The sequence below is a fragment of the Nannobrachium achirus genome (assembly GCF_963921795.1).
Source record: "Nannobrachium achirus genome assembly, chromosome: 22".
NCBI lineage: Eukaryota > Metazoa > Chordata > Actinopteri > Myctophiformes > Myctophidae > Nannobrachium > Nannobrachium achirus.
The window spans coordinates 6,990,033-7,134,211 of record NC_137829.1 but is presented as its reverse complement, the minus strand read 5'-3'; the positions used below and the strand labels follow the sequence as shown (position 1 = coordinate 7,134,211).

The window sequence follows — 144,179 nt, the reverse complement described above, 5'->3', positions numbered from 1 at the left end:
AACTATTTAGCAAAGAAATTAAATCTGTGTGAAAGGTGTGGATAGTGCATGTTTTTAAGGGAAACTTGTATTAATATGGATATAAATAAGTAAACAGTGATTATCTGCCAAATACATGGTCATTGTATATTGACAAACCTGCACCTTGATGTGAACCCAGAGATTACACACATTTATCGATAGACCAGTGTAGCTATATGGAAAGGAAAAGTAATTAAAACCCTCCTTTTCATTTTTTCTTCTTAAAAATGCTAAATACAATGGCCAAGTAGGTAGTATCGATACAATCGATTCTTTGCACTGCCGATTCGATACGATACAAAATAAAACGATACGATTCGATTTTAGCTGTTTTCATTTCGATATACTTCGATTTTTTAAGTTAAAAACGATATTTCGATACAGTTACTATATCGTTACACCCCTAGTACACACACAGAGACACATACTGTACTGCACACACACACACACGCACACACACACACACACACACACACACACACACACACACACACACTGCACAGACATTTTGCAAAGCGATATGAGCGGGTGTCATCATCAGACATGGCTCTGAACAGCCTCGAAACACGCTTCCTGTCTTAAGGAGAACCATCGCTAAGTTCGCTAACTGACTTTCTTCCTTACATAAGAGCTAGACATGCAGTGTAAAGTAACTTAGTACGTTTACTTAAAAGGGGTACTGTCACCTAAAGGAGTTGAGAGGCAGATTACACTGTGACATGAGCTTCTCTGAAAACGGTCTGAAACAGTCTGAAGCTCATGTCACAGTGTAATCTGCCCCTCGCCCCCAACAACAGCTGACCAGTACAGTAAGTAGTCATACAGTCAGGCTATACAGACAATTCATTTGATTGGCTTATAATAGCGCATCCCCACAATGACATCATAAAAATATTAACTTGTTTTTTAAGATGATTCTTAAAGTGACAGTAACCTTTAGGTGACAGGCCCCCTTTAAGTAATATACCACTTAAGTAGTGGAGAAGGTATAAGGCTTGGTGAGCTAAAGGTTGCGTCGGACTGCTTTTTGCGGATGACTTGGTCCTGATGGCACCATCGGTCCAAGACCTTCAGCTCTCACTGGATCGGTTCGCAGCCGAGTGAACAGCGGCCGGAATGAGGATCAGCATCTATAAGTCTGAGGCCATGGTTCTCAGCAGGGAACCGATGGATTGTGCAGTCCAAGTAGGGAATGAGACTTTATCTAAGGTGAAGGAGTTTAAGTATCTCGGGGTCTTGTTCACAAGTGAGAGAAAGTGGAAGACGGAGAAGGAGATCAGCCGGAGAATCGGAGCAGCAGGAGCGGTTTTGCAGGCGCTAAATCGCACTGTTGTGAAGAAAAAGGAGTTGAGCCGTAAGGCAAAGCTCTCTGTCTTGTTTCGAGCAATCTTCGTTCCCACTCTCACCTATGGTCATGAAGTGTGGGTCATGACCGAAAGTATAAGGTCTCGGGTACAAGCGGACGAAATGAGTTTTCTCAGAAGGGTGGCTGGTATCTCCCTTAGAGATAGGGTGAGAAGTTCAATCACCCGAGAGAGACTTGGAGTAGAACCGCTGCTCCTTCACTTGGAAAGGAGTCAGCTTAGGTGGTTCGGGCATCTAGTACGGATGCCACCTGAGCACCTTTTCTAGGAAGGTCCTCGATGCACGTCCCACTGGGAGGAGACCCCGTGGCAGACCTAAGACCAGATGGAAGGATTATATCTCCAAACTGGCCTGGGAACGCCTCGGTATACTCCCAGAGGGAGTGGAGGAAGTTGCGCAGGATAAGGAAATCTGGAAGTCTCAGTTGGAACTGTTACCCCCGCGACCCGATTCCGGATAAGCGGTTGAAGATGGATGGATGGATGGACCACTTAAGTAAAGGTTTGAGGTACCGGTATTTGTACTTTACTTGAGTATTTCCAGTAGTTTTACTTCTACTCCACTACATCTCAGATCCAAATATTGTACTTTACTCCGTTACATTTATTTGAAAACTTTAGTTACTTTGCAGATCTAAATTATAATTTTATAAAACATACATTAACCACATATAGCCCTATTTTATACTTTGGCTATTTGAAAATAGCCAATCTACAAGCTCACAACGCGTCACGTAGATCTGCTATTTTCAAACACTTTGTACTTTTACGTTTGGTGCTTTAAGTACATTACTGATGCCAATACTTTAGTACTTTTACTAGGACATTTTGAAATGCAGACTTCTACTCAGGGTACTTGTACTACTGTATGTTGCAGTATTGATACTTTTACTGAAGTAAAACATGTGAGTACTTATTCCACCACTGCATTCTTATGCAGTGGTGGAAAAAGTACTCCCAGCCAGCTGTCCCATGCTCTTCTCTCCTGCACCCACGGCACACAGGGGCGTCGCACCAAATTCTGGGCCCTGGGTACAAGGATTCACTGCGGGCCCCCCATGAATGTTCTTCATAGTGGGAGGGGGTTTAACCCATTTAGACTGGGAATGCATTATTACGCATTATTTTGTGCTTTAACTATTGAAAAATAGCAGATATACAAGCTCACAGCGTGGCACCAAGTGACGCACTGCGAACTTGTAGATCTGCTATTTTTGAAAAATCTTGAATTATGTGCAAGTCTTTGAATATTTAAAATCCTTCTAAGGTTTTTTTTTTTTTTTTTTTAAACCTGTGTTTCTATGTCAGTGGTGCTCAAACCTTTTCATGTGAAGGACCTCCAAAATGATATGTATTTGGCCACGGACCCCCATGTCAAAATATTTAGTTCCAGGGGGTAGTTCCAGGGACCCCCCCAAAGCAAAATTTTAGTTACAAATGTTCGCCTAAAAAGTACATATTCAAAGATTTGCACCACATTTTCATGACTTTGCAAAAGTAACAGATCTACAAGCTCGCAGCGCAGCACTCGGTGCCGCACTGTGAGCTTGTATATCGGCTATTTTTCAATAGCTAAAGCATAAAATAATAATTAAGGTCCCTCCACCTTGGGCCCTAGTAACTCAGTCCCCCCCCCCCCTTGTGACGCACCTGCAGGCAGGGAGAAGATGCTTCCTGCCTGCTCCGTGTTCAGAGAAGGGGGGGCGGGTTAAAAACCCATAATAAATTTAACAGACAGAGAGTGCATGCAACAACTGCTGTACCGTATCTGTCCTCCTGTATCCTACTGTAGCGAGGCCAGGAGGAGAAGAGCCCATCCTAGCCTCCCCTCCCCCACCTTCCACCTTCCTTCCGTCCGCCACGCCGAGACAAACCTTCCTGTAAGCCTTGCCGTGAGTGCAGTTACTGTATTAGAAAACCTTCTTCATATTTGATGTCCGTTTTGCACGCTGTGACATTTTATTTTAAGTAAGTAAGTGCATGCTGTGGACAGAGGTTCTTTGCGGAAAGGAGAGATACAAACTGTACACAGCACAAGCCTCGACCAACGTCAAGCTGCATTGAGTTGCACTGACTGCGCATGTTGAGGCTAATGAGTGTAGAGATGTGATTAATATAATAATAGGGAGATTGGAACAACATCAACCGTTGCCTGAGTGTCACAATAACGCACACTATCAGGCGCACGCACACACGCACACGCACACACACACACACACACAGTTATTGAACCATACTCAACAACACCCTTTTATTATGTTCCATGTACAAACAAGTCTAGACATGACTGTCAGGTGGGAAAAGATGCTATTCCAATTAGAGGTGCTGTGTGTGTGTGTGTGTGTGTGTGTGTGTGTGTGTGTGTGTGTGTGTGTGTGTGTGTGTGTGTGTGTGTGTGTGTGTGTGTGTGTGTACAGTAGGTCACCCGGGGTTAAGCTTATTTTATCCTCCATCACACGTCGACGGTGTATAAATTGTTATTGTGCCTGATTTTACACTTGGCTGCGCATCATGTCGCGCACCTAAAATAGCAAGCTCAACGTGTTGTGCACTTGAAGATCTGCTATTTGTGGCAAATAAGTATAAACCAGGCTTTTGTCTGTAGACCGCGCTTAACAAAAGGATGAATGTGTTAAATGGCTCCCATACAGTGAACACAGGTGGTTCACTTGCCGCACAGGAAGGACTCCTCAGACACCGGACCACACACACACACACACACACACACACACACACACACACACACACACACACACACACACACACACACACACACACACACACACACACACACACACACACACACACACACACACACACACACACACACACACGGTCACATACCGCACACACAATGCTGTGCTATACTCTTTTTGTCCCTCGCACACACCCACTGTACCACCCAGGCTGCGCAGGTTTCAGAGGAACATCCGTCACAGTCGGATATTCCTGCGAGTCAGCACTTTTGTGGTACACAGGCCAAACACACACACACACACACTCACGCACGCACGCACGCGCACACACACACACACACACACACACACACACACATACACTCTACTGGACCTGTAGCCAGCCTTTTGCTGCGACAGCAGTAGTGAATTCATTCATTGAGATATACCTACTGTATACGGGTGTTTCAATGTAGTAGGAGACAGATAGGTAGAGATGGAGCTACAGAGGGAAAGTTCCCTGAGAAAAAGAGCGAGAGAGTGTGCGTGCGTGTGTGTGCGTGTGCGTGTGTGTGTGTGCGCGTGTGAGTGAGTGAGAGAGAGAGAGCTTCTGAAGTAAAGCACAGATATGGAAAAAAATGTAATACTAAGCAGTATCTCAGTGTGTGGCAGTGTGGTTGAGAGAACAGGTGTGAGACTCTCCATGCCTGAGTTCTCCTTGGCACAAGACCAGCATCCCTAGACATGAGCTCCCTCCAGGCATTTAAAGGGATATTTCACTTTCAAAAAGACTTTTGGTCATTTATCGTCTAATCAGGCTTTTATGAACACCCTGAACAGTTTTTAATTTGCTTCATTCAATATTTAGATATTTGATGTAAATGTTATCAGTCCTCCTCCTCCAGGAGGAGGGCCCCATACACACACATTGTATCTTCAAACTCCATTTTAATCATGATAGATTCATTAAAAACACCCGTTATTTTTTCTGGTGACTCATATTACCCTCCTAATACGTGAGCAGGCTGTGTTTTTTTGATAACCTTTTTCATTTATTTTTAATAATTATTTGGGAAAATGAAAAATATTTAATACAAAAATGGATTATTAAAAATAAATGAAAAAAGTTATCGAAAAAACACGGCCTGTTCACGTATTAGGAGGGTAGTATGAGTCACCAGAAAAAATAATGGTTGTTTTTAATGAATTTATCATGGTTAAAATGAAGTTTGAAGTTACAATGGGTGTGTGTGGGGAGAGGTCCTGGGCCTGGAGGGCCTGATAACATTTACATCAAATATCTACATATTGAATGAAGCAAATTAAAATCTGTTCAGGATATTCATAAAAGCCTGATTAGACGATAAAATTACCAAAAGTTTTTTCAAAGTGTAATATCCCTTTAAGCTTTAAAATCCTGATTGTTCATTTAACCACAGGAACCCTGCTCTCATCCCTATTCTAGCATGACTATTATATTTGCCATGAACAGCTGATCTGTAAGCTCTCTTAGCATGTCGCAACACAACACATTGCAAGTTTGTAATTTGTCCATTTTCAGCAAGAGGTTTAGTGTCGAGGGAGAAAAGAGCATGGCCTAGACCTCTGAGGGACTTCGGTCATAGTCAGGGACCCACAAGCCCAAAAGCTCAAGGAATAAGGTTTAACCTGTGATGTCATGCCGTACTTTTTATTTCTGTTTTATCTATTAGTTTGGTCATTAAGGTCCACAGAATGAGAGGCCTGCTCTGCCGGAAACATCGCGAAAAAAAGTTATGGCCATTTGTATATTCACTGTCCCATCGACTTCACTATACAGGAAAAGAATACAAAAATAAATGTGCTTTAAGTAGCATGTGAGGGGTCAAACTAGGGGTTCTTCATGATTCTGAATCCATTGCACACATTTGTTTTGCATGAAAAACATTCCTTGGGCTAAATTTCGGCCGCCCATAAATGTGAAAAGTGATGAGTCATCAAAAAATCACAGTTTTGGGGGCTGATCATTTTGCCCTAGGAATGTTTTTCATGCAAAACAAATGCTTGCAATGGATTCAGAATCATGAAGAACTCATAGTTTGACCCCTCACATGCTACTTAAAGCACATTTATTTTCTTTTTTTTTTAAACTTTGTTTTCCTGTATAGTGAAGTCGATGGGACAGTGAATATAAAAATGGCCATAACTTCTTTTCGCGATGTTTCCGGCAGAGCAGGCCTCTCATTCTGTGGACCTTAATGACCAAACTAATAGATAAAACAGAAATAAAAAGTACGGCACGACATCACAGGTCATCTCCCATTCTGGGCTTGTGGGTCCCTGGCTATCAACAAAGTATAGTGGTTTTAACGCAGATGTGAAGGTCCACTTTTACACAGTGTCAAAATGGCATGGGTCCACAGGAGATCATGCAGTATCACCATCTGTCATACAGCCCGGTTTATGAGGCTCATCCGTAGCAACAATGTCTGTGCGTCACTACACAATAAACTTGGTGTTAATTTAAAGTGTGTAAAATATAACCAAATGGATCAGGGGTGTCGCACCAAATTCTGGGCCCCGGGTACAAGGGTTCACTGCGGGCCCCCCATGAATGTTCTTCATAGGAGGAGGGGGTTTAACCCATTTAGACTGGGAACGCATTTAATCACGCATTATTTTGTGCTTTAACTATTGAAAAATAGCAGATATACAAGCTCAAAATCTTTCTAAGGTTTTTTGAAAAACCCATGTTTCTATGTCAGTGGTGCTCAAACCTTTTCATGTGAAGTGATATGTATTTGGCGCATCCTCAAATCTAAAAAATATTTAGTTCCAGGGACCCCCCCAAAAGCAAAATTCGAGTTACAAATGTTCGCTTAAAAAATACATATATTCAAAGATTTGTACACATTTTCACGACTTTTCAAAAATAGCAGATCTACAAGCTCGCAGCACGGCACTCGGTGCTGCGCTGTGAGTATAAAATAATGAAGGCCCCTTCACCTTGGGCCCTGGTAACTCAGTCCCACTTTTCCCCCCCTTATGATGCCCCTGCTTACAATTCATGTGACGCACACATGCTGTTTGAACGTGACTTGGCATTCAGTAAAATGTCTGTTGTTCTGACATATTTCTTTGTCACTCGTCACCACCCTATTCAATTTGGGTTAAATTGACTCTGCCACACACATGCAGAAACTCTCTTATATGGCATACAGTCATATGCAATAAATATAATTACAGATGTCTGATACACATTCGCCCCAGGCAACAACAAAAAAAAAAAAAAGAAAAAGAAAGAAACGTATTGGGCAGCCTGGCCGCTGTGAGGAGAATGTGGGACAGTGAGAACGGTGAGAAACGAGGCCAGTGGAGCTGAAGTGCTCCGTAAGTTCAACAACAGCCCAGTGAGAGCAGCCTGTTTCATAAGCCTGTTGGGCCACACACGGAAATAACCACTCCTCAATTTCCATCACATGCATTCCATCAATAAATAACTCCATTCAGAGCCATGACAATTCCATTATGAATATTTCACTGTATTATTTTTTTAACATTACAAACTGCTGAATAGTTCATGTTGCTTCCAACTCAAATGCCTGTGTGCACAAAGAAGGGAAAAAAAGCAATTTAACTCCAAACAAGTTACACAGCAGAGATTGAAGTGGCACGTCTCTGTTTGCCCCTCGACATGTGTCTGAGCAGAGTGAATAGAGCTGCTGTTGTAATCTTCATGCAACTGCTGTTCCATTCACTCCGGCCCGGGGACCTTTGTGGCCTTGTTTTAATAAAGGGACAAACAAGGGATTAAAAACATCTCAAAACCACAAGAACAGCAAAAGCTCTTCTTTCCGTCAACCTGCTTTGAACTGCAGCTAAAACTTTTTAACTCATTCTGTGCCAGATGCCAAAATGGCTCCAAGGTAGCTGTGCCGAGATTTTGTATGTTTTTCTTTACTATGCAATGAAAAAAAAAGATTTTTTTTTTATAGTTTTTTCCCCACAGAAACAGACACAGTTGTTGTGATTCAGTGGCAAAAAGAATTTTGGCAATCGGACAAATGGTTCCAGAGTTAGAGCTGTTTGAATGAAAAAAAGTGTCCATCCACTAGAATGGACACGTATGAACACACATTTTCTCAATCAGCTAAACGAGGGAGCGAACACACAAACAGAGAAAAGCATCTCTCTGATCTCAGGTCATTTTGACATCTTTAGAAAAAAAAAAATGTTTTTTTTTTTTTTTTTTTTTTTTTTCTATGTAAAAAACACAAAAACCGTCATAAGCCGTCATTGGCACACAGGGCTATTGGAAAAAAACCGTCATAAGCAGTCATTGGCACAGAATGAGTTAAATTAATAACGAGTACGTTAGATTTAGTTGTGGCGATGGGTATGCCAATGTGCCAGCCAAGACACACGCCTTGCACACTGGCACACATACCGTACATCAAACATTGCCATTATTATTAATTGTATTAGCTGCAGCTGTGTTGCTTACATCACAGTGCATAAGGTCAGCTTTATGCAGCCTGCTAAAGGTTGTTTGCATAAGGTTGTTTTTACCCTTCTGTATTTATGTTTTTACCTGAACCGGAAACTCATCAATACCAACAATTTCTAGTCGGTGTCACAGGCCTCACAGTGTCTGCAGCAAAGCTCATAGGAATAGCACCATGTCATTCTCTATGTCTCATATTTCATGCCTTACATGTTGTCCCGAGCTATACATCATGTCTTACTTACTCACACACGCACGCACGCACGCATGCACGCGCGCGCGCGCACACACACACACACACGCACACAGCTGCTAGAACAGAGACTGGCGACTGGGACCCTCAATCATCTCTGTGTTATACCGCACCATAACGGGGCCATGATCTTTCTCCCATCTTGACATAATGTAGACAAACAGCTGAGTCTGGCACTAAAAACCGTACACAAAATGACTCACACGCACTGACATTCACATCATTGTCAGGTTCCTATTTACATAGTATCGACTACAATAGAAGACCTTTGTGTCGTGTCACAGAGCCAAACAATGGGATGAGCTCACCACGCGAAATCAATCAGTGCTGGAGAAAGTGATTTTACACAGGCTGACAGGCCTATGAATGAGTGACAAGTTGATGGAGTTCTGAAAGCACTCAAAGGGCAAAGTCATAATTTACTCCATTATCCATTTTGTATGGGCTGTGTTTGCGGTGTACGCACATTTCATTGGGAGATTGATTGGCTAATGATATTAAAGATGGACTGGAGCGAATCTAACCATGTAGATACCAAACATGCACGTTTGGTATCTACATTTTCATCTCATGGTTTTAAAATTAGCTTATGTTGTTGTTGTCGTTTTGTTTTAACCCTAAAATCCCTTGTCACCCACTTCTTTTCATGCTTTCCATCTGCAAACAAATTGTGTTTGGCGGTCCGTTCCCGAGTCTATTTATATCCCGGCACCTGTAATAAGATCACCTTAAAATATATACTGTATTAAAAGAGTCTGAGGAGGCAGTTTTCTGAAGAGCTCAGCATCAAGGAGTGGCATTGTGCGGATGTGTACATGACAAAGGACCTTGGCACCTCACGGAGTGTCCTTGTCATTTACTCTTACCTTTCCTTGCCATCATCATGGCTGCCAACTCTTGCATCAATGGGGTAATCAAATAAGGACGGGTGCGAATCAGTAAATCTGACAACTGGATTTAGGGGACATTTTGGTTTCATACCTTTTCAGATTTTTTTATCTCCGCCAGGAGAGTATGTTTTCACGCATGTACGTCCGTCAGCTAATCTCCGGTGCGGTTGGCCCGGTCACAGCCAAACTGTGCACACACACTCCCTTATTGATGCCAGTTCACATGGGCCTGTTCTTGCGCCACCATGAGGCAGATGTTTAAAAACACATTTTTGAACACTACTCCTACAGATTTTGCCCACAAATCATGCAAATCGGTAAACATTATCTCTAGTACAGTCATGTGATCAACATGGATCTGTCCGATTTTCCATATTCCATCCTGATTGGCTAAAATTGGCTTCCAAGATTGCAGGATTTGTCAGTTTTTAACAAAATGCCTAAAATCATGAACACAGCGTGCAATCTTGGTGTTCCAGATAAAGAAGTTCCTCGTGGGCAACTCATTATTGTACCACTTTTATTTCCCCAATGCTTCAATTGAAAATCAAATAAACAAAGTAAAAAAAAAAAAAGAAATAAGTTCCTTGTGGTGGCGCTTTAACATGCCAGGGGGTCCCCAGCAAAATGTTTTATTACTTTTTATTCAGATTTAAACTATAATCACATAATAATATTATTATTATACCACAGGAGATCAAAAAACAAAAGAGAACATTCTGGTCAACTGGCAAACTGGAAATAATAAAGAAAGACACAATGATCTATTCTAGAGTCTTGACGGAAGACAAAATCTCACAGCATAAGCCAAACTACATTACCCTAACTCAATGAGAACTATGATAATTGGATAAATTATGATGGATCATGTCATTGTTTTAATTGCATAACAGGCACACAGTTATTCAGAGACACATGATGAAGCTCTGTGCGCCTTATTAGTCATCTTAGAACACGTCAAACCAGCGTTAATTTTGACAGCAAATTTTATTTAGTTTTAGTCATATTTTAGTCATCTGAAACGTTTAGTTTTAGATTTCATTTCGTCGAGAAAAAAAAAAGAAAAGAAAATTGCTGGCCTTGATTGTGTCATAATGGCAGATTTTACACATTTTTTGCATGTTGAAAATAGGCAATCTACAAGCTCACAACACATTACAGCGCTACGAGTTGTGAACTTGTAGATCGCCTATTTTAAGAGTGCAACCAGTTCTACTGGATCTCTTCTCCACTAGTCCCTCCCTAACATTTTAGTATACAGTAGCCTTTATTTGTTGCCGAAATTGTCAACATATTTATAGCTTAGTTTTTATTTTGTTTTCGTCAGTGATAAAAGGTTGTCCACGAAACAATATTTGTCATACTTTTAGAAATGAACACTGCGTCACACACGGCCAGACACATTTCACTGCGTCGTCCGGTGAAGAGACAGGAAAACAATGTAATGGAAATGTCTGGTGTTGTGTAGGGATGGGACGTATTCCAAGCGATATTATCATTTATCGCGATAAAAAACACACTCGCGATAATCGTATCGTAGAGATTTAATTTATCGTGATATCGTCCTCCGTCATGCACTGGGATCAGTTCACCTTTTATTTACCGAGCTGCATATTCGGTACCACTTAAACCCTCTATAATTGGTAAAGGTACTTATAATATACGTACTTGATACAGTCTTTTTTTTCATCAAATGTCTTTGCCAAAAAATAGCCGATCTACAAGCTTGTGAGCTTGTAGATCTGCAATTTTTTGGCAAATGTTCCGCCCCAGGATAATGGATTTGGATTATCGCGATAATATCGTAAATCGCGATTTATTTTGTCACAATAATCGTGATATGACATTTTCATATGGTCCCATCCCTAGACTTGTGTAGGACTCTCCTTTCTCATCAATGCGCCATCTGTCTGAGCCAAAATGTGATGACTTTCCATTTTTCCTGATCTGGGACTTATACCAGGTGGCCTGGGTCCTGGCCGGCCTCCCTGTCAATGCTCATTCAATTACAAAGCTTCGGTTGTGAGATACTTTGTTATTTTCCACACATTGATCCACGCTGGAAACACATATCCATCCCTAATCCAGTTCCATTGTCGCTGCTCAAAAAGGTGGTTAGCGTGAAACGCACAAACACCCACCCTCCCAGCTGTTGCAGTCCTCTTTGACAGTCAAGTCCAGAGTATTAATTTAACAACAATGGTCTTGTAAATGTCAATTTTAGCACTCTAGATTTTACTGTGCAATGTCAACAGAATCTAGAGTTACTGCCACGAGGAGACCTTTTCTTGCTGTTGTGGTGTGTTGGAGGGCACTGGGAGGACGTCTGCCCCCCCCCCCCCCCCCCCGCCCGCCCCCCCTCAACGGGGCTTTGGCACAGAAAAGACCAGTCCTGCTCCGCCTAAAAGGATCAGATTTTACTGACAGGTCACTTTGGAGTGGGTCTAGGGGAGCCAATGTTGCGCTCGCAGGGAAAAGTGATACAGCGGAGAAGGAGGACAAGGAAAGAAAGTGCACCACAAACAGATAAGAGGAAGATAAAGAGTCTGCCCACCTTGGAGAGGCCATGCAGGATTAGACAGTGGGTGAGTTGGCTTACATGCACCGAGCAAAGCGCTCAGAAGGCTCCAGGCTTGTATCCATGTGCTCTGCTACTACTGCCTGGACAGGGGTGTCGCACCAAATTCTGGGCCCTGGGTACAAGGATTCACTGCGGGCCCCCCATGAATGTTCTTCATAGGGGAGGGGGTTTAACCCATTTAGACTGGGAACACATTATTATGCATTATTTTGTGCTTTAACTACTGACATATAGCAAATATCCAAGCTCACTGCGAGCTTGTATACAGTATCTGCTATTTTTGAAATCTTTTGAAAATTTGTGCAAGTCTTTGAGTATTTCAAATCCTTCTAAGGTTTTTTGAAAATCTCAAAATATTTAGTTCCAGGGACCCCCCAGAAGCAAAAAAAAAGAAAAGAAAAAACACATTTTCACGACTTTTCCACCTTAGGCCCTAGTAAACTCAGTCCCACTTTTCCCACTCCCCCCCCCCCCCCTTGTGACGCCACTCTACGCTGGAGTCAACAGCAAATAAATACATGGCACAGCGAAGCTCACAAGTCGGTCAACGGGAAAAGGAGGTTGGTGAAGGATTGGTCTTATCTACAGTATGGCAACAGTAGCCGGTTTAGCTAAGACATTTGAACAAGTGACGAAAACAAAACAGAGATAGAGAGAGAGAGAGCATAATAAAGCAAATCTGTACAAGCCACACAGCCCTGTTTAGAGCCTGTGATGATCTGACAGGAAAACAGACAAGTGTTTGTGATTAACAGGCACCAATTGCCCTCTCTGTGTAGAAATACATGCCGTACGCCACATCTCCAGTATTGACTTGATTATGCTTAGTTCAGTGTGGTATCAACTTCAAGCACTGCGACGCGTCGTGAGCTTGGAGGTCGTCTATTTTCGATATTTTCACAAAAAGGCCCTTTTAGAAATGTCAGCCCCTGCCTCTCTAAAATTCTCTGCATGTCCCTGGTGATTAATAACCACCGCCACTGTCGACTGCTCCACCAATCATAGGATTTGGTTGTGGAGACAGATATGTGCACATTTACACTGCACCCCTCCAAACACATGTTAAACAAACAACTGATGAATATGGGCAGTTATATTTGAAGTTGTGAGGGTAAGGAGGACATTGAGGACAGTTTTTGTATGAACTTCTGAGAACAGTGTCCGCGTTTGCCTGCAGAGTCATTCATACGCGTGCTCTCTCTCTCTCATATAACTCACAAGTGATTGCTTTTTTTCCCTACAGAGTATCCATCACTTTACAGTGCCAGTGATACAGAGGAGCTCTGCACCTCATAATGACGGGGCAATAGCAGCTAAGGGTGTCGCACCAAAATCTGGGAGCTGGGTGCTTTAAAGGTGATACACCATGCATTTAAAAAGTATTTGTCATATTGTTTGTCCCAAAAAACGTTTTTCAAAAGGTTTGAGGCTAAATTACCACTCCTGAATAGAGAGCCTCTCTCATTTTTGAATGGCTCTCAGAGCATTTCAGCTGCAGTACCACCTTTGGCCTGAACTGCACCCCCCCCCCCCCCCCCAAAATATTTCTGAAAAAAAAATAAAAAATTGAATTTTGGAAAAAAATCTTTTTTTGATTTTTTTTTGTGATGACGTCACAATCGGCAGATGACGTCACAATCGGCAGCAAATCTGGATAGCCTGTTTTGAGAACCTGTGGGATACTTTTAACCTTCGCCTTCTCAAAACCAGAGAAAGACACAACGGTCAGAAATGGGACTTTGTGAGGATAGAAGGTGCTAGTGGGACCCCAAAAAAAGGTTTTAAAATAGGAAAAGTGAAATTTCATGGTGTATCACCTTTAACTATTGAAAAATAGCAGATATACAAGCTCACAGCACGGCACCGAGTGCCCCGCTGCGAGCTTGTAGATCTGCTATTTTTGAAACATCTTGAAAATGTGTGCAAGACTTTGAATGTTTATTTTGAAAAGCCTATGTTTCTACTGTATGTCAGTTGTCAGTGGTGCTCAAACTTTTTCATGTCAAGGACCCCCAAAATGATGTGTATTTGGCCACGGACCCCATCTCAAAATATTTTGTTTTGTTCCAGGGACCCCCCCCCAGAAGCTAAATTTGAGTTATAAATGTTCGCTTTAAAAATACATTCAAAGATTTGCACACATTATCACGACTTTAGAAATAATAGCAGTTCTACCACTTTTTCGAGTCACGTGTTCAAATACTGGATTCTGATTGGCTAAATTCCGGAGGTTATCAGAGGACAACTGCCGCAAAGTTGTGTGTCCGAGATCAATGCGCCTCAGTGTACATCCGGGGACTTCCCCCAACCAACAAATGACGGTGGCAACGGTCCTATGTTTACTAACGTGCATGCTATAGTCGCCGATTTATTTGGATCCAATGCAATCCGCCAACTTTAAAGCCCCTTTTCTCTGAACCTATGCCTTTCTGGAAGCGAACAGCCTCTATTTACGGCCGGAACGGTACTTCTAACTGACGTTAGCTTAGCTGTAAGCTAGACGCATGGATTAGTATGGAGTTGGCGCCATCTGTTGGTGAGTAGAAGATGTTGTTTGTGGAACTATCTGCTGTCTCGCGGAAGTTTTATAGGCAATAATGATTGTAACTTAAGATCCTTGCAAGTTACAACTATGTGTTTTCTTTCATGTATACGGGAAAAAGTGGTAGAAAAGCTATTTACCACTCGGGGTCGGACATTATGCTCTCATAATGTCCTGAGTGAGGTTGTTATCGGACTCGGCTGCGCCTCGTCCGATAACAACCTCACTGCGGACATTATGAGAGCATAATGTCCTCTCACTCGGGGTAAATTGCTTACATCTACAAGCTTGCAGTGCGGCACTCGCTGAGCTTGTATATCTGCTATTTTTCAATAGCTTAAGTATAAAATAATGAAGGCCCCTCCACCCCGGGCCCTAGTAACTCAGTCCCACTTTTCCCCCCCTTGTGACGCCCCAGCATATTCCCTTCCACTGTATGAGAGGAGGTGCTTACACGCATCTCTCAGCTCGCACTTCCCGGGCTATTGGCCCTCTGAGCTGTGAAGATAGTCTGTCAGAGAGAGAGAGAGGGAGAAAAAAAGAATTGGCTCTTTGCTTCATTGATCTGCAGCCTTTAACAAAGACTACTCTCTCTCTCTCTCTCTCTCTCTCTCTCTGTGTCAGTCTATCATATGATTCTAAGCAGTAGCAGTGAGACACAATTCACCTTTCCTTTCCTGAGCTCCGTCTCTCCTCTCCTCCCCCTCCCGCTCTACTCTCTTCTTAAAAAATCAAACCTCGGTTCGAAGTGGAGCGGTGAATCTGAGCAGCTATACCCTGCGTGTGTTGCTAAATGCCTAAACTGTAAACTGTAAACTGTGCCTGTGAGTGAGTGGTGAGTGTGCCTGGCCTGCACAAAACAGCGTCCCTCCTTTAACTAGTGTGTTGTGTGTGGCCACTCAAGGTATTGCCAGGCTACGGACACGGCCAGCCACCCAGCCACCCACCCACCCACCCAGGGACATACCCACGGACATACCTGTCTATTGGGAGCGCTTTCACCGCTCCAAAAAAGCTACCTCTCGTCTCTGACACAACTAAACGCCTGCCTGCTCTTTCCCCCCCATCCAAGCCATCACTAAATTTAGTGTTCTTAATATACACACAGAGCGATGATGGTTATTCACAGTTATTCTGCCATTAAAGGGGTTTCACTCCTTTTATCAATCATAGGTCGACAAATCATTATTGTTAATACCTAGCTTACCAAGACAGAGCTTGTGTTTTGATTACATTTGGATCAACTAAGTAGAACCCGATGTGTTGTTTCAAATCATTACATATTAAATGCACGAAAAGGACAGGCCAAAGTCAACGATTAACTGTATCAACTACAGAATACTGTACTGTATTCATTCATAATACATTTGTATTTTGTAATATCACTCATGCTTGTGGTGGACTGAATGGATGCCTGTTATTGATCTGGTTGCACATAGTGAGTAGGTTATGTCAGATAGATTAATAGGGAGGTCAGACAACAGGCAGGCAGTGTAATGCTATATTTTATTTTCCTCAGCGCACAGGAGAGCAGACGCTCAGACCACTAAATGCTCATCAATTACAATGTGCACTGGGAGAAATTCTATAAGGACAGATGGTTTCGATTTGTTTCTCCATTATGGCATAAACATCCCGACACCAGATATACACGTTCCACACACAGGCCTTTTTTTCTTTTCTTTTTTTTACCAATACAAATTAAAGGTTTGAGATGGAATGAAACAGCTTAAAAATGAAATACATCTAGGGGGCATTTAATATTGGCCATTGACGTAGATCGCCGTCAATTGGTGTCTTCATCGTTTTATTGTAGTAGCAGTGGCTTTTTCTACGGGCCATAACTAAAGCACAGATGATCGCGGATTCGCGGTTATACATTTTATTTTCCTGGTGAACGAAAAGACAATCGTCTGCCGCGATCTGGAGCTTCTGTTTACATATGGACACACGGTGCGTTCATGGAGCCGTCAAAAATAAGGTAAAAACACTGAATTAATTAATTGATACCTGGCAGTGAATGTGTTAATATCACCGTTGTCTATCCGTTGATCGCTCCTCGGTTGCTAGGAGTTGCTACAACGACACTGTGTCGCTGACATACAGAACTAGTATAGAATGCTCCGCAGCACATCAAAGCACACGCACGGCAGTGTGCCGGTGCGAGATCGCCCTCCAAAAACAAGGTAAAAACACTGAAAACGCTGCCACAGAAGTGTATACTTATTAGCCTAATCTCCGTCTAAAGCACTTAAAAGTGTTAATTAGTCATGAAACATGTTAAAACAATCCTGCTAGGGAGGTGCTAGCTATAGGAGTGAAATGAGGAGAAGCTTTAACCAAAAACAGTTAGTGCTAAGAAACACTAGATGCCAAAAAATGAAAAACTATTTTTGAGTATTTTTATATCAAAAGTCCCTAAATAGCCCATTCTTAATTATTTCCTGTGAACAGAAACGTGCTGCATGATGACATAGACAGACCTTTTGAATATAAATGAACCTTTTTAATTATAGAGCTACTCCGTTTTGAATCTCATTCAAGATGATGTCCATAGTAACTATGTATTACTCATTGTAAACGTAATGAGCATAATAAAATATGTATCTGTAAACATTATAGGTTAGAATAATAAGCAACTTGGTAACAAACATTCTGTACAAGAGGCAGCCTGGTCGTGTCTCTCTGCCTTGCTAATGAGGGCTACAAACAAAACATTAGGCCTTTATGTTCCATCGCCAGACTGAAACTTCAAAATAAAATGCCCAAAATAGCCACTGTGTCTTTAGAATGAGGTCTAGGTGGTCATCAACGAGCAGGTTACTCAGCAGAAAGGAATTTCACTTCCACACACATGGAACCAGGGGGCATTGGCTATAGCCAGATTAATTGCGACCGAAGGTCGCATATACTCTGAAGAACCGTGTCGCTTGAGTGTCCTTCCTCTGTGATGTCAGTGTGACGTCAGCGAGTTGTGACATCACCTCCTGTACAGGGCGGCTACACGAAATGTGGATAACACTATATATGGAGATAGTCCAGTCCATCATGTCATATGGGACTAACGTCATAGAAAGTAGCCATTGTTAGGCCGGAGTCATTGGCTGTCTAAACATGGAGATGTGGATAACACTATATATGGAGATAGTCTAGTCCAATATGTCATATGGGACTACCGTCATAGACAGTAGCCATTGTTAATCCGGAGTCAATGGCTGACTGTCTGTACAGGAAGTGATGTCACATGACATACTTTTTATGCCCATATATGAGTCCTAACATGGAGATGTGGATAACACTATATATGGAGATAGTCTAGTCCAATATGTCATATGGAACTACCGTCATAGACAGTAGCTATTGTTAGGTCGGAGTCAATGGCTGTCTGTCTGACTGTCTGTACAGGAAGTGATGTCACATGACATACTTTTTATGCCCATATATGAGTCCTTCTGTACCACATCTCCATGTTTAGGCAAACTCCACACAGAAAGGCCCTATCGCCAACCCTTACTAAGTAGCATACATTTACAACATACCTTCTCCAAAAACATCAATATTGAACTCCATAATTATGTATATATGGATACATACATGTATTTTTATTAATAAAGGATAAAATAAAATTAAAATGCCATAGATGGGCATTCCCAAAAGCAAAATCCCTTTATGCCCATATATGGGGATTTCTGATGTCATCAATCTCTGGCCCTAACTAGCTCAAAAGCCTGCTTTACTCTGATTTACACCCTACCTTTCCAGATGATGACCTATTGGGTATACACTTATGTCCAAATATAGAAATCCCAAGGCATCAAACCCAAGCTTGGCTTTACTAATTAACATACGTTTTATGCCCATATATGGAGATCCCTGTCCCAATGTTATCAATATTAAGGACATATCTGGAAATGCCCATATTTGGTAATGTCCACATATGGGCATGTTTTGACATAACATAGTCAGGGCCCTATCGCTCACACCCTAGGTTGGGTTGGCGTGTTCTCCCCGTGTCTCCTAGGGTTGATATCCTCACAAAATTGGTGCAAGTCAATGGCAGCGTTTCCAGAATATCAACAATACCAAGGGCCACCAGGACCGTAGGGCTGTGGACAAGGACTTGCAGCGCATGAACGCCGCACTGGAGCGTGAAAACCAACAGGCCTGATGGAAAAAACTACATGGCCACAGGCTTTGTGACGTCCCACATCTTATGTGCTGGGCATACTACTAACCGACGCCAAGGACCTCCAGAGGCCATACAAAGAGTATCTAACCCGAGGCCCCTTACTAAGTAGCATACATTTACAACATACCTTCTCCAAAAACATCAATATTGAACTCCATATGTATATGGTGGATACATACATGTATTTTTATTAATAAAGGATAAAATAAAATAAAAATGCCATATATGTATCCATATACATATGGAGTTCAATATTGATGTTTTTGGAGAAGGTATGTTGACATTGAACAGGACATATATGAAGCGTGTACCACTGACAGATGCAACAGGAAACTTAAGAGACCTGGAAAAGGGATCCTACTATTGTGCGAAAAGACCTCTCCAAACGTTAAATACAGACTTCGGCTGAAGGTAAAAATTGAAGAATCTGGAGATGTTCAATGGGTGACATGCTTCCACGAAACAGCTGAGGTACTGCTGGGTCACAACATGACTCAGAAATCACTGAAAAATTTCAAAGAGAATGACAAAATTGCATTTGAAGACATATTGAATAAAGTAATCTCAACAAGTCATGTCTTCATAATCAAAGTCAAGGTGACAACATACCAAAATGAGAAACAAATGAACCACACAGTACTGAAAATCAACTGCTGCTCTGGAACACAGGCTAGTGTTCCAAAGATCTAGGCTGATAATCCAGCTTTTGCAGCGTCACAGGTTCAAGTCCTGACTTGCGACCTCAAGTCCCCATCTCTTCCTGTACGGGGCGGCTACACAAGACTAAGAAAGACAAAAAAAAAAAAGAGAAGGATACACAAGATTAAGAAAGACAATAAAAGAGAAGAATAAAAAAGAAAAAAAGAAGGAGGAGGATAAAGATACCAAAAGGAGAGAGAAGAAAGGGTGGATGAGGTACAATGTGCGGTATCCTCCTCTGATCTGATACGGGCGGCTGGACTTAGATCACCTATGAAAGGATGTCCATGAAAGAATGTCCATCCACCTGGAGAAAAGAAAATGTAACAAGGAGGTGGCAACGGGGTGGCCAGATAAAGTTATTAGGCCTGGATCCAACTTTAAGTCGACGCACATGATTCCAGAAGTGTAGTGCTTATTCGCTCTTGTATCAAACCGGTACTCGAAACGTACTTAGAATTTAACATATTTTCTAAAGTAAATATGGGGGCTGCTGTGTTAAGAACGTTTCGTTGTCAAGCTCAATGTTGGGCATTTGGACCTATACATGGAGAAATGGAGCGAATCTGTTTGGCCTAAACATGGAGATGTGGATAACACTATATATGGAGATAGTCTAGTACATCATGTCATATGGGACTACCGTCATAGACAGTAGCCATTGTTAGGTCGGAGTCAATGGCTGTCTGTCTGTCTGACTGTCTGTACAGGAAGTGATGTCACATGACATACTTTTTATGCCCATATATGAGTCCTTCTGTACCACATCTCCATGTTTAGGCAAACTCCACACAGAAAGGCCCTATCGCCAACCGAACCTAGGGTGTGAGCGATAGGACCGTTCTGTGTGGAGTTTGCGTGTTCTCCCTGTGTCTCCTAGGGTTGATACCCTCACAAAAACATGAACAAACTCCCCCCAGAATGACAACAACTAGAATCTTCAGAGAAACGCTGTGGTTGGCCAGATTGTCAAGAATTGGCGCGACCTCGCCCTTTAGGGCGAGGTTGCATGTCACCCTGAGGTCGCATTCCACCCTTGGGTGTCTTACTAGTACACCTACATACACTATGCAGGCATTGACACTAAGGCTTGCCCACCTGCCCCCGTCAGGTAAATAAAACGTCAGGGCAGGTGAAGTTGGCTTTCAGGTTGCCCGACAGGGCAAGTGCTCATTTGAGAGGGGACACAAATGTCTATAAACACAACACGAGATATCCGTCTAAACACCTGAACGTGGCCAGTGCGCTGTGTCTTCTGGTCTGTGGAATGTAAAATAAGAGCACTATTTACCTATAATGTGCTGTTTTTACTGTTGCTACATTTAAAAATATAAAATAACAAGTGTGAAACCATAGACATATTCAATCATAGCTAAAGTATTTGGTATTTGTATTTGGAGTTAAGGTATGACATTTTATCGCACAGCCCCAGAAAGTAAAGAAATAAGTGTTAAATTGAGCGGTAATTAAAATCGTACCTATCATTTTATAATGGACGATTTACTTTTCGGGCAAGTGGGCATTACCTTCGGGCAAGTAGAACATGACCTGTACTTGCCCGATGGGCAAGTGCCTCTGAGACCTTAGTGTCCACCCCTGCTATGTACAGTGTGCATACATAAATACACACTGCAAGCCACGCAGAGTGGCAAAGTTGCTGCATGCTCTGTTATCATCATTCATTGAAACACCACATAAACCCTTAGAAGGAATAGCAGTGCAGCAGGGGGAAAACAACCATTCATTTAACTGAGGGGTTCTGTTTATCCCTGCAGTAGTGCCACAGTGGCCAGGCCTGTATACTGTACGCCCCCTAGGCCATCTTCACTATCTGACCCACTTTTCTCCAAACTCCTTTCTTCATCTCAGCTCGTGGTGGCAGGACGACACCCAGGCTACGTGCTGAGGAAGCCCCAGCCCTGCTCCCATGTGACCAAACTACAATGGTATCTTACTGTAATTGGTGGATATTATAATATACTGTAGCTTGCCTTGACTCAGAAATTAATCCAGCATTTTCTAATTGCTCTTTGAAGATGACATTTTCCCAACAACGGGAGGTTCATTCGGGACGAGACTAAAAATGGCTGCAAGATCGAAGAACAATGCTTTGGCATCTACATGTATGAAGAGATAAGTTCCCTTTAACAGGTAACTGACTCGTGGCTTTCAGCATTTACTGTGAAGATCGCTACAAACACACGCCTCTTGTGGGCATCCTGCCATTAGTGTGGGCACTGCAGCCTAGAACATGTGAGCTCAGACTATGTGTACTGACACCGAGACTCAGTGTCTGTGAATATCGTGATGTTGTGCTTGTGGTCAATAAATGCCCAACTTGTCTTCATCTTACTACAGTCACAAAAGTAGCAAAAATACAAGCTCACGAAACGTCACATCGTCGAGTTTTTTTTCCCCTTTTCGCTATCCTACGTAATAAACGACCGAATGGCTGTCTGTCTGATGTCTGTCTGTTATGCATGCTGGAACAGTGCCCGAATTTGGAGATGACTGACATCAGTGATACCGCCGCCATGACATGTTAACAGCCGCATGCTGAAACAGTGCCCAAATTTGGAGACTGACATCACTGATATGCCTTAAATCCTACTATCCTACGAGCTGATGCTTTCACCTCAGTACACACCAAAACAAGAGGCAAGGACAAGTATACATCATGTTTCTATGTGTGCAGGTTTTATAAATACTAGACCTTACCCGTTCGAAGATATGTGCTCCAAAATATGTGCAGAGTGTGGGTTGTGGGGAAAGTTACTGTAGCTGGTGCGTGCGTGAGAATATGTGGGCGCATCATAATGTAAGGAGCAGCTCATGGAGGAGTGTATATTTATGATGGATACAAATAATTTAAAATCATTTTTAGGTAGAAGTATGAATGCGCTTGCTCCACATAGTTTTTTCATACCCGTTGGAAGATGAGACACACATCAAACGCACCTAGAGAGAGAGAGAGAGAGAGAGAGAGAGAGAGAGAGAGAGAGAGCACATTCCTAACTGTGAGAGAGAGGGGTGTGTGTGTGGGGCTACAGATCCCATGGCCTGGAGGAACGGACGTAACCCTGACAACAGGCTAAGAAAACGCTAATAAACAGCTTTAATTTGGGAGAAATGAAATTCGGGCTCCGTCACCGTTGGTATAATGCTAATGGCCAATACCATGTGAACTTTGGGATCAGTTGCTGAAGCGAGTGAATAGATAAACGTAGATAAGCGTGAGCGTTAGAGCGTTAGAGCGTGAGTGTGTGAGTGAGTGAGTGAGTTTGGTGGTTTATCTGATAGATTGAACCATTGACAAGTAACAAGAGCTTGTGACAAAATTATAACAACACTGTATCCACTGGAACCCCTTTCCTGAAAAGTATACCGTTTTGGACATTGGGGGTGGGCGATATGAAAAATTACGATATCATGATATTTTTCCAAGCTGTATCATGATACACAATTCTTTTTCATTTTGGTTTTCATGGTTATTTTTCAAGTTACTTAACAGTACAACCACCTACAAGGTAACAAAAACTAAAGGAAAAAGGAGTAACAGACCATTTAGACCAGTGGTCCTCAAAGTGGGGACCAGGGACTCTCTGGGTTCTTTTTGGGAGGTCTAATTTTGACCCGTACAAGAATGTAACTCTGACAGTGTACACATGAAACCAAATGTAATTACGGGTCCATTTGGTTTCATTTGTATACCGTCAGAGTTAAGGGAAGACCTTGACATTTTAAAGTTTGAGAACTATTGATTTAGACCAAAATGCAGGTTTAAATGGATTCTGCTATGAATCTCTGTATTAACAATTCAACATGATGAGGCTCCCTCATTGTATCACAATATATTCGATATCTCTGAAAAGTATCGAGGAGACATTGTATTGTCTCAAGGATATTTATCACCATATCGCCCACCCCTATTTGGACATACTGTCGGCCTACACGGTTTCCACCCGACAGTGGTCACCCTGAATGAACCACACATGCTTCAGAGTGTCCACCACACAGAGAGGTGCCCATCCTCCTCTGTTCTGGACACACACTGTCATTGGCACTGTGTGGTTGTGACAGTGTTGGCTTTAAGTGTATCCCAGCGGCCCATGGGGCCCGGAGTGACGGGTCAGGGTCTGGGTGTATCTGAGGCACGGCTGAGGCTGAGCAGACAAAGGCCTCAGGAGAGAGAACGCCGCCTCCTTATCAGTACATTCCAGCACCACCCCGAGCCACTGTGTGTGTGTGTGTGTGTGTGTGTGTGTGTGTGTGTGTGTGTGTGTGTGTGTGTGTGTGTGTGTGTGCAGGGGCGTCACACCAAATTCTAGGCCCTGGGTACAAGGATTCACTTACATTTTGTGCTTTAACTATTGAAAAATAGTCAGATATACAAGCTTGAATATCTGCTATTTTTCAATGGCTAAAGTATATAAAATAATTAAGGCCCCCTCCACCTTGGGCCCTCAGTCCCACTGCCCCCACCCCCTTGTGACGCCCCTGTGTGTGTGTGTGTGTGTGTGTGTGTGTGTGTGTGTGTGTGTGTGTGTGTGTGTGTGTGTGTGTGTGTGTGTGTGTGTGTTTGTGTGTGTGTGTGTGTGTGTGTGTCCAAGAGATGCATCATAGGTTTCCACAACAGAACATTATTGGGATTTGAATGCATAGAAAAGTATACAGCAGCTTAGAATAGAATAGAATAGAATAGAGTCTATCTATCCACTGGGCTTCATTATTTCTTGACCACTGGTTCATATTTTATGCAGGACAAATAAAAAAAGAAAACGTCTGGAAGCATTTCATACATAATTCACTCCCTCTCGTTCATGCAGTTGTATTAAAGATACTTAGGAGAGTAAAGCGCAAACACACACACGTGTGCACGTGTGCACACACACACACACACACACACACACACACACACACACACACACACACACACACACACACACACACACACACACACACACACACACACACACACACACACACACACACACACACACACACACACACACACACACACACACACAAATGTGACCTTCAGGTTTGATCATCTGCAATGCAGTTATTAGTTTTATTGGCGTGGAAGCACACTGCATCAATAGGATTTTCTCCTGCTCGTGTCAAGTTCACGTCATCTCAACATGCCTCTTTTACATCAAGCAGGGCGGTCAGGGCATCATTAAGACTCCCAGCATGCTTCAATACAGTCGCTCAGTTTAACGGTGTTCCCGCGAGTCAAGCGCGCGCCTGTGTTATTTGATCCGTGAGGCCAGGCCTCCCGAGGCTACAAAAATGAGGTATTTTACACCTGCAAGGTACAGTAGACCTACAGTACGTACTGCTGGAGAACCAAAGCTAACTATCATAGCAATAGTTTCATTGTGTTAGGCCTTTCCCGGGCAACCTGCCGAGCTTCCCTGTGGGCACTTACCATGGTCTGCCTCGGCCCTCAGCACTTTGAGTACGCGGCGCTCCATGATCTTAACAAATGATGCCGTGTCCATAGCTGGGCTGGAAAAAGCCTGGTGGATTTACAGTAACTTGATGATTTAAAAATATGCTAAATTATTGTGGCGTTTTTTTCCATTTCTCTGGTGTCCTGGACACACCACACGTCTCAACAGGAACTTTTAACCCAGGGACACATTCATGGTTACTCTCTCACCCCAACACATACACACACACACACACACACACACACACACACACACACACACCTTGCCTTTTGCCCGCCGCCATCGCCCGACCAGAGCCCTCAAATATTCAGATAACAGAATCCCAGTGATAGCATTGACACTCTTTCTATTGGTTGGAGATAGCCTACCAGAAATGTCAAGAGCTGTTATGTCACAGCAAAGCGGTGTTGGTGAATTGGCAGTAGTAAACTGACTGCAAGGTATGTGACAGTGAGGCAGACTGGTGTCTGGCCTCTGGGTCTTTGGGGACCACAACGAAAGCAAGGGATTTATTTATTGACCAGCCCATAGTGCAGTGTGGCTTACTTTGTACAATAATTGTTTCACCGCTTACCTCTCCATTCCACGGAAGTGGGACTATCTCGCTGTTTTACTGGAGTCCCTTAATGTCCAGTGTGTAGCATGCTGTCTAGACCCATTAGAAAACGACCAGTGTCTTTATCTTCAGACTCCATCTCATCCCCTACACTTGTTCACTTGTTCACAGACGTGATGTACTAGCTTGTTAGCTTGTTCACAGGAGCTACATGTTATGTTCAGATAGATACCACCCCTTAAACTGATGTTGGAGGCCTATAGGGTTCATGCTGCAGCCTGATATATACTTCTGCAAGCTGCATGAGAGCATCTGTTAAATGCTTATATTGTAAATTGTATCTTGGGCTGGGCAGAGCCCTCACCGATATAGAAAGACTCAAACGATATATATCTGACATATTATGACTCCATATTTGGGAAAGCACTCACCCAACTGGATCTGCCATGACTTCCATAATGAAATGAAGTTTAAATATTAAAATATATATATCCACGAGTTTCCTACGCCCCATAGTGCATTGCGCAAACGTCTGCATCGATCTTCCGCCGCCGATTTACAAGCTCACAACGGGTTGCATCTGCGACGCGACGTGAGCTTGTATGTCTGCTGTTAAACCCGGAAGTTTGGTCCCGATAGTCTCCAGTAAACTCCCGCGGAAACTTGTGGATACACAACGTGTGAAAAAGAAATATTGGAGGTACTTTTTTGGCCTGCTGGCAGCACGCACATGAAATGTGGCCCTGATCAGTCCAGCACTTTTAGATTTTTATCCCCGGACAGACGGGAAGACAGGGGTGAAAACATAATCCCCCCCTTGCCTCCGGTCTGGTGGCGATAACAACAGCAATCGTTTAGGTTTTCAGAAAGGGGACGTTGAACAAAGGACTGACAATAAGTAGGAGACATAAGAACTTCCAAAAGGTCATCATAAAATGTTGACAAAGCTGTGCAAGTGCCCAGGCAAAAAAATAAGGAAGGCAGCGAAGTGCCGGGGCTTGCCAGACATGATGGATGATTCGGAAGCTCTGGGGCTAATGCCCCCCTCCCCCCACAACAACAAAACTGTCTGGAAGTGTTCCATAGCGCCAACAACAACCAACAGCAAGAAAGCAAACAAACGGAGGCCTGATTTATGCTTCATCGTACAATGCTGTTGTGAGACAAAAATAGTCAATCTACAAGAGTTCACAACGCGTAACGTTGTGACGCACAGTGAGCTTGTAGATCGGCTTTTCCAGCACGCGACCGAATCGTACGACAGAGTACAAATTATAGGCATGAGAAAGGAGAGAGAGAAAGAGAGAGAAAGAGAGAGACAGAGAGAGGTGGCAGTACAATACTGCCTGCTGCACTGCAGCAAAAATCTACACGGCAATACTGTAGCTACCACACAACCTCCAGAACTGCACACAACAAGAGGGTAAGAGATAGAGATAGTCTGTTTGAGTCTGGGTGTCTTTGTCTGGGTGTGTGCGTGTGCGTATGCGTGCACGCGCGTGCGTGTGCGTGTGTGTGTGTGTGTGTGTGTGTGTGTGTGTGTGTGTGTGTGTGTGTGTGTGTGTGTGTGTGTGTCAGGGGAACAAAGAGACAGGATGGGTGAAAACACAGGACTGTGTGTACAAGTGGTGGTCAGAATGTAAGTGAATGGAAATTTTGGATACAGTATATGAGGAGAGTACTGGAGATGAAGGGTGGGTGAGAGAATGATGGAAAGACAAGCAGAGACTTTCAAACATGCGTGTGTGTGTGACGTGCACGCTCGTGTGTGCATGCATGCATGTGTGTGTGAGAGAGGGAGAGAGAGAGAGAGAGAGAGAGAGAGAAAGAGAGAGAGATCTGCACAAGTGCACATACTTCTTCATCCAGACAGGAGACAGTATTTGGACAATACACAATAAACTCCTCCTGACCCTTAAGGGTACATTTGTTACCATTTGTGACTTTGTGTACACACACAGAGCTAAATTAAGATAGGATTTCACTGTGTATGCTGTACGCTTAATAAATATGCAGTGACATATAGCACTGAAGCAATGTATGTGAAGGTAAGCAAGCAGATGCAGAAATAAAGGCATGCATTTTCACATACAGTAAACACGATAGTTACATTATCTTTCCAATTATGATATTTGCCAGCAGTGAAAGTTTTTAAAAAATATAGAAAAGGCTACAGGCCGGCTGTATTGTCTTCAAACAGTGCACATTGTTCGTAAAACCAATATGCAAGTAATCCTTGGTGCGCAAAGGGGCGTAAGTATAATTTTCAGAATTTTCCAGGAGGTTCCAGCCTTTAATTGATTGTAGTTATCTATCTATAAATGCGAGAAGTCTCTGCGTGTGTGTGTGTGTGTGTGTTTGTAATCCGCGTATCTCGAGAACCGTTCGTCCCACCGGCTTCAGATTCGGCACGCGCGTTCCCCGCCGCGGCACGGAGTGCAGTGCCGGGTCTCGACCCGACCCGACGCGCGGTTTTCCCAAACCGGCGCGAAACGCTCGGAATCTCCTTATGCGGGGTTGATTGTTGACATCAGGCTGTTTCTGAGGAAATCGGCGAAAGCTCTGACTCATTGTGACATCACTTCATAAAAGGCTCTGACATCACGTACGCCACATGAGTCAACAAAAAATATCTGTGAGTGTGTATGTATGTAGGTAATCCGCGTATCTCGAGAACCGTTCGTCCCACGGGCACGCGCGTTCTCCATAGACAGATATCTCCATATATGGGCATAAAATGGACCCAGAACTATAACTGCAGTGATCTCCATATATCCATATATGGGCATAAAATGGACGCAGATAGCCAGATATCTCCATATATGGACATAAATGGACAGAGGCAAACAGATGGTCAAAGATCTCCATATATGGGCATAAAATGGACGCAGACAGACCGATACAGATATCTCCATATATGGGCATAAATGGACACAGGCAAACAGATGTTCAAAACGGGTCCTATGACAACAGGTATAATGAGGTTTGCATTAAAGGGGGAACCGGCACTGTGTCTGCAACACAGTTGGAGGCACAGACAGATACTCCATATATGGGCATAAAATGGACGCAGATAGACAGATATCTCCATATATGGGCATAAAATGGACCCAGAACTATAACTGCAGTGATCTCCATATATGGACATAAAATGGACGCCGACAGACAGACAGACAGACAGATACAGATATCTCCATATATGGGCATAAATGGACACAGGCAAACAGATGTTCAAAACGGGTCCTATGACAACAGGTATAATGAGGTTTGCATTAAAGGGGGAACCGGCACTGTGTCTGCAACACAGTTGGAGGCACAGACAGATACTCCATATATGGGCATAAAATGGACGCAGATAGACAGATATCTCCATATATGGGCATAAAATGGACCCAGAACTATAACTGCAGTGATCTCCATATATGGACATAACATGGACGCCGACAGACAGACAGACAGACAGACAGATTGGAGGCACAGACAGATACTCCATATATGGGCATAAAATGGACGCAGATAGACAGATATCTCCATATATGGGCATAAAATGGACCCAGAACTATAACTGCAGTGATCTCCATATATGGACATAAAATGGACGCCGACAGACAGACAGACAGACAGATACAGATATCTCCATATATGGGCATAAATGGACACAGGCAAACAGATGTTCAAAACGGGTCCTATGACAACAGGTATAATGAGGTTTGCATTAAAGGGGGAACCGGCACTGTGTCTGCAACACAGTTGGAGGCACAGACAGATACTCCATATATGGGCATAAAATGGACGCAGATAGACAGATATCTCCATATATGGGCATAAAATGGACCCAGAACTATAACTGCAGTGATCTCCATATATGGACATAAAATGGACGCCGACAGACAGACAGACAGACAGACAGATACAGATATCTCCATATATGGGCATAAATGGACACAGGCAAACAGATGTTCAAAACGGGTCCTATGACAACAGGTATAATGAGGTTTGCATTAAAGGGGGAACCGGCACTGTGTCTGCAACACAGTTGGAGGCACAGACAGATACTCCATATATGGGCATAAAATGGACGCAGATAGACAGATATCTCCATATATGCATGGGCATAAAATGGACCCAGAACTATAACTTCAGTGATCTCCATATATGGACATAAAATGGACGCCGACAGACAGACAGACAGATACAAATATCTCCATATATGGGCATAAATGGACACAGGCAGACAGATGGTCAAAACGGGTCCTATGACCAGGTAAAAAACAGGTATAATGGGGTTTGCATTAAAGGGCGGGGCATTCATTCCCTATTTACATTGTTCCGAGTTGGCCAGGTCGCCGACTAGACGCTGGGCCGCCCGAAGGGCGGCCCAGCTTCTAGTCTATCTATAAATGCGAGAAGTCTCTGCGTGCGTGTGTGTGTGTTTGTAATCCGCGTATCTCGAGAACCGTTCGTCCCACCGGCTTCAGATTCGGCACGCGCGTTCCCCGCCGCGGCACGGAGTGCAGTGCCGGGTCTCGACCCGACCCGACGCGCGGTTTTCCCGAACCGGCGCGAAACGTTCGGAATCTCCTTATGCGGGGTTGATTGTTGACATCAGGCTGTTTCTGAGGAAATCGGCGAAAGCTCTGACTCATTGTGACATCACTTCATAAAAGGCTCTGACATCACGTACGCCACATGAGTCAACAAAAAATATCTGTGAGTGTGTATGTATGTAGGTAATCCGCGTATCTCGAGAACCGTTCGTCCCACGGGCACGCGCGTTCTCCATAGACAGATATCTCCATATATGGGCATAAAATGGACCCAGAACTATAACTGCAGTGATCTCCATATATCCATATATGGGCATAAAATGGACGCAGATAGCCAGATATCTCCATATATGGACATAAATGGACAGAGGCAAACAGATGGTCAAAGATCTCCATATATGGGCATAAAATGGACGCAGACAGACAGATACAGATATCTCCATATATGGGCACGTGGCACGGAGTGCAGTGCCGGGTCTCGACCCGACCCGACGCGCGGTTTTCCCGAACCGGCGCGAAACGTTCGGAATCTCCTTATGCGGGGTTGATTGTTGACATCAGGCTGTTTCTGAGGAAATCGGCGAAAGCTCTGACTCATTGTGACATCACTTCATAAAAGGCTCTGACATCACGTACGCCACATGAGTCAACAAAAAATATCTGTGAGTGTGTAGCTTCTAGTCTATCTATAAATGCGAGAAGTCTCTGCGTGTGTGTGTGTGTGTTTGTAATCCGCGTATCTCGAGAACCGTTCGTCCCACCGGCTTCAGATTCGGCACGCGCGTTCCCCGCCGCGGCACGGAGTGCAGTGCCGGGTCTCGACCCGACCCGACGCGCGGTTTTCCCAAACCGGCGCGAAACGTTCGGAATCTCCTTATGCGGGGTTGATTGTTGACATCAGGCTGTTTCTGAGGAAATCGGCGAAAGCTCTGACTCATTGTGACATCACTTCATAAAAGGCTCTGACATCACGTACGCCACATGAGTCAACAAAAAATCTCTGTGAGTGTGTATGTATGTAGGTAATCCACGTATCTCGAGAACCGTTCGTCCCACGGGCACGCGCGTTCTCCATATGGGCATAAAATGAATGCCCCCATATGAGAACCGTTCGTCCCACGGGCACGCGCGTTCCGTCCCACGGGCACGCGCGTTCTCCATATATGGGCATAAAATGAATGCCCCCATATATGGGCATAAAATGGATAAAGGGACACAGACAGACAGATTCAGAGATCTCCGAGAACCGTTCGTCCCACGGGCACGCGCGTTCCGTCCCACGGGCACGCGCGTTCTCCATATATGGGCATAAAATGAATGCCCCCATATATGGCCACGGCACGGAGTGCAGTGCCGGGTCTCGACCCGACCCGACGCGCGGTTTTCCCAAAACGGCGCGAAACGTTCGGAATCTCCTTATGCGGGGTTGATTGTTGACATCAGGCTGTTTCTGAGGAAATCGGCGAAAGCTCTGACTCATTGTGACATCACTTCATAAAAGGCTCTGACATCACGTACGCCACATGAGTCAACAAAAAATCTCTGTGAGTGTGTATGTATGTAGGTAATCCACGTATCTCGAGAACCGTTCGTCCCACGGGCACGCGCGTTCTCCATATGGGCATAAAATGAATGCCCCCATATGAGAACCGTTCGTCCCACGGGCACGCGCGTTCCGTCCCACGGGCACGCGCGTTCTCCATATATGGGCATAAAATGAATGCCCCCATATATGGGCATAAAATGGATAAAGGGACACAGACAGACAGATTCAGAGATCTCCGAGAACCGTTCGTCCCACGGGCACGCGCGTTCCGTCCCACGGGCACGCGCGTTCTCCATATATGGGCATAAAATGAATGCCCCCATATATGGGCATAAAATGGATAAAGGGACACAGACAGACAGATTCAGAGATCTCCATATATGGGCGTGAAATGGACGCAAATAGACAGATATCTCCATATATGGGCATATATGGGCAGACGTACGCCACATGAGTCAACAAAAAATCTCTGTGAGTGTGTATGTATGTAGGTAATCCGCGTATCTCGAGAACCGTTCGTCCCACGGGCACGCGCGTTCTCCATATATGGGCATAAAATGAATGCCCCCATATGAGAACCGTTCGTCCCACGGGCACGCGCGTTCTCCATATATGGGCATAAAATGAATGCCCCCATATATGGGCATAAAATGGATAAAGGGACACAGACAGACAGATTCAGAGATCTCATACGGCATAAAGGGACACAGACAGACACACAGACAGACGGATACAGAGATCTCCATAAATGGGCATAAAATGGACGCAAATGGCATATATGGGCATAAAATTTACGCAGAATCACAAAGATCTCCATATACGGGCATAAAGGGACACAGACAGACAGATTCAGAGATCTCCATATATGGGCGTGAAATGGACGCAAATAGACAGATATCTCCATATATGGGCATATATGGGCATAAAATGGACCCAGAACTATATCTGCAGTGATCTCCATATATGGACATAAAATGGACGCTGACAGACAGACAGATAACAGATATCTCCATATATGGGCATAAATGGACACAGGCAAACAGATGGTCAAAACGGGTCCTATGACAACAGGTATAATGGGGTTTGCATTAAAGGGCGGGGCATTCATTCCCTATTTACGTTGTTCCGAGTTGGCCAGGTCGCCGACTAGACGCTGGGAGGGCGGCCCAGCTTCTAGTTTAATTAAAAACAACATAAAAGTAGCCTTATTTGTACAAAAGTATAGATTGCTTAAGTTTGTTGTCTTTAATTAAACAATTACAATCAATGAAAAGCTCTCCTGTTAAATACATTTCACTTACGCCCTTCGCGCTCCAAGCCCTCATTATCTGGAGCGACACGTACAACTCTGTCATGATTGCACACTGACATGCCACGAGCCGACATGTTCCGTCCGCTGTGTTTGATAAGGGATCGAGAGCGTCCGTGTCATTATCAGTACCGTGCTGTGGTGGAGAGTATCTGAGTACGGCTGCTGCAGTTAGGTAAATTATTTATACTTTTTATACTACTTTATCTACTTACTTGCAGATTTAGATTGTTAATACAAAACACACATTAACCACTTAAGCCCCATTTTATTTTGGCTATTTGAAAATCGCTGATCTACAACAACAAATACGTTTGACAAATTCTGACCAAATTCAATACTTTTACTCAAGTACAATTTTGAATACAGGCATTTACTTTTTACTTACAGGCTTTTACTTTGACTAAAATCTGTGAACTACTGTTGCCGTGGGTTAACACAACCCACCAACTCTGTCCTCTTGTGGGGACCAGCTGCATACTAATGTGATTGTATCACTTCCTCCTTCCACATGATGGCTTTGAAACAACATTTCACTCAGGACCACTCATGTTATAAATAGATTCATAATATTCATGATCATTGCAACAAATGGAATACAGTTATACTTGCCATTGATGGTTTCACTCTTAATATGTTCCCCAATTGTAGCTAAACACTAAACAGCATGCTAAGCAAAGTCAGGGAACACACTATGCAAAACCCCCAAAGGGTAGGTATACAAGAGTTAGGTATACAATCAGTTTAACTTGAGTCATACAAACTTGAATTGTAGTTTTACTTTGAAGCCATAGCACACCTGAATTTCAGTTTACAGAGCCATGTAAAGATTTCAGTTTAACATTCTGTTTAACTTTTGAACCATGCAAGACTCAGGTACTAGAAGGTGGAGGATGGGGTGGTGGTGGTAAACTTTGCCAGCAGCGTGTGTGGCAGCAATTGAAAAGCGCAGAGATCCAGTGTCGGGAGGCATATTTAAATGCCTTGTTGTGGGAATGTTTAAGTTAATATTTGAGAATATTTAAAGCTGCACTATGTAACTTATTTTATTCATTAAAGAAAATGTACATAGTGGCACTTTAACTTACAGTATGAGCAAATAAATTAATACAAATAATGTAGTAACTTAGATCAAAATATAAAACTCAGCTGTGCTGATCAGACAGTCTCGGCAGAGCAGTGGCTAGGCTAGCAGTTTGCATGGGACGTTTGCAGACGTGGTAGCTAAATCTGGCATTAAGCATTTTTGAATGTCTATCGAATATCTTAATTACAATTAACCTGACTCCGCCAGATGGTGGCGTATTGAGTTCCGAATACAGCCTACATCTGGAACTGCTCAGAAGAGATTAATGCAACACTGAACAGCGCAGGGTCACGTAACGTCACGTCACGTCACGTCACGTCACGTAACGTCACGTAACGTCACGTCACGTCACACTTTTGCCCCTACTCTCATCTCTGGCACCGTTGGCCCTATCGATGCCAAACTTTGCACACACACTCCTTGGATGGCAAATCACAACCTCTGCCCCTGATTTCTCACATGGCCCTCTTCTAGCACCATCATCAGGACGATTTTTGCAAAACACATTTTTGGACACTGCTCCTACAGATTTTGGCCTAAAATCACGCAAAGCGTTACACAGTATCTCTAAAGTCATGTCATCAACATGGATCTGTCCCATTTCCCATATTCCCTCCTGATTGGCTATGATTGCCTTCTAAAGTTTGTGTATGCGACGTGACGGTCGCTTATCTCCCGATTAGGGAGTCTTACTGTTGCTAACAGTTTTTTGAGCGGTGGTAGACCGCTCCATAGCATGGCCGTGTGTGTATCCGTGTATGTATGTGTGTATGTAGCCTGAACTACCACTCAGTGACCAGAGAGGGTGCTCTTGAGTCTAGTCTGAGCATCAACTGCAATATTCTCTCTCTCTCTCTCTCACACACACACACGCACACACGCACACACACACACACACACACAACCACCGCTCAGTTCACACGGGTGTGATTTTTTTTTTAAAGATTTGTTTTTGGGCTTTTTATGCCTTTATTTGACAGGAAATGGGGAGAGAGATGGGGAATGACATGTGGCAAAGGTCGTCCGGATCGGGAATCGAACCAGCGACGCCAGCGGGCATCATAGCCTAATATGTGGTATGCGCCTTGACCACTAGGCCAGCGGGCGCCCCACTGTTGCTAACAGTTAAGTTTTGTTTCTCCATGTGTTCAGTTTAGGAAAAGTTGTCTAGCTCACAGCCATCTCAATGTTGGTTTTGGACTGCTGAGTAAACAGGGATTCAGTCTCTGTCAGACCCCATGCATTTCCAGGATAAGACATAACAATAACTCGCAGGTTGTTATTTTGAGAGCGAAATTCCCCACAATATGAATACATTTGTATATTGTAACGTGGGAACAAAGTGTCACGCAGTATATTCCCTGCCATTATACTCAGCCTATTGTGTGTGTGCTAGTTCAGGGTTGTGTGTTCTTATTGGCTCTCAGAAAGAGACTTCTGTTGTATATCCAGGGACGTGCTGGGCCCCTGATTCAGCCCAGGAAAAAGAGTTGGAGAGGCCCTCATTGCGCGCTATAGAGAGAGATCTCTCTCTATAGCGCTGCTGCTACTCAAAGATTTGTGACAAAGTGACAAGCCAGCAGTGGACCAATTACATCAGTTATATTGCATCGTTGTCGGGTGGAAACCTTGTATGTCCAAAACCGTTTGTTTTGTATTTATCATTTAAAAAAATGATTTAAACTAGTGAAAACAGCCGATCTACAAGCACACAACGCCGGTGCGAGGCGTTGTGTAAATCTGCTGTTTTCACTACTTTTGTGTATGATGAAGCAGGGCTTTAATTTGCGAGAAAATATTACTAATTTGAAACTTGGAGATACAAGGTTTCTGCCCGACAATGACGATATACTTTGTTGGCCGCCCAGTGCCCAAAATGGAACGAAGGCCGACATTTTATTTTTACTTTTCTCCTAATGGCCGGCCTGGCCTGGCGGGGAATGAACCGGCCGTTCGGGAGTTGTCCCGCTTTTCCCAATGGCCAGCACGTCCCTGTGTATATCTGTTCAGCCCTCCTGCTCAGTCGAGTTGTGTTCCGGTTTCCAAAGAGTACAGATGTCTGAGTGAGTCCTCCTCCATCTCTGCCCAGAAACCACGGACTGACAACCAAAGATTATCTCATTTAGTGCCCCTGAAATTAACGGATTATAAAGTCCAAGATGCCACCTTCAGGCTGGCATCACCGCCGTTATCTTATTTTGAAGGCCAGAAGTCCACCACGCAATCACTTCCGGTCTGACGTCATCGGATCGTGCGCCGGAACCGATCGTTCTCCACGTGGAGTTGTGTAATGGCCGACCGGAGCTTTTATCATTGTGTAACATAAGCGAGCATCTGCCTCCATCCTAGCTTCTAAAGTGTAGTTTTGAGATAATGGACATTAAAGATGAGATCCCCTGTCCACCTCAATGTTATGGATGGGACTATTTTGTGCTCGTGGAGCCGTGATGATGCGAAATCAGCGACGGATTTCGTCTCCGGACCCGCGGCCATTCTTCTCGGTAATGTACTCGCCGTTACAGTAATATATTACTTTTCCCGAGTATACTCGGGATTGGCACTCCAGGTACTCGAGTACTTTTCACGAGTCATCTCGGGATTGGCACTAGATGAGTTATTATAGTGTATGCGTGAGTTCTATAGCCTACCTGTACTGCTGCTGTGTTTATTACCCGTCGCTTGTTATTGTGCCAACCCGACGCTGTAAACCACCAAGTAACGTTGGATGCTGTACTGCCGTTCTGCCAGTAAAACGTCCTGACTGGATATATCTTTGTTGTGGCAATATTTACCCACTCGCCTCCACCATCAGAATCAGAAACACCCAGTGACAATTGTCCTCGCCATAGAAAGTTAGTCCACAACAATATGTTTAAATTTGATGCTCGAAGCTAAAGTCGCAAACTACTAGGCAAATAAACATCAACATTTATTGTGCACACTGCCTTCAGGCCAACAACCACAATTCCCAAATATGTTTCAAAACTCTCAACGAATTAATAACGAATTAATAATCACAGAGAAACTGCCACTCCAGGCAACTGGATATGCATCCCTTGAAGCTATGGACCTGATCTGGTCAATCGGACGCAAGGTGACGGTCCTGCGTAAGGCTTTTGACTGTAATTGACATACAGTAAGGATTTGACAATGAGCAACATTAATTATAGCCCCCCCCCCCCCCAATGTCTTTTGATACAACACATCCCCAAAATATTGGCCTCACATGTCCGAGACAGACAGAAAGCTGGAGGGAGGTAGGGTAGGGTCTGTTAAGAACAGAAATATTACAAATACGTTCTCTCAACGTGTTCACTTGTCGCATAATCGCATTTGTGCAGTGTCACTTTGACAGGATGGCAATGAAAGATAGACCACTATCAGTATAGATGAATCACAGGAGGCTATTCTATACAAACCTAAGGAGCTGGCATACATGCAAACGACAAGAGCTAAATTGCTGCAGGTGCATACAAAGTACAGAATTGTTAACATATAACTACTAACAGAATAACATTAAGTGTTATATCACACACACACACACACACACACACACACACACACACACACACACACACACACACACACACACACACACACACACACACACACACACACACACACACACACACACAGAAATGGTTATGAAGGGCAGTTTTTAATGATGAAGTAACAAGGGAAAGTCAAGCTTCAGGGAAGATGAGGAGATTACCACCCTTAAACAGGATCCCTTTATTCAAGTAGGATCATCCTGGAGAATAAAGAACTCTACTACAGGCATGGCTACCAGGGAGAAGATCTCTAAGAATAGAAACTAGAGATTCTTTGGCCTTGTGTTGCCTATCATCCATTCACAGTCACAGATGGCTTCTGGAATATAACGGAACTAGTCAATCGCAGACATTCGGGTTTGCTGGTGCAAGACAACATTATATTAACACCAACATGGGGCATCCGCTGGCCTACTGGTCCAGGCGCATACACACATAGGCTCAGTGTAGCCTGGAAGCGTATCGCTGGTTCAAGTCCCAATCCCGACTACCTTTGCTGCGTTTCGCTCCCCCTCTCCCCCCTTGTTTCCTGTCGGTCTACTGTCCTATCAGTAAAGGCATAAAAAGCCCCAAAACATATCTTAAAAAAAACCACCAACATATACATTTATAAAGTGAATGAGAGAGCGAGAGAGAGATCTCAAAATGGCAACAGTACATCTGCTGTCCGTGTTGCTTCAGGGTGCACAGGGGCAGTCTAGGATATTTTTTCCCCAGTTAGGCTCTCTACCAATGTGGTACGTATTTGTATCAAAGGAGCAAATAGTGCACCCTCCTACTAAAAACAGCTTCCTGCGGCCATGGTCATAATGTCTGTGCACATTCAACCCAGTCCAACCTGTCGTAAGTCAGAGAATGATGAAGAGAGGTTGGCTGAGGATGAATGAATGTGTATGAGAGAGAGAGAGGTAGGAAGACAGTAGAGCTGATTTAGAACTAATTACATGCCACGGTACGCTTTCACGGTTCAAGGTATAAATTAAACTACATATATCGCTAGTATTTTTTAGGGCTTGCATCCTGGCGTAGATTTGACCTTTCTAAGTTTTACTCTGTTTCTCACATTCTTTTTACCAACATGAATCAAAATACAGCTCTGCTAACCATCGTAGTAGTATGCTGGACCACCACATTCCCATTGTAAGGTGGAGATGCCTGCCGAAAAAAGCCCATTCACAAGCTTGTACAGATCTACTCTGTCGTATGATGGATAACCGTGAAAGCATCTGTGTGAAATGTAACCACTTTAACCATATATTATACTGTATGTTGGCTATTCAAAAATAGCAGATATACAAGCTCATAGCGTGTTACTTCATGCAGCGCTATGGCCAAATACCACAGCCAAATACATATAATCTTGGGGGTCCTTGAACTGAAAACGTTTGAGAACCATTGTTTGAGAAAACATTTTTTAGAATCAGCCTCAGGCCTTAATGAGTTAAGGTAATGGTTTCAACCTCGCCCCATTGTTTCACTTGTGTCGTAATGACTGGAACAGAACTGCTCTCATGCTGTACAACATTAAAGAAGAATTTGTTGTTATCGGATGAGGCAACGTACACAACATAAGCACTGTGTTTCAGCAGAATTATAGAAGGCTACATAGTTGAAACATTATATTCTAGAACTGCTACAATCAAACTGCTATTAGTTTGTGTACTTTCTGCTATTCCTAAAATGTCAATGTGTTACAATTAAACAAATATACCTTGGGTGAAAAACTCAAGGACAATTAAAATATCACTCAAAGTATAACAAACCACAGCACTTGGTTGGCACCTTCCTAATCAAGAGGATTGCCACCACAGTGCAGGAGAGACAACTAGCAAACAATAAGTGAATATACAGTTCAATAGTGTGTGCCAACTATGACGCAATTGTAGTCCTTAGCGGCCATTTCTTGGGTCAAAACACAGGTGTTTCAATTGTTTGATTGCATAGAACTAATGCTCTACTCCAATCAGAACACCTGTGTAAGGCTGTGTTGACCCAAGAAATGGCCGCTCTTAGAACTACATTTGGCACACCCTATACACCAAGTTTAAAACCAATAGTCGTTTCATGTTATAGAAGGAAGTCAGATGTATACAGTATGTGTATATAGGGCAAGGGGCCAAGGGTACGGCTGCCCTGTGACAGAGATACTAATATTTCAGACTAACGTCAACTGTATCTACATCCCAAATGGGTTTTGATGAGCAGGTGGGCATAACATAGAGATACAATTTGAAATGGAAAACATATAGCCTACAGTAATTGTCCCCGATTTTGCTTGTTTTCAAAGAGAGCATAAATGTCTATATTGGAGTAATACACATTTGCATGTTAGTTCTATAAATGGATAAGTTCTATAAATGGTGCCAACAACAGAGATAACGGACAAGAGAGGAGCGGAGAGGAGAGGAGCGGAGAGGAGAGGAGAGGAGAGGAGAGGAGAGGAGAGGAGAGGAGAGAAAGTCCAGACTAAAAGAGCAAAGTGTGTCGCCCTAAGCACAGCACATTCGCCTTGGGGCAGAAGCAAAATACAGAAATGGTGTGAGTGAGAGCCAAGGGGGTCAGCAAAGAGACAGGGAGAGTGAGCAAGAGTGTGTGTGACAGGGAGAGAGCGAGAGGAGAGTAAAAGCAGCTGAGGGGCGAAGGACTTGCGCTCAGCATTCGTTGTGATGCTAATAAAGACTAGGCTAACATTAAGAGAGTGAGAGAAAGAACAAAGGATTAGAAATATATATTACCTCAGCTCCTGGTGACATACAGCTTTTCACCTGTGATGACCAGGATGTGGTCATCACAGGCCACTGACACAATGGGGAGGAACCATTCCATACGCTGAGAGTGCACATCGATATTGTTTGCGTGAGACTATACTGAAATAAACATGGAGACTGCACTGACTGCAGCCATAATATAATAGCCAACAAGGGCGGGTGACTTGTCAGTCTCAGGTTTATTCTTTTGCAGTACACATACAGTACCTCACCTCAGGCATGTTTTGATTAATAAAAGGCTCTGATTTTACTGATAGATCTATGAATTGTTCGATCTCATTTTGGTTCCCACCCAGTCAGAAAAACAAAGACGGAATTTTGTTCCAGCATATTCACAACTTAATTACAGTTTAGCTACGCCCCAGTAAATCAGCTGCCCACTAACTGTATTCCCAGCGAATGAGCTGCCCACTAATTCTATTCCCAGCGAATGAGCTGCCCGCTCGTTCTATCCAATGTTTCTAATGAGAGTTTCTGCAGACCTGGACCTGGTGCTGCACCCCTTCCACCATCCCAACGCAGGCCCCATCATTCCAATTCCATCAAAAGGCCAAAATGACGTTCTATATACTGACTTTGTAGAACCGACATTTATTCTACTGTCTTTTTAAGGCTACATTTTCATTCTGAAAAGAGTGTGGGGAAGCAGGGTTATTGGGTCTCAGTCAGGGACATGCAGAGAATGTTAGAGAGGCAGGAGCTGAAATTTCTAAAAGGGCCTTTTGGTGGAAATATCGAAAATAGCAGACCTCCAAGATCACAACGTGTCGCGCTTAGAGGTCATCTATTTTTGGTGCTTCTTACCACTAACTGAACTAATAATCAAGTGAACACTGGAGATGTGGCATACGGCATGGATTTCTACACAGAGAGGGCAATTCTTTCAACATAAGATGCTGCATTCAAGTTCAGGAGAGTTTGGACAAGGCAATTCTCTTGAACGCTGCCTTCAGGCATGGCATGGAAGGAGGGGGCGTTTTACAGACGGGTAAAAGGGCAGGGGCTTAAGCCCCCTTTGATGTCTATGTGTGTGCACGTGCCTGGTCTCAGTGAAAGGAGAAGGAGTGGAGGGACTACAACTCTGCAATCAGCCAAATTGCCTCTTTCAACAGTCAGTCAAGACCGGATGTCTGAACAGACGCAGGCAAGCTTGAGCCTCTCACAAGACATCCATTGAGGAGAATTAAAATCATTAAAACAGTGCAGGCTGTCAGCTGGACTGTGCTGAACCCCACAAAAGCACTTTGAAATCCCAGGCCAAGAAAGGACCGGAGAGAGAACAGCTCCAGACACACTGATAACATATGTGCCAGTCTGCATCTGGAAACACATTGTCCAATCCCACCAGAAGGTTTTATCTGATCTCCTTCTCTTTCCTGGAAAATCCTCAGTGTAAATTTGACTCGGAGACTATCCAAATGTAACCAAATGGACCCATACATTTGTATACTCTTAAGAGTTACAAATTGATTAATTAACACTGAGGATTTTACTTTGTAGGTACTGTCTTTCCAATTCCCACATACAGTAGGTACTTCTTCCTAACTGTGATGAACTTGACCTTAGCGAACACTAACACCTATACTGTGTGAACTCTGCTTCTTCATTGTAACACTGTTCAAACTGTCCATCCTACCGTATCAACAAAAATAAAATCAAAGTGTTTGTGAGTTCTCTTTGCATGTATGAATGATAAACATGCACTTTGAGCTTGACTGAGTGCTTCTACATGAACATACAATAGGAGCTACATTTCTCAGTGTAACAGGGAGACCATTTCAAGGCTCTAACCACTGTAGATGTGCATGCTAGAAATATTACATTAGTATACTCTACCATATAGTTTGGTCAAAATAATGTTTATTCACACAAAGATGTGGGTTGCAGGTTTAATGGTAAATGGTAAATTAACACCGAGATGTTCTTCTCTCTGTCCCTCTCTCTACTTTACTCTACCACCACTCATTACCATCACGACTCACAGCGTGGCGCATCAGCCCTTGAGCATCATTCCCAGCAGCTCCAGAAAATCACTGCAGTTCTACGGCCGTTGTCATGTGACCAATCCTCCAGAGGTCCAGGAAGTAACACGCGGTGAGATGTGTCATGTGTCAGTGAGAGAGAGAGAGCCTACTTAAGAGCTGTGTTGCACCCGTGCTCCTCGCTCAACGCCAAGCCTCCACGCTTACAGAAGTGGTGGGAGGATATGCCACATGGTTCCAACTATCGAGGACAGAGGATGAGCCAAATTATGAAATGATTTATGGTGCCTCCATAAGACACAGGATAGCAAACCAAGTGGGGAAAAAGCACAGGCTACCTTACCCTGGCCCACAGCCGCCGTTTCTATTTTGAGACTTACCTCAACTTCCTCATGGAAAGGAAAATGTATGGTGATGAGGATTGTGGGAAAGATGAAGCCAGCTATAAGGTTTTCGGGTCACTGAAATTCAGCAGTGCTTTGTATCCTAGAAGAAATGCTGAATGTATTAACTTTTGCATTCACCAACTGTAAGCTGAATTCACGCAATTAGGGGCAGAAGAATAATTTGAATAAAACTACAATATTATTTGGCTCATCGATGGATCATGTACAAACATTTCTTCAATTGGGGTTAAGAGGCAGGGGTTATGGGTCAATGTGGCAAATTCGTTCCTCATAAGGAGATGCATAAATCTAAGGAAGATTCATGGCTGTAGGTCAAACGGGGCATGAGTGGTGCCTATTTTTCAATTGATTGCTATGGTGCACCCATTTGGTCAATGGGAATAAAATTAGATTTGCTTCTTGGCTGTTTGTCATGACACTCTAAAGTCCAATGAAAACGTCCCTATTTACCATTCTGCCAAGTTTCATAAAAAGTGACTGCACCGTCCATTATGCCAGAACTGCAAAAAGCAGCGGAAGAAGAATGATTGCCAATCCAGCCACACCACCATCCAGAAAGGAACTTAAAACAAACAAGGACAGGAAAGGTCATGAAGTAGACCAGTGAGAAATACATTTATGATGATAACATTATAATGTGTGTGAATCTGTATGCAGAAATCTATTATTATCTATTATGTATTAAGTCAATTATTTATTAACCCTTTCTGGACGGGTACACATTACAGTGTATTACCCACTCAGGCTGGGAACACATTTTTGTGTTTTACAGTAAATTTGTATGTAGTACAGTAATTCTTGAAAAAATATTTTAACTTTTTCAGATTCTTTTCTATGAAAGCCAAAGGTTAGGAACACTTAACTCATTCCCTGCCAGGCCCGATAGTCCCGAGATTATTCCAATGTCTTTCCCCGCCAGGCCCGAGAATTAAAAAAAAAAAAAAAAAAAAAAATTCAAAAAAATTTTTTTTCAAATTTTTTTTTTGACCCCCAAAAATGGAGTAGGCATGATAGCAATCGCGAAATTGCATGTTTAACCCCCATAGCAACCCCATCTTTCAAGCATGGCAGCCATTTTGGCAGCCATCTTTGTTAAACATAGTGGCTGTTATCTCATGAATGCCTGAACGGATTTCCATTCGGATTTTTTTGTTTGAAAGCTGTGAGCAATGTGGACACACGTGGTGCATTATCTAGGCATGGGTGTGCATGATCCGTGCACACCCAATTACATGGAAGTCTATGGAGACGAATGGCAGGTGGGAGTACGGAGGTATGTTAAAATGGCGGTCAATGTGTTAAGCTAGGAAATAGTTTTGGAATTTTGTTTCTAACTGCTACAGGGGCTGAGTAATACATTTTCCAGAAAAACAGTGGGTAATTTTCAAATCCGACTTGGGACTGTGTCAACGTCCTTCCACAAATTGCTAATTTTATGATTCTAGTACATCCCAATGACCAAATAACCAAAGTTGCCAGCATAAATTCATACATTATTCAGTGCATTACGCTCAAGGCATGATATATAGTACAATCAGTATAAAATGCACATAAAAACTGCATCCTCGTGTCATCATTTGGCCAGGTACATCAACTTTACACTAATCACAATATAATATTAAATCAGTGACACAATGTTCACAATGTTCTCAAACAACCTTCCATGCAGAATGTAGTAAACTCTGACTCAAATCGTACTGCAATCAACTAATCTCCCTAAACCTTATTTCACCCACAGTTTATTTTAGGAAACACATTTAGCATAGCTGCAATAAATTACATGCAGGGCATTCTAAAACTTCAAATAAGACAGGAAATGTAGATTGCTATCAATTGGCTCCACAGTCCACACCAACCAAAGGATCTGAATGTCATTTGATTTTGCAGCATGATTTTTTTTTTTTTTTCATACCTTACATTTGGAGTGGGATGGGGGCATTAGATGGTCTAGTCATGAAAGCACCTCTTTGTCAGCAATCCATTAGGTACAATCTTTTAAATACATCATCTGTCTGAAACTGGGTATATATTTTTATAATATCTTTGTTGTCGAGTGGAAACCTTGTATGTCCAAAATAGTTTTTTATTATTATTTTAGAAACATTTTAAAATAGTGAAAATAGCCTAGTAGAGCTGCTATTCTCACTACTTGTGTGCAGCACTCTTGTATGACGAAGTATGGCATTAATACTAATGTATGTATAAAGTTTGTTAACTCATTCCCTGCCAGGCCCAATAGTCCCGAGATTATTCCAATGTCTTTCCCCGCCAGGCCCGATAGTCCCGAGAATAAAAAAAAAAAAAAAAAGAAAAAAATCAAAATTTTCTTTTTTTAAAAAAAAAATTTTGACCCCAAAAAATGGAGTAGGCATGATAGCAATCGCGAAATTTCATGTTTAACCCCCATAGCAACCCCATCTTTCAAGCATGGTAGCCATTTTGGCAGCCATCTTTGTTAAACATAGTGGCTGTTATCTCAGGAATGCCTGAACGGATTTCCATTCGGATTTTTTTGTTTGAAAGCTGTGAGCAAGGTGGACACACGTGGTGCATTATCTAGGCATGGGTGTGCATGATCCGTGCACACCCAATTACATGGAAGTCTATGGAGACGAATGGCAGGTGGGAGTACGGAGGTATGTTAAAATGGCGGTCAATGTGTTAATGTCTTCTATTAATTGAAATGTAACTGCTGACTTTCCTATAAAACGTGAACCCATCATCAGTGCATTAGCGTCAGCAGGAAATATGTAATCCTCACAGTTTTGAACAATTGGTGCACAAGCAAATGTTAGCCAAACTCATGGCTGCCAGTCTGGGCAGTTGATGAGAAAAGCTGATGTTCAAGAAAGCCAAGCTTTCACAAGGAGCAGAAGAAAGTAAGCTAGATTCCAAAGCCAGATGGAGCTGTTCTGTTAAGAAATAAACACAGCAAGAGAGAGCTTTTCACTCTATCTCCACTTCTTTCACATAATGTTCAGCATTAAAACGGCACCACCACTGGTAATGAAGCATTATTCAAAAGGAGAGAGTTAAGCCGACATCCGAACATTTCTTCGGAGCAGCGTGATTGGTCTCAGAACCTTTTCTTAGAACTCGTACCCTCAGATGTCCTGACTCTGAACTGTACTTCAGAAAGCCTGTCCATATCGGAAGATTTTCATGATGTTGGCAGGTTCATGTACAGTCTTAGCCTTAAAAAGTAACTACTTTGCATTTATAAGACATGACCAGTGTTGGGACTAACGCATTACAAAGTAACAGCGTTCTGTAACGCAACTACTTTTCTCTGTAAATAATAACTTTTCCCATTCAGTAACGCCGTTATAGTTACTCCGGTTTTAATGACTGCGTTACTGCGTTACGTTCTGTGATCAAAATGAACTGTTTCTCGCTGCCGCAGAGCCGGTCTGTTACCAACTTTACATGTGATAACTCTCATAGTTATATATATATATATATATATATATATATATATATATATAGTTATATATATAGTAAATGGTTTCCTGTGGAAATAAGCTTAGTCTTTTCATGGATCTCCTTTTAGTAGACCTTGTACCAGTGAACTGTACCGTCATGAAACTGTACCTTTTCCTATGCAAACTTCTAATAAAGTCTTCAATCAATCAATCAATCAGTAACATGACCACAAAACTGACCAGTAGCTCTCACACTAACTTGAGCCAATGCAAGTTGCAGAGGAGTGATCAGTAGGAGCGAGATCATTTAGCGACCTCCAACCTGGTCGCAACCTGGTCGGTAGTTTTCACCGGGTGATTTACCGGCCCGGTCGGTAGATTTAGCGACCCGGTCGGTAGATTTAGCGACCCGGTCGGTGATTTTGCGGCCCAGTCGGTGATTTAGCGACCCGGTCGGTAGATTTAGCGTTAGCGACCCGGTCAGTGATTTAGGGTTAGGGTTTGGGTTAGCAGCCCGGTCGGTGGATAAGCGACCCGGCCGGTCGATTTAGCTACCCGGTCGGTCGATTTAGCGACCCGGTCGGTCCGGTCGGTAGATTTAGCGACCCGGAGGGTAGATTTAGCGACCCGGTCGGTAGATTTAGCGACCCGGTCGGTAGATTTAGCGGCCCGGTCGGTGATTTAGCAACCCGGTCGGTAGATTTAGCGACCCGGTCGGTCGATTTAGCGACCCGGTCGGTGAAAACTACCGACCAGGTTGCAAACCGGTTGGAGGTCGCTAAATGATCTCGCCCTCTCTCTGATGATATGATGATAGGTAAAGCCAATCAGAGACAGCCTTGGGCTAGAACATGTCCAAACGCACACACACAAATGGGGCAACACCACAAACACGGTGAGGAGAGACGTACGGGAGAGGAGAGTGACTCGTGCCGGCAGGCGAGAGCTCGCGACAACAGCAACTTGGAAACATTATTTTAACTTTATGGAGATAAATGATGCTAAAATCTAGTCCACCAAAATCGCCACAGCATGTCGCCCAGAGTCAACGAGATTGGTTGCCAAGCCACCTACTGCCAGTGCCAGATAGGTTGTTAAGTAAATGCTTGATGCTTAGAGAACTAGTCAGTGCAGAAAGCACTACGACAAGTGCACTACTTGGTTTGAAGGAGGCTACTAGGAATATATGCCTGTCAACATTTTATAAAAGTATCTTTTGCGTTTTATTGTTCCACTACATTCCATGATAATTGCTACATATGATAGGGAGTCGTCTTTTCTCTTTAATATAAGGTCATTAACCCTTTCCAAGCCACGGGGAGCCCCTTAATGTTAAAACCGTAGTATATCGCACATCCCAGCAAGGAGTCTCAGCCGCGCCGTACTTTCCCGGACTTTGTCATTAAAATAAATAAATGATTTTGATCCGAAAATCGGCGGTCGTCTAACCTTCCCTAGTCACCGCTCGTCCATCGGTGGCTCGTGGCTGCTCTGACATGAACAGAAGTGACTCTCATGGCGTTTCCTTCTTCAGCCTTCCTTCCTCCCACCCACTTGTTGTTTGGACGTTTGCACTAGCAGAGCTGGAGTGCTAGGCTATCCAAAGTGGACACATCGACTGTTCAGTCACTCCTGGACTATATGCATGGATCGTTATGCGCGCGGATCGCGCACGCGAAACGCACGGGGAGATCGATGCTCGGCCAAAACCACCACTCTATCCCAACGGAGATCGAGAAAATCACGGTGAGCTAATGACCTGGGGAAAAAAAAGAAAAGAAAAAACAACGGCGCTGTCCAAGAAGGAGGGGCGGCGGGCTCATGTTTATAAACATAATATTATGTCTCAGATCACAATACAATAATAGAAATTTCACGGCTAATCTACCAACCACCATTCTATTTTGGCTGGCAAACTTCAATGGAAGCCCTTAAAAAATTCACTCAAAAGTTACTTTTCACAGTAACACATTACTTTTTGGTGTAAGTAATCAGTAAAGTAACTGAGTTACTTTTGAAATGAAGTAACTAGTAACGAGAAACTAGCACAACACTGAACATGACCTAGTGGTATCAGGTTTCAAAGGGGTAAATTACATTACATATGTTCAGCAGTTAGGGCGACAACTCTAAATGGGGCACAGTGTTTTACAGTAAAAGCATAGGACATTAAGACTAATATTTGTAGAATGAGCATTTATTGAGTGGGGTGTAATGGCACAGAGAAGGCTGACTGAGAGTCACCTTTCATCTACATCAATGCATCATGCAACACACACACACACACACACACACACACACACACACACACACACACACACACACACACACACACACACACACACACACACACACACACACACACACACACACACACACACACACTTATGAATGGAAGGTAATAGACAACCCAAATGTACAACACAGTACTTCGTATGACACGACATAACGAACCGTTTCGCCTTTACCTAAAGTATCATATTCATTACATACAACCTTGAGGGGGACGGAACCCAGCATCCCGGGATGGCTGGCCATCACAGTTGTACTGGCCAGAGTCACCTTTGGAGGCACTCAGACTATACACAGTACAGTACAGTACAGAGTACTCTTACGGTTCCATTTTTAAACTTGCAGAGTTAAATTAACACAGGATTTGTGGTGTAGTGCTAGGGGCTTTTAAGCCGTGACATCATTTTGTAGGCAGAGGAGAACTCTGCCCCCAGAGCATTTTCTGTCCCTCGATAATTTCAACAGATCCGAGACAAAACTAACGACTAAAGTATAATTCTAACACTTTCCTTTCAACAACAAAGAGAAGAAAAATGTGTAAATAGTAAAAATAGTAAAAAGATTCACGGAAACTGGGGGCAGAAATTCTCCTCTGCCTACAAAATGATGTCATACTTAACAGCCCCTGCTAGTAAAAATCTAATTTTACTGTGCACTGTGTTGTGGGGGAATGTAAATTTGAATGCTTAATTTATACACTGTTTTACGACAAAGCATAAATCAAGGCTTTAGGTTGAGACCCTCAACTCAACCCTTTCATCCACCACTGAACTACTATATGCCCTCTCTCTCTCTCTCTCTCTCTCTTTCTCTCTCATATTCCATCACTCCATTTAAATCTCCGCTAATCTGTATGTAAACTTGATTGTGTCTCAGAAGGAGAAGGGGAATGGAAGCCAGGAACTTGAATCTCATCAGCCCTGCAGGTCATATTTCTCAAGAGCAGGACAGGGACAGTCCAAATTAATTCACTGTGTAGAGTGATGATGTTCACAGCCATCAGCATCCTCATCGTCCTCATCCTTGCCCTCATCCTCATCATCATCATCATGTAGAATCAGATTAAAATGTGACTTGTTGACCTGTGACTAGGGATGGGACGATATGAACATTTCATATGACGATTATTGTAAAAAAATAAATCGCGATTAACGATATTTTCGCGACATTCAAAATCCATTATCCTGGGCTGGAACATATGCTAAAAAATGTCTTATCTACAAGCTCACAACGCATCGCATTGTGACGCGTTGTGAGCTTATCTATCGGCTATTCTTTGGCAAAGCCATTTGATAAAGTGAAAAAAAAGACTGTATCAAGTACGTATATTATAAGTAGTCTACCTTTTACAAATTATAGAGGCAAATAAAAGGTGAATTGATCCCAGTGCATGTGTATGACGGAGGACGATATCAAGATAAATTAAATCTCCACGATACGATTATCGTGAGTTTTTTTTCCTCCACAATAAACGATAATATCGCTTATCGGCCCATCCCTACCTGTGACATTCCAGATCCATAATTTCGTCCCTGTACCTGCGGTCTCTCCTATTTGTCTTCATTGTTTTGTAAGGATAACGAAAATGCACCTACTGCGCTTTTAACCACAATATGCCCCATTTCATTTTTGGATAAGTGCCATGCCCAAAATAGGGACGTAAGGTTGAAAGTAGTTAATCGTCAAACGCTCATTACTGGGATAAAATTGCCAGTGCATTTTACAAAGTACACTTTTATTAATGAGTGACCAGTGCAGTGGATGGTATCATTTGTATTACTCTTTCTAAACAGCTAATTCAAAAGACGCAAATAATACACAACACAGTTTATATGAGAGAACGGTTGCTGTGTTACCAGCAACAATCCTGCAGTTCATTATGCCATGGCTCTGTAGACGGACCAGCCATCTAGAAATGGTTTTGTCCGTCTGTCTGTGGAGTAACCTCCACCTAGGCCTATTTTTATTCAGTTTTTTCTCTTGCTTCGTTTTAACAATATAAATTCTTTAAATATTTCACTTTCATTTTATAATGGACGTCAATAGCAGTCGGATCTGTCTGGAAACATGCATGCCCATATATGGAGTCATGCGTCATTGATATGATATAGACTAGTCACGTGATGATGTCCGAGATACACATGGGAGCCACTCCGTTATTAGACCTGTATAGTTTGGAGGAAACATTGCAACATGCCCATTGGTGCATGGTTGGGAGATATTTTTAGACAAGCCTGGTATTATTCTAATTGTAGGAGTTGTAGTCTGAATCATCTCCAACCCCTTTAATTATACTGGTGTGTTTGGTTCTTGGATTGGATGTCTCTATTGGCACAAATTAACCAATTAAACGATGTACTTCATTGGCCGGAGTCCCATAAGGGGTCTATAATAACCTGCCTCATTTTAAACTCTAAAAACAAATCTGTGCCAGGAACAGCTGATCATCTACAAGCTCACAACCTGTCTCGTTGAAACACATGGTGAGATTGTAGATCTGCTATTTCTGAATAGAATGTTTACCCCAGAATGGGGACCCCCTATACTATAGAGTTTGTGTCTCTCCCCTTCTCCGCAGCCTCCACTGGCTCCCGGTTGCGGCCCGGACTGAATACAAAACACTGATGCTGACCTTCAAAGCAGCCAAAGGTATGGCTCCTCCATACCTCCAAAACCTGATCAACCCCTACACCCCCACCCGTTCACTTAGATCAGCTAACACAGGGATGCTGACAGAACCCTCGCTAAAAACTCCAGGGCAAAAATCCACTCGTCCGAGACAGTTTGCCCTCCTGGCCCCCAAGTTGTGGAATAAACTCCCTGTCGCACTTAGAACATTAAAACCAAAATTAATGACCATACATGAAGCTAGTTAGCATTTGTTTTTGTTTTTAGAACTTTGATTATATTGTGTTTTTTCTAGATAGATATACATTTGCATTTGTTATATTGTTGATGATGTACTGACATATTATCTTGTTTATTATTGTGATGTTATCTGCTTATTGTAAGTCGCTTTGGATTAAAAGCGTCTGCTAAATGCCTAAACTGTAAACTGTAAACTTTGTGTGATTAAACTAATTTATTATTGTGATGTTATCTGCTTATTGTAAATCGCTTTGGATTAAAAGCGTCTGCTAAATGCCTAAACTGTAAACTTTGTGTGATTAAACTAGTGCATGTCACAAATGAATTAGTCATATTATAAGGGATATTCTTAAAACGTAAATCATGCCTCTTCTCCTTTCTAAGTGTAACAACCATGGCTTGAAAAGATGACTTGAGATGTTCTGCTTTTACTCAGAGGTGAAATGCATAGAAAGAATATAATGACATTTTGGATAATCTCAGACACAAAAGAACGGTACGAGAATATTTCACACACAGGCTGCATAACTCTTATGACAGCCAAAATCCCATACCCTAGAATTATAATTACAGCTACCATAACACTTAAGATTTAGGATCAAGTCACTACTTTCCTGTCTTTTAGTTCAAATGCAAACAGGCTAAAATCAATTTTTTTCCACTGTATGTAAAATTCATAGCTCCAGATGCGAAATTGTATCCACATATTTTCCACCTATAGCTTTATCTGCACTGCACCTCAGAACAGTAGATTTGCCTTCCCAGAGTTCTGTGACTTCAGCAGCGTTCCAAGGTTGTGGCCTTCCAGTGGTCACTGCGGTTGGCCATTCTGGAGCAGCCAAACCTTTGCATCAAAACTGCTGAGCAGGGACACACGCTTCATACATGAACTACCAAGGGTGGGTCTCTGTTGCATGGGTGCGAGGTAGAGCACTGTGATCTAGTGTTAATAGATAGATAGATACCTTTATTATGCACCTTTATGGTTAACTCATTGACTGCCAAGGCCCGAGTTTCCCGAGTTATTACAGTAGTCCCAGGCTGCCACAGCCCGAGTTTCCCGAGTTGGAAGCCATTTTGAAAAAAAAGAAAAAAAAAAAAAAGAATTTCAACATTTTTTTTTATAAAAAAAAATCAAAAAATGCCTCAAATGTATTAGGCATGATCGCAATTGCGAAATTGCATGTTTAGCCCCATAACAAACACATCTTTCAAAATGTCAAAAATGGCTGTTTTGTCTGACTTTGAAGGCTTGTATCTCATGAATGCCTGAACGGATTTCCAAGCGGATTTTTGTTTGAAAGCTGTTAAAAAGTACTACACATATGGTGCATGATCTAGGCATGGGCGTGCACGATCCGTGCACTAAAAATTGATCCGTGCACTAGAAATTTAGGAAGGTGGCAGTGTTTGTTTTGTCTGACTTTGAAGGCTTCTATCTCATGAATGCCTGAACGGATTTCCAAGCGGATTTTTTTGTTTGAAAGCTGTTAAAAAGTACTACACATATGGTGCATATATGGTGCATGGGCGTGCACGATCCGTGCACTAAGAATTGATCCATGCACTAGAAATTTAAGAACGTGGCATCCTGGTACTTGGCGGCCATCTTGAAAAGGGCATTCAAAAGAGAGGAAGCATCAGCACTGCCGAGTTCTAGCCTTCTGAGGCTGTCACATACCATAGACTTGAGCTTCACGCGATAAGCTTTGAGCCACCGTCACGTGGGCGTCCCACGCATTCTGTGACCTGCAGTGTCACTCTACTGTCAGTGAGCTGCTATTGTGGAGGCCACCTGTGAACTATATATGTGTAATTATGGACCACAGCACTGTTATGGGCAGAAGCGCTGCATGAGATTAAAGGCCCACTTCACCTCTGGGACAACCAGATCTTATTTTATTGTTGTTTGGGACACGAGCAACACAATCCTGAGTTATTTTTTTGTGTTCAATCTGTGTTTGATGCATCATGCTGATCAGCATATGATGCAAAATGCATCACTAGTCATGCTGAAATACTAAAATATCTCAAAACACAGATTGAACACAAAAAATAACTCAGGATTGTGTTGATCGTGTCCCAAACAACAATAAAATAAGATCTAGTTGTCCCAGAGGTGAAGTTGGCCTTTAAGGTATAATATGGAGAGATGCATAAACATTGGCTATGTTTAGAATAGATATTCTACCATAGATGTAAATGCACGCAATCTGTCCATGTGTCTGTAGTTCGCGTATCTCGAGAACCGTCCAACCGTGCCTACATCAAACTTGCCACACGTCTGTTCCCATTTCAATTGCTTATCCTGTATGTACTCAGTGGTGTCCTTTAAGTATTGCGACTTCACCCATTTTCAAATTAATATAATTGGTCCTAAATAATGCTAAAAATAATTATGTCAGTGTTTTTCATTTATTTTTTATATATCTTTTTAATTTTAATTTTATTTGAACGTGAAACAATTTTGAGGTATTTCTACTTTACTGTAGTATTTTACCTTTTCTGTACTTGCCCAGGCATATGTTCACCATCTTTCGGGTCCTATCGTACGCTCATGCTCCACCTCCCAGACGCCGCGGGACAGGATGGGGCGCACCACCGGCATTAACCAGCCAGTAACTAACATTAACCAGTTTAGCCCTATTTAAACTTCGGCTATTTGAAAATAGGCTAGCCGATCTCCAAGCTACATCACGTTGCGATGCAATATGTTGTGAGCTTGTAGATCTTCTATTTTCAAAAACATTTTCTATACATTTTGGACATATTACTTCACTTTTACTTTTAGTATTTAAGTAGCCTATTTTTGGAGCCAAAAATGTTTTTGTTATCAATTGTCTTTATTCATCATATCACAAAAATAATCAATAAATAACGTAGCATACATAGATGCATCATGATTTTGTACTTTTACTCAAGTAAAATTTCAATTACACTGACTTATTTGGAACAGAGTAGGTCATGTTTACATTGCGGATACTTAAAGGAGCTATAGTCAACTTTTTCTTGAAAAACGGATGCTAAAATAAAAATAATGTTTCGAAAATATTTTATAAAAAAATAAGCTTCATATATGTGTTTCAATTAAAAAATGACCACAAAAAGCGGAAAAATAAAGATAAAATAATCATTTTGGCCCTTTGTTTACATTTTTCGGACCCTGTAAATGTAAACAAAGGACCAAAATGATTATGTTATCATTATTTTTCCGCTTTTTGTGGTCATTTTTTTATTGAAACACATATATGAAGCTTATTTTTTTATAAAATATTTTCGAAACATTATTTTTATTTTAGCATCCGTTTTTCAAGAAAAAGTTGACTATAGCTCCTTTAAGTAAAATATTTGAGTACTTTTTCCACCACTGATCACTTAACACTTACAGGACCTTTAAAGAGGTGGTGCCATAGTTTTGTACTTTTTCTGTTTTGTATGTGTCTATGGAGTGAACATTATTCTAAGGCCGGCTACAGACCTAAAGGCACAAAAACGAGTGCGTGTCGTGTGGGGGAGGCGGGGGGCAGGCACAGCGCAATGCATTCCGGATGGGAGTCGAGTGGTTTGAAGTCGAGTGCGAGTCGTGTGGTGTTGTGTGGTTGCGTCCAACTTGCTCACGACTCGCACAGAGACAGTTGTAGGCGAGCACTGGGGAGCAGACAAGCTGCACTTGATGAGACAGAAGGCAGGGTTCAGCTGCCAACCAATAGGAGAGAACCACCGTTCTGCGGCGAAACTGGGCAGAGCACACTTGTAGTCCACTACACTACAGTGCGTTGAGCCTTCGGTCTGCAGTGATCATCGCGCTGTCTCTCCTCTTCCCTCGTTCTCCTGGCCATTTCAAGCCGCTTCTCCCTCCTTCTCCTTCTCCTCGCCACCAACACCGCCAATACAAGCGCCCTTTTGCGTCCTCTAAACAACATTTTGCCCAACAGGTGTCACCAAGCAGCAGCAGTACTGTCCACCGACGCCAACTCCAAAAAGACTACACGCTCGAAATCCACTTACACTTCCACCTCTCGCTGGACGGCCCACGTCCGCAAAGCATTGTGGGAAATGTATTCTTTTTTGGAACAGACTTTCCAAACGGAACAGACTCGCACTGAACACAGAACGTTCCAGTCTGAGTGCGGCCTAATAGAACACCGGTGTGATTATAATGTGCAAATTTGCCTTCAATCAGGATAGAGTGGGGCCATCCTCCAATCATGGTTGAGTTATCCGCCCCCACTTGATCATGATTGGAGGAAGGCATCATGATTTTGTACATGATTTTAAAATCCTTACAATAGCCTGTTTCCTCCCCCTGCTCTTGTACCAGATAGCCTTAAAAGGATCCCTGGCTAGTAAGCCTTGTATGGCTAAAACAAAATAAAACAAAATAAAACATTTAAAACACAATCAATACAATATTCTCTTTATTTTAAAAATAGTTCATATTTTCATCCCATGGGGGAGCCATTGCAGCACTTTGGCGATTGGCGGAAACCTTGTCTGTCCAAAATGGAAAAATAACCTGTGTTGTTGCAATGGATCCATTGTAGTTATTATTTAGTCACAGCCTCTTATCAATACTTTTCATTGGTTCAATATTTAGAAAACCCTGACACACATTTAATCACTTTCTTTCTCAAAATGTTTCTATAATAGCGAAAATCAACAATGTGCAAGCTCACAGCGGGTTGTGAGCTTGTACATTATTATTATGTACATAAGTACTATGTGCTATTTTTGCTACTTATGTGTGACACTTGTATGACAAAGTAGGGCATTATTTTACGAAAAAACTAAAGGTTGAGAAATATGGAGGTACAAGGTACTCCATATTTCACTGTTCATATAATATCTTGGTGGTTGAAGAAGTACTCAAATGTTTTACTTAAAGGTGATACACCATGCATTTAAAAAGTATTTATGTCATATTGTTTATGTCCCAAAAACGGAAATCTGGACAGCCTGTTTTGAGAACCCGTGGGATGCTTTTAACCTCCGCCTTTCCAAAACCAGAGAAAGACACAATGGTCAGAAATGGAACTTTGTGAGGATAGAAGGTGCTAGTGGGACCCTTAATACTCACATTTAAAGTACCTCAAAATATGTATTTTCCTGCCAAATGATATTTAAGGCCATTGTCAAATTGGATGCATGACCCACTCAATTACTTCCTCAAAGCTTTACAATCACAAGTTAGTAGTCATTAATTTGACCAGTGCTTGTTCAGTGCATAGAGCTGGAGGGTATCATCCATCTCCATTCATTCCACTCAGCTACTTAATTGAATTATGAATAACGTTGTACTGTATGTTAATCAAAGAGACATGTACCCTTGCTGGGACATGACGATGAACATTTAAACGAGGCCAGCATCACTGGAAGCTCCAGAGTAGATCTCTGCGTGGGAATGTTTTCTTAATCCTACTCCTGCTAGATGTCTGACTATTACCACCTGTTCGGGCAATGTGTGTGTTCTGGTCCCACCTGCAGTTTATTTCTGACCACTAACTCCCGCTCTCTCAGCAAAGTGTAAAGTACCGCTTGCTCCTAGAGGATTTGCATTGGGACCCAAATGCAAACAGAAAGACAGAATGAGAGTGAGGCAGACCATTTCAGCACCATGGACAGAGACAGAGGCAGAGAGGGCTGGGCTAACGGTGGGATCAGTATTAAAGGTAGTGGAAGTGACACTTTATGGTAAAAATCAAGAACATATGTATGAAAAGGTTAAGGCTCTATATTCTGATAAAAATCATTGAATATATATGTTTGCTCAACACTCGTCTCTCCAGCTGTTTAACCAGTAAGACACCCTAAGGGCGAGAAGCGACCTCACCCTAAAGGTCGAGGACGCGCGCACATGGGCGCGCGCACATGGGTGCGTGCATATAGACGTGTGCACGCATCTGCCTGGGTGACAGCAGACGGCTGGGTGAGCACTGGTGCTTTGGCATGGGATTAACTTTGACCAAAAAATGCACAGACCTGGTTGGTTGTTTAAGTTTGACAAACTGTGGCCATATTTTCCCGAATATGGAGATGACTGACATCTGACATCATAGATATTGGATGTCATAGATCACATGAGACTGACACAATATGTCCATATATGGGCATTCCCAGATATGGGCTTAATATTGATGACATCAGGGATCTCCATATATGGGCATAAAAGGGAGAAGGACGGAATTCATTTGAAAGTGGGAATATTGATGACTTCAGGGATCCATACATGGGTATAAAAGGGATTGTATGATGTCAGACCAGACGTCATAGGTCTATGATGTCAGAGAAGGAAGGAATTCATTTGCAACATCAATGTGATGTCAGAACAGGTCAGCTATATACTTCTGCTGAGCTGGGATGAGGTGTCACACACTGTGACGTACGCACAGGATCTGGAGGTTTTTATAGTAAATGCGACCTACGGTCGTAAAAAATTGAAAACATTTTCAGGAGGGTCACTAATTTCATTAAATCAAGAGAGATTTAATTTAGTGTTCCAGTTCCAATTTTGTCTGCAAATTAAAATAATATTTTTAAATAAAACTTTTATTTCTCAAACACATTCTCCATTCTCCCGCTTTTTTAAAGTGTTAAATAAATCTTTATTCCTATAGCAATCACTGCAGGTATCATAATATAGAGGTTTGACCTTTTAACAATAAATAAATACACAAACACAAACACACCCACGCACACACACACACAACCTTTAATATGTGTTATTTGCGTTTAAATTACCTGTTTTGAACTTAAAGCTATACTGTGTAAGTTGCTCAACCAGTAGCGTTATAGCAAACCGCGGTCGCGTCTGCGTTTTTCGGCCGCTTTTCGCCGCGGACTGGGCCTTCAGACCACCGCGTCCGCCTCGCGAGTCACCCGCCTCGCCACGCATCCGTAGAGACAACGGCGTTGGGGAGTTACAGGCTAGACTTCTAGACCAGCGTAAACAAAGCTGTTGAAGCAAGCTATTTCCTGAAGACACGCAAGATGCACTGTGATTGGCCGGTAGTGTATCATGTGTGTATGATCTGCAATGTGATTGGCCAACGTATACACAACGTATACGGATGATGCAGATGACGTCATTTTGACGGGAAATCCCGCCCCTGTCACGGCTAAGTAGAAAATATATAAAGAAAAGGCTTTTGGTGCTGAAATTAACGGAGTGGGGGTTCTAAAACTTTAGCGATTTAATAGTTAGGACAATTTTAAGATATGTTTTATAAAAAAGTTACATAGTATAACTTTAATTTACCGCCGCCAATCCTTCTGGTTAGCACTACATCCGGACGAATGTACGGACCCACAGATAATCTTTGCCTACCCATTCCTGCCCCCAGCCAATTTAAAACCGCAAGAACATCCGGCCAATGGTGCCATTAGGCTTCTGGTCATCAGGCAGGGCTACTCTGACTCAGTGACATTTACAAAAAAGGGAAACGTTTGATCGGATCATTTTCAAGGCCTCCATGGAGTTTTTCTGGGGTGAGGTGTGTTTCCACCAGCACTTGAAGTGGAGTCTGCACGCTGACACATCACTTTGTGCCCCCAGGAAAGTGAGTAGTTCTGTTGCCTGCAGATACTTTGACCCAACATGTTCACATGCATCAAAACAACTCTTATAACATGGTGGGTGCTCTTTTCCAAAGCCTAAGACTTAAAGCATAGCATACAGACAGCATAGGCTTCTAATGGAAAGCCCCAAATGGGAACTGAACCCTTGACCCAAGCACTGTCAGTGTCATGTTGTACCCATTAAGCTACACAACAGCAGTACTATCTGACATATGACTTCCCTTTTAACAATGCATAGTCTGTTTGAAGATATGCTGGCTCTTGTAAAAGTCTGTACACATCTAAGGTTCGTGCCATTTTGTTTGCAACGTAACATTATTCTTGACATATAGCAGTTTTTGTCTCGATAAAAGTATTGTGTATTACAGCCTAGCTGGCCTATGTTGAAGCAAGTAGTTAAAAACGGATATTGTCTAAGCATCACACAAGCACACGTACACGTACACGCACACGCACACGCACACACACACACACACACACACAAATATTAGCCCACACAAGGCTATCTGCAAGTGCCATCTACTGGAGTAGAAGGTCCCTAAAGAAATTACACTTTCAAATGCATGGGGAGGCTTTGTAAGCATTGTGTGGAATACAATAAAAAAATGACTGAAATAGGTTATGGATTTCATTCATTGATACAACAGTTATTGGCTTAGTCTGTTAGTGCCCTCAGTTCTCTTGTGTTTCTAAAAATAGACCTCATTCGAGCACTATATTCAGTGTTTGATATGGGGCCTCACAGAACCTATTGAACCAGACCTTCCCATGAGAATTGTATTTTAAACCTTGTATGCATCTATAAGCACCTGTACAGCACCTTTTTACATAATGCCCGTTAATCTGCAGTTCTTTATGTTTAGTGTCCTGCATCAATCAAGAGGAGTTCTGTAGTGCACCCCATGGACACATTCTGCATCTGGGCCTAATAAATATGCTGTTCTATAAGCATTATAGTAGCCTATCTGCTGCTTCAGCACAAATGCTGACAATACTATGCGCACCTCATCCGCAGTTCAGGATAATTCAGTGATTAGCCTGAATGTGGGTGGGCTACTCTTATGAACGTCACGTGTCTGCTAAATTGCAAACATCTGACGGAGATTAATTGGCTGTACGGTGCTGATTGGGTTACACTGTCCCTTGAGCGCAACTTAAAGGGGAATACCACTCATTTTCAACATGGAACCATCTCATAATATACCTTAGAGCTGTAGTGTGGACATAAGAAAAAGTCTCCCTGTCTGTCTGTGTTGCCTAGAACTGGAATTGATTGTTGGGGTCATGTGATCGGTATACGGAAGGTGTACTGTACTCTTTGCCCCTACATTTTTTCTCTTATTTACACACAGCTCTAAAGTATATGGTTCAATGTTGAAAATGAGTGGTATTCCCCTTTAAGGAAGTTGGTGTTTTTGCTGCGGCTGCACAGAATTCTTCAGACCAGTTGCTGTTTTCCCGAGCCTATTGTGGCATTATTACATATATGTACAGAGGATACTGTTCATATTCATTGTTATATTAATAATCTCCATAATACTGTGTGTACACAATGTAAACAAGTTGTTTTAAGATACATGTTTTGGTCATTTCTTCATGCAATGTCAGCCAGGCAAACTAGCTAAGCTAGATGATGATCTACTATACTGCAGTGGAAAAACAGTGCTGCTGAGCACATCAACTTCAACCTAGAACACGAGGTAACAAGTAGCATGGGCTCCCTGCTGTCCACCACAGGGCTTCTCTTTATTTCCTACGACAGCCTGTTGAAATAAACATTGTTTGGTCCCTGAAGCACTACAATTATCTTGCAGGTGTAAACGGTAAAATACTGGCAAATGTGCAAGACTAAGTATTACTCTAAGGTAACTCAAGGCAGGCTACATTTCAGGCTGCATTTGCTTTTTGACTAAATACAATTTGGGTTGAAATAATTCCGAAGTGGATGATTTGCTTTCATGCTACAATTTGTTCATATGCCCAATTCACATTATCCTGGCCTATTGTACAGAATGCATGGACTCCTTGAATATAAAATGGTTCTATCCTCAATGCTCTGAGGCTATATGGTGGATATTGGCCTGTGTGGACACATGGAGAAGGACCTAAAAGAATAGATGTCTGTCTGTCTGTCTGTCTCCTCCAGCTGGCTTGTTTAAAACATATCGAGTAGCTTAACCGAGAACGACGAGAAGTGTTGCAGTCAGAGGGGGGAACGCTGCAGCAGCAAGCCCGAGAATTGAAAACCTGGTTATGGGGGAATCACGGTGGACGGATGAGCAAATAGCCATGCCTAATAGTTGCCTACTTGCCTAGATTTGATCCCGCTGGTCACTGGAGGCACTGATCTAAACATCTATCTGCGCGCTAGGCTATTTAAAAAAAGTTAGGAGGTCGTGGTGCTTTGGTGATGCAGGTGCTTTTTCTGTGTCTGTGCGCTGCGCGTACCCAAGCTTGGGCTCGCAGATAGTAGCTGCTGCACAGGATAAGTTGTTCCCCCCCTCCCCGCTGCCTCTGCATCCACTCGCTGCATAAATATGATTGCAGATCCATCACCCTGGTCCGTTACAACAAACAAACAAACAAACAAACGAATAACACAGATCCACACAACACCACAGCAGTTTGCATCCAAATGGAGATATAGGCATAATGGTGATTATTAGCTTACCACTTGGATTCTTGTTTTTCTTAAGACTCTTGCCACAAAGACACTGCAGCATATGCGTTCCTTTGCTGAAAATGTTCCAAAGAAACCACATTGATTTGGGCGAAGAGCAATCCAGTGGCTTAAACACCCAGGTATAGATGAGATCCTTGCGGTTGCATAATAATAACACAATTGGATCAGTTCTCCAAAGCAAAGCTACCAATTCTACCATAGAAAAATAGGTATATCCAAAGTCCTATATATGCGCTTTCATTCACGTGGCAAAAATATCCACTATCTGTCAGACTTCGTAATCAAGGTGTTTTTTTTTTTCTTCTTCTGGCGTATAAAGGATGCCAGCCTCAACTAGTAGTCGGTAATAGAAAATATACTCTATAAATTGCATGTGTCGCACCGGGAGGAGACGTGCGGCCAGTAAACAAACAGAACTAACGTGAAAACAGTGAAACACGGCGGATTTCCGAGGAGAAAATCATTGCCCATTTAGTTCATCACTCTGAGGAGAGGCGGGTGGATGATCTGCACAGCATCAAAAGCCAAGGGAGGATGCATCCTATGCACACTACACTGCTGCAATGATAGCCCCAACAAAACAACACATTGCCGGGGATCAAGTCCACTTGGGTTCTTGCTGAATAAACCAGCTGTGCCTGTGTGACGAGGTCAGTCAGATTCCAGCAGGCACAGTTTTCATATCTTTTAGCCTCCACTGCTGCAACGTTCTCTTAAAAGCCAGCTTTGGTTTCTTGGTGTCTGTCTGTTGTCCCGAAGCCTGGAGTAAAACGTTTCTCTTCTGGTGGGCTATTTGGTCAGTGTCTTCTTCACTACAACAACGCCACTGGCATCTCCAAAAGTACGGTGCGCCTGTATAAAAATATATTTGCATGAATTTCCCCTTCGCATCGGACCTCTGTTAGAAATAGACGGGAGGAGGAGGAGGGGTTAAATTGAAAGATTGGCTTTCCATTACGTAAACACGTGGTTTCTGCGCCGTCATATCACTGATGCTCTCGGAAATTATTATGATCAGACTGAGACAATATTGTCTAAGACAATTGACATTTCTTAGAAACAGTAGTAGCACTGTTTCCCAAGCACTGGGTCGGGACCCATGTGTGGGTCGCAGACACATTGTTATGGCTTAAAGGGTATGCTAGTTTGTGTTTCGTACATTTAGTTTTTAATTATAGGTCTACTTTTTTCAAAACTTTTTCAAAAGTGTTATATCTAGCTGTAGGCTATTCTTGAAATTATGTCTTGTTATAATATCGACAAAATTGTATGTGAAGCTCTGTTATGTTATGAAGTCACAGGTGCTTATATAGACTCACCTGTGATAGGTTGGGGGATGCTTGCGTGTCAAGTGATCTAAGCATTATTGAAGCTGCGCTGCAGAGTAGCCTACAGGCCACTTTTAACCGCACAGATTCGTCGACGATTCGGCGGCGGAAGGCGGCGGATAGCGTCGGTTGCCGAACGGGAGCTCATCGTCAGGTTTTCGGCAGCGGGTCGGGGACGTTATCGACCGAAAACTGGGAAACTGGACTTGCCCGGTTTTGTTGAGTCGGTCCCTTGCCCGTCGGCAGTGAAATGAGCCAACGAGAGCGGATAAAAGACAACACACAATCCGCTGGTAGCTATCTGTTTGGCATACATACTGTTTCCACACAGTCACAGAGGACACCGAGACAACACACTACACACAAATGAATAAAGTGGGCGCGAGTGAACTGCTTGCCTAGGGCGATGTAGTAGTTGCCCAATTGCTGCGCTCAGAGAGGTGCTTGATTGTATAATATCCACGTTTCAACTGGGTCCAGTTTGGTTTAGATTACCTCCTCTTTCAGCTGTGAAAAGCTGGATGTGTGCTTCAGCGTATGACGGTGCGTGTCAAGCATAGCAGACATACAAGCTCACAACGCTTCAAGTTCCGACATGTTGTGAGCTTGTAGCTCTGATATTTTCAATGCGCGACGTCACACGGAGGCAGAACGCTGAAGCAGCAACAAGCTGTTGTGAAAGTGTCAGATCATGATACAATTTTAAATGATTATGATTGGTTTTAAAGGTTGTTCTACTTTATCCAAATAATAATATAAATAATAGGCTTAATAACAGCATTTTCCGACAGCGACGGCATGCAGGGACGATCAACTATGGAGTGAAAATAGCCTTTCAGACTACTGCCACCTCCTGGTTTGGAATGGTATTTCATGCGATCTCTCCGCGCATGCGCACAATTGCATACAGTAAGTACAGTCGGCATACAGTCGGCAGACGAAGTTCTGTGCAGTTCTTTGCAGTCCTTTGCAAGTTCTTTGCAGTTCTTTGCAGTCCTTTGCAAGTTCTTTGCAGTCCTTTGCAGACTTTTTGGTGTGGAGAGGCCTTACAGGGCACTGTCTGCAACAGCTGACTTCCACAGCCTGGATAAATCATCAGAGCCTACACCAGGTGCACACTGAATCTGATGCATTACTATCATAATCTGAAAGGAGGACCACTATACAGTATGTAGGCTATGTAGGCCTACATTAGTCAGCAGGGTTTGACTTGCTGGGGGAGGGGGGGGGGGGCTGCTTCTGGTCAGACGGTCACCAGCACTTTCGCCTATAACATATTCGCCTACACGCATTTGGTCCTTTCGCCTGGCATTTTCGCCTTGGAGGAGAGTCTTTTCACCTACCTGTCTGAGCCATTTCGCCTACCCTCAATTCTGCTGTCAGATTGTCCATGTTTGCAAATTATCTCTTTGTCATTTAAATATTATGGTGACTGTGACAGTGGTGTCAAGTGAATCTAACAGTTTATTTGACATTTATTATTTACATCACATTTTATTCCTAAAAAATGGCAAAATAGTTGTATGCCTGTTGACAGGCAAGGTTGATTCTATAGGCTATTTAGGTGTAGCATATATCTTATATAGACCTATATAGGCTAATAGCCTACATATATATATTTTGTATAGCCTAATGTTAAAACAATATAGGCCTACAATACTGTTCATTTTACAATACTGTTCAATACTGCACCAAAGAATGTATAGTATCGAGACATGGATTAATTAATTATTTGGGCGCACCTGATTCCAATAGCTCTGTATTTATGTGATTACTATGGAGTGCATAGGATAGCCGTGTGTAGGTTTGACATGTAACACCACTGTCACAGTCACTATAATATTTAAATGACAAAGAGATAATATGAAAACATGGACAGTCTGACAGCAGAATTGAGGGTAGGCGAAATGGCTCAGACAGGTAGGTGAAAAGACTCTCCTCCAAGGCGAAAATGCCAGGCGAAAGGACCAAATGCGTGTAGGCGAATATGTTATAGGCGAATATGCCTGACACCGGTCAGACTGATTTACATAGGCCTATGCATTTCCTTTTGGGAAAGGTATAGACTATTGATCTGTCTTTGATATTTATGTTTGATAATATCACAATTAAAACATGTGTATTAACCACATTATCATTATCAATTATCTATGTAATGCTGGGCGCTACACTCCCTCTGCCAACTTGAGGAGACAACAAACTGACCACATGCTTCCTTCTATGCATAGCGGAAGGAACAATTCCAACCAGTTCCTTTCCCCTCCATCAGGCACCCTGGCTGGCCAGGGGTAGGCAGTGGATACCAGGATTACAGCATTTTTTGTGAGGGTATACCTACCCTATAGGAGACACAGGGAGAACATGCAAACTCCACACAGAAAGGCTTTTTTGCCAACCCCACCTAGGGTGTGGGCACTGATGACGCGGAGGAGAGAACACGCCCACAGTGTCCCCGGAGGGAATTGAACCCAGGACCTTGTAGCTGTGAGGTGACAGCGCTACCGACTACCACTTTTCTTTTTTTGTGCAAATCGACTCCAGGATGTCGCACAATGAAAAACAGCTTGACAATCTTCACATGGAAGTCAAGACTTTTCACTTTGAGAACCAGTGCCAGCCTAATCAGATACAACTAGAAAATGTGCTCCCCGGAGCACAGGTCTCTGCCAGGTATTGTGGGCCAGCAATGTTTGGAATGCACAAATCAGGATGGAATATGAAAAACCAGATGGCTCCGTCTTGATCACTTATAGAGATAATGTGTATGTGTGACAACTGTGTTTAAAACTGAGCACTCCTGGATGCTCAGCTCAGTTTCAGGATGGAATGTGAAAAATCTGAAAGACCCGTTTCGTTTAATGACTTTAAAGATACTGTGTACAGATTTGCGTGACAAAGTCTGTAGGAGTAGGAAATGTGTTGGCCCATGTGAAAGATTTGGGGCTCCAGGGAGTGTACAGTGTGCACGCAGCACACTGTACAGTTTCGCTGCGATCCAGCCAGCGGTGCCAGAGATTAGCTGTTCACAGATGGACACACAGACAGGGTGCAAAACATAGTCTCGGCCATGCCTTTGGCCTGGTGGAGACAGTGATTGCAATTTAAGGATTTCCTTGCAGACATACTGTATCTTGTGTTCCATTTTGTATGATAAGTTAACAAGTATAACCTCTGTTTTTGTAGGCTCTTCCCTGGGGACAGGAAGCTTGTTACTGTTACTCATGACTACGGTTTCTGCTGTGTGAATAGTTTCCCCTGCGGATGTGATGGTTTTCCATAACAGAATGAGGGAGGCAAACAGTGTACAGACAAATATACTGTCATACTGTCCGGACTGACATTCTCTCCACTCCAGATCAAATGGTGAAAATGAGATGCTGTGTAATTTTTCCGGCGCATTTCTGGGAAAATCTCGATATATTAGTCCGAGTAAGTAGGGGACTAGGGGTAGGGTTAGGTTTAGGGTTAGGGTTTAGGGTTAGCATTCACCAGCGTCGGCAGGTTAGCATTCACCAGCCTCTGACTAATGGGACGTTGGACTAATGACACATCGAAACAACGATAAACGGCCGCATTTCTCCGGCGTAGTGTTCGTCCGACTCGACCCATTACTAACCCTATCCCTAACCCTAACCGCACGCATAGCCGGAGAAATGACCGTGGCGTTGGTGACACATAATTAGCCCTTCGCTAAGCCCCTCCCCAAAAGCGATTGTCCAATACTAGCTTAGCAACCGTTGCTAACTGGCAGCTTTCCATGGAAAGCTTCCGAATAGGAATACCACCATAACGCGACAGTGACTATAAGAACGGTTGGAGGGTGCATTTTTCCACTGCTTTTCCCAAGCTGAAATCTGCACTTAAACTGCAAGGCTGCATGGCTGTGTTGTTGCGTTCAACAGTTGAACACATACACAGCTTTGTTGGGAAAGTTAGTAAGTAAGACTCCCTAATCGGGAGATAAGCGACCGTCAGGTTGCATGTATGCACAAATTGGCCTTAGCAACCTCATGGTGGCGCTAGAAGAGGGGCATGTGATAAAGTGCCCGGAGATAAGAGTAGGGCCAAAGACGTGACCTGACGGAGGGACTGACAGACAGCCGCTGGAGAAACATGCCATGAGAGAAAAGCAGTTGGACGAGACAGCTGAAGCGACTGGCAAGTTCTGCGGCAAACTCTTTTAGGACCCTCATCAGGATTTCAGCAGGCCCGAGGCCCTGCCTGGGTCAGGTTGTGAAGGATGTTCCTGACATCTTTGGGTTTATAGTCCACTTGCCAGAATCTGAACCCTGGCATATTGAGTACAATAAGGTTTTATGTTAGAAATGTTGAGTATGGGTTCCCAGCATTTAGAAACTGCCGGATGCTAACTTGCATATGTTGAGCAATTTTCATAATTTGCATAATTCGATTTATTTAGCATAATCCCCCATAATAATGGATAATATGTCAAAAACTGATTGGCTGATTTGAACAATATTGGAGTGGATTTGGGGGTTATTGAGGATGCTGAATCCATTTCTGACATTTTCTAAATTCAAAATGGCCGTTTTAAACCGGAAATGGCCATATACAACATCAAAAAGTATCAAAATCACCCCACTTTAAGTTGGTATAAGGCCATTTCCAGTTTAAAACGGCCATTTTGAATTTAGAAAATGGATTCAGCATCCTCAATAACCCCCAAAACCACTCCAATATTGTTCAAATCGGCCAATCAGTTTTTGACATATTATCCATTATTATGGGGGATTATGCTAAATAAATCGAATTATGCAAATTGTGAAAATTGCTCAACATATGCAAGTTAGCATCCGGCAGTTTCTACATGCTGGGGACCCTTACTCAACATTTATAACATAAAACCTTGGTGTACTCAATAGAGGGTATGCGCGTGACATCATCATCATACCCAGAAGTTATGCGGGAACGCCTACTGAGTGGCAAAAAACTACTTTCTGGCCTTGACAGCCCATACATCCAAACAGAAAAGTCCAATCTGATTGCATTAAACGATATTAAACAATGTTAAAATCACTTTGCTACTCACTTTGCCACTCGATTTGCCACTCGATTTCCCATTCACTTTATGCATGCGCATACCCTCTATATGTCCGGGTTCACAATGGGGCTCTATGGGCTGGCAAGTAGACTATTAGTGAACATAGCTCCTTATCAGAGTTCTACTCTACAGAATACATTCCTGTGTTCATTTATCTATTTGTAACTCTCTGACATTGTACAAATGGAACCAAATTAGTTTTTTCACTTTCTCAGAGTTAAGCAAACACTCCGGACTATACAGCCAATGCACCTGCAGAAAAGATGAAGAGCGAGCAGAACAGGGGGGAAAGCCAATGTTTTAGTAAACAATAAGCACAGCAGCACCAGAGACTTGATGAGAGACTGGAGGAGTTCATTAGTGGGGTTGCGTTGTGTTCGTCTCTCCAAATTACAGCATTAATCCAATTTAATGACCTAGTTTTGTGGCGCCCAGGTCTTGTCAGTTGTGTGTGATAACTGGGTCCTAAGGGATGTGAGCCACTTAGAAACAAAATGTTCCTGATTGAATTCCTTTACACAGTGTAATACTGTAATTATGCTATGTCACTGTTTAAAAGGCTTATGGTAAAGAAATTATTATTGATGGAGGAGCAATCCGTTATTGACAAAGGGAAGTGGCACACAGGTGTGGCTGCTGCGCAGTCTGCGCACACACATACACACACACACACATGGATGCACAACTCCAAACACACACGCACACACAACTACAACCCCACACACATACTGTACATACTGTAGGTCAGATGGACTTTGACACACAATTGAATGAACAGAGGCCCTGCACTACCCTGCAGGCGTCCAGCCTTCGCCCCGCACAGAGAGGCCTCTCATGTCAGTCTCGTATCGATCTGTCTGCAAGAATGTAAAGTATCATTGCACCCTGGAGGATATCGTCTGACAATTTTGTCAGGCATCATTAGAATACTTATTTTTGATTGCCATGATCTGCGCCTGCACAGAAGTGGCTCCGTGGTGAGTTCCTGTTTTGTATAGATGGAGGAAAGATACTTTGGGTTAAAGTTCATAGACATGGCCTAATATTAGTGTTTTCTTTTTTCAGGCTAGATACTGTAGATGGGATAACATTAGAGGTGGAAAGAGTACTGAAAAATCCTACTCAAAGTAAGAGTATTGTTACTTGAGTGAAATACACAAAGTACAAGTAAAAGTACTAGTCCAGGAAAATACTCAAAAATAAGAGTAAAAAGTAGGCTATTTAAAAATGACTCTTTGAGTAAAAAAGTAAGAGTACTTTTTCCCCATTTTTGTTCTTACTTTTTTAACATTACGGTTACCTAAGCAGTGGTTCTCAACCTTTTCACCCAAAATAATCATATTCTAACTGGGGACCCCTCCACCATGAGGAGCACTAAGAGTTGAGGCATTACATTTTGTATAACACGGTTCCACGAGGCCTTGTGAGCATTTAGATCGTCTATTTTCACAATTTCTACTGTACCTCTAATATTCGACAATTTGGTCAATGTTTAATTTGTCATTTCAGAGGTAGGCCTATTAAAAGGTCCTTAAATTGTCACTTTAGAAATGTGCAGATCTATACAGTTAAACTCTATGTAGGTTTGTTTACTGTTGAGTGAGAAAACAATGTTGCACACTCACTGGGGACCCCCTCAAAATAATTTAGGGACCCAAGAACCACTGACCTAAGCTGTCCCAATGCGATGTCATTAAGCAGGAAAAGAAAAATACTAATCAGAAAACCACTTTTAATAACATTTTTAAGAAAATATATGGAAACTGTATGCACAGTATGTCAAAAAACCTGAATTTACTTTACTTATTTACTGAATTTAAATTACTCTTACTCATTGTCCAAATGAAAAGTAACGAAGTACAAGTATTTACTATTTAAATTACTCAAAGTAAGAGTAAAAGAGTTAAAAAATAAGTAGTACAGATCCTCAAAAAAAAAAGCCTACTCTTGAGTAATTACTTGGGTACTTTTACAATGTATGTCATACAGTGATGTTTAAGTGTTAACAGATTTGTCAAATATTTGTGAACATTTGACACGGACGCGTTTTGGCTAGATGCTGGAATGCCTCCCTGTATGCTGTGTAATGTGTAATTTGTGTAATTCTCTGCATTGATTGATCAAGACACCGCATGAAAGTTATAGGACAGTTGTTTGTTATAATAATTATGTTTATATTGTTTAAATGTATTCATCTACAGTATAAGGCATTTATTGAAGTCAATTAAACCAACGTAAATTCGCAAAGATGCGAGGCAATCTTGTTTAATCTTATTAGTGTGGAAGTACTGTTGTGGAGTTGGTTTTCACAAACTTGAATGCTTCATCAGCTGACGTGTGATCACAGATGTCCACATTGTATGTAGCAAGTTGTTTAATAAGGTTTTTCATTTCAAATGACTTGCAATTATGCAAGCCAAGACAGATACATCAGCCTGTCACCCTACCCTCAGGTGATACAGCCAAAATTGCATGGTCAACTGCAAGTGAGTTATGATTATGTCAAATTTGCATACTTGTATCCCGTAGGCAGAAATCTATTGAAAGGCCCACAATAATCAAAGGAAACCTCTATATGTGACCTATTCTGCAGAGAGGGTCAATTAAAGCCTAAAGTAGTGGTGTACATTGGACAGATTGAATGCAAATCAGAGAGAGAGGGGGGGAGTCAGGCACTATAATTTAAAACAAATTGCACAAAAAACAGTTAAATCAAAATCCCATTTCTGAGTTAAAGCTACTCATTGTGTAGTGTGTATAGTGTGGATGAACATTAAGTATTGTAATCTTAAATGTATTTCTAAAAAAAAAAAAAAAAAAATCTGCCTGTTGCATATGAAACATCTCAACACCTACATTGGAGCATTTGGAGGCAATCCTAAACCAGAATGTTTAGCTACATATTCTCACAAACACCTCTCACAAACATAGCCACCACGTCGAACAAACGTGAAAATTTCCCACTGTCCACATTTTAAACATGCCACTCTTTGAACCGCATTTATTTCAATTTAACAAACTTTGCCCATGCAGAGCAGCCCACTCCTGACGCGATTTACGTCACAAATGGGCGTAAACACAACGCACTCCAAGCCTACAAGCTGCAAGCAATGCCATCAAAGTATCAACTTACAGAGATGGGGGGAGGATGGGGGGGGGTGGAGAGTAGAGAGGTAGAGAGAGCGGAGCTGAGCGGAGCACTGGCTGTGTATCGAATTACAACAGAGGGAGGTGTGTCGTGTTTTCCACCGCACGTGAAGCCAGTTACACAACATTTGGTTACCAATCGAATTATGTTCCACCTCTGCCTGGATCCTGCTATGGAGTAACACATTTGCTGCAACACCTCATGCAGTGCCGCGCCGCCTCCTGTCGTGTCCTCGCGCACTCATTCCTCTCATCACCCCGCACGATATCACAGCGTATTTTGCAAAGCTCCGTATGTTTCCATCTTTGTTTCATTTGAGTCTTTTCATTCTGGTAAGTACAACCTTAATTAATGCTCTACCTCAGCAGTCCTGCCTGGAGAGAGGGCGAGATCATTTAGCGACCTACAACCGGGTCGCGACGTGGTCGGTAGTTTTCAGCGACCGGGTCGCAAAATCGAGCGACCGGGTCGCTAAATGGAGCGACCGGGTCGCTAAATCACCGACCGCGGCACTAAAGCGAGCGACCGGGTCGCTAAATCGACCGACTGGGACGCTAATTCCATCGACCGGGACGCTAATTCCACCGACTGGGACGCTAATCCAGCGACCGGGTAGGTAAATCCACCGACCGGTGGTCGCTTCCACCGACCTACTAACCCTAACCCTAACCCTAACCCTAAACCTAACCTCAGTAACCTTACCTCAGTTAGGCTAACCTGCCACGCAACCTCCCGACAGTTACCTCAGTTAGGCTAACCTGCCACGCAACCTCCCGACCGGGTCGCTAAATCACCGACCGCGTCGCTAAATCACCGACCACGTCGCTAAAGCGAGCGACCGGGTCGCTAAATCGACCGACTGGGGCGCACAATCTTCCGACCGGGTCGCTAAATCTACCGACCTAAAACTGCAGGCAGGTCGGTAGATTTAGCGACCGGGTCGGTCGATTTAGCGGCGCGGTCGGTGATTTAGCGACCCGGTCACTCGATTTAGCAACCCGGTCGCTGAAAACTACCGACCACGTCGCGACCCGGTTGTAGGTCGCTAAATGATCTCGCTCCTACTGCCTGCCTGAGCGCCCGGAGGGCGCGAAGTCCTAGGAATGGAAATTTCTAGTACTATACAGTTTACTGTACGCATTTCCATTTTTAGCCAGTGTTTTGCCTGAAACAGCTTTTAGGGAATGATGCACTGGGTGTGCTTGTGTCCACTAACACTATTAAAAACATTATGCTTCCCTTCACCCCATAATTCACCCAGAATGCCAGTGGCCAACTGCTCCACCAATAGATGGGTGAGCCCTCTGCTCAGCAATGCTCAAAGCAAGACCCAACTAGTAATGGACAGCTGCTCTAAACAGTCGCGCGCGTGCGTACACACACACACACACACACACACACACACACACACACACACACACACACACACACACACACACACACACACACACACACACACACACACACACACACACACACACACACGTTTGTTTGCAGGACAGCAACATTTTTATAATAATAATGATTAAATAAAGAAAGAAAAATGTGTCACAAATTAAAAGGCAGCTTCTGTCCCCATCTGCCAAATGTTTTCCTCCTGTACAACAATGATGAAACTATGGTCTAAGAAAACTGCCAATGTTGGTAATCAAAAGAGCTGGCAATAGTCACAAATGGTACATATCTTTAGCGGTTATGATTTATTCATTGAGATGCAGCTCACTGTTATTTGGCTCAAACAATAATAAAACCTCTCCAATGCTCCCACATACAGTAGTGACTAATAGGGCTAAAGATCTAAATAACTAATTGGCTAATTTCAAACACATACAATAACCAACTCCTTTTTACAATCCTTTCTAACCACCAGCAATATTCATTATTCCACAGAGATGAGGGCACCAGCACGGTCAAGCATAGAGCAGGCTCCTCAACAGAGCCACTCTCAGTGTGTAGGACAAGACATAAAGCAGAACAATTTGGTCCATCTGCAATCATCATGGCCCCATAATGCTATAATCACACAATTAATCCAAACGTAGGATATGACCAGTGGTGCAGTGAGCCAAGACAAACACTATCATGTTGGTGACTTGCATATATCGTCCTGTCATTCAACCATGTCAATGTACCGGTATGCTATCTTTTACAGCCTAATAACAATAATAACCACAGAAACACACATTTAATCTGTGACAATTGTTGCGACCGTAGGTCGCATTTACTACCAAAACCTCCACCGGCTGTCTGTCTGTCTCTCCGTCCGTCCGTCACACGTCACACGTCACACTTTTGCCCTGCTCATATCTCCACAACCGTTGCCCCCATCCATGCCAAATTTTGCACACACACTCCTTACCTGCCAAACTACAACCTCCAAGGACCCCCGGAGCTTCAGGGACCCCCAGGTCCCTGGGGGACCCCCAGGTGTAAAAAATGACCAAATGTGCAAAAATGACCAAATGACCACCCCAACGGGGCTGCTCACGGGGAATTCCTGGGGACCACCCACTCCTGGTGCTCCAGAACGGATGCAAAAGTGGTGGCGCCCCCAGTGGAGGACCCCCTCCACTGCAGCTCACATAAAATGCCGTAACTCGGGCTAGGAGCGTCCGGGAGAGCCGGGGCCGGTACCTATTCGTCCGCCAAGGCAACGCGGAGACCCCACCCCTCATTTCTAACATGGCCCTCTTCTAGCGCCACCTTCAGGCCGATTTTTAAAACACATTTTTGGACACTGCTCCTACAGTTTTTGCCCTAAAATCACGCAAATCGCTACACAGTATGTCTACACTCATCCCATCAACATGAATCTGTCCCATATAGCGCCACCTTCAGGCCGATTTTTAAAAACACATTTTTGGACACTGCTCCTACAGATTTTGCCCTAAAATCACTAAAATCACTACACAGCATGTCTACACTCATGTCATCAACATGGATCAGGAAGATTTTGGAAAAAACACATTTTTGCCCTATTTGTCACGGTCGCTTATCTCCCGATTAGGGAGTCTTACTGGTAATAGTAATATGGATGATTATTTTTGAAGTTTCACATTCGGCAATGTGTTTATAATTTTAAATTTTAAACAAAAACACAAAGAGAGACAAAGTGCACAGTCGTGTACAGAGTAAGTGAACACATTTTTCAGCTTACATTAGTGTTCCAGTTCCAATTTTGTCTGCTCATTTCTTTTAACTTGTTTAATCTGTAACTGTGCGAGTTCTCTCTCCTGTCCTGATTGGATAATATTGGTATCCTGACCTGAAAATGCAATTTCTATTTACTAAAGAGCTGGAGAGACATGTACTGTAGACATCTGTTACTCTGTTAATCATTGAGGACTACCGGAAAATAGAGCTACCATTGTCTGGGAGCATTGTTGGCACACAGCAAATGTAATGGCAAATTGGCAATCTGGCCAGTAGTTATTGCGACCGTAGGTCGCAGATTAGTATGTGAACGGTCACAGGCTCACAGCTTGTCTGTATATGTGTATATCTCTGTGTGTATCTCTGTTATGTCTGTCACGCCTGACACTGTGGTTCTATGGGTTTGTTGCTCTGACATCATGCTCTGACATCACTGTGATGTCAGGGGAACCACTCTTAAAACCCATTTAGTGCTCCAGACATGAAAGGGTTATAAATCCAAGCTGCCGGCTGCCTGCTCCGTCCGCGGCCAGTCTCTTATTTTGAAGGCCGGAAGTAGATTGAGCTCACAATTCCTACTTGACGACCTTTACGATTCACCAGGAAGTAGTTCTGGTGCAGATGTAAACAGGAGTGGAAGATGGATCCCTTTATACTTTTGCTATTTTAGCGAGAATCCAATGCCATCCTTGGCATCAAAAGTGTTTTTTGGAGAAAATGGACATTAAAGATGAGAAAGGCCGTTGGCTTCCATGTTATGGGCACACTATTGTGTGCACGTGGATGCGCGATGATGATGAATCGGCGAGTCCACCCGTGCCAGCACTTTCCAACGGACGGTACGTAGCCCTTGCCAGCTTTACTGCATATACAGTATATATCGCGCGTATACGCGGGATCGGCACTATAGATACCTTTTAATATTTCGCGAGTATACTCGGGATCGGCTACAAATTAGTTAACAGAATGGGTTTTCCGCTCTGACATCACGCTCTGGCTTTACTGTGATGTCACACTAGCAAAATCCCTTTGCCAAAATATGGAGTTCCCTGATGTCATCAATATTAAGCCCATATCTAACAGCACTTCATATGGGAATGCCCATATATGGAGGCCACATCAGCCACATACCACACTAACGGCTGGTTCTACAGACAGAGATCTCCATGTATGGGCATAAAAGGGTATGATGTCAGATGTCATAGACATCATAGGACTTTGTTATGTGAATTTCACCTAATGAATACCGGTAACTGAGTAAGCATGTTTGGCTCTCACAGCATATCTCCATATACAGTACATGGATCTCCATGGGTACCAGGGGTCTCCATATATGGGTAACTGGTCGGATATCACCAGATGGCCAAGAATTGGCGCATGCCACCCTGAGGCGTCTTACTAGTATATATATATATATATATATCTAGTAAAATGTGTGCAAGTGGTAATTTTGGCCTAATTATGGTGCTAGAGGAAAGGCCATGGGGTCACCCAATTCGGTGGTTGCATAGTCATTAACCTGGTGGTTGACTTGCAATATAATCAATTATGGTAATAATCAATAAGATCAACATTTCATGTATAGTAAGGGCCATATGTATGCAAGACAGTAATAAAGAAGATTCACTGGCTGTGCTTTGGGCAAGGATGGTTATTCACTGAGTGAGCACTCTACGCAGAAGATAGAAGCCTGCAGCAATCAGATGGATCAGAGAGTGAGTGACAGTATGTTGAGATTGAATTCTACAGTGGTAACTCTAAGATTGGCTTGGTATCGCCATTCCACCCACCCACACACACACACACACACACACACACACACACACACACACACACACACACACACACACACACACACACACACACACACACACACACACACACACACACACACACACACACACACACACTTAATGATGCAACAGGGCCTATAGTAAAGACCACTACTCTAATCATGCTCTTTCATAATCATCTCTTGGGGAGTTTCCTGTCCAGTGAGAGATCATCAGGATCACCATGTTCTGTTCCTTTCCTTGTGTTGAAAACACGCTCCATTTTTAGCCTGTCAGCTTGGGTCTTCATCCTTACACGTCATGACGAGCCTCCTTTCAGTTACATTGCTTTCTTCTTGAAGTGCTTTTGGATGAATGGTATAGGTGACTTGAGGTTGACTCACACTGTCAAGGCTTTCTCTTATGGCCTCCAAGAAATAGGTACTTGTATCAGTGTGGTTACATAGTCATGCTCTGGCATGAGGTTGGGTGTTTGCCCCTGCGCGCATACAGCCTTGTGCGGTCATGCAATTGATTGGTTCCTGATGTGCAAACAGATAATCAATACTTCAGCCATGTCAACCTCCCTGTGGCCACTGATCTGCCATGTACTCTGAACGGCGAACGCCAGTGTTATTCTCTACCCACTCGACCAACAAGAATATATCTCATCTCCTATAAAGGATATTTTCTCTTAATAGCCTAATGATCCACAGTGTGTCTGCCCAGTGCCGGAAACTTGATGAAGAGAAGCGAGTGTTAGAGCACTGGTCTGAATCCGATTGGTCAAGGAACACACTGCGGTTACCATAGAGATGTACTTCCATGGAGGAAAACAAAGCATTTGTCCATTGAGACCTCTACACACCCAGGAGACACACACATCAAGAGGACAGAAGTGCCAAGCTGCAAAAAAAGATACAATTCATCTCATTCATCTCATTAAGTGACATTACAGTACACAGGGGACATGCTAAAGAATGTGATAATCAATATGGTTTCAATGAGTTTTTGAATCATCATAGTACACAATGTAAGTGCCCTGACACGCATACTATTACAGGGAGCCTGTGGGTATATGTGTGCATGCATGTATGCATGTGTGCGTGCGTGCATGCGTGCGTGCGTGCGTGCGTGCGTGCGTGCGTGCGTGCGTGCGTGCGTGTGCATATGCCCTCATCCACTTCTGAAAAGAAGAAAGATGTATTATACAAAGTTTATAGCTACAGAATGAATCTGGCACTGTACTACCACTGTAATTTCCTGTTTCAGGGACTAGGTGCCCTACTGAACCCCTTTAATCCATGGTCAAAGCCAGAACAGCATTTTGCTGTAGGAGAGTATGACAAAGGCTAACCTTGACAAACATACAGTACATGTACAGTAGTTTGTCCTAATTCATATCCAGACACTCGGCAGCAAACATTTATAGGGGTCTCACTTTGTGAAAGAGATTTATTTTTATTGCCAGGTATTATATGTGTGCACAAATAATTGTTCTCTACCATAGCTGATTATGTAGAACAGCAGTCTGTGAATCAGTAAGCCACCAGTTCGCCCCCTATCTAGCCAGCTTGCCCACTTGATGTGTTGAACTGTCCCTGGGCAAGACTCTTAACCCCTAACTGCTCCCCAGGTGCCATTTTAATGGAAGCCACTTCTGCTAATAATTAGAATGGGTAAATGCAGCGGACAAATTTGATGTATGCGCAAATGTACTTGGCTTATACAGTACCCCAACAACAACTAAAAGGGACGCAATAGTAAATATAGTAATAATACAAAATATTATTAGTGCACTATAGTTCTGGCTTTCTCATCATCTGATGTAACCTTTTTCTCTAAGGGTTTTCCCATTTAAGTACTCCGAGTTACTCATCAGCTGCTGTAACCCTTCACCCAATCAGACATCACAATACCTTGATATCGTGACGTCATCTTTCTAGTTAGTGTGGTTGCCAGTAGAACAACCAGACTATTGTTCTAGTCCGGAACACCAACATTGCGTAAACATAGCCACTCAGGAAGCAGCATTAATGTTCTGGATAACATTTAGACAATCAGGAAGCAGCATTCTCGGTGACGTCACCATTATTGTGTAAGTCAATTGAGTTCAATGTGGGAGTGGTGCAAGCTTGAGATCGCAGACAAAAAATAGGCAACCACACTTGCAATTTCCAATTGCATCTTTCTCGTCACACTTTTCCCCTACTCATATCTCCGCCACCGTTACCCCGATCCATGACAAACTTTGCAGACACATACTCCTTGGCTGCAAAACCCCTAATTTCTCACATGGCCCTCTTCTAGCGCCACCATGAGGCCGATTCTTGCTAAACACATTTTTGGACACTGCTCCAACAGATTTTTCCCTAGAATCACGCAAAGCGGTACACAGTATCTCTACAGTCATGTCATCAACATGGATCTGTCCCATTTCCCATATTCCCTCCTGATTGCCTACCATTGCGTTGAAGTAGGCTGTTACAGTACATTGTTTCTTATTTCCTGGACTAAGATGAGAATGGCATGTATTATGAGTCAATATTATGTGTCCTTACTGCAGTTGCTTATCTCACAATTAGGGAGTCTTACTTGGTTCTCTATTTTGCTTTCTGGTTCAGGTTGCAAACTACGTGGCTCCAATGTGGATCTCATACTTCATGTGGCCAGGCCCAGCCTGTGAGTTCAGATATAACGGATCTATGACGTAAGACTCCTCAAGCTTAAACCTCACCAAACGTAGAGGATTGGTTCCAGAAGGACGGACAGACATTCGGTCGATTAATTGCGACCGTAGGTCGCATTTACTACCAAAACCTCCACCGGCTGTCTGTGAGTGAGTGAGTCCGTCACACTTTTGCCCTGCTCATATCTCCACAACCGTTGCCCCCATCCATGCCAAATTTTGCACACACACTCCTTGACTGCCAAACTACAACCTCCAAGGACCCCCGGAGCCCCAGGGACCCCCAGGTCCCTGGGGGACCCCCAGATGTAAAAAATGACCAAATGTGCTCACACGTCACACGTCACACTTTTTCCCTGCTTATATCTCCGCACCCGTTGACCCGATCCATGCCAGATTTTACACACACACTCCTTGCCTGCCAAACTACAACCTCCAAGGACCCCCGGAGCCCCAGGGACCCCCAGGGACCCCCAGATGTAAAAAATGACCAAATGTGCAAAAATGACCAAATGACCACCCCAACGGGGCTGCTCACGGGGAATTCCCGGGGACCACCGACTCCTGGTGCTCCAGAACAGATGCAAAAGTGGTGGCGCCCCCAGTGGAGGACCCCCTGCCACTGCAGCGCACATAAAATGCCCTAACTCGGGCTAGGAGCGTCCGGGAGAGCCGGGGCCGGTACCTATTCGTCCGCCAAGGCAACGCGGAGACCCCACCCCTCATTTCTCACATGGCCCTATTCTAGCGCCACCTTCAAGCCGATTTTTAAAACACATTTTTGGACACTGCTCCTACAGTTTTTGCCCTAAAATCACGAATATCACTACACAGCATGTCTACACTCATGTCATCAACATGGATCAGGAAGATTTTGGAAAAACACATTTTAGCCCTATTTGTGGAGATAAGCCACCTACGGTCGCTTATCTCCCGATTAGGGAGTCTTACTGGTAGTAAGAAATATTTAAAGTCTAAGGCTGATGCCTGTTGGGGACGATGCCTGGTGGCAACGCATGCCCAATCCCTTTATGCAATACCCATTGTACCCACTAGACTACCCATTGTGTCAGGATATTTACTTGCGCCAGCAGAGTGCGCAAGTGCTGTGTTTGCTGTTTCTTTTTTTTTTTTTTTATAATTTTTATCCCACGATTTTGTAACCCATTTTCACCCAGTGCCAAATGCCTGTGTAATCCTGGGCTCTGCTCTCCCCCATGCCGCTCCTGGGGAGACAACGGACTGAACTCATGCTTCCTTCTATGCATGAGGAGTCCAAGTTGCTTCTTTTCACCTGACAGTGGGGATTTCCCTGGTTTGGACGTAGCGCGTGGAAGGAACACGTTATTCCAACCAGTTCCTTTCCCCTCCATCAGGTGCCCCGGCTGGCCAGGGGGAGGCATTATAGAGACCAGGATTACTGCATGTTTTTGTGTGAGGGCATCAACCCTAGGAGACACGGGCAGAACATGCAAACTCCACACAGAAAGGCCCTATCGCCAACCCCACCTAGGGTGTGGGCGCTGATGACGCGGAGGGAGGAACACGCCCCCAGTGCCCACAGCGTTCCCCGGCGGGAATCAAACCCAGGACCTTCTAGCTGTGAGGCGAAGCGCTAACCACTGCGCCACCGTGCCACCCTATTATGTTTGCTGTTTCTGTCGTGTCCTCTGTTTGTGTTTTTACACCCGTAGCCAATCAGGGTGCAGCATTCCTGGTGACGTCACCATCAACAGCCAATGAGGGACCAGTATTCTTGGTGACGTCACCATCAACAAGTGCGACCTGAAATAAATAACAAGGTGCGCTCTGCTGGCGCACAAGTAGGCCATACATGGCCATGTGTGCATGAGACGCAAGTTGGCACCTCAAAAGAGTGCAGTCTAGTTAGTGCTGTACTCATTATCATAGCACTTGGAGGGTAGTCTATGATGTCAGTACATGACATCATATTGATGAGATCAGGGATCTCCATATACTTTATGGGCATTAAAGGGACACATACAGACAGACAGAGAAGAGATTTGTGGGCATACAGTAGATATGTGGGGGACACACACACACACACACACACACACACACACACACACACACACACACACACACACACACACACACACACACACACACACACACACACACACACACACACACACACACACACACACACACCTTACAGAGATATAACTATTAAACGGTGATATAAGCAACGCAGATGCAGCCAATAAAATGAATCATGTGTTTGTTGACTACTCTATGCTTGTACATTTGCACTCATATATGGCTCTGGACACTACTATATCTACCTCTGGACACTACTATATCTAACAAACACATGATTCATTTTATGAGCTTGCTACTCTTCTGATGTTTTTAACAAACATCAAAATGAGCCTATAGGGTTTCACAGCACTTTAAATGAGCATTGGTATTGTTCATCACCTATTCTTTAGCTATGTAAAATAACTAAACTGAGCATTTCATCATGCTTCGGAATTGGAATGACTCTTTCTTTCCTTGTAAGAATGACTGTATGCTTCATTATTTATAACCTTGGCAGAGCACACACACATCTATCCGGGACATATAAGGCTACACAGAAAGTGTCGTGAAAAGACAGCGTTTGATGTCTGAGCGTTCCAAGTCAAAGCATCTGCTCCTCTGTGGCTCAGCAGCATTAATTGAGTAATCGAGTAGATATTATACATGTCTCATTCTCTATTAGGAAATAGTTTTTGACATCATTGATATTTTAGAATATGGTGCTGTAGAATGCAATTTTTATTTTTACACAGCATTTTACTCAGCATTTACCAAAATGGTAGCGTGTGTGTGTGTGTGTGTGTGTGTGTGTGTGTGTGTGTGTGTGTAGTTTAAAAAAAATATTCCTAACTGCAGTGGTTGTACTTGTGGTTGGATCCTGTGGTCAGTTAGGAACACTACTGGTTGAAGTGGTACTGCCTGAAGCAAGGGTCAAAATTCAACTTCTCCCCTAACAGGTGTGCTCTATTAGCTCAGGGGTAGAAATTGTGACATTTGCGTGGGGGACAGAGGTTTGAATTTTGGGTAAGACATAAGAAACTTAAGAAAAGTCTAAAGTCCATTTCCATTTTGAAATGCATCACTTTACAAACATTTGGATCAGAAATACGCAGTAGAGGAATAGGTGTGAGGCAAACCAAGGAGAGGCCAATGGTTCTGTTATCATTACCATAACATGATTGAGCCATATTAGCTACTGGTTCCACTTTTAGAATGACCTTAGTGCAGAGTAAAGACAAAACAATTAAAATCCAAAAGCCAGTGACAAAGAAAGTCAACCGACGACGACAAACAACCACAGAAAACTTTAATTGCAGCCATCTGTTCTGCAGTGTTAGTGAGCGGTGCTGTGGCCTGTCCGGGATGAACCAGCTCTCCTCCCATGAGAACCGTTACCGTAGTCACTTTCCATCACAGAGACAAAAAAACACTGATCCTAACCTTGAGGGATTGCATCTCTCTTCCTACTGTTCCCTTAGCAGAGATGGCCACACCGACCAGTGGAATCATCACAGACAGGGGTGTCGCACCAAATTCTGGGCCCTGGGTACAAGGATTCACTGCGGGCCCCCCATGAATGTTCTTCATATGGTGAGGGGGTTTAACCCACTTAGACTGGGAACACATTATTATTACGCATTCTTTTGTGCTTTAACTATTGAAAAATAGTAGATATACAAGCTCTGCGACCTTGTAGATCTGCTATTTTTGAAAAATCTTGAAAATTTGTGCAAGTCTTTGAATATTTCAAATCCTTCTAAGGTTTTTTTTTTTTAAATCGATGTTTCTCAGTGGTGCTCATACTGCTCAATCCTTTTCATGTGAAGGACCCCCAAAATGATATGTATTTGGTCACGGAACCCCATCTCAAAATATTTAGTTCCAGGGACCCCCCCAGAAGCAAAATTTGAGTTACAAATGTTCACTTTAAAAAAAGATATATTCAAAGACTTACAAAAAAAAATCTAGATTTTTCAAAAAATAGCAGATCTACAAGCTTGCAGCTGAGATTGTATATCTGCTGTTTTTCAATAGCTGAAGTATAAAATAATTAAGGCCCCTCCACCTTGGGCCATAGTAACTCAGTCCCACTCCCCCCCCCCCCCCCCCCTCCCCTTGTGACGCCCCTGATCACAGATGCAGCCCAGAAAAACAAACCCGAGCTCCCGATGAGGGAACCCTTGGTATTTGTCTCAATCAGCCAGAGACAGGGTTGCCAACAGGCCAGGCAGGTTTACTGCTTGATAGCCATGGTGCGGTAAAGAGAGATGGGGTGATCTATGGAGAGAGGGCGAGATCATTTAGCGACCTACAACTGGGTTGCAACCTGGTCGGTCGGTAGATTTAGCGACCCAGTCGGTAGATTTAGCAACCCAGTCGGTGGATTTAGTGACCCAGTCGGTAGATTTAGCGACCCAGTCGGTAGATTTAGCAACCCAGTCGGTGGATTTAGCGACCCAGTCGGTGAAAACTACCGACCAGGTTGCAACCCAGTTGTAGGTCGCTAAATGATCTCGCTCCTACTGCCGAATAAACGAACGACAACATGGCACACCAGTGCGTTGAGTGCGCATTTCCGAACGCGCCCAATATATTTCTTTAATAAGTGCATCCAAGGTCAAGAAAATAATTCATGAAGCACAAAAAAACACATTCATATTATATAGTGCATAAATGTTGTTCAGAACTCAGAAGCCAACCAAATCCAGAAAAGTCTAGCCTGGCTGGTATAGGCCTACTAAATGCAGCTAACTAACTGCAGTACAACATGGGTGGATTGTTTAGCTGTGCTAGGCTAATTCCACTAGTATGCCCTATTATTAGTGTAATGCTTCACACATAAACTACAGTAATTAAAGGCATTACTAGACCTACACACACAACCAAAGCCAACAAATAACCAATGCATGCAATACAGAGGCCTAAATTCCAAATATACCACAATTCACATGTTGTTGACAAGGTGCAATCCATGTAATTTGAACAGGACCACAATGGAAACAAGCCCCTATAGGGCTTTATGTGTTATCCTTTTAACAACCATTGTAAATCGTTCCTCCGTACTAAATAATTGTACACACATCTCAATGACTCAATCCTCCTCGCTTGTGTCCTTGTATTCAGTGGTTTTGTCCTTCAGCGTATGTTTTTCAGGGGTGTTAGGCCTACTTGTGTGAGGTGTGTGAAGACTGCTTGACCTTTCAGATCTGTCAGACAAAGATGAACTTTCAAATGTGTGAGGGTGTTTAACTGGGGAGTTTGTGGCTGTTTCGGATGCACTGCATTCCTCGGATGAGATGGATTTATCCAACATGGCTTTTGGAGCCAAGTGTGTCCCTGGTGCCTCCTGCAGGTTGTTGGTTGTCTTCCCCTGTTCCCTTGGCTCACATGTTCCTGTGCCACTGGTCATCTTGCTAGCAGAGGTTTGAGCTGTTTTGTTAGTCTTCTCTCTGGTGCCGCTGTCACTGCTGCTCTGGCTGTGTCTCTGACTTTGTTGGCATGTGGATGAATTCTGTAACCATCATAATGGTATTGTGAGAAAGATATACTGATAATAATATATGAATGATAGTGACTCCTGAACCGGCAGCATCATGTCCTCAGTTCATTTTAGGCCTATATACTGTAGATCATTTTTTCAAAGCTATCTTTTTGGCTTTTTATGCTTTTATTGATTGCGGCCGTCAGGTCGCAGTTTAGTATCAAAGCCTCCACCGGCCGTCCGTCCGTCCGTCCGTCGGTCACACGTCACACCTTTGCCCTGCTCATATCTCCGCATCAGTATGACATCACACTGCTTGGTGTGTGCCGTCAGGGTCATTTGTGTACGGTGTGATGTCATACTGATGTCAGCAGTGTGATGTCATACTGATGTCAGCAGCTATGTCTCTATATATGGAGTTATATGTTGTTCGTGTCCAAATATGGGGCTTGTGAGGTCAGACTTAGTGAGATTCGTCGGTTATCTCCATATATGGAGGGAGAACCAGCTTATGAGCCGATGAGTTGTGTCAGAGTCGAGATCCTGCTTGCATCTAATCTGTCGGTAGATAATGCCGGTCTTATATAAGGGTCATTTGTGTACGGTGTGATGTCATACTGATGTCAGCAGTGTGATGTCATACTGATGTCAGCAGCTATGTCTCTATATATGGAGTTATATGTTGTTCGTGTCCAAATATGGGGCTTGTGAGGTCAGACTTAGTGAGATTCGTCGGTTATCTCCATATATGGAGTGATGTGTTGGTTATCTCCATATCTGGAGATTCAACCTTCAATGATTTTGACATCTTGTTACTAATCTGTCGGTAGATAATGCCGGTCTTATATAAGGGTCATTTGTGTACGGTGTGATGTCATACTGATGTCAGCAGTGTGACAGGAGATAATCGACCAACGGTCGCTTATCTCCCGATTAGGGAGTCTTACTGGTAGTGAACAGTTAGTCTGACAGGAAATGGGGAGAGGGATGCGGGAGAGAAACGCCATTTAGGCATGGTTGAAATGGTTAAGTACAGTAAAAGGTTCAACTTCAAAATGGTTGTTTTTTTGGCTTTAGGTAAGTTTAGATGGTTAAAACAAGTTTACTGTAGGTATGTGTTTGTTAAGGTCACGGTAAGGATCTATGATGGTGGTTTGGCCACTGATATTTATAGATAATATCAGACTCCCACATTTGTTTGTATAAATTGGGTTCAGGAGCTATGAAGATTTTGGTTTGTATGTGAGCTATATTCAAATAAATGACCATCTTAATTGAACTACTGTAGGTCATCACCTTTGGGTCACTTGCCCTTCCTCGTGGGTAGAGTGCAATGTTGTCCATTAACTTGAGAGTCTTGAGCCAGTCCTCATGCCAGGCCATCGCGCTATAGAATGGTTTGCACTGGTTCAGACGAAACTGAATCACCTGGTTCTGCTTTGTGATACGGAACAGCTCCTGCTGTCTCCTCTCTCTGCCAAGGCTACAATGAAAAGTAATAAAATCTTGTTGGCACTACGAAAGCTATGCAGTTTCAAACGGCATGAAATCATTTGACTGTGTGTGTGTGTGTGTGTGTGTGTGTGTGTGTGTGTGTGTGTGTGTGTGTGTGTGTGTGTGTGTGTGTGTGCGTGCCAACCTTTTCCTTTCATAGTGATTTCTGTTGTCAATTTGCCCAGTGGTCCTCATAATGTGGGATATTTTCCCCAGAAGCATAAGGTTTTCTCTGTGGGTTTTCATTGCCTGCTCTTCTTCAAGCTTAACGTGGGAGTTACATTCACATGACACCTCAACAAAAATAACAAATGTTTTAATGCGGCTTACATTGTTGTGAGCAGCATAAAAACACATTCTAGTAATTGCTGCCATCTTGTGGACATATAGTGAGTTCATTTGAATGGGATGTAGTGTGACCATAATCACCTTCTGCTTTTTAGTTTTTAGTGCTAGATGATCATATGTCCTTGGAGGACTGGTGTTTACGGTTGCCATAGCTGATTTCACCTGGACAAAAAAGAAATATTCAAAATGTTTTTGAAGGTATTAAAGGGATATTACACTTTCAAAAAACTTTTGGTCATTGTATGGTCTAATCAGGCTTGTATGAACACCCTGAACAGTTTTTAATTTGCTTCATTCAGTATTTAGATATTTGATGTAAATGTTACCAGCTCCAACACGCCCAGGCCCTCTCCACACACACACCCATTGTAACTTCAAACTCCATTTTAACCATGATAGATTCATTAAAAACACCCATTATTTTTTCTGGTGACTCATAATACCCTCCTAATACGTGAGCAGACCGTGTTTTTTCAATAACTTTTTTCATTTATTTTCAATAAAATATTATTGTATTTAATGTTTTCCATTTTCCCAAAGAATTATTAAAAATAAAAGAAAAAAGTTATTGAAAAAACACGGTCTGCTCACGTATTAGGAGGGTATTATGAGTCACCAGAAAAAATGATGTGTGTTTTTGATGAATCTATCATGGTTAAAATGGAGTTTGAAGTTACAATGGGTGTGTATGTGGAGAGGGCCTGGGCGTGTTGGAGCTGGTAACATTTACATCAAATATCTAAATACTGAATGAAGCAAATTAAAAACTGTTCAGGGTGTTCATACAAGCCTGATTAGACCATACAATGACCAAAAGTTTTTTGAAAGTGTAATATCCCTTTAAGAGCTGGGGTACCGCTTGATTAATTGTATGCCAACTACTTGGCACTGCAATGCACTTTTAACTAAAATAACTTGAGATGTAGGCCTATAGGTTATAATAGCATACAAGGAATATGGTACAATATATGACTCTGAAACCAATAACTTGAAAAGTAATTTTTTTCCCAAACACAACACAACACAACACAACACAACACATGTAGGCTACTTGTCTTGTTCCTTGTTTTTGTCAGAGCTGCAACATTTTATGTGCTGAAACTAAATACCACCAACCTGGTTGTGTGGCAATAAAAGTAACTTGAACTTGAACACAACACAACACATGCTCTTCCTTACCTTTCTCCGGTGCATATCATATGAAGCTTTGTCCCATTTCTGTTGCAGGTATTTGTTCCCAGCGGGAAGCAATGGTTGATATGCCCAGTGCTGCATCACGGTCTGGTAAAAAAAAGAAAAACACACACACCAAAAGAAAACCTGCTGGTAGCCAGGGCTGTCACGATCATTAAATTTTACAGGATGATTACCGGTAATTGACACAAATAATTGTAATTCATGTTTTAACTGTGTTTTTGCCTATTACACTTCATACCCCAAAATTGCACAGGGCAGATTATGTCAAATAAGTTAATTATACAAAGAAACAACTGACATATGTAATACGTTTTAACTTTCAAAAGGTTTTAAATAGTGTCGCATCCTGAGCTTATGGGGCTGTTAAGTATGACATCATTTTGTAGGCAGAGGAGAATTTCTGCCCCCAGTTTCCGTGAATCTTTTTACTATTTTTACTATTTACACATTTTTCTTCTCTTTGTTGTTGAAAGGAAAGTGTTAGAATTATACTTTAGTCGTTATTTTTGTCTCGGATCTGTTGAAATAGCGAGGGACAGAAAATGCTCTGGGGGCAGAGTTCTCCTCTGCCTACAAAATGATGTCACGGCTTAAAAGCCCCATAGATCGGGTATTTCCGCAATGTTTTACAAATGTTTGAAAATAAAAATGAAAAAATCTTTCAACATGTAAACGATTATGTAGAATAATTGTGATCATCTCAAATAATTGCGATCATGCGATTATGTAATCATTGTGACAGCCCTAGTGGTGTATAATAGTATTCACACACACAAATAACTATGAATCTTATATCATCTTGATAGTACTTACAATATGTGGATCAGTGATCAGTCAAAGGTAAACAGCATGCTAACTGTTCATAACCCTCAGGCTTACTTAACTCACTGTTGGGGCCCAGGCTGACCCCTCTGTATTATCTTTGCCCCCCCCCTATAACCCAACTCTTCCTCTACCCAAGTCTTTCCTATCCAGTGAATGGAACTCAGACAGACTGCAGTCTGTGTTCTGCCAGTCTGTCTGTCAGTAGGTTGCCATGACAGCAGAGAGAGAGAGGAGGGGGGGGGGGGGGGGGGGGGGGGGGGATGCGTAAATGGATGGTTTCAAATGTTCTGGTTGTTTAACAAGTTTCATAGTGCTGCGCATACAGGTATAGAGATAATTAGTGCATGTGCGTCTGTGGGAACAATGCTTGTAAAATGACAGTCAAATTAGCTATATTGTTTAAATACACAGTTTAAAGTTTATGTTCCAATAAAAATGCCCCAACAAAAATGGGGTTTATTGCAAACTTGTTCAAACATGTTTGCTGCATTTTAGAAGGCAAGACCATTTAGGTATATGTTTTGGGCTGTGTAGTTTCCTTGCCATGATGTAGCTCCAAATGTGGGCAAGAAATTGATAATTTAAATTATGCACCTTGTTGACTTACATTGTAGCTCCTGCGTCACTCAGTTCTTTAGCACGTAAATGAACACAAACAAAGCTGTGTAGAAAAGAAAAACTAGTAAAGAACATCACAAAACCCAGTACCGTTTGTTTTATTAATAAAAATGTCAACTTCCTATAGATATTACTATTTTTATGAGGATCCGGATCGATTAAAAAAAAAGAAAAAAGAAAAACAGTACTGGGATTGGTGATGTTCTAAATCATCTGAATGTAGTAAATATCTAAATGTGGTGGTTAAGAAAGGGTTCCATTATGCCATTACTTGAGTTCAAAAGTGTTAAAATAAGTTACGTAGTTTTTATTTTCAATCATACTGAATGATTATTACTTTAACATGAAAAAGGGAAGCCTGACTGCATTGAATCAAATGATTGTTTGTTTCCTACTAATAGCCGGGCAGAGGCAGTAATGGCCTTGGTAACAGTTACTTGGAAACAAACATCGCAGAGACTTATAGCCTAACAACACAGTCACTGTAAACAAAACCATTTACAGATGACTTTCAACCTGCAGTCATAAAACGCATGTTATAAAGTTCATGTGTGACCTTCTTTATTATTTGTTCTTGTGAAAGAGATTCCATTAGCATTATACCTTATGCCTACATTAGATCAATCTATAGGCTACTTCTATGAGAAACTTATATCTGATGGTCTGCTGATTTAAAAAAATCGAAACTCTGTTCGAAGTGGAGCTGTGTGTGTGTGTGTGTGTGTGTGTGTGTGTGTGTGTGTGTGTGTGTGTGTGTGTGTGTGTGTGCAACAGCGCCCCTCCCTTAACATGTGTGGTCAGAAAAGGTTACTGCAGGCTACAGACAGACAGACACGCAGACAGACAGACAGACAGACCCACACACACGGCCACGTATAGGGAGCTTGTGTTCCACACAGCTCCAACAATTGAGGATGTATAAAGCTTCATGCAGGAAGATGTGAATGGGAATTAATATTACAACACTTCCCTCTGCTGGTAAGAATTGGGACTGATGTTTTCTGGTGCAAAACCAAGTGAAACCAAACCACCCTGCATGAATATTTTAACAACCAAAGAAAACACATGCATTTAGTCACTATGGAACACCCTTACTGATCACCTGACATCTGTGTCATCTTTTAAAGCAGATTTAAGACCTGTGTATGTGTGTGTCATTTGAACTGTGAGACCAACAGTCAGAGAGAGATAGGAAATGTGGAGGGAGAGTAGGGGCGTGACCAGGAATCGAACCGGGGACTCACTATTAATCAGAGCATTGTGCTCTACGGCCTACTGGGCGCCCCTTTTACTGCAACATTTTGGTGTTTTGTAATGTGCTATAAAATGCAATTGTCTTGACTATCGAAAATGTATCTAACAACAACAGAATAATAGACTGTGTGTGAATCCAAGGGCAAAGTGATTCACTGAGCTCTGTATCATCAATGTTGGCAGAAATGAGCCAAACATGACCAGTGGGAAAACCCACAATTCACAGCCATGTATGACTAATGCAAAAGTTTCTACATAATACAATCTGGAATTTAATAAGAAATAATAGGCCAAGTGAAATTTTATTAGATAAAAATGGAGAACAGTACAAGTATAGTCAACACAATAAAAAGTTTAGTACAGTACAGTTAAACCTTGAAACACCCTGGCTAAAAGAAGCATCCCAAATAAGTCCTTTTACGGTCTTGTTTACGTCGGAACTCCTTGGTATTCAATTCATGATAACAAATGGCAAGCAAAACATTTAATAATATTCAAAAATCATCGCAGGTATAAAAACAATATATGTACAGGGTAGGGGGTGGGCTAAGGTTTGGGGGGGGTGAGGGGGGGGGGGGTGCTCACTTCTTGCCTGTCTATGGAGAAGTGATAACTACCTCTGCCTCTGGCCTCCTGAAAGGTGAGTATTCAGGGCAGTTTTGAAGGAGGCCAGCGAGCTACATGTTTTAATGGAAGTAGTCAAGGAATTCCACACCTGGGTGGCAGTGTTTCTGATTTCTGGCAGTTACTACATTTTAGCAGTAAACAACAGATATAGGCTGCAAGTTTATTTCTATAGTGACTATATTTATATATAGTTCTTCTAGCATCTGTCCTCACAAAGGCTGATTCTCCATGTCTGACATGTTGCCGCGGACGCCCCCCTGAGCCAATTAATTATCCCCCACAGCCCCAGTCACATTTCACTGCACTGGAATGAGTCCTCATGAATGAATTATGGGAGGTAAAATGTGTCCAGTCTAATTTGTTATTTAGTCATATAAGAGGAGACGTGTGCTGATAGAACAGATGGCATAGTATGCCAGGCATACAGTATATCAGGGTGATAAAAGACTATTTGGGAGGTAGCCTACAACATTCTCTCGGCTTTCATTTCTATTCCCAATATTTGGTTTTCTATGTGTAGCACCAGCCAATAAAGTGACCCGCAACAGCCCTGCCAGTTGAGCTCAGCTCTATTGGCACAGTGGTTTGCGTGTTGGTCTGGCGAGTGGGAGAGTGGTGGTCAATTCCCGCTCCCGTGCATCACTACATATGCACAACCACCTCATTTCAAATAATACAGATAAAAACTCAACTGTTTTAGTAACTGTAACTGTTACTAAAAATATGACTGTGCAGCCCACCGAAAACAAGATGTGTGATGCGACATGTTGTGAGCTTGTAGATCTGCTGATCGCCTATCACTGTCTTACAGTGAAGTATAAATCAGACTTTATGCAGTCTATGCTTATCTGGAGATGCAACCAAAGGCATGAATACATGCATATTACTTTCAGTGGTGTTGCATGCCTCCATTTGTTGCATAAGGAGAAATAATGTCTTATTATTATTAATATTATTATTACTTGCGAAGCAGAGCACGCAAGTGTTGTAATCGGCTTGGTATGTATGTAGATGACTGGGTTTATTGAAGACCGTTGCCCTGAAACGGCTGGGATTCTGGGAATGTATGTATGTATGTAGGTGTCTTCCTACAGCCAATGAGGGACCAGCATTCCTGGTGATGATATTAGCAGAGTTTGGTATATAAGAGCACTCTTGGTAATGTGTTCATTAACGGGCGAAGACATTGGGGACATGAGGCCAGCAGCGCACACCTTGTGGCGCGCCCTGCTTGGCGCACAAGTAGGCCACGTGTGGCCTGCTTGAGTGTGAGGCGCAAGTTGGCAATTCGACAGAGTGCAGTTCTAGTTGTTATTATTATTATTACCAGTAAGACTCCCTAATCGGGAGATAAGCGACCGTAGGTGGCTTATCTCCACAAATAGGGCAAAATTTATTCTGGCTACTTTGCATGCGTGTGTTCATCCTGATCCTGTTAAGAATGGGGATGTTGCTAACCTCCGAGATGATGATGCATGTTTATTATGTGCTGCTCAGTGGCAGGGGATGTTACAGTAATTGTGCCACAGCTGGCTCAATGGTGGATATGCCATTGTATTGTTTTGGGAATAAATGGAGATAGTCTCTGTGGGAGAGTGGCAAAGTAAAGTAAGGCCTCTGGCTGGAACACAAAAGACATACAACAAACATACAAATGTAAGAATTTCCATAAAAATTATAATAATCAAGAAGTAGTGAAAATCTACAAGCTTGCACTTGTAGATCGGCTATTTCCACTAGTTTGGGTCCCGGGCAAACGTCTCTCTTTGGTTCTCGATCTGAAAAGTTTGGGAACCACTGTGTAATGTACCCCAAATCATAGAGAGAGGGTGAGCTCCAAAAGTCGCTTTTGGCATGTGCCAGTTGTTCCACGGCATGTGCCGTTCCGCATGCCGTTCCGGAACGGCACTTGCCACGGCACATGCCAAATGCCACTTTTGGAGCTCGCCCTTTGTGAAATCATGGTGGCATATCCCATCTCCAGACAAGGCCCTTCAACCAGAGTAATATAAAGGAGAAGAATAAAACGTACGTATCTTGTTTGGATGAAATATGATTTCTTATTGGTGGTAGTGGTAAAAGTAAAGTGGTAAGAACTGGTGGTAAAAACTTTGAAGTGAAACGTAACCGGGGGTTGTTTTGTTGCATAATTCTGATGTAATTCAACAAACACACCAGCGGTGATTTGTGCATGTGTTAATTAATGCCAAGATCCCTGACTGTATGGTCACTGGAGAGAGGGCGAGATCATTTAGCGACCTACAACTGGGTTGCAACCTGGTCGGTAGTTTTCACCGACTGGGTCGCTAAATCTACCGACTAGCGACCCAGTCGGTAGATTTAGCGACCCAGTCGGTAGATTTAGCAACCCAGTCGGTAGATTTAGCGACCCAGTCGGTAGATTTAGCGACCCAGTCGGTAGATTTAGCGACCCAGTCGGTAGATTTAGCAACCCAGTCGGTGGATTTAGCGACCCAGTCGGTAGATTTAGCAACCCAGTCGGTGGATTTAGCGACCCAGTCGGTAGATTTAGCGACCCAGTTGGTAGATTTAGCAACCCAGTCCGTGAAAACTACCGACCAGGTTGCAACCCAGTTGTAGGTCGCTAAATGATCTCGCTCCTACTGAGATTTTCACAAAGGTGAGAGAGGGCGAGATCCTTTAGCGACCTACAACTGGGTTGCAACCTGGTCGGTAGTTTTCACCGACTGGGTCGCTAAATCTACCGACTAGCGACCCAGTCGGTAGATTTAGCGACCCAGTCGGTAGATTTAGCAACCCAGTCGGTAGATTTAGCGACCCAGTCGGTAGATTTACCGACCCAGTCGGTAGATTTAGCAACCCAGTCGGTGGATTTAGCGACCCAGTCGGTAGATTTAGCAACCCAGTCGGTGGATTTAGCGACCCAGTCGGTAGATTTAGCGACCCAGTTGGTAGATTTAGCAACCCAGTCGGTGAAAACTACCGACCAGGTTGCAACCCAGTTGTAGGTCGCTAAATGATCTCGCTCCTACTGAGTTTTTGTTTAATAAAGATCCGTGGGAGACAACGTTTAGAGCTCATTTCTGCCAAGAAATTCCGTGCAGGTGATTGTTGTGTTGGAGTTTGGAAGCAGCAAATCATACTGACTCGGTCCTGACCTCAGCTCAGCCTGCACCACCTGTTGCTAATGTCACCCAATGCAGCGTGATTATAGATCCAACTGGGAAAGATGGATAACCACGCCCCGGACTCATTTTTGAAGCTTGTGATTGGCTGAACCGGACGTAGGGAGCGCTCCGTTGTAGTCACTTGGACCGCGCGAGGTGCACGGTACCCAATTATCATGGCGTTTATCGTGCGCTTGCCCAGGCCTTACGGCCTGGGCATAAATATAACGATTGCATTCACCACGGCTTCGTAACTCGCGCGGCGCTCCGCCGGCCGCGCGGCCCTGGCCCGCTCTTCGCGGCCACTCGCGCCTGCGGCGCTCGGGGGCGAAGAGCAGGACCAAGGTCCGCTGGCCTTCGCGCCGCTTGCAGTGTCGTGGACAATAACTGTGAAAACGAGCGCTCTATGCCGTTTCCATCCATCTTTCCCAGTTGGATCCATAATCACGCCCCAATGCAGGAGCCAGGATCAGGCACCCGGGCAGCAGGACGTTGCATTATTGGAAAAACTCTACATTCCATTAATATTACAAATAAAGAATAGTTGTTTGCGGCTAGTAGAATCAATGTTTACAGTTAGAGTGTGTAGCCTAAATGACAATTATTATTATTATTATTAATTAATTATTATACTGTTATTAATATCAGTAAACAAAGGTCTTACATACGCGCTTTGAACGAAATGTGTAGTGGGAGCGGAACTTTTCTATTCGGCTAGAGTTTCCTCACGGCAGAATTGAGCAGAACAGCCGCTGCAGAGAGAAGCCGCGGGTTTGATTCTACGCTGCTAACTGGCTAGCAGCCCAGACTGCTTTTCTACCTTAGTTTAACAATGGCACACTTTTAATATTCAAAGGGACAACTATATTAAAACCAAAATGAATCTCGATAGACTTCGGAAGCGAGTACGGCAGTACATTGATCAAGTAAGCAAAGAATATATTTCTTCCGGAGTTTCTGTAGCTAACGTTAGCCGGTGCTAGCAAATAAGCGTTATAACGTTACTAACGTTCAGTTAGTTTTCTAAGCTATGTTAACTCACCTTGTAGCTAACTAGACCGGTGGTTCTCAACCGTTTTCATACCAAGGTCCATTATTTATTCGGCATTTGAGCCACAGACCACCATTTGATGAGATTTAGCCTCTCAGACCCAAAACTTAGAATATTTTGTTGTCGTTGGATAAGATGTTGTCCACAATTGTATGCTGTATTGATGTGGTAACAGGCAAAACGTTGATCAAAATAACAACTATTCTAAATTCTCTAATTGTGTAGACTTGTAAATTAAGTAATGCAGATGTTTAACAATAATTTAACTCTTTGAGAGCGTAAAATGGGTCCATTTGGTTTCATTTTACACTCTAAAGAGTTAAAGATCTAAGGGTTTTATATTTGGTTACCAACTCTCCATCATTTAGCTGGGGACCACTGGTGCTCCCCAGACCACTGGTTGAAAACCACTATAGCTAACTAGACCCACATCCATAGAATTATATGATTCCGTAACATGGTATTGAAAGACCCCTATCATTTATGTTTCTGTGCTTTCAGCAACAGTATCAAAGTGCTCTGTTTTGGGCCGACAAGATAGCATCTCTTTCCCACGGTGAGTGATTGATAAACAGTTCTGTTTGGGACTAACATTGTTTGGTAACATTTTAAACCTATACATGTTATGCTTACTTTACCAGTGAACTGACTGTTTGGCGTTACAGTAACACTGAATCAAGCATTAATAATTATTGTGCACTATAAATCTTGTCAACATAACAGGTTAATTTGGTTATATTTAATAATTTGTTTACTCTTGCGGTTACAACTGGATAATAAACTCAACTCACAAGGATTTGACTAGGGCTTTCACGATTATGACATTTTACATGACGATTGTCACTCAAATGATTGCGATTAACGATTTAATTGTTTTTTGTCGTTGCCAATTACATTTCTGTTTGGCTTGTAGGCTTTGAAGTTGCACATGGCAGATAGGACACATAACCTAAATACACAAAGAAATGAAGGACATATTTGACAACTTTACACTTTAAAAAGAACATTGATAGTGGAAATAGTCGATCTACAAGCTCACTACGTGTCGCGATGCGTTGTGAGCTTGTAGATCTGCTATTTTAAATATTTGAACATAATAAACATTGTTCATCATCAAACGATTATGATGATTATCACGAAATAATTGCGATTATGTCAAATAATTGTGATTAGACGATTATGTAATAATTGTGACAGCCCTAGATTTGACTGTATTTATAGTAGTAAGGAGCTAGATGTGATGCACCACAGGAAAGTCAATGTCAAAGATTAACCTGCTCTCTGGTTTTGTATACAGAGGATCCCCAGGACATTTATTGGCTAGCCCAGTGCCTTTACCTGACATCTCAGTACCACAGAGCCTCCCATGCGCTCCGCTCACGGAAACTAGACAAGGTAAGGACTAAGGAGACAGTAGGCACTTGGTGGCCAAGCTTGGAGGCAGCACAGCAGCCCAACTTACAAAGCCTAGAGTTGAGAGTTAAAATACTCTCAACTCTAGGCGGTGCCATACTGTTGAGTATGGCACCGCTCAGAAATCGGTTACTTTCTTAGTTGTCAGAAGTATTAATAGAAGAATGTGAGTTTTGAGTGCTCTCTTTTACTGTCTGAATCTGATACTGTATTCTGAATGCAATCAGTGTAAAGTCTGAGGTAACACTCTGTCCCTTCCCACACAGCTGTATGGATCGTGTCAATATCTTGCTGCTAGGTGTCACGTGAGTTTTTGGCCTCTTGTAAAACTGTAACATCATGAAAATATTAACTAGTCAAGTTGAGTTTATAGCCTGTTTTTTTTTATCCCCTGCTGAATTAAAGGAGTAGTTCACCCCAAAAAAAATAATCATTTTTCTATCGATTACTCACCACATGGAGACTTGAGTTCAATAATATTTTTTAGTTTTTGTCGCTTTCCTAAGCCAATAATTTCCTTATAATAAATGTATCCCCACGATAGAAACAGTCATTTTGGGGGTGAACTACTCCTTTAAGGTTGTACTGGAACGTTGTCAGAGACGTTAAATGAATTCACTTTTTCTTTAGTATGCTGCCAAAGAGTTCCAGCAAGCCTTGGACATTCTGGACATGGAGGAGCCAGCCAGTAAGAAGCTCCTGGTCCTAACCCTAAACCTGGATAGGAGTGGGAAGGAGGACAATGGGTTACCAGAATCTGCCAAGGATTGGGAGATGTCAGCTTCCTCTGTAAGTTCCAGCAACCTCTGAATCACATATACTGTAGCTCCGTATTAGAGCTCTTCACTGGTTCAAAATGATGGGCCAGAACCCTAATGGACTCATGAAATTCACTCTGAGATCTGATCAGTTTGTGTTAACTATCCTTAAAACAAACACTATTGGGAGGTAAAATCTCGAGCCAAAACATGGATTGTTACATTTCAGATTTTTCTTATTGCATAACATAAGCCCATCTTTGGGAGATAAAAGTATGTGTCTCTTACAGCAACAGAAAGATTGGTAGATAACATAGGGCACTGCTAGAGGAATATGGGGTTTATTTGTTATTTTTGATAGACCTGCACCCCTGACATTCCTTTTATCCTCTCTCACCACTCGCTGTCATCTTACAGATCAACAGCTCAATCTGCTTACTGCGGGGGAAGATCTATGATGCCATGGACAACCGGCCCCTGGCCACGTCTAGCTACAAAGAGGCCTTGAAATTGGACGTGTACTGCTTTGAAGCCTTTGACCTTTTAACGTCCCACCACATGTTGACTGCACAGGAAGGTGAGGCTGAGGCTCGGCCATGAGCTGTAGGGTTCTTTTAATACACCTGTATTGAATAACTCCTCTCATTCCAGTAACCTTCTGGTCTGTGACTTTCTTTGTTTTCCTATTTTAAAAAGTCTTGTTTTATGATCCCCTAGAAAAAGACTTCCTGGATTCACTTCCTCTGAGTCAACAGTGTACTGAGGAAGAGCAGGAGTTGCTGCATTTCCTCTTTGAGAATAAGTTAAAGAAGGTACAGTCTGATGATTTACATATTATCTCTGACAAATATTTGCGACCGTAGGTCTCAGTTAAATATGTGAACCGTCACAGCTTGACCGTATCTCTGTCTGTCTGTCTGTCTGTAACGCCTGACACTGTGGTTCCCCTGACACATCACAGATACATCACAGTGATGTCAGATCCTCAGAGCAGGGATCTCCATATATGGGCATAAAAGGCTGACACATCACAGCCTTCACAGGTGACATCACAGTGATGTCAGATACTCAGAGCAGGGATCGCCATATATGGGCATAAAAGGGATCTCCATATGGGCATAAAAGGGATTGTATGTATGACGTCAGACGACAGCATCCATATATGGCCAAGACAGATCGCTTTTCGCCCTTATGCGTCTTATTGGTGTATATTAGACACAGTAGTATGTATATAGTGATGATTTGTCAGCAATGACTTAACATTATTCTCTTAACTTGTTCAACTTCCAAATATCCAGCCACGTTTTTCATAATTTGGCTGACAAGAGGGCAAGTAACTGCGGCAACCTGGGGTGCTCTCCAATGTTGCTGATCGTCAGTGTTCATTTTTCTTAAGTTAGCATTAATTGAAATGCTAATGTGATTGTGGCCTCTTTTTGTTCCAGTCCCTCTTCATCTGTGTCCTCTCTGCCTACTTACTGCATTCCCTTGTCTCATCTCTCCTTTGTCTCATGCTCATTTCCGTCCCCCCACCTGTGTCCATCTGTCTTTGTCGTTCGCAGTATAACAAGCCTAGTGATTTGGTGGTGCCAGAGATGGTCAATGGACTCCAGGACAACTTGGATGTAGTTGTCTCTCTCGCTGAGAGGCATTATTACAACTGTGACTTCAAGATGTGCTACAAACTTACGTCTATGTAGGTGTTTTTACTTTTCTTTTGTGAGTAGTAGATGCCTAATATACAGTAACTGAACAGGAACATTGTATACTATGTAATATTAAGACTTTTAGTCCCATTTTTGTAATCAGATTTAAATCTGAAATACATTTCCAGTGTACAGCACTGGTCCACAAACACTGGGTCGGGACCCATTTGTGGGTCGCAGACAAATTTTTATGGGTCCATTAATTTTTTGGTTCCTACAATTAGTTTTTAATTATTTCTAAACATTTTCAATAAACATTGCCAAAAAAGCTTTTTCAGTACTTTCATCAAGACATAAAAGGAATCTAAGAATACCATAAATTAGCGTACAAATGTTTCAGAAGTAGTGACTATAGCCGATCTACAAGCTTTTAGATGGGCTATTTTCACTAGTTTAGGTCCTGGGCAAATGTGTAGTGAGTGCCAGCTCTGGAGGCCAGCAATTCAATATAATCCCAATTCTTTATTTCTTTCTTCTTTACTTCCAGGGTGATGGTGAAAGACCCATTCCATGCCAACTGTTTACCCGTACACATAGGAACATTAGTGGAGCTCAGCAAAGCAAATGGTAAAATAAGCAGGCATATTAGAAGACTTATTGTGTCAAGGATGTGATTGATTACTTTATTCTATTCTCCAACGTTATATACAGTATATTTGAATGAGGTAAAACATTTTCGGTTTTCTGTTGTTTACTATCTTTTTTTGTTTTTGCAATTCATTTGCAGAGCTGTTTTTCCTTTCACACAAGCTTGTGGACTTGTATCCCAACAACCCCGTAAGTTACCACCTCCGTATCTCTTTTCTGTGTTTACACCTCATCTCGCTGTTTGGTAACCTCATCTCGCTGTTTGGTAACACAATCAAATCATTAATACCCAGGTGTCCTGGTTTGCTGTCGGATGCTACTATCTGATGGTTGGCCATAAAAACGAACATGCACGGAGATACCTTAGGTATTCACACTCAACAACGGAAACAATTTGTGTTTCAAATCTACTGCCTTACACTTTATATGGAGTGTCAGTACTATTAACAAAGTGGTGGGTTTGTATGTTGACTGCAGCAAAGCAACCACTCTGGAGAGGACATACGGGCCAGCGTGGATTGCGTATGGTCATTCATTTGCAGTAGAGAGTGAACATGACCAAGCCATGGCTGCTTACTTCACCGCCGCACAGCTGATGAAAGGGTGGGTACTTAACGTCTACTTTTCTGACATTTTCTAAGTTGAAACTGTAATGGATCAATCTATAACTACATACTGGGCTGAGCCATGCCGTTGTAAGACATGACCGCATAATGCTGCAGCTCTAAAAAGTAGTGCAACTTCAAGAGGAAGTGAGGAGAGTAGTCTTCAAAAAGTAAAGTAGAACAAATGTCGGGATTGCAAATGTGCAGATGTTTTAAACTGCTCTTAGTGCACCTCATCAGGGCTATGCAAATAATCTTTGACCTAATTATGGACCAATGCTCCTGATGGTTTAAGAGAAGCTAGAAATGTAGATCTGAGACTTGTAGATGTATCGCTTGTTGTGTTATAAACAAATGATGAATAAATACTATTGGGGATTGAATTAACTACTCTGGTGGATCTTCCCTCTTGTCCAGGTGTCACTTACCCATGTTATACATTGGTCTAGAGTACGGTCTGACTAACAACTCCAAGCTGGCAGAACGCTTCTTCAGCCAGGCACTTAGCATCGCACCTGAGGACCCCTTTGTCATGCATGAGGTGGCTGTGGTTGCCTTCCAGAATGGAGAGTGAGTTACATACACACACACACACACACACACACAGGTCAGGCAGGGCACAATGCATGCACGTGGAGGAATACACTAGCTAGTAGCTACACTCTTTACCACCTGGACCGGTGTCTTCACCTTTCAACCGCTTGAGAGCATTCACGTATATGTGTGTATATATGAATGCCAGAAAAGTCGACCTCTTTCAAAGTCGACCCCAAACTCGTTTCCCAACGGGTCTGAGGCCTTAGCTAGATGCAGAATAGACAAAAATCAAATATTTGCTTCTGGGGGTCCCTGGAACAAAATATTTTGTGATGGGGGTCCGTAGCCAAATACATATCATTCTGGGGGTCCTTCACATGACAAAGTTTGAGAAACACTGATGGCCACATAAGTTTTTTTTCAGAAAATTGTTATGATTCAGAAGACATTTGTAGAATAGAAAATTGTTATGATTTAGAAGACATTTGTAGAATGTGCCTATCAGTGGTTAAGGACCCCCAAAATGACCCCCAAAATGTATTTTTGGCCGTGGACCCCCATCTCAAAATAGTTTGTTCCACGGATGGACCACTATTGCAAACTTTTTTGTTCCAGGGACCCCCAGAAGCACAGATTTGATTTTAGTCTAATCTGCATCTAGTTTAAGGCCACAGACCCGTTGGGAAACGAGTCTGGGTCGACTTTGAAAGAGGTCGACTTATCTGGCTACCGTATATATCTATCTATATGTATGTGTGTGTGTGTATATCTATATATAACAAATACACTATCACCAAATATACTATCTCTTGGTATATTTGACATACTGCTGATGATTTTCCTAAAGCATGCTGTAGGTCGTTTGATTTTCAAAGGAGCCACTGAATTTTATTAATTTCAGTACAGTATGGACTCGAAACTGGCCTGAGATGGGTAATCCAAGAACACAACATATACAATTGCAAGGTTTTTCTTTGTCAAAGTTAACTTATTTTAAGTCTAGCTGAAACTATTACGAACAATTCAAACATCCATGTCTTATTGACAACATTGACTCTATTAAGGTATGTTCAGTAATGTTTTAATAACTTTGGACAAACCGTAAACAAACACTAAAAGTCATACAATTATACAATTAATGGTAAGATGATTTATGTTATGTATTATATATGGCCAAAGCTGTGAATAGTGCATGCTATGAGTGAAATAGGGAAATTGACTGGTGGTCAATGTCTTGTCCTGAAAGACTCTCATCCAAGTTTTCTACAACCACTCTTTCAGCTGGAAGACGGCTGAGAAGTTGTTCCTTGATGCAATGGACAAGATAAAAGCCATAGGGAATGAGGTAGGTACTTAATTCAAACGTTACATGAAAAATGGCCATTAATAATAAAGGGTGTCCTAAAGAAATGGCCACGTCTCTATAAGGTGAGCTTTCTTTGAGCCTTACTCTGTTTTCACAGGTTACCGTAGACAAATGGGAACCTCTGCTGAACAACCTGGGTCATGTTTGTCGGAAACTGAAGTAAGTGTAGAGCCCATTATGTTCTATTCTTGGCTCCTAGAGCTGAATGGTGTAGTTTGGGTCTAATAGCGTGATGGCTCACACACGCTTCTCTGCCTTTGTTTTAACCCATTTAGGCCTAGACTTATTGACTGCTTTAACCAGTGAAAAATAGCAGATATACAAGCTCACAGCGCGGCACTGAGTGCCGCGCTGCGAGCTTGTAGATCTGCTATTTTTGAAAAAGTCGTGAAAATGTGTGCAAATCTTTGAATATATGTATTTTCAAAGCGAACGTTTGTAACTCAAATTTTGCTTCTGGGTGGTCCCTGGAACTAGGTATTTTAAAATGGGGGTCCGTGGCCAAATAAATATAATTTTGGGGGTCCTTCACATGAAAAGGTTTGAGCACCACTGACATAGTAGTCTCTCAAGAACAGACTAACTGAGCTCCAGTTAAGTGAAAAGGACCTTTTCGTTGACGATGGCTGGCCAGATTGCTGACATAGAAACAAAAAAAAACTTTAGAAGGATTCAAAAGACACTTATAGAATCGGGTCAAAATTCTAATTTTCACGATTTTTCAAAAATAGCAGATCTACAAGCTCGCAGCGCGGCACTCGGTGCCGCGCTGTGAGCTTGTATATCTGCTATTTTTTTATATTTAAAGCATAAAATATTAGCGTCATAATGTGTTCAGGCCTAAATGGGTTAAATGATGTTGTTGTCCCATTGGTCCGTCTCTGAATTTTTATAGGCCCTGAGGTGATGTTAGCAGCCTGGCAGGGATTCTTGATATAGTAATCTAGCGGACGGGAGGCTAAATTTATCCTGAGTGGATGCTTAGGGAAGATGGCCCCTGATGCACTCTCGTCTATTTCATTGCTTTTTCTCGCAGACTATATTCAGAGATGTACAGACGTGTTTCTGCTACAGTCATTCTGCATAAGTAGGGCCCTCGTTGAGAATTCGTGCAAAGATCCTTTAATGAATTATGCAAAGCCACTCGGCAAATATAAGAGGGGCTCGCTGAACGTGTGCAGTACAAGTGGCTGTTTTGAAAGGTTTGGGTGAACTTTATGTAAAACTGCAATTGCAAAATAGCCCTTACAATGTGAATGACCTCATCTGCATTGCTCGTAATGAGGTTTTGTTTTTCAGCATGAGTCACTTATGTAATAAATGAACAAGTCCTCTTATTTTACCATTCAAAGCCCATGTGTTGTGTTTACTCTTTAAAAGTATTTGCTATTTTATACAAAACCTCTATATAGATTTAAATCATTTTGGTCTCATATTACAAGGAATACATCTGACCGAGTGTTTGTCCCTGCAGGAAGTATGACCTGGCTTTGGAGTACCATCGTCAGGCCCTGGTGCTGATCCCCCAGCATGCTTCCACCTATGCTGCCATAGGATATGTGCACAGTCTCATGGGCGATTTTGAGAGTGCAATTGACTACTTTCATACGGTATATAGTCATTTTATAAGGTGGAATAAACACCGTACTTTATATGGAGATATGCTGTGAGAGTTATTCGTTATGTGAAAGTCCTATGATGTCTATGACATCTGACATCATACCCTTTTATGCCCATACATGGAGATCCCTGTCTGTAGAACCAGCCACACAGATATGGGCTGTCTTGACCATCTGTCTTGGCCATATATGGTTAGTGTGGTATGTGGCCGATGTGGTCTCTATATATGGGCATTCCCATATGAAGTCCTGTTAGATATGGGCTTAATATTGATGACATCGGGGAACTCCATATATGGGCATAAAGAGATTCTGTTTGTGTGACATTACAGTGAAGCCAGAGTGTGCTGTCAGAGCGGAAAACCCATTCTGTTAGTGTGGTTCCCACGACATCACAGTGATGTCAGAGCATGATGTCAGAGCAGCAAAATAGACCGTAAAAAAAGTGTACATGTCCAGAAGGAGTCAGCATGTGCTGTCGCAATTAATTCAAGATAGTTTTGTCTAAGCTTCAGATTGATTTGTTTCGATTCTTTCTGACAGGCTCTTGGATTGAAAAGGGATGACACATTTTCCGTGACAATGCTTGGACATTGTATTGAGATGTACATTGGCGACACAGAGGCCTATATAGGTAAGGCAACGGTAAAACAAATATGGAACCATGGAAGACAATGATATACTTGCTATCATCAGACCAAACATTTATTTTGAGAATGAATACCTTAATTTGAATAAAACATTCTTCAACACATTAATGTCACCTAACCTTTGTTTGACGACTCTTTCTACACAATCTTTCCTTGTCCTCACGTTACCAGTGTGCACAAATGCCAAATTCCCTTTTTATTTTTTGGTACCATGTTTCTCAGTTGCTCGGCATAAATTCTACGCATACACACCCTTTATAGATTTGCAAACACCCCAGCCCTCCCTTAAATAATTGCCTTTAAGAATGTATCACTGTAATAACCTTTTATAACTTTGCTCCCCCCAAGGTACTGACATCAAAGACAAGGTGCGAGGGAACCTGAGTGGACCGGCGCTGATTAAAATGCTGAACACGTCGTCTGAGCCTGCCGACGCGCGGGAGACACCGAGCCTACTGGACGACAGCAACATGGCCCTGGAGACACCACTGTTGAATCAGGACAAGACGCCATCGGAGCCATCCCTGCGGCGCTCGCTCACTCTGGAGTGCGACATGTACGAAAGTGACATGATGCTAGAGACATCCATGTCGGACACCAGCACGTGAATGTCAAGACTCTTTGGGAGGCAGAACCGTGGTTGAGACAGGTTGCGATTGCGAGAGCATGCATGCATGCATGCATGCACGTCCCAAAATCCCACAGGACCAGTTCAAAACCAAAACCTTGGCGTTCATCCTCCACCAGAGGCCACTTGTTGAGTTCCCCCCCCCCCCTTGTGCATCCTATATTATTGTGTTGCTGTTAAGTGACATGATGTAGAACGTGCCATTGTGAATCTAACTAACACACTTTTAAAAGTTTGAATACGTAAACAGTGTCTGCTTTACATTAGATTGCTCTAGATTGCTCAAAAATGCACTTTAAAAGGGGGGTGCCAACATGGGTCTCGTATATCAGGTTGAGGGCTTGGTTTAGTGTTGGACCTGGGGATTAAGGTTTTGGGGACAACGGGAAGATGTGATCCTCTGATGCTTGACTGAAAGGACAATGTGGCAGCACTCCTCAAGTCATCAACTGACAGACTGTAGTCACCTATTTCTGCCCATGGCAGGACCTTCTTGTGTTGCTTACCTGTGGATTTATACTTTGATTAAAACGAACTGGCTGAATGCAAGCCGTTCCAGTGAAAAAAAGAATGGTAATTCATAAAATAAACCATCGAATTTTCTTTTTAGACTGTCCTCTTTGTGTTTTGTGTTCGGGATGGTACATAATACATTAGGGCAACAGTGCCTTTATCTTGACACTATAGGGAACCGAAGTTTCATACCCCCCTTGGTCCATTTCTTTTGTCATTAGTCATTAGTATAGTAGTGGCATTTACAGTATGAACTGTTCCTCAAGAGCCCAGCAATTCACCGTTTGTCAGCCTTCTGATTGGTCCCTGAGACTCCCTGACTGGCCAACCAGAAAAATACATTCACTTTTTGCAAGCGGGGGTGGAGTTCTGCAGTCGGAGAAAGTGGGATGAATTGTAATGAATAAGCTTCAACAGACTAGTTCACATGGACCTTATCAATGGTCTAACTTGTTACGTTTGGGTACATATATTTTAAATGGGCAGAATTACGAAAAGCCAGCCTATTATGTGAGGAGAACAGATTATAGTTCTCCTCTTCCTACCCAAGATGCAATGCGCGATTTCTATTCTCTCTCTGATCCAGAGGATTAAACTAATTAAAACATATATTTTCGGGGGGAAATTACTGTTTTGCTATGTAATTACTGTACCTTTTTCTTCCCTTTTTATTAATATCACGTAGATGTGTTTTTTTTGGTACTTTATATAGCTGTAATGAGGCTATGAAGGGAAAAAAATCCCATCCACTTCCACTATAAAAGAATCTGCAATAGTGATTCTGTCCCACTGGGATTAAACAAATTAAAACATATATTTTCGGGGAAACCCCCTGTTTTGCAATGTAACTACTGTACCTTTGTCACCTAGATGTTTTTCCTTTGGTACTTTAAATTGCAATAATGAGGCTATGAAAAAAAAAAATCCCATTCACTGCCACTATAAAAACAATTTGCCCAGGGTTAATGTCCCATCATAGTAACAGGGCAGAATGGGGCGGGATTTGCAAAAGCCTGAATTGTACTCATGTGGATATGAAGCATCATTTGATGTTGAAAAACTACCAATTTAGTATGAAAATAAATCAAATTTCTCCAAACAGATATTATTGACTGCAACTCAATATCATAACCGACACTGAGTCACATGCCTGACAGAATGGCCAGGCTGATTTATTTATTTTTGGAACACAATACTTATATGATGCGATTCTTGGTGACCATATGGTATTTTTTCAATAGAAAGAATACTTCTGCGACCCAGGAGATCGGCATCACTGCTGCCCATTTCTGTCCACTGCAGGCTGTGGACAGATATGGGGATTCCCAGTTAATGTACTAGTAAGTTTGCTGTGATAGTGGTGTTGCTTTGGTTCAGTAGGTAAGGTTACTGGGTCCCTGCAAACTGTGCCATGCCGTGTGTGTTAGGTAGCAACAGAACACACCCCTTGGAAGTGTCAGGGTCCAGCTAAGGGGAGGGCTGATGTCAAATGAGATCAGTAAACATTCTGTGTCCTTCCAGGCAGTCATAAAGGCTGGATATTTATAAAGTCAGCCACCCCTTTTCAGCTTGCCTTGGTCAGGCAGTGTGCCTAATGGAGAGTGGACGCAGCATCAGGTGAGATGGGCTGTACTCCATCTAAGTCTGCCGTCACATACACCCAGGAGAGGGTACATCGAGACCTGGACACCTGTTCTACCTTTGTGCCCAGCCTGATGAGTTCTGTGTCCACCCCAGAAAGACCCTCACCTCGACTCTGCGTGGAGACGAGCAGTGGGAAACAGACTTTCCTCAGTGGTGAGTGTTCAGTGACTTCACTTTGAACATTTTCGCAATTGTGAAAAGGGACGGTTATACTGCATAATGAGTTCTACATTTGGTACTTAAGTATATTCTGGTAACAACACTTTTGTACTTTTACTCAAGTACGTTTTCTATTCACGACTTTTACTTGTAAGAAAGTATTTCTACATTGCAGCAGTATTGATACTTATACTTATTTAATAAAACATTTGAGTACTTTTTCCACCACTGTAAATCATCCTTCATGAATTGTGTGGCTTTATTTGTTTCTGTAGTTCCTTGCCGAGATGTCCACGGCCGGTCCCTGAGCCAGCCCTCTAGCCCTGATGCATGGAGCACTTTGAGCAGCTGCAGCACAGCTGCAACAAGTCCGTTCCTCTTGCCCAGGTCCAGTCTCAAAACCAACAGTACGGACGACAGTGATCTTGAAGCTTGTATGTCTCCTGATGTGACTCCAGGCTGCAGCAAGAGGTGACACAGAACTGCACTCCCATCTTGCGAATAATTCCAAATGTCTGTTCTCTTTATAGCAAATGTTGTCACTTACGCCTGTTTGTATGGACTAGATTGTGACTAAAGACTGTTGGTGGAAAATTTGTTTGTGGAAATAGGAAATTTGTTTGTCGTCTATGGCCATGCTGAGTTTTTTAATGTCAGAATATTTTTATATGTCAAATCCATTGGGCTGAATTGTAAAATTGTAATCTTTACATATGCAACAAGTAGGATATGCAGTTTGCCGTTTGCTGATTAAATAACTACGAAGAATAAGACTTGTCAATCGTTTATTGAAGTGTTATATAATATTTTAAATGGAAGAAATATAGTGCACAAATATACAATATTCCATATTGACGGTAAATTGTAGAATATTAAAACGATGTCCATTCTTATAGGTAGCCTGTCTTTTAAAAGTTCATTATCAGGGAATATGTGATAATAAAAGCTTATTGTCACTGTCGGGCAGAAACCTCGTATCTCCAAGTTTCACATTTACGTTTTTTTCGTAAAGCTTCATCATACACAACTGTTGCACAAAACTAGTGAAAATATCAGATCTACAAGCACACAATGCCTTGCTGTGGGAGGCGTTGTGTGCTTGTAGATCAATTATTTTCATTATTTTAAATCATTTTTAAAATGATGAATACAAAACGATCGGTTTTTGACATACAAGGTTTCCACCTTGACAACAACGCTTATAATACAAAGCCGCCTCGAGCAACCTCTCCACTATCGCGGTATTATGTCGTAAACTCTCGCGAGGGAACAGCGATTCGCTCTGCGAGAGAGGGAGATGGAGAGAAATGAGGTCTGAAAAGGACCAGATCTTGACCGGAGGAGGAAGGGAGAAACAACCCGTCGTTGAAATACAGTTCAGAGACACACCAAGAGAACAGGACGGGAATTCCTCCTGCAATTCCAAACAGAAAGAAGAGAAGAAAGAGATTTTCACAAAGGTATGTAGAGGCTACACCGCATTTGCGATATGGCCGCATTGTTTACGCTCTATATCTGGAACCGATATGGAGGTGGGAGAGTTTCAGCACCACGGACAGCGACATTAGAGGACAGTTTCAAGCCTTTTCGCATCAAGGTCCATTATTTATTCGGCATGTGAGCTGCAGAACACCATTTGATGAGATTTAACCTCTCAGGCTCACAAGACTTAGAATATTTTGTTGTCGTTGGATAGGATTTTGTCAATTCCATGCTGTATTGATGTTGGTACCATAGGGGAGATGACAGGCAAACGTTGATCAAAACAACAATTCTTCTACATTTTCTAATTGTGTAGACTTATTGTAAATGATCATGTATTTATTATTATACATAAATTATGTATTGTAATGCAGATGTTTTACATTAATTGGTTTCATTTTATGAGTTAAAGATCTATAAGGGTCCATTTGGTTACCATCTCCATCATTTAGCTGGGGACCCCCTCAAGGACCACTAGTGGTCCCCGGACCACTGGTTGAGAACCACTGGCCTATACGAGTGCGACTGTGTAAACATGACCTCGCCTCCTCTGAATGATCTCTGTATTTGTGGCTTGAATTGAAGTGTAGGATATGACATAGTGTTAATATGTTCCCAAACACTGGGTCGGGACCCATTTGTGGGTCACGAACCAGTTTTCATGGGTCACGACACAAGTAAAAATCCAATTTATTTTCCAACAAAAAATAAAGTATTTATTCAAAAGGTGGAAAAACTATAATAAATAGTGACAATAGCCTATGGGGCTTTTAAGCCGTGACATCATTTTGTAGGCAGAGGAGAATCTGCCCCCAGAGCATTTTCTGTCCCTCGCTATTTTCAACAGATCCGAGACAAAAAATAATGACTAAAGTATAATTCTAACACTTTCCTTTCAACAACAAAGAGAAGAAAATCACACTCGTGTGAACTGAGCAGTGGTGGTGTGTGTGTGTGTGTGTGTGTGTGTGTGTGTGTGTGTGTGTGTGTGTGTGTGTGTGTGTGTGTGTGTGTGTGTGTGTGTGTGTGTGTGTGTGTGTGCGTGCGTGCGTGCGTGTGCAACAGCGCCCCTCCCTTAACATGTGTGGTCAGAAAAGGTAACTGCAGGCTACGGACACGGAGACAAACAGACAGACAGACAAACAGACAGACAGACAGACAGACAGACCCACACACACGGCCACGTATAGGAGCGTTGTGACCACCGCTCAAAAATGTGTAAATAGTAAAAATAGTAAAAAGATTCACGGAAACTGGGGGCAGAAATTCTCCTCTGCCTACAAAATGATGTCATACTTAACAGCCCCATTATGTAGACATTATGTGCAAGACTACAGTTACTATATCCTATCATAGTATATGCCAGTAGAATACGGGAGAACATTACATACTTACTTAGCTGTGTAGAGATAGCTAGACTGGGCTAGGAAGATGGTTTTCCTGCAATAATGTTTCAAATGTTCTGAATGATCACAGGTGGTGATACGAAGGCTTCCACCTAACCTGTCAAAGGACCAACTAGAGGAGCAACTCAGTCCTCTTCCCTCCTATGATTACTTTGAGTTCTTCCCGGCTGACCAAAGGTATTGACGGTATAGGGTGTTGAATAAACCATCCCAAAATTTGAGACAAAGATCTCCCACAGTCACACTGGGAGAATAAAATGCTAAATAATAAACTTCTACTGTAGGCTATGTCTATAAGGGCATAATGCTTTTAAGGACCTACCTCAAAAGACAAGGGAATGATGCAAGTTGGGAATGTATGCTTTACTTTATTATGCAAGATTGCATTGACAAATTACTTGTGCACACTGGCAGTAGGCCAAGGAAATATGAAAACATTAAAAAAATATATTTTTGATATACTGTTTTACTGTTGTATTGTTCAAAAATATAACATTCCACATGAATTTGTTTTTGACAAGTTCTCTAACATACAATACAGTATTGTAATTCACAAGTGTCACTAAAATGACATACTCGTTGTTGTATGCGTTGCTCTCAGAGTACCTAGTGCGGTACCCAGTAACATATTCCCAATTGAATAAATATGGAGGTATGAAAACTGTTGACGTTGTGTTGATGATGGACGTGTTCATTGTTGTGATGTGAATCTGACACCCTTCTCTCTCTGCAGTCTATATCCCCACCTGTTCTCCAGAGCATATATCAACTTCAAAAACAATGAGGATATCCTTCTGTTTAGGGACCGCTTTGATGGCTACGTCTTCATTGACAACAAAGGTAACTATGGAGGAACACATTAAAATAATGCTCTTAAAATCACATGGCTCTATACCAGAACCCGGGGCGTCATTTGGGGTCCCAGGGGATGGCAATTGCCAACCAGTAGCGTTTCGTATTTACCCTTACTTCTTTCCCCACCCACCTTCTTTTGCAGATTAATCGGATTTTAGTCCTATACCTTTACAAAAGCATTTTTACATGATTACTCATTCAGTGTGCATGTCATATAAACCCGATGCTGGCACACGAGAGAGAGAGAGAGAGAGAGAGAGAGAGAGAGAGAGAGAGAGAGAGAGAGAGAGAGAGAGAGAGAGAGAGAGAGAGAGAGAGAGAGAGAGAGAGAGAGAGAGAGAGAAGAGGTTGCCATGCAGGTAAAGAGCGGCACATCAAATGATGGGAAACAAATAGAACATGTGTGTATTTTATGGACCCCGAGGTGGACATAGATGTAGATTAAAGCAGTGCCTTAGTTACCATCTGATTAGTAGCCAGATAGGATCTAATCGGCTTTTCCTTCAATATTGACACAGGTCAGGAATTTCCCGCGGTGGTAGAATTTGCACCCTTTCAGAAAATCTCCAAAAAGAAGCTGAAAAAGAAAGATGCCAAAACTGGGAGCATCGAGGAAGGTAGTAATTATTATGATCTGTTCTTTTACGCATTTGTGATTGTCTGACTATGCTTAAGCTACATTTATGTGTTTACTCAATCACACAACAGTGCTGCTTGCCGAAAATACCCTATTTTGAGTGCATTGTTGAAAATCTGTTCTTCTTCGCAAATTACGTACGCCATCATGCTGAGGACTATAAATTAGGCTTGTGTCTGAAATTCTTTGCTCCTATCCTAACCCCTCAGATCCGGAGTATAAGCGGTTCTTGGAAAACTACTCCTGTGATGAGGAGAAATCCATGGCCAACCCTGAGACCCTGCTGGGAGAGATAGAGGCCAGGACAAGAGAACTCATAGGTACGGCTGTAGTTGTCCATATAGGGAGCCATTAACAGAATTGTGTGTCATGACTTATTAGTTGCCATGAGACTTTACAAAGATAAAGACGTAATCCTGCACAGCTGCAGCCACATTCAAAATGTATGATGTCTTACTTCTCTCCCTGTTTTTCTCGTTTGTAATCGTTTTCTTTAGCCAAAAGAACCACGCCTCTGTTGGAGTACATCAAGAATAAGAAGCTTGAGAAACAGGCAAGTTTCAAAACATTTTCTTTAATATACAGGTATACGGTCCATATCAAAGTACTTGTGTAATGTCATCAGATCTTTCCCCCACAGAGGATAAGAGAGGAGAAGAGAGAGGAGAGGAGAAGGAGGGAGCTAGAGAAGAAACGGCAACGGGAAGAAGAGAAGAGGAAGCGACGAGAGGAGGAAAGACGCAAACGCAAGGAGGCTGAGAAGCAGAAGAAACTGTCTGAGAAAGAGATCAAGATCAAGGTATCTCTCCATACCTACGTGTGATGATTTAATTCTGAAAGTGTAACAATGGACCCATAAAGCCAACTCACACAACAGTGTCACTTGCTGACAATAATAGACTTCCAACCTAATTTTGATTTTAAAACTACCTAACACAATGCATCACTATCTTGAAATTCAAAGTATAAATTGGGCACTCCCCAAGCTACATTAACACTCAGGATTTGTACCTACATTAGCATACATACAGTGCACTCATTATCCAGCACATGTACAGTATATACTACATCATGCATTTTCTCATCCCCTTAGCTCCTGAAGAAGAGTGACAGAGATGATGATGTAGACTCAGACCGACTAAAGGACAAAGGCGACAGTGGGGAGACAGAAAGGGGAAAATGGGAGAAATCTGGTGGACAAATGAAGTCAAAGGAACCTAAGGACAAGTAAGGACGTGAAATGAAATATTTAGCTATTGCCGGGGTTCTGTGTCTCATAGTATAGTTCGCTCTATTGTTTATGTTGGTCGGTAATAGAGGTAGTGTTTGTTTTAACAACTTTCACCCTGGCTCCCTATTTTTGGCATGACATTATATGTGACATTTTTCCAAAATCTTCCAAAATAGTGAAAATAGCAGATCTACAAGCTCACATCGCGTATTGGCAATTCTCACTGATGAAGAAAAATGAATGCAAGAAAATCGGGCATAATAACTAAGTGGTTAACTGTCTGGTCTATCTATTCAATCTCCACCTTGGCCACTAGAGGTCAGCCTGAGAGTGACAAGGAGCAGAGGGAGCAGCATGGCCGCAGACAGAGAGACAAGGATCACCGGAAGGACGAGGAGAGGAAACGCCAACGACACCACTATGAATTTGACAAGTTTATGCGTCGAAAAGATGAGACTAAATGGGGCAAGGGCTACTGCCAGGACAGAGCAAAGAAAGACGGGCACCACCATGGCTACTCCTATTGCCCTGATAGTGGGGACAAAATGGGCAAGGAGGACAGGGACGACCTGGGTAGCAGGAAAGAGCGCCTCCGAAACAAGGTGAGCGAGAAGGTGAGCATGAGATGGAAGGTGGCGGTATCTGCTATTGTTGAGTCTCATTATATATATATATATATATATATATATATATATATATATATATAATATATATATATATATATATATACTGTATATATACTGTATATATACTGTATATGCCTATAATATTATGAACCCCCATCACCTTTTCAGAATTCTGATTGTTGCATGAGATCTATAGATTATCCCTGTCCAGCATCAATTCAGAAAATAACATATTATAACTTGGCCTTGTTGCATCTTACCTCCTATCAAGAGTTATAAGATATTGCAAAGTAGCCCAAAGCAAATTGAAAAGGTAATCGGTAGAGTCGCCGGAAAACATACTTGCCAGGAGTTTTATTCTTCTATTCATTTTACTGAGAATAAGGTTAGATATAACTTTAGGATTAAGCATAATCTTTCTGAGGTTAAGATTAGGAATAGGGTTCGGTTTTGGCACTGTTTTACTGAGGTTAAGGTTAGGAATAAGGTTAGGTTTAACCGTTTAGGCATAGTTTACAGAGGTATATAAGGATATTAAGGATCTCAATGGAAAATAACAAATAAGCCTTGCCTTACCCGAGTTTCCTTTTAGTTGACATTGTATCAGTGAACTGTGCTGTCAAGAAACCTGTACCTTTTCCTATCCAAAACTTCTAATAAATACCTCAATCGGTCAATCAAAAGGCATAAACCATCAGCCCAGGCGAGTGTGTTTTCCGGCGACTCTTCTGGTATTCATTGAAAAAATAATGTACTCAAATGTGTGGACAGTCATAATTTGTAGCCTATGGCAGTAACTCTGTCACTATGGCTTGAATTGTGGTCAGTGTTGGCAAAGCGTGTTGCTCCTCTCTCCCATGTCTCTGTTCTCCTGTCTCTCTACAGGACCGCCCAGCCATGCAGCTCTATCAGCCTGGTGCGCGAAACCGTAAGCGCATGAGCTCAGCAGGAAAAGGTTTTGACTGTGTTCCCGTTGGCCACTCACCGGACCCTGGCGCAGAGCACTGCTATGAGGCTGTCACTCTGGCAAGTGGGTCTGAAAAGAATAGAGATGAATAGTCTGCAATCCCATGTTGCAGGAGAGCGTGCAAATAAGGCGGAAACAGAATATGAGGTTTGAATGATAAAATGGTAAAGACGTTTCTTGTTTTGAAGTCATACAACAGTAAAAATAAGTAATACAACTCTTTCACTGTTTATTGTATCGGAATACCATGAGAAGAGGAAATCCTTATTATGATAGCACAATAACCCAGTCTTTTCAGTACGTGTAATGTTGTACATTGAAGCTTCATGCTAATTCTCATGTGAGATATTTCAACCGCTGTTGACTAGTAGCCAGGGTTCCATCCTGTAAATTATTCTTCACGTGAGACTGGACTGGGAGCAATTTGCTTTGTAGGTTGCTGAACTGGTCTGGGTATAGAGCGCATATGGAAACGGTGCGTTTATGTACAGTATGTGTGTGCAAATTATCGGATATGGAAAGCGGGCTCTAGACCGGATGCACCAATTAATTCGGAATGAAAAGCAAGCTTTCCACAGGGACGGCGGAAACCCTGGTGACACGAGGTTATGTGAGACAGTCCCATGCTGTTGCTTTTTTTCTTGATTTTGAACTGTGTACCCATAAGAACCAGCTCAAGGCAGTCCACACTTTGCCTGTGAAACGTGTGACCTCATCCTCCAGAAGATAACTTATTTCTAAGCCTTTGTAGAGAGTCCATTCAACTTGGATGTTTTTAAAGAGAGTCTATAGATTTTATCATAAAGAAATATAATGCCAGTGGAATTGTATTTAAAGATAAACGGATGTAGAAACTTTGAATATTTAACAGGACGAAATCCCATGTGTTTTTGTGTGTGATGAATGCATGTGAATGAGAGAAATCAGTTCAAATCACCCCCACTTTTATATAGATCTTGACAATTTGTCCATAATCTTGTTCTGTTGGTGTTGTAGGCAGCACAGCTGTATATATACCCAGGCCCTAATGTCATACTATTTCTGAGGAAAACAATATTTTATAAAATAGTATTGATTCCAAAACTATTCAATGATAGATTTAAAAAAAAGTTTGATGCGGTTCTATCATTGCTGTCAGTTTTTCAATGTGTGAATTAGGTGTAATGCCTTAAATTTTTTGGTTGGGGTATTTCTCCGCTCATTTGTGAATCGTGTTATTTATTGTATTTTCTTTTCTCTTCTTTTCCCTTTTTTATGTGAAAATATTAAATTAATCTAATAAAGCTAAGTGATTTAAGAAAGAGTAATTCAGTCTTAAGGGTTTGCCGTTTATCTGCTCTATACTATAGCTCATAATAACAGTTTGTGTGACAACATATAAGTGACAACATATAAAGGTTCATTCCCACCTGACGCGTTAAAGATAACGATAACGATATGTCAGCGTTCACATCAATTATGACGGCTTTATCGTTGTGGTGTGGACGCTGCCATCCACTTCAATTGAAAGTGGTATTTTTTATCGTTAATAATAATAATAATAATACATCGAACTTATATAGCGCTTTTCAAGATACTCAAAGTCGCTTTACAAACAAAATAAAATAAAACAACTTTATTAGGACAAAGATTAAAAGGATAAAATCTAAGATGTGCAATTAGCAGGCACACAGGGAAGAAAAATAAAAACTGAAAGGCGAGTAGAGAAAAGTTAGGAAGGGAAAGCAAGTCTGAAAAGGTGGGTTTTGAGGGAGGCTTTGAACACGGCAAGGGTGGGGGCTTCTTTTATATGGGGTGGGAGTGGGTTCCAGAGGGTGGGGGCTGCAACGGAGAAAGCCCTGTCACCCCAGGTGCGTTTCTTGGCCTTGTGGGTGAACTTGAGAAGGTTCTCATTTACAGATCTGAGGTTGCGGGAGGGAACATGGCGTTGAACAAGGTCTGAGAGATAGCTGGGAGTCTGGTTATTGAGGGCCTTGTAAGTGGTGATCAGTATTTTGAAATCAATCCTGTATTTTATGGGTAGCCAATGGAGATCGTGGAGAACTGGGGTGATGTGGTCTCTTGATCGGGTTTTGGTGAGGAGGCGGGCAGCGGAATTTTGCACATATTGTAGTTTATTGAGTACTTTGGAGGTGGCACCGTAGAGGAGGCTATTGCAGTAGTCGAGTCTGGATGTGATGAAGGCATGGATGAGTGTCTCTGCAGCAGATTGGGAGAGTGTGGGACGGAGGCGGGCAATGTTACGGAGGTGGAAAAAGGCTGTTTTGGTAATGTTATTGACATGGGATTGGTAGGAGAGGGTGGGATCCAGGATGACACCAAGATTGCAGATTTTATTGGAGGGGGTGATGGTGGATCCGTCAATGTTGAGGGAGAAATTTATGGTGGAGCGGGTGAGGGCATCAGGACCAACAATGAGGATTTCGGATTTATTGCAGTTGAGTTTGAGGAAGTTGTTTTGCATCCAGGTTTTAACATCAGTCAGGCAGTTAACTTTATCGTTAGTCTGGCACCGATCCATTGAGATTCTATTTCCTCAAACAGCTTCAAGGGTTGGCCAATCAGGGTTCTATGCTTGGGGCACGTGGTTTCTGTAGGCTTGGGGCAAGTGGTTTGGGGCAAACCCCAGAAATTAAAACTCTTCCTGAAATCCCAGACTCTCTTCCCAAAACAAAGTGTGTGATAGAGGCTGGCAACGCCAGGCAATATCGCGCCCAGTAGGAAAGGGCCTTAAGTAATTTGCACATAAATGTGATAGGGTTTGTCCAGGCATGTAATCAGAAATAAATGTTAAATGTTCATAACATTATTATGTGAGCAGTTGATATCCAAAGCTCATAAGAATTAGCTCTATGGTTTAGTTAGGATAACAGGAATGATTTGGCGGTAATTTATTAGCAACTATGAAGCAGAAATTAATGTCACAATTGTATTGTATCACAGCACTGGCTGTGTTGTCACATGCCCCCCCCCCCCCCCCCTTTATACACACTGAAATTAAGCAGAAGTTCAACAATAAACAGAACAGGAAGCAACCAACACGAGCTCGTGAACATGTGGTGTGTGCCATGAAAAACAAAAAACCACCATGTGCCATGAAAAAAACCACACAGCCTCACTTCACTCTCACATTGACACGTGCATGTGTGTGTGTGTGTGTGTGTGTGTGTGTGCGCGCGCACGCGTGTGTCGGTGGGGCGGAGAGATCACACTCAGCTCTTTCTCTCCCACTCTTTCCATTCTTTCTTCTTCATCTCCCAGTAGATCCTATGTCCCTGTTAATTAGCATTTAACAGTTAAACAGTGACTTTCATAATGACTGAAATTGAAAGCAACGTGAGCCATAACTTCTATGGCAAAGTTTTGACTTGCAATTGTGTGTATAACGTTTGTTAGTTTTCTCAATAAAGATCACTTGTAACCTGTAAAATAACTGATAATGAGTCTGAAAATATGAGACGGAAATAATTGCGACCGTAGGTCGCATTTACTATCAAACCCTGCACAAAGTGTAAGTAACTCCGTCCGTCCCTCCGTCTGTCTGTCACACCTCACACGTCACACTCTTGCCCTGCTCATATCTCCGCAACCGTTGCCCCCATCCATGCCAAATTTTGCACACACGTTCCTTACCTGCCAAACTACAACCTCCAAGGACCCCCGGAGCTCCAGGGACCCCCAGGTCCCTGGGGGACCCCCAGATGTAAAAAATGACCAAATGTGCTAAACTGACCAAATGACCACCCCAACGGGGCTGCTCACGGGGAATTCCCGGGGACCACCGACTCCTGGTGCTCCAGAACGGATGCAAAAGTGGTGGCGCCCCAGTGGAGGACCCCCTACACTGCAGCTCACATAAAATGCCGTAACTTCGGCTAGGAGCGACCGGGACAGCCGGGGCCGGTACCTATTCGTCCGCCTTGCCGGCGCGGAGACCCCACCCCTCATTTCTCACATGGCCCTCTTCTAGCGCCACCATGAGGCCGATTCTTGCAAAACACATTTTTGGACACTGCTCCTACAATTTTTGCCCTAAAATCACGCAAATCGGTACACAGTATGTCTACACTCATCCCATCAACATGAATCTCTCCCATATAGCGCCACCTCCAGGCCGATTTTTAAAAACAAATTTTTGGACACTGCTCCTACAGATTTTGCCCTAAAATCACGAAAATCACTACACATTATGTCTACACTCATGTCATCAACATGGATCAGGAAGATTTTGGCAAAACACATTTTTGCCCTATTTGTGGAGATAAGTGACCTATGGTCGCTTATCTCCCGATTAGGGAGCCTTACTGGTTACATTTGTTCAAAGGACTGATGGGGTGGTGGGTAAGTAAGGACATCATCAACTTGTTAAACATTTTTTTTGCATTGAAAGGGGAGCTTTGACAATTTAAGATTTAAAACATATGTAAATGTTTTGTACTTCTCTTCTAATTGGCTGACTGGCTTGATGATTGGCTATGACTTGAGATCATCTATGTCTGTGAATGGACCATTAAAGGACGACTTCACCATGCATTTCAACCTATCTTCATATAATTGGTCTTCACTAATGCTCATGATAATATTGTAGATAATATTGTAGCCTAACATTTCTATCTATTAACTCTGTGTCTCAGAGGAGGGCTGTGGACAGTTCAGAACTCGCCTACCAGCGACATCATCGATGATGGGGAATCCAAGCTAATAGAAACTGCAGGTTTTCTATTTCTGGAAAGTTGGCATGCTATAATGGAAGCCATTGTTCTTGCATTAATACAAATCTAAATACTCATTTAGAAATCTTGTTTGGAATGAAAAATCTGCCTAGCGATGATTGCGACCGCCAGGTCGCAAGTTACTATGACAAGCTCCACGGCTGTCCCTCCCTCCGTCTATCTGTCTGTCTGTCCGTCACATCACGTCACACTTTTGGCACACTCTTATCTCCGCCACCGTTGCCCCTATCCATGCCAAACATTGCACACACACTCCTTGGCTGCCAAACCACAACCTCCAGCCCTGATTTCTCACATGGCCCTCTTCTAGCGCCACCATGAGGACGATTTTTGCAAAACAAATTTCTGGACACTGCTCCTATAGATTTTGCCCTAAAATCACACAAAGCGGTACACAGTATCTCTAAAGTCATGTCATCAACATGGATCTGTCCCATTTCTTATATTCCCTCCTGATTGGCTACGATTGCCTTCTAAAGTTTGTGTATGCAACCTGGTCGCTTATCTCCCGATTAGGGAGTCTTACTGGTGTCACTGGTAGGCAGGTTTCTGAGATGTCCACAGCCCTTCTATGAGACACAAACCGAGTATAAGAAATTATTTTAAAGAAATAGTACCATTTTATCATGAACATTAGTGAGGACCAATTATTTGTACAGTATATACAGGTTGAAAATGGGTGAAGTCGTCCTTTAAACACTGGCTTAGGAAACTGAACACAAAGTGGGTATTACCAGTAAGACTCCCTAATCGGGAGATAAGCGACCCTCAGGTCGCATGTAAAAAACGGCCTGATGGTGGCGCTAAATGGAACAGATCCATGTTGATGACATGACTGCAGACAAAAAGGGGCATTAAATCTGGATTACGAAATAGACTGTATTTTTCAGCTTGAAAAATAGGGGCTTCTGTGTCATCTATCTCAACATAGGCTAATAAGATAGAGTTCCCCTAGTCTCACTCTCACTAGTGGAGCCGGCAGTGAAAGAACACAAGACACAAGTCACTTCCTCTCAGTCTCATGTACAGTAACAGTCAAACAAGCTTGTTTCCTCGTTGATCGTGTGTACAGGATATGTATGCATTCATCCCCAACTGGCTCACATGTCTGCTCTACTTTAATTGTTTCTGTGATTTCTTCTTATACAGTAGGTGAGTACTCAACTGACTTACACTTTTGGTTTGATTTACTTTCAGTTTATTAATACGATGATAATGCTAATATAATTATAAATAATAATATAAGATAATGACAATAGTATGATTCAAGATTCAATAACCTTATTGCCATGTCAACATAGTTGACAGGAATTTGTCTTGGTTCACTCTCAGACATAAAACAAAACAACATTAGAACAATGGAGTGATATTACACTATTTTACATTTGCCACTGACAAAAGAACATGGAACATATTTTTGTTGAGCACGTTGAACTACCATAGCCTATATCCTGTCACATGAATTCCCTCTTACATGATATAAAATTCATATTATTTACATTTTGATCAATGAAGTTCTTGGAGTGTGTATTTAAGCCTGAGATTGGTTTGTAGCTCACTAGAACCACTACATATTTACCCGTGGTTGGAGAAAGTATTATGGTACACTACAAACACGAATGGTGTTTGTTTTGTGTGGTGCAGTGTGGTTACAGGTTAGCACCACAGCCATGCAAAGACCCTGCTGCTTTACCCACACCCCTGCTCGTAATATTCCCACCTTCATTACTTTTTATTGCCGATGGGGATGTATGTTGTTTAAAGTTTATCCCTGTTTCTTGTCAGACTGAAGTAAATTCACGCATTATCTTTTATAGGACATGTAGACCGATTTGTTTTATATTAGTTTCACTACATGGTTGATACATCTCAATTTAACAGTTTAATTGAAAATGTATGTTAAAGGGGAATTTCATGTTAAAACGCTTCTGTTGTCATTTTCATGTCTGCTCTGATTTTGGGTGATTCAATATTTAGATGTGGTAGTAAGACACGTCAACTTCTCCAATTCAACCCTGGTCCTGGTAATTGATATTGTCCTAATAAATGGGGAGACTTAATTTTTTTTTTATCATGTTAATATTTTCTGTAATGCAATGTTACTTCATGTATTGCATCATGCATGCACAGGTATGTCCATGCATATACAATTCAAAACTATTGTAATTGGAGATTCAACGCAGCTTCAAGCAGATGTGCTAACAGTTACAGTGGCAGTTGCTATGCCTCGACCACAGAATCAAACATGCCCATTTCCTGTGTGAAGACTACACCCTAGATGTGCACATCTAACTAATGCACAACTTATCATAAAAGCTGCACATAACAAGAGCAAGCACAAGAATATTATTGCAACACTGATGAGATGACAACCGTTAGGGAGTAGGTGACTGGGTACACAGACATACTGTATCATTGTACATCCTGCTGTCTTGGGTAATCAAGACCTTGCAAGCACTCAAATCAGATGTGTAGAGAATAAAGATTTGATACAATATCACTAAACAAAGCCATGTCACTCACTATGTATGTCACTGTAATCCCCATATTTATTGTCTTTCTGTTTAAACCCAGGAACACAGGTGATGAGAGATGCCTAACAGTACCAAGCTGGACGATGCCACCCTGTCACTGTTCCAGAACACAGATGCCAGCATCGCCATCTCTGCCATTTACATCTTCATTACTGTCTTCAATCTAGCTGCCAATGGCCTTTCCATGGTCCTCCTCCTCTTCTGCACATCTCCCAAAACGCCATCCATCATCTTCATGATCAACCTGACCTTTACAGACTTGGCCGTTGGCGCCGCCTTGCCCTTCCAAATAATGTATCTGCTGCAAGGATACAATTGGACCCTGGGATCCAGCATGTGCAGGTATCTTTTGTCGTTATTTGTTCTTTGTTTAATAAGCTAAACACTGTGTTTTTACCTTAATATTGATGAAGCTGAAAAAAGGGTGTGTACTTTTTTAATGAAGTTTGACTTAGCTGTTCTCATGCTGTCATGGTGAGCCATGTTTAGATACAGCAATTCAGGTGCCACTTAGAACATACAGCCTGTATGTCTTTATAAAAATAAATCTAACCCTGGTCCCTGACTCTTTAATGTCTCCCACAGGATTGTGACTGTGGTCTTCTATGCCAACATGTACTGTTCCATCCTGACCATGACAGCCATCAGTGTTGACCGCTACCTGGGCATTGTTAGGCCTATGCTGTACAGGCAGACCAGGGAGATGAAGTGCGTCCCCTTCCTCGTCTGCCTCTGCATGTGGGCTGTGGTCCTGGCCGTCCTTTACCCATTGTTGACCACGGACCTCACCTACCACGTTCATGAGCTGGAAATCACCACCTGTTTTGACATGCTGAAGAAAGACATGCTGCCATCCAAAACAGCCTGGGCCGCCTTCATCTTAAACATGGTCTTCGTCCTCTTCCTCCTCCCGTTCTTCATCACCACTTTCTGCTATATCCGTGTCATACGCAAGCTGTCCAGAGACTCCAAGACTGTCCAGAAGGACAGGGCCATACGCCTGACGGTCATTGTTCTCCTGGTGTTCACCCTCTGCTTTGCCCCCAGCAACATCCTCCTCGTCGTACACACTGTGCGCCGGCTTTTCTACAATCAGTCCCTCTACATGGCCTACAAGCTGTCTCTCACCTTCAGCTGTGTGAACAGCTGCCTGGACCCCATCATCTACTACTTGGCTTCCAAGGAGTTCCGGCAAAAGCTGAGGAAAATGCTACGACTGAACAGCGATAGCAGCATGGTGAGACTGGAGCACAGGGAGAGCCTCTTCTCCACCCAAGGACACGAGGCTGCCCGTGCCAGGACACACACAAGCAGCTTTTAGATTTCTGCAGGAGCTGGGGACAGGGGTGTTGCACCAAATTCTGCTATCTTTCTGCTATCTTGAACATTTGTGCAAGCCTTTGAATATTTCAAATCCTTCTAAGGTTTTTTTTTTTTTTTTTTTTGAAAAACCTGTTTCTATGTCAGTGGTGCTCAAACTTTTTCATGTGAAGGACGGAAGGACCCCCATCTCAAAATATTTAGTTCCAGGGACCCCCCAGAAGCAGAATTTGAGTTACAAATGTTCCCTTAAAAAATACATATACTCAAAGATTTGCACACATTTTCACGACTTCAAAAATAGCAGATCTACAAGCTCGCAGCGCTGCACTCGGTGCTGCACTGCAAGCTTGTAGATCTGCCATTTTTCAATAGCTAAAGTATAAAATAATTCCATGCCCCTCCTTGGGCCCTAGTAACTCAGTCCCACTCCCCCCAGGTGTTTTTATTGATTGATTGAATATAGTCAAATAAAAACTGTACCGAGGTACAGTAAGACATTTAGGCTAAAGGGATTACACAAAAAAGTCCTGGGGACTTTCCATTGTGGTCTTATGTATTGGGTGCATGGGGTGTGGTGTCCCCATGCCATGACATTTTGCAACATCCTTTGTTCAGTGACAATTTCCACACCACATGTCAGCTTTTGTGAGTTTCGTTAAAGGAATTCTTTGTGTATATTTGATCATTATTTTTTGGTATGTAAATAAATGTAGTATACGTGTGTATTTCTGTATCTGTTAGACTTGCATCATACAAATAAAATATACATATAGAATACTAATAATTACCTGAAATATACACAGCAACTCTTAAAATACCATGCTTCACAAGGAACTGGACCAAAGACTGTCATTAGCTGACATGGCAAGCTTTAAAGATAGAATAGGCTACTTTTTTCAATGTTGTGACATGTAAAATGTATTCAAGTGAAAAGGCTGGACAGGTACCATACTCTAAGACAGTGGTTCTCAATTTCTTTCATGTCAAGGACCCCCCACATTGACACTTATTAGCCCACTGACCCCCATTTGAGAAGACATGCCAGGGACCCCCATAAGAGATTTTTAGAGCTCTAGGAGTGATTCTCAAAAATGTTAATTTCAAGGACCCCCATTTGACATGCATTAGGCTACAGACCCCCATTTAATAGCATTTCTATCTCTGGGACCCCAATCTATATCGTAAAATCAATGTTAATTTAAATCACTGTTAAGTGTTAAGTTACATATACCCATAAGCAGTGGTGTAAAGTAACTAAGTATAGGTCTACTTTTACTTAAGTACTGTACTTAAGTACAACATTGAGGTAGTTGTACTTTACTTGAGTATTTCCAATTTCCAGTAGAGCCTACTTTTACTTCTACTCCGCTACATCTTGGATCCAAATATTGTACTTTTACTCCACTACATTTAGGCCTAGTTGAAAACTTTAGTTACTAGAATCTATTTGATTATTATTACAAAACATACCAATAACCAGTTAGGCCTATTGCCCGACATACATTTCTGTCAAGAAAGCTCACAATACATCGCGGCGCATTGTAAGCTTGTAGATTAAAATATAATATAATATAATATATATATATATATATAAAAGTATACATTTTATTTGGAAATGGGACATTCTGCATAACGAGTAGCCTACTTTACTCAAGTAAATTGACTTTCACTTGTAACAGAGTATTTCTACATTGCAGTATTGATACTTTTACTTAAGTAAAACATTTGAGTACTTTTTGCACCACTGCCCATTGGGTCCATTTGGTTCCTAACCATCATTTAGTTGGGGACCCCAGGTAATCCCTCAAGGACCCCTGAGGGTCCGCGGACCCCACTTTGAGAACCAATGCTCGCTCAAGGGACCAACATACTTCCTGTGTGGCTACGTCATCATCACGTCATCACGTAAGCGCTGTCACGACAGTGTCAATAAACTTTTGTAGTAAAAGGAAGCCAGGTTCATTCAGTCCCAACCTGACTTCTGCAGCCAGGAGCCAGGTAGGTAGCTTTGTACTTTTACATGAACGAACGTTGTCCACTGACAACACATGAAGGCTAAACATTATGTTTCTTATACCATACTGAAAAAGGACAACTTCACTACTTGAAGCTAACGTTAAATACTCTTAAGCTAACCTTGGCTAAATGAGAACTGTGCATGTTATTATGCTCATTTCTCCATTTCAATACTTTAGAACAGCAGAGCTCAGCTAATCGGTATTGTCTATAATGTCTTTAGCAGGATTGTATTCTTATGCATTCGAGTTTTTATCACAACAACAACAATAAAGCGATTTTACACCAAACAAAGGTATACTTAGCCTGGCTGAAACATACAGTAAGATATATCCAGTGGTGTAAAGTAACTTAGTAGATTTACTCAATACTTTTACTTCTACTCCACTACATGACATCCCAAAGGCAAATTGTACTTTTGCTCCTCTACAATTATTTGACAGTTACTAGTTACTTTGCAGATTTCGATTATTAACACAAAACATACATTAACCACTTCAACCCGATACGGGCCATTTGAAAATGAAAGAAAATAGCACATCTACAAAAATTGTGAGCGTGCAGATCTGCTATTTTCAAAAGATTTTTGTATGTATTTGAAAACTTTAAAATGGGATATTCTGCATAATGAGTACTTCTACTTTTGGTACTTTAAGTACATTTTGATACCAATACTTTTGTACTTTTACTCAAGTACATTTTTAATTCCGGACGTTTACTTGTAACAGAGACTGAGTATTTCTATATTGCAGTACTTTTACTTAAGTAACAAATGTGAGTAATTTTTCCATCGCTGCCTGAATCATAAGATATATACTGTATATCCTGTATTAATATGCTGCATCGTCAGCAAAACCCCACGCTAGGATAGATTGACACCGCGTAGGCAGGCATCAACATGATCATGGGATGCAATTGTTTGAAAAGTTGCATCCGTTATTTACATGCGTGCCTTGAGGCACCAGTTACCACATATTACCATGAGTGGGAAATTGCTTTCAGAACAAACTGTAGTTCATTGTCCACGTTGCATACATTACAGTGTGTCACATGCACGCTTGCATGTGAATTGTGGGTCTTTCTTGACTTCAGTGGTAGTACATAACTCGACAGCTGTAGTCATCTGACCCGACATTGTCTTCCAGGCTATTTGACACAACTGTGCCAACGTTTTCAATGTTTAACTTTGTTCTACACCTAAAGGGCATCGAGGAGAGGAAGGCCACCATGGTGATGAACCCTGTGATCTCCAAGCTCACCGGCAAGCTGGTGGTGCTGGCCAGCTCTTCTCCAAGGCGACTGGAGATTCTCACCAATGTGGTAAGAAAATGACCTACCTATAGCTCAATAAAGCCTGAGCTATACTTTGGATCCGCTTAGGTACTGCGCACCAAAAATAGCAGATCTACAAGCTCACAACGCATCGCTCTGCAAGGTGTTCTGAGCTTGTAGATCTGTTATATTTATCACTTGAACGCCAAGTGATAAATATAACTGTTCTGGGCGGAAGGGTTCACCAAGGCGATTGTTGTGAGCTTGAAGATTGGCTATTTGTGGCGAAGGGATTGTGTATGAGCACAGATCTCCATACATCTGTGCTCAGTGCTCACACATTGTTTTGGCTGACACACAGAGTGAAACGTAGGAGCGGTTTGCACCGCTCAAAGAAGAGCAAAAAGAGCATACTAAGTACGGTGCAACTCGGGTCTGTTTGACTACATAATTATGGAGAGTTTTGTTGTTATCTATGTGTGCAACAACGACTTGCAACTAATAAATGAGACATGAGAAATAGTACACAAAGATGCAGATGATTATGATTAATTTGTGGCCATGTTAACTCCAATGTGTGGCAGGGATTACGATTTGAAGTGGTACCGTCCTGGTTCAAAGAGACCCTTGACAAGAGACTTTTCAAAGAACCACATGAGTATGCTGTTGAGACGGCAAAGCAGAAAGCTCTGGAGGTGGCCAAGAGAATGCCTTTTGTGAGTAGCTCTACAATGACCTACGAGTCACGACCCATAAGCCTGTGAGATTTTATTGTGTCGAGTGATTTAGAAACAAAATGTTGCTGTTTGTTGAACACAATAAAATCAGTGATTTCATTGTGTTCAACACAGCAACATTTTGTTTCTTTACTTTCTTTAGAAACATCTGAAAACTCCAGACCTGGTGATTGGAGCAGACACCATTGTGGTAAGAGAAATAACAGCATAGCAGCATTTGAAACAGTGCGCCTTTATCCTGGCTAGCATCATTGTATTGTGTTCTTCTCTCAAGACAGTAGATGGCTTGATTCTGGAAAAGCCGGTGGATAAGCACGACGCCTACCGGATGCTTTCAAGGTTAGTTTCTTTGAGATTGTTTGACAAGACTCGAGACAGGACATAGAAAGAATCTCCTTCCCTCTTATAACGTTGTCTCCCCTTTCCAGGTTGAGTGGTAAAGAGCATAGTGTTTTCACTGGAGTAGCTATTATCCTATGCCACGAAAAGGAAAGTAAGTCAAAAGTCTTGACTTAATTTTTGTTGTTTTACAAATTAACTTGTGTTGTCATTCAACTTAATGAGATTTATTATACACCAGTTTTTATTTGGTGGCTGATTTGATTTATTCTAAATCTCTCTTAACGACGGTTGTCACTTCTCCGCCAGATGAAGAGCTTGATTACCAGATGATTGACTTCTATGAAGAAACAAAGGTGAAGTTTGCTGATCTCTCAGAAGATATGCTGTGGGAATACATTAACAGCGGTGAACCCATGTGAGTGTGAATGCTTCCTGAACCTGTAGCAATGTATTGATTTGTAACCTCACCATGCAACAGCTTCGTTTGGGACGTTACCTTGCACTGCAAGGTACAATTGCAAACATTATTGCTGGACTTTGATGCAATACATGTGTCCTTAACTTGTTTGCTTTGTCTCATTTGGCTCTTTTCAGTCAGAAATAAATGATTGACTTAGTGTTGTGGAGTGCAATGACATGGATTTGGAAAATTGGATTGCAATGTATGTATTTGAGCTATAAGTGATTCGTAACGACATGTACTGATTCTTACATCACTGTACACATGACATAATACCTCCTTTGTGTCAATAATGTGAGTGTACTGTATGTGTTGCAGGACCATTTCTAGGGCTGTCACGATTATGACATTTTACATGACGATTAATTGCCACTCAAATAATTGCGATCAACGATTTAATTGTGTATTTGTCGTTGACAATTACATTTCTGTTTGGCTTTTAGGCTTTGAAGTTGCACATGGCAATCATGACACAACTTATATTTACAAAGAAATTACCGACATATTTGACAAATTTATACTTAAAAAAAAAAGAAAATTGATAGTGGAAATAGACGATCCACAAGCTCACATTGTGAGATTGTAGTTCTGCTATTCCCACTACGTTTTGAAAGTGTTTGAAACTATATTAACATTTCTCAACATGGAAACGATTATGACGATTATGCTAAATAATTGCTATTGCCTCAAATAATTGCGATTAGACGATTATGTAATAATTGTGACAGCCCTAATCATTTCTGTATGTTGTTCTGTGTGTTAGGGATAAGGCTGGTGGCTACGGTATCCAGGCCCTCGGTGGAATGCTGGTTGAATACGTCCATGGGGACTTTCTCAACGTTGTGGGTTTCCCCCTCAACCACTTCTGCAAGCAACTAGACATGATCTACAACCAACCCCCATCCTCCCTGGACCTGGAGTGTGCTTCTGTCTGCCTGAGTGACACCAGCACACAAACCACACCGACACTCACCAGACCCCCAGCCAACCAGGCGAACCACAGTCCTCCAGCTAGTCCAGCACTAACAAGCTCTTCTGCCAAACACAGCCCGCCACCCAGCCCAACCGTTAGTGGCCCACCTGCTAATCAAACGTGCCACAACTCTCCAGACATCCACATCCAGAACAGCCCCTCTGCAAGTCCAGCCCATAAGGTAGAGTTCGATTCTGATATAAAGTGGAGATTATTTACCCCTCTCTTGGCAAGCTATTGTGCCATTTTTAACGTGACCCCTCCCCCCTCCTCATCTAGGTGAAAAGACAGGACAGTGAAAGTGGAGTGGGTGACAGCTCCTGGACATTGGTCAACAGCCTATCCAAAGAGAGTAGAGTGGCAGAGTTCCAGGACTTTGAAGATGCAACGTTACCACTGGTAGCCACCAGAGGGCATGTGAATGAGTTTAACCTGCAAGAGCATGAGGACCACACAAATACCAAAGAGGACTTGAGGCGATTAATTGAGCTGATGGATGGATTCAAAGCTTCAAAGGTTTGTCTATATTGTTATAGAACACAACTTGCCATTAATAGTTGTATAAAATGTATAGTTAAAACCGATCACCACATAAAAAAGGTCTTTGTGCCTCTGTGGCCTTTATGGTCTTTCAGGCAATGTTCACAGCATCCAAGATGCGTGTATTTGACCTGCTACACAGCAGCCCAGGGCTGGAGGCAGCAGAGGTGGCCCAGGAGATCAAAGCCTCTGTGAAGGGAACTGAACGTTTGTTGGAGGCCTGTGTATCGCTGGGACTCCTAGAAAGCCAGGAGAGAGGTTAGTCTTCACTTTGTATTGTAAATCTATCCCTATGTTTAGTCATTACCTCCGTCAAGGAGACCATGTTTTGTCTCTTTTTCTGTCTGTCTAGCTGTTCGCTTTATTAATTAATTATTCTTAACGTCTTGGAAAGGTTGGTCATCCTGGGCTAAGAAAGAACATTTCATGGCGATTGGAATACATCTTCTGAACAGATTAATAATCAAATACTTTTGAAAGAAGGTTCATTATGGGCCCAGGAAGAACTGATAACTGTTCTGTTCTCACACTGTTCTGTTATCAACATCCAGAGGCCACTGAATGTGTAGATTAATGCATCATGAAAAATCACCACAACCTCTTATGGGCAAACTATCACTTTGGGTGGATCGTTAATCCTAACCCCACATACTGTATGCTCGTACTGTATGAGCTGGTTGGACAAATGGTTGTAACTTCTGAATATAAACTATCATAAACAAGTTGAATTTGTTGTCTGCCAGCGTACCAGAAGCCAGTGTATGAGAACACAGACCTGGCCGAGAGATTCTTGTGGTCAGATGCTCCCCTCACTCTGCAAGGCTACATCCAGCACTGCAACGAGCTGGTGTGGCCCATCTTCTCTCATCTTGAGACTGCAGTCAGGGAAGGAACCAACCAACACGAGAAGGCCTTTGGCAAGAAGCCTAACAACCCGTTTGAGGTGATTGCAGATAGATCAAATGCAGATAGAAATATTCAGGATGTGGATTGAAAAGTGTCCATACTGGTAGAAACATCTCTAACTCCCTCACTTCTGTTTTTGACCATTTTCACAGGATGCTTATTACAACAGACACGAGGTCAAGCTGAGATTCATGACGGCCATGCACAGCGTTGCCACGGTTACAGGGCAAGCTGTAGCAACAGCTTTTGATCTTTCCAGATTTAAAACGGCGTGTGACCTTGGAGGTACTGTAGGGAGATGGTGTTGATTTTTAAAGGCGTGTCCTGACATGTTAGTAAAGTCACACGTTTACACGATTCTGAGATCTATGGCACTAACTTTTGTGTTGTTTTTGTCCAGGATGCACTGGTGCCATAGCATATGACATAGCCAGTGCCCACCCTGGGTTAAACGTGACGGTGTTTGACTTGCCAGAGGTTGTTGAGATGGGCCGGCACTTCCGCCCACTGAACATGGACAACAGGGTATCGTTTGTTGCTGGTCAGTTTGTGTTCAAGCAATAACTAATTTTCTTCATCAATGTCAAAGAAAAGTAAACTGATTAAAGGGGCATGGTGGTGCAGTGGTTAGCACTCCGCCTCACAGTTAGAAGGTCCTGGGTTCGATTCCCGCCGGGGGAAGCTGTGGGCGCTGGGGGCGTGTTCCTCCACCCGCGTCATCAGCACCCACACCCTATAGGTGGGGTCGGCGATAGGGCCTCTCTGTGGTGAGTTTGCATGTTCTCCCCGTGTCTCCTTGGGCATAGGCCCTCACACAAAAACATGCAGTAGTCCTGGTTTCTATACTACCTCCCCCTAGCCAGTCGGGTGCTCCCCAATGTCCCCTGGCGCGGCAGGGGGAGAGCGGAAACCAGGACTACAGGTTAGGTAGTCACTGGGTGAGAAAAAATGCCTTACAAAAAAAAAAGAAAAAAAAAAAGAAAAGTATTTGGAACAAATACGGTTGGCTTACCTTTGTGGCTGTTGAATTTAGTGTGAACCCTAAACGGGTAATTACTCATTTAGTTTTCAATGCGTTTTGCAGGAGATTTCTTTAAGGATGAGCTGCCCAAAGCGGACTTGTACATCCTGGCAAGAATCCTCCATGACTGGTCTGAAGAGAAAGTGCATACCTTGCTCAGTAAAATTTCAGATGCTTGCACACCAGGTAAAACTCAGCATGTGAAACGCACAACGATGGTTCAATATTATGTGCTCAAATAATGACATTAATTCAATGAATTAATTAAAATGTTTTCTTATACAGTATATGCTCAGCAAGTGTCTTTGGTGTTCACTGATTGTGATGTATTTTATAAGCTCAGACATTTTATTTAGAGATGTAAATACGAAAACGGTAGGAAATGTGATGGCAAGGCTAAAAACTTCTGTACACAATATGAACTTCCATGTTATGTGCTTACATGTGCTGCCAGGCTGTGGGCTTCTGATCAGTGAGATCTTTCTGGATGAAGACCGAAGAGGACCGAGTCGCGGGCTTCTCCAGGCTCTCAGCATGACTGACGGGAGACAGAGGAGCGCCACAGAATACAGTCTCCTGCTGAAGAGCCATGGCTTCACCACAGCACACATAAGACACACAGACAGACTGCTGGACGCTATGCTCTGCATCAAAGACTGACTAACACAGCCATAACCAATAACATCTCACATAAGGCTAACCTTTTCAAACTAAGTTTAGGAATATATTTATGATGTGTGGGACACCAGGCAACATCAGCATCAATGTCTTTTAAAGGCCCAATTCAGGATTGTTTTTAACGTGAACATTAGAGCTACAGTATATTCACAATACATTCTCAAATAGTTATATTTTAGGAACATATGCCATTTGGAACATTGTTACCCTATCATAATGAATAAAACAAACATACAAATATATGTTTTTACTCCAATGTTTACATACTTTGCCAATGTAAACAACCAGCCCCAAAACACAGCAAATGTATATGTGGTCTGTAGTTTTAGTCTGTCAAAAAGAGCAGATTCAAACCCTAGAGAATAAAAGCATGTCTCCACTGCGATTATTTATTTCTGGTGGTGGAGCCACCCATTTGTTTACATTTGTATAACTGATTGGGCCTTTAATACTTGCTTTTAACAGCTCCTATGAATGTTATTGATATTAAGCTGGTATTAATCCTAATAGTTATAAACAATGTGATGGCCAGTGGCTATACAAATGCAGAGGACCTTCATGACAGAATCTATTAAGATTTCACTTGGATTTGTTTCTATTTCAATCTCGGAACCCATTGACTATCATCTACGCAAAATAGCATTATGCAGATACAGTATCTGTTTATAGAGTTTACAATGTTAATGACCAAGTCAGCACTACCTCCTTTGCAGGGTGACAATGCAATCAACCTCAACGACTCGAATGTACAGTAAATGTCTCTTCAATACAGATTGACAAAATAATAAAATCCACTGTACGTGATATGCATCGTATATCAGTGTGTGTACAGTATTCTAAAAGTTGCCATTTGTACAGTTTGTCATTTACTGTAGGCATTTAGCAGACCTATCGAGAGTGACTTACTGGATCAGAGTAAATGACATGAACCTGAGTCAAAACTACAGGAATTTAGTTGGAGTAAGAATTGTTTTTATTTTCTGTTGTGGTACAAAGTAACTACATTCTTAGCATTTCTAGTCAAGCAAACGGTATATGTGTGTCTATAAAAATAACAGAGTATACGTTAACATGTATGCTTACGGTAGTCTGGCCCCAGGGTGTGAGGTGATTGTAGCTGAGACCTTTCTTGGGCCAAGACGTAGCTCTCTGCTCTCTTTGAAGGACTGGAGAAGACACTAGGCAAATGTGCACATCTGCTGAGAAAACATGGCCTTGCACAGGAAACCTTGACATTATTATGGTTACTAAGAATTAGTCGTAAGATCATGATGCGTGATTTTATGCAATAAACACACTGTGAAGGAAGTTTTTAGTTTACACTGATGAAAATGAGTAGTTTGTTTAGGTTAAGTGATTTTCTTTGGTTAAAATAAGTGTTAAATAGTTCTAAATTCTGATAGTCGTAGTGTTTGTTCAGTAGCTTAACATCCCCAGAGGTCTCCTTGTATCCCCACAGTCCCCAGCTCTTTAATAAACAGAAACTTCATATTCATGTCCAGATACCAATTTGAGCCAATCAGGATAGAGAACTCAGTCAGGGTAAACAAGTGAAATTGGAAGTGATGGCAAAAAGAAATGAGCAGACAAAATTGGAACTTAAAAATGAAGCTGATAAATGGATACTCTCTCCTGAAATTGTGTCAACTACCTGAAAATGTCTTTTCTGTTTATTCTGTACCCCCTCCAACTGTTTATGTTCCCCTTTTCAGCTGTTTTTATTAGGCTATATTTTGACATTTGCTTTAGCAATGTAAACACATGTTTTCTCATGCCAATAAAGCTCATTTGAATTGAATTATTAAAGAGCTGGAGAGACAGGGATAGGCCTACTCCTATAACTGAACACTATAACAATATCATCAATATGATAACAATATCACTTACCATACCCTTTAAGCCTGTGGTGTTTACTAGCCTACTTGTTTTTAATAAAAGAAAGTTTTTTATTTTATTGTATTTTTTGCCCAACAAGGTAGTCTCGCGCATAGGTCTCACGTGGTCAGAACTCAGAACCCAGGATGCTCCCACATTCATTTCCTGTATCCTCTCGCGATATTCTACAAGGACAGGTCGTTCTCCCATTTTGTCCATTCATTCACGGATGCTGAACCTGCTGAACTTGTGGTACCCCAACGACCCCCACGCCTGAGAGTGAGACTCATCCGCCGTGTCATAGCCTAATTTCAGCTTTCGACTCTTTCAGCTCGACTTGCACACCAACAACAGCAGCCATGGCAGACGCAGCTATTTCATTTGCTAAGGACTTCCTGGCAGGTGGTGTCGCAGCAGCTATTTCTAAAACTGCAGTGGCACCAATCGAGCGAGTGAAACTGCTTCTTCAGGTAAAACGCATTAATTAGCATGGGATTTGAAGGCGCTCGGTTAATAAAGTATGTATGTGTCTCATAGACCACAAATCAACCACTGCTGTAACTGCTGTATGAAAAACATTTTGACATAGCAGCGTTATAGGCTATATTATCCTTGGGAGCCATGTTTAATCCTGGTCATCTATTGCAGAGCTCTGCGTACTGCAGCAGTGCAGTGGTGGAAAGTTGGCCTACTCAATTTTTTTTAAGTAAAAGTACTGCAACGTAGAAATACTCTGTTAAAAGTTAGTCTGGAATTCATAAATGTACTTGAGTAAAAGTACTATTGGCATCAAAATGTACTTAAAGTACCAAAAGTAAAAGTAGTTATTATTAGGGGCAGTGTCCTTTTTGAAGTTTTCAAATGCATAAATACCTTTTGAAAATATCAGATCTACAGATCTTGCTTATTTTCAAATGGTCGAAATGTATATACTGTAGGCCTACGGCTGAAGTAGTTAATGTATGTCTTGTGATAATAATCAAAATCTACAAAGTAACTACTAGTAACTAAACGTTTTCAAATAATTGTAGTGGAGTAAAAGTATAATATTTGGATCCGAGATTTAAGTAAAAATAGATTGGAGTAAAGTAAAAGTACTGGAAATACTCAAGTACACATACCTCAAAATCGTAATTAAATACAGCACTTAAGTAGATGTACTTTACACTACTGCAGCAGTGAAGTAGGCTAAGCTACGCTCATTAAAGCCACTGCATAGAGTAGACCTTTTTTTATTTAAGTTTTTAATTTGAGTATGTATACTTTATAAAATGCAATGTTGCTGCCTGTTATGTTGTTTAGAACTGGCAGGCCTACACAATATAATGACAGACAAACGTATTATTCAGTCCTCTCGTCCTCCTCATCCCACTCTACACAGTATGATGCAGAAATAACTGCAGTGTCATACATTGAGCCTATATTCTTCTATCACGAGGCTATGGAGTCATTTATTTATTTATTTTACCAGACAGTCCCATTGAGATTAAAATATATTTTTTACAGTGGAGACCTGGCCAAGAAGGGCAACAATAAACAGTTGCAACACAATACAAACACAAAATGTGAATGACGCTGAAAAGGTATTAACTAATAAGAAATTAAAATAATAAATGTCATCAGGCTGCTACTGTGTGTATGTAAAGGTATTGACTAATTTTCTTAGAGAAATTGGATTACACTGACACTTGGCAAACAGTAGGCATACATGTCACAGCCAACAAGGCCTACTTAGAGATCAAGTGGATGGGAAGATTGGAATCCTTTGCCATGTACTTTTGTTGCGACAGTAGGTCGCAGTTAACTATGGAAACCGGCACATCTTGTCCACGTATCTCTGTCTGTCTGTTTGCATGTCACGCCTGACACTGTGGTTCCCCTGACACATCACTGTGACATCACAGGTGACATCACATTCAGATACTCAGAGCAGGGATCTCCATATATGGGCATAAACTGGTGACATCACAGTGGTGTGGCTGGTTCAGACAGGGATCTCCATGTATCGGCATAAAATGTATTTTATGTTGTGATGTCATGGGAACCACTCTAACAGAATCCCTTGTATGCCCATATATGGAGATCCCTGATGTCATCAGTATTAAGCCCATATCTAACAGGACTTCATATGGGAATGCCCATATATGGAGGAAGACAGCCTATATCTGTGTGGCTGGTTCAGACAGGGATCTCCATGTATGGGCACATAACGAATAACTGAGTAAGCATGTTTGGGATCTCACAGCATATCTCCATATGCAGTACATGGATCTCCATATATGGGTAACTGGTCTGATATACATCACTGGACAGACGGCCAAGACATGGGCGAGGTCGCATGTCACCCTGAGGCGTCTTACTAGTATTTTAATCTCATTGATGATGATTAACCTACTGTATCTTTACCGGACTGATAATAACCTTTTATTTCTCTGTTCTGCTATCAGGTGCAACATGTCAGCCAACAGATCAGTGCTGCGCAGCAGTACAAGGGCATTGTGGACTGCTTTGTGCGCATCCCCAGAGAGCAAGGCTTTATGTCATTCTGGCGTGGAAACATGGCCAACGTCATCCGCTACTTCCCCACCCAGGCCCTCAACTTTGCATTCAAGGACAAGTACAAGACCATCTTCCTGGGCGGAGTGGATAAACACACTCAGTTCTGGCGCTATTTTGCAGGAAATCTGGCGTCCGGTGGCGCGGCTGGAGCTACCTCTCTGTGCTTTGTCTACCCACTGGATTTTGCCCGTACCCGTTTGGCAGCCGATGTGGGAAAAGCAGGCGCCACTAGGGAGTTCAAGGGGCTTGCAGACTGCCTGAAGAAGATCTCTAAGATTGATGGGATCAAGGGCCTGTACCAGGGCTTCGGTGTCTCTGTGCAGGGCATCATCATCTACAGGGCTTCATACTTTGGCGTTTATGACACTGCTAAAGGTACAAGAAATGTCACATGGTGTCTCACAAATAGGCCTACTGCAGTAGACATCCACAGCAGTTAGAAGTTAAGAGTCAAATTTATACTTCAATCGCACACCTTCCCCCCCCCCCCCCCCAGCGTAGCACACTGTAGTGTGGTGGTGGAGTATAAATTAGGCGTCAGGCTACATTGATTGATTGAATGCTTTATTTAACACGTGTTTACAGGTAATACAGTCCAAGGTTATGCTTAAAATTGTTGTCCATTGTACTCAATTCATCAGTAATACATATGATACATAGAATAGAATACAATACATATTGGTAAAAAAAAACTCAGTAGCATCATTTTTACAGAGAAAGGGGGGGTGGGGGTGGCGGGCAGAGGATTCAAAGGTGTTAAACCAAGCCCATTGTATTTTATTGTACAAAAACTGATAAAATGTCCTATTTGTATGAAACTAGTCCAATGTGAGCTTGTGTCTGGGATTGTTCTTTGCACACTGCAGGTATGCTGCCCGATCCCAAGAACACTCACATTGTGGTCAGCTGGGCGATCGCTCAGTCGGTGACAGCCGTGGCTGGAATAGTGTCCTACCCGTTCGACACTGTGAGGCGTCGTATGATGATGCAGTCAGGACGCAAAGGAGGTAATAAGAGAAACTATAATGACACGTTGTTTTGTACACTGTAAAATCCTCAGTGTTCATTTTAAGTGTATAAGCATGATTTGTACTTTGTCGTATGATAGTGTCACACTGTGAACATAGATCTACAAGCTCACGAGACATTGCATCGCGGCACGCTGTGAGCTTGTGGATCGTCTATTTTTGCTATGTTGGGGAAAATGTTCACCTATTCTGACATGCCCAAAATTGGGACCCCGGGTTTAAAGTGATCAAATGAACACTGATGATGTTACTGCCATGTTGCCTATGAAGCATACAAAGTAGAGATGTTACCGATCAATCGGCAATGGATCGGATCGGGCCGATCAAAGTGTGATCGGCGATAATCGGTGGTTTAGATCAAAAGGTAAATTCACCGATCCGATCGGATCGGTGCATCCGATCAACCAGCCGTTCAGTATGTCCACTTGAGGCCATTTTGGGGTATTGATTTCCACAGTGCTGAAGGAATAATTAGTTACTGCTATGATAATAAATACATAGTAATGCTGGTAAATAACTATAAGGCAAATAAATAAATGAATTCATGAGTGAATGAATGAATTAAAATTAAAACATTAACATTTAGAAAATATAAATAATAACTTGATCGGATCGGTGATTGATCGGTATCGGGTGATCAAACTTTTGTGATCGGTGCTCGGTGATCGGTTCCAAAAAACCTGATCGGACCATCCCTAATACAAAGCATTTGTTTTGTAATGTGAGTGTTACACACTGTGTTCTGTGTGTTCTCAGCGGACATCATGTACACCGGGACCCTTGACTGCTGGAGGAAGATCGCCCGTGACGAGGGGGGCAAGGCGTTCTTTAAGGGAGCCCTGTCCAACGTGATGCGAGGCATGGGCGGAGCCTTTGTCTTGGTCCTCTATGACGAGTTCAAGAAATTAACTAACTAACTTGAGCCTCTCTCCTCCCACCACAGCAAATGGGCAACAATTCTGACCAAGTAGAATAGGTGTTCCACTGGTGTTATTCAAGCTTTAACCACTAACCCATCTCAAAGTAAATCCACCTGGGGCTTAAGTCACATGATAGCGAACAGATGATGACAACAGACAAACCCATCAAAACACAAACTATTTAAATATGGCATATATTTTTGATCATTTTGGTCTGTTTGCCCATAACTGATTGTCTTTACTTTTCTTTGCAGAATCTGATCAAAGTGTGACTTTTGTTTTTCTTTTCTGACCTTCTGAAATCTGTCCCAAGTGATGTAGTAAGGAAAATAGTTTCCATGTCACTATATTACTTGTTGCTGTAGTTGACCGTCTGAATGATATGTGATATTCCAGGAATGTTGCCCAAATATTTTCTTTGCAGTTCAAATAATTGCAAAGCTATTTAGCGTCTTGCTATGTCAGAAAAGCGCCTCAAGATGGCATCACTAAATCACATGAGAGTCTGAGGGGCTGAAGATTCACTGGAAGGAGCACACTATTGCACTGTTGAATGTTCTCCAGTAACTGGATGAGTGTACTATAGCAATCGTTTGACAATAAAATGAAAGGGAACTATCAGAGTTAGGGGTTATAACGATCACAATTAAGGGTTATGTTGCCAAGTTTCAGATTGAAAAAGTGCAGGTTGGGTTACACACAATCTCTTAAATACATGAAAGTGTATGACAGCAGCCCATAATTCCTTTCAGATACACATCTTGTCTGTCAGCTTTGTGGCAGTGGCTGAAACAGCCAAACAGTTGATGTGAATCTGGGAATATCCCTAGCCAGAATAAATAGCTCTCATTCTTTGTGACACTGCAAGTGTATCCCGATTATTCTTCATTCTGGATCCCTCTCTAAGTATTTTTTCTTAGAGGTAATAAGGGTGGTCATGTTATTTGTGGCCATTTTCTTGTCAGTCTGGGCTTAGACTCTTTGTGACATCAAGCTGATTTTCATTAGCCAGACTATCCCCGCAATGGGGAGAGACAGGGAGGGTGGGATGAAGTTCAAACATGGCACTTTGTGTATAGCACATGAGTTTTGTTGTAAACTGAATACACATACTGTATATTGTATGCATTGAAAGGCCATATATTTGCAATATATTTTTGGCCCTACACTGACTAAGTGTGAATGCCTGTATTGATTCAATAAAACTCAATACCTCGTAAAACGTTACATTTGTGTTCTGTGTGAAGACAACAAAGTGACACTGAGAAATAATACAGATTAACATATTCTAACATGATGAATCATTTTCCTCGAAGGATTTGGGTATCCTTTTCCTCCTATTGTACCAGCTGCACTCACTCACCCTTGAACACCGAAGGTTTTGTTTACTAGCATCAATACCAAGGACTCTGCAAGGCTTTGTAATGAAAACCATTCAAGTCAATCAAGTTTACCAGAGACCAAAGGCCAGTGTAATTTGGGAAAATTGCTGAAACTCCAAAGTAATCTTCTGTAATGTGATCTTGCCTATTGAGTACTGGCTGCACTGTACGTGTCGGATAAGAGCTCAGTCATTTTCTTCAAATGCAGACTTGACAAGCACCACGGATATCCACCTGCAAGTAATCACCATTCTAGTGTTAAGTGCTTTGATATTAAAATGACTGATTTAAGGCCATTTGCTGCTCATAGATAGCAAGGGATTTGCAATCACTTCCATATGTTGATATCAAGGATAAGCTGGGATAGTGAACTGAATAGACTATGTTTATTCTCTGCTATTTATATAACAGGATATTAAAAATAGGTCATAACACTGTTGTTGTGAAGCTAATGATGGAAATACAGTCCTTAAAAAGTACATTCTTCTAGCAGTGTAAATGAACTGTTATGAATTGGTGTGGTTTTGTGCTTTGTTGTGTGGCCACTTGGGGGCAATATTGGACAAGGGAAATATAGGCGTTATGGGCATTCCTTGCACTTCTAGCAAATGAGCATCAAAGCAAAAGTAATTGGTTGTTGTGGAGATTATTGAAACATGTATTATTTGATTTCTTCTTAATTTTTTTTCTTCACAGAGAAGTGCAAGCAAAAACATTTGCCATGCTAATAAAGTATGTGTGTTTAGGAAAAGACAGCACAAATAGGAATACACGCAAAAATAACAAAACACATGATCCTAATGGTTTATTTATTGTCTCAAATGTTAACTCTGTTGAGTGCTTGTTTCAAAGAGCATACTTTTATCAAGACTCCAGAGCTGTCGACAAAAGAATAAGGCAGACCATGGCCAGCTCCTCAACCCACATTTGATTTCAGAAAATGTGCAATTGTTCAAAGTGAGTTTTGCTCCATTGATTTGTTTCAAGACAGAGGAAAAAAAATAACCTCAGGGCTTCTACCAGTTAGAAATAACAATAGAGTCTTTCTCTGCTGTGTGTACTTTTTCTATCTCCTAGGACTGACAAAAGTTGAACACGGAAAGAATTTTTTACCATGGATTTAACTGATTTTGGTGACTCTGTGATAGCATATTAGACATTGGACACAAGTATTTATTTGTGTAGTTCTGACTCTTCAGTTCCTCTGCCATTGAACCCTGGTATAAAACTGTGACACTGCTTTCACACTGGTGTTGTTTTTTTCTTATTTTTCTTTTTTTATGAATTATTCTCTCTTTGGATCTTGCTTTCAGATCAAGTGGAAATTGTGAGTGTAAAAACATATTCAAGAAGTTTATGAATTTCAAATGTAATTTCTTTGATGTAGCATTTACAGTGCAATTTGTCTCACAGGCTTTGTGTCACTACACTGTAGCAAATGAAATCAGTAAAAACACCACTAATTTCGGATACATTTGTTTCTCTATATGATTAGGTGTGAGGAGGGGACTTTCTGACTGTTTTCCGTGCTGAGATAGTTGGTGACAGGGGCTTTCATCCGACACACTGAGGGCCCTTTGTTGTTATTTTGGGATCTCTCACAGGTGCAATCTCAGAGAGCAGCACGCACACACACACGCACGCACGCACGCACGCACGCACGCACCCACACACACACACACACACACACACACACACACACACACACACACACACACACACACACACACACACACACACACACACTCACACTCACACTCACACTCACACTCACACACACACACACACACACACACACACACACACATACACACTAACATTGTGTGCCTATAGTAAACAGTAAGATTCCACTGACATGTTCACTGCATGTCAGTCATATGGGTTGTGTTTCAGGGGGAGGTGAGTGTGTGTGTGTGTGTGTGTGTGTGTGTGTGTGTGTGTGTGTGTGTGTGTGTGTGTGTGTGTGTGTGTGTGTGTGTGTGTGTGTGTGTGTGTGTGTGTGTGTGTGTGTTTGCGTGCGTGCGTGCGTGCGTGCCTGTGTGCATGCATGTGTGCAGGGCAGGAAGGTTATGAGAATAACATATACCTCTGCTGTAGTAGTTTAATTACTTTAAAGACAAGGTCTAATTGTTTTACCCCACCACAATAACATCTATGGACTGGAGATTTTGCGTGAAATGTAACTTTAAAGTTTGACTAGTTCTAATATTTTCCTCTATGTAACTCAAGGTTTGAGTACGCTGCGAAAGGAACCTGTGGTTTGTGGTTGTCACCTGGGGAATAAGTTGTGACATTATTTTGCTTGTTTTCTAAGCTGTATCGCTGGTATAAAAAAAAAAGTCAGAAGAGAAAGAAAGACATTTCTTTTCTTTTGAACTGCTGTAATCTCGCTACTGTTGTGCTCCAAGTATATTTCCATTGAAATCTACATTGCATAAAGGAAAATGCACACCCATTTTTGATTTCACATTCAAACAACATTAACAACCTGGGTCAGCAAAAGGTTAAAAACAAATGAAGGCTGTTTAGCCTATCAATTGTCTGTGCTGTGTGCCGATGACTTTTATGGGGTGACAAAGTTGTCCCTCTGTGTCTGTTTTGTCATCTATTATCGTTGTGTTGAAGATGTTTATGCGACGGCCTATGACACATCACAGGAGGCTGCTGCTTGAAACAAATGAGGAAAACCTACTCTTCTCACTATGAGATGATGACCCCCATTCTTAACCCCCTCCAGCATCAGTTCAGTCCTCCAAAACAATAGCAATCAACCTCCCCCCGCACACATCTGACACAGCCAACGAACTACCTATAAATGATATGCATCTCCTGCTGGTCCCATGGCAACCGGCTTGACTTTATTGTTGCATTTCTTTGATCCCACCAAGCTTTGATTCATTTCTCTTTCACCCTTTTAGCTAAACATATCATGTGAATTTGGAGCTTTGTTCCTGACAGGCCCCGTCTTACCTCGCTCTCTCCACAGGCTCCTGACGCCTCCCAGAGGAGCTGCGGAGGAGGAGGAGGAATTCCGCTCTATTCAAAGACTTCTCCAGATTTCTTTGACTGTTCCGTCTGCCTTCGCCTTCCCCTCACTCCCTGTGTTGACCTGCTCCTCATGAACCCCACCAACTCTCATCCTATCATAGCCCTGGAGGACCGGAGCTTTACACCCTCGCGCACACGTACACAAATGTTGGTTTTGCAAACTTTCAGGGACAAAACCCCCTAACCCCAACTCCAGCCCCAACCCATTGAGACTTCAGTAAAGTCCAACTGCTGGGACATCAAAGTCTTGTCCCCAATTTGACAATATTCCTGACATTCTGTAGGAAACACATACACACATGCAAGCACGCATGGACACACGCAGGCAGGCAGGCAGGCACGCACACCGCACGCCATCATGAAGTGCTGCAAACAGTGGAGGCTCTAAAACAATCTTTGAAATGTAGATATAATTTAGATATAGACTTTCAACTCTTTTGTAAATTTTGTATGTGTATTGTGTGTATTGTTTTATTAACTTACAAAAATAGCAGATCTACAAGCTATGAGCTTGTAGATCTGCTATTTTTGAATAGCCAGAGTATACAAAAATAATGGTTAAAGTGGTTACGTGACACAGATCTTAATGGGTTCATCCGCCATGGGAAAGTCCCGAAAGCGCGAAGCCCGAAAGCGCGAAGTGGTGAAATGTCTCCTACCGCACCGTTAGCGCGAAGTGGGGAAACGACACTGCAAGCGGCGCGAAGGCCAGCGGACCTTGGTCCTGCTCTTCGCCCCCGAGCGCCGCAGGCGCGAGTGGCCGCGAAGAGCGGGCCAGGGCCGCGCGGCCGGCGGAGCGCCGCGCGAGTTACGAAGCCGTGGTGAATGCAATCGTTATATTTATGCCCAGGCCGTAAGGCCTGGGCAAGCGCACGATAAACGCCCTGTCCAGAAGACGTTCGCCAGATCGCTACGGTATCGGACATTTCCCCACTTCGCGCTTTCGGGCTTCGCGCAAAAGGTACGCACCCATCTGCCATTTGCAGATACCTCAGAAAATCTCCCTCTTTTTCACAGCCTATTGTTGGCAGGTATATGCAGCCACAGCGCATATTGCTATATCTTGCTATATCTTGCTGTATCTTGCTATATCTTGCTGTATCTTGCTATATCTTGCTATATCTTGCTATATCTTGCTATACAAGCCTCACTGTTTCACGAAAGAATGTTGAAGGAATTCAAGTAGTCATGGACACTAACAAAAATATATTTACTTTTTACGTTTTTATCAGTACTTTTACTACTTTACTTGAGTAACTGTATTTTTGGATGACTTTCTCACTCCACTGGATTTCAAATATTGTACGTACTTTTGACTCCACTCCACTCTAGAAAGGGAAAAAGTACATAATGAATTAAGTGCTGGTGCCATATTTCATAGTGAAAATAGCCAAACTACTAGCTCAAAAGTATTGATATGTTTTGAATTTCTGGAAAATCTTTTGTAGCAATGTGTT

General features: G+C 42.4%; 6 protein-coding genes across 7 annotated transcripts in view; 5 read left to right on the top strand and 1 right to left on the bottom strand.

Moving 5' to 3' along the window:
• The window catches only part of fgf14 (fibroblast growth factor 14), a gene marked incomplete at both ends in the record, with an annotated part of 199,963 nt that extends 138,015 nt beyond the window's left edge, over positions 1-61,948 (bottom strand). The window contains one exon of the mRNA XM_080753745.1: positions 61,735-61,948. Within this exon, the coding sequence (XP_080609871.1) occupies positions 61,735-61,945 (211 nt within the window). The remainder of the gene's footprint in view (positions 1-61,734) is intronic.
• Positions 61,949-94,717: 32,769 nt separating this feature from the next.
• cdc16 (cell division cycle 16 homolog) lies at positions 94,718-105,358 on the top strand. The gene is made up of 18 exons (XM_080753032.1): positions 94,718-94,860; positions 95,487-95,541; positions 96,283-96,380; positions 96,665-96,703; positions 97,029-97,187; positions 97,574-97,733; positions 97,874-97,968; positions 98,719-98,852; positions 99,350-99,429; positions 99,590-99,639; positions 99,744-99,817; positions 99,928-100,053; positions 100,473-100,625; positions 101,874-101,937; positions 102,056-102,117; positions 103,433-103,568; positions 104,121-104,211; positions 104,576-105,358. The coding sequence occupies exons 1-18, from the start codon at positions 94,813-94,815 to the stop codon at positions 104,833-104,835; spliced, it is 1,884 nt and encodes a 627-aa protein (XP_080609158.1). The 5' UTR covers positions 94,718-94,812; the 3' UTR covers positions 104,836-105,358.
• Positions 105,359-108,478: 3,120 nt separating this feature from the next.
• upf3a (UPF3A regulator of nonsense mediated mRNA decay) lies at positions 108,479-114,645 on the top strand (the record flags this gene model as incomplete). The annotated part of the gene is made up of 10 exons (XM_080753226.1): positions 108,479-108,631; positions 110,130-110,236; positions 110,793-110,899; positions 111,433-111,531; positions 111,761-111,871; positions 112,049-112,104; positions 112,192-112,350; positions 112,645-112,778; positions 113,099-113,396; positions 114,294-114,645. 10 exons carry the CDS (start codon positions 108,479-108,481, stop codon positions 114,465-114,467), a joined length of 1,398 nt encoding a protein of 465 aa, XP_080609352.1. The 3' UTR covers positions 114,468-114,645.
• A 5,500-nt stretch (positions 114,646-120,145) lies between these two features.
• Positions 120,146-123,000, top strand: p2ry8 (P2Y receptor family member 8). 2 transcript variants are annotated; one of them, XM_080753276.1, is made up of 3 exons: positions 120,146-120,260; positions 121,691-121,984; positions 122,228-123,000. In XM_080753276.1, the coding sequence occupies exons 2-3, from the start codon at positions 121,701-121,703 to the stop codon at positions 122,961-122,963; spliced, it is 1,020 nt and encodes a 339-aa protein (XP_080609402.1). In that variant the 5' UTR covers positions 120,146-120,260; positions 121,691-121,700; the 3' UTR covers positions 122,964-123,000. The 2 variants fall into 2 exon arrangements, with proteins under 2 accessions (XP_080609402.1, XP_080609403.1); XM_080753277.1 differs by having other exon boundaries at positions 120,163-120,256; positions 121,683-121,984.
• Positions 123,001-124,906: 1,906 nt separating this feature from the next.
• On the top strand, positions 124,907-132,699 carry asmtl (acetylserotonin O-methyltransferase-like). Its single transcript, XM_080753267.1, has 15 exons — positions 124,907-124,963; positions 126,185-126,301; positions 126,838-126,969; positions 127,133-127,180; positions 127,265-127,329; positions 127,419-127,483; positions 127,639-127,747; positions 128,556-128,946; positions 129,045-129,281; positions 129,401-129,563; positions 130,049-130,248; positions 130,364-130,496; positions 130,612-130,752; positions 131,296-131,418; positions 131,687-132,699. The coding sequence occupies exons 2-15, from the start codon at positions 126,209-126,211 to the stop codon at positions 131,890-131,892; spliced, it is 2,106 nt and encodes a 701-aa protein (XP_080609393.1). The 5' UTR covers positions 124,907-124,963; positions 126,185-126,208; the 3' UTR covers positions 131,893-132,699.
• Positions 132,700-134,028: 1,329 nt separating this feature from the next.
• Positions 134,029-139,351, top strand: slc25a6 (solute carrier family 25 member 6). Its single transcript, XM_080753016.1, has 4 exons — positions 134,029-134,255; positions 136,233-136,719; positions 137,211-137,351; positions 138,129-139,351. Exons 1-4 carry the CDS (start codon positions 134,145-134,147, stop codon positions 138,287-138,289), a joined length of 900 nt encoding a protein of 299 aa, XP_080609142.1. The 5' UTR covers positions 134,029-134,144; the 3' UTR covers positions 138,290-139,351.
• The last annotated feature ends 4,828 nt before the right edge of the window (positions 139,352-144,179 follow it).

Excerpts from the sequence above, each read along its gene's own strand:
- asmtl (XM_080753267.1), top strand. The coding sequence starts at position 126,209 with ATGGTGATGAACCCTGTGATCTCCAAGCTCACCGGCAAGCTGGTGGTG. Across the intron at positions 127,484-127,638 it reads CCTATGCCACGAAAAGGAAA|ATGAAGAGCTTGATTACCAG; the intron begins GTAAGTCAAAAG and ends CTTCTCCGCCAG. Across the intron at positions 128,947-129,044 it reads CTGCAAGTCCAGCCCATAAG|GTGAAAAGACAGGACAGTGA; the intron begins GTAGAGTTCGAT and ends CTCCTCATCTAG.
- slc25a6 (XM_080753016.1), top strand. The coding sequence starts at position 134,145 with ATGGCAGACGCAGCTATTTCATTTGCTAAGGACTTCCTGGCAGGTGGT. Across the intron at positions 134,256-136,232 it reads GAGTGAAACTGCTTCTTCAG|GTGCAACATGTCAGCCAACA; the intron begins GTAAAACGCATT and ends TTCTGCTATCAG. Across the intron at positions 136,720-137,210 it reads CGTTTATGACACTGCTAAAG|GTATGCTGCCCGATCCCAAG; the intron begins GTACAAGAAATG and ends TGCACACTGCAG.
- cdc16 (XM_080753032.1), top strand. The coding sequence starts at position 94,813 with ATGAATCTCGATAGACTTCGGAAGCGAGTACGGCAGTACATTGATCAA. Across the intron at positions 97,188-97,573 it reads GGGAGATGTCAGCTTCCTCT|ATCAACAGCTCAATCTGCTT; the intron begins GTAAGTTCCAGC and ends GTCATCTTACAG. Across the intron at positions 100,626-101,873 it reads GTTGCCTTCCAGAATGGAGA|CTGGAAGACGGCTGAGAAGT; the intron begins GTGAGTTACATA and ends CCACTCTTTCAG.
- p2ry8 (XM_080753276.1), top strand. The coding sequence starts at position 121,701 with ATGCCTAACAGTACCAAGCTGGACGATGCCACCCTGTCACTGTTCCAG. Across the intron at positions 121,985-122,227 it reads CTGGGATCCAGCATGTGCAG|GATTGTGACTGTGGTCTTCT; the intron begins GTATCTTTTGTC and ends TGTCTCCCACAG.